At 38.0% G+C, this 144179-nt stretch overlaps 1 protein-coding gene, 3 long non-coding RNA genes and 1 pseudogene across 5 annotated transcripts; 2 read left to right on the forward strand and 3 right to left on the reverse strand.

Moving 5' to 3' along the window:
- Positions 1-16019: 16019 nt before the first annotated feature.
- On the reverse strand, positions 16020-17805 carry LOC105477304 (uncharacterized). 2 transcript variants are annotated; one of them, XR_984604.2, is made up of 3 exons: positions 17725-17805; positions 17102-17374; positions 16020-16389 (listed from the first exon to the last, which is right to left on the reverse strand). It is a non-coding gene; the product is annotated as an uncharacterized lncRNA (long non-coding RNA). The 2 variants fall into 2 exon arrangements; XR_011620595.1 differs by having other exon boundaries at positions 17574-17782.
- Positions 17806-17898: 93 nt separating this feature from the next.
- Positions 17899-67996, forward strand: LOC139362396 (uncharacterized). The gene is made up of 5 exons (XR_011621228.1): positions 17899-18582; positions 43500-43594; positions 44951-45174; positions 52145-52219; positions 67609-67996. It is a non-coding gene; the product is annotated as an uncharacterized lncRNA (long non-coding RNA).
- LOC105477302 (elongation factor 1-beta pseudogene) lies at positions 65841-66581 on the reverse strand (annotated as a pseudogene).
- On the reverse strand, positions 66682-88070 carry LOC139362397 (uncharacterized). Its single transcript, XR_011621229.1, has 3 exons — positions 87984-88070; positions 73261-73511; positions 66682-66875 (listed from the first exon to the last, which is right to left on the reverse strand). It is a non-coding gene; the product is annotated as an uncharacterized lncRNA (long non-coding RNA).
- Positions 88071-106885: 18815 nt separating this feature from the next.
- Positions 106886-108809, forward strand: CXCL8 (C-X-C motif chemokine ligand 8). The gene is given in 4 exon segments (NM_001305922.1): positions 106886-106999; positions 107835-107970; positions 108242-108325; positions 108737-108809. Coding segments are annotated over 4 exon segments (306 nt in total). The 5' UTR covers positions 106886-106935; the 3' UTR covers positions 108759-108809.
- The last annotated feature ends 35370 nt before the right edge of the window (positions 108810-144179 follow it).

A 144179-nucleotide genomic window follows, 5' to 3' on the forward strand; every position in this document is an offset into this window, starting at 1 on the left:
ATAAAACAATTACTACTAGACCTAAGAAATGAGATAGATAGCAGTACAATACTAGTGGAGGATTTCAATACTCCACTCACAATACAAGACTAATCATCAAGATAGAAAGTTAGCAAAGAAACAATGGACTTAAACTAAATCTAGAACAAATGAACATAACAGATATTTACAGATCATTCTACCCAAGAACTGCAGAATATACATTCTTCTCATCAGCACATGGAGTATTCTCCAAGATAGAACATATGATAGGCCACAAAACAAATCTCAATAAATTAAAATAAATTGAAATCATCAAGTGTCTTCTCAGACCCCAGTGGAATAAAACTAGAAATCCACTACAAAAGGAACTCCTAAAACTATACAAATAGATGGAAATTAAATAACCTGCTCCTGCATTTTTGGGTTAACAATAAAATCAAGATAGAAATTTAAAAATTCTTTGAAATAAATGACACAAGTTATAAAAACTTCTGGGATACAGCAAATGGAATGTTAAGGGTAAAGTTTACAGTGCTACATGCCTACATTAAAAAGTCTGAAAGAGCACAAATTGACAATCTAGAAACTAGAGAAATAGGAACAAACCAAACCTAAAGCTAGCAAAGGAAAAGAAATAATGAAGATCAAAGCAGAACTAAATAAAATTGAAATAAAAAACACAAAAGATCAATGAAATAAAACACTGATTATTTGTAGTAGTAAATAAAATTGACAGATGCTTAGCCAGAATAACCAAGGAAAAGAGAGAGAAGATTCAAAGAAACTCAATTACAAATAAAAATGGAGACATTACAGATGTCAATAGAAATACAAAAGATCATTTGAGAGTACTATGAACACCTCTATGCATACAAATTAGAAAATCTAGAGGAAATGGACAAATTCCTGGAATCATACAACTCTCTCAAATTAAATCAGGAAAAAATAGAAACCCTGAACGTACCAATAACAAGCAGTGAGATTGAATCAGTAATTTCAAGCTTGCCGACAATAAATAAAGCCCAAGGCCAGATTAATTCATAGCTGAATTCTACCAGACATTCAAAGAAGAGTTGGTACCAATCATACTGAAATTATTCTAAAAGATAGAGAAGGAGGAAATGCTCTCTAAATAATTCTAGAAGCTAATATCACCCTGATACCAAAACCATGAAAGGACTTTACAAGAAATGAAAACCATGGACCAATATCCCTGATGAACATAGATGCAAAAATCCTCAAAAAAAATACTAACTAGCCAAATCCAACAATATTTAAAAAGGTAATACAAAATGATCAAGTGGGTTTTATCCCAGAGATGCAGGGGTGGTTTAACATACACAAGTCAATAAATGTGGTACACCTCCTAAACAGAATTTAAAACAAAACCATATAATCATCTCAACAGATGCAGAAAAAACATTTGATAAAATACAGCATCTCTTTATGCTATAAACCCTCAAGAAACCCTCAAGAAGTATAGAAGGGACATACCTCAAAATAATTACCGCCATATTTGACAAGCCCGCAGCCAACATTATACTGAATGGGAAAAAAGTTGAAAGCATTTTCCCATAGAACAGGAATAAGACAAGGATGTCCACTTTCTCTATTTCTATTCAAAATAGTACTAGAAGTCCTAGTCAGAACAATTAGGCAAGAGAAAGAAAGAAAGAAAGGAAGAAAGAGAGAGAGAGAGAGAGAAAGAGAGAGAGAGAGAGAGAGAGAGAGATTGAGGAAGGAATTCAAACTGGAAAATAGGAAGTCAAACTATGACTGCTCATCTATGATATGATCATATACCTAGAAAACCTCAAGATTCTTCCAAAAGACCCCTAGATTTGATGAATAAATTCAGTAAAGTCTCAGGTTACAAAATCAATGTACAAAAATCAGTAGCATTGCTATATACCAACAATGACCAGGCTGAGAATAAAATCAAGAACTCAATTCATTTTACAATAGGTGCAAAAAAGAATTCTTGGGATATACTTAACCAAGGAGATGAAAGTTCTTTAAAAGGGGAACCACAAAACATTGCAGAAAGAAATCACAAATGGCACAAATAAATGAAAAAGCATCCCATGTTTATGGATTGGAGGAGTCAATATCATAACAATGACCATACTGTCCAAAGCAATCTACAGATGCAATGGAATTCCTATCAAGATACCAACACATTTTTTTTTTTTTTACAGAGGTAGAAAACAATCCTACATATTTTTTTTACAGAGGTAGAAAAAACAATCCTAAAATTTATATATAACCAATAAAGAGCCTGAATAGCCAAAGCAATCCTAAGCAAAATGAAATAATCTGGAGGCATCATATTACCTGACTTCAAATTATACTACACGGCTATAGTTATCAAAACAGCATGGTATTGTTATAAATGTAGACACATAGATCAATGGAACAGAATAGAGAACCCAGAAATAAAGCCAAATACTAAAGAGCAACTGATCTTCAAAAAAACATACAAAAACATAAATTCTGGAAAGGACACCTTATTTAATAAATGGTGCAGGGAAAACTGTATAGCCACATGTAGAAGAATGATCTGGGTCCTTATCTCTCACTTTAAACAAAAATCAACTTAAATCTAAGACCTGAAACCATAAAAATTCTAGAAGATAACCTAGGAAAATCTCTCCTGGACATTGGCCTAGATAAATAATTTATGACTAAGACCCCAAAAGCAAATGCAACAAAACAAAAATAAATAAATGGGACATAATTAGACTAAAAAAATTCCATTAGGGAAAAGAAATATTAATCAGAGTAAACAGACAACCCCCAGAATAGGAGAAAATATTTGCAAACTATGCACTGAACAAATGACTAATATCCAGAATGTACAAGGCACTCAAACAAATCAGCAAGAAAAAATTCAATTAAAAAAGGGACAAATGACATGAATAGACATTTCATGAAAGAAGATATACAAATGACCAACAAACACATGAAAAAATGCTCAACATCACTAATCATCAGAGATATGTAAATTAAAACCACAATGAGATATCACCTTACTCCTGCAAGAATGGCCATTATTAAAAGTGAAAAAACAGTATATACTGGTATGGATATGGATTTGGTGAAAAGGGGACACTTACACACTGCTATGGGGAATGTAAATTAGAATAACCTCTATAGAAATCACTGTAGAGGTTCCTTAAAGAACTAAAAGTATATATACCATTTGATTCAGTAAATGATAGATATATCAGATACTGCTAGTATTTACCCAAGGGAAAAGAAGTCATTACATCAAAAAGACATTTGCATGTGTATGTTTCTTGCAGCACAATTCACAATTGCAAAGATATGGAACCAATCTATGTGCTCATTGCCCAATGAGTGGATAAATAAAACGGTATATACACACTATGCAATACTAGTCAGCTATAAAAAAGAATAAAAAATATATTTTGCAGTAACTTGGAGAAGCTGGAGGCCGTTATTCTAAGTGAACTAAATCAGGAATGGAAAACTAAATACCATATATTCTCACTTACAAGTGAGAGCTAAGCTATGGGTACATGAAGGCATACAGAGTGATATAATGGGCCTTGGAGATTTAGAAGGAGGGGGTAAGATGGGGGTGAGGATAAAAAACTGCATATTGGGTAAACTGAATACTACTTGGGTTACAGGTGCACTAAAATCTTATACTTCACCACTATACAATTCATCCATGTAATAAAAAACTACTTGTACTCCCAAAGCTATTGAAATTCAAAAATATTTTTAAAAATGTTATAAACCATTGATTGTAGTTTTTAGGTGGATTCACAACTGCTTTCTGTCCCATCCTTAATAACTCTAGCTACAAGTGGGTCATAGGTGTTTGCATAGTTTCAGAAAATAGGAGACAGTTCAGTTTATGTTGGTTACAACCGCAACAAACCGCTCCCGGAGCATATCCGGTTTGCACTAAGGGCTCCTTCCTGGGCTAAATTCTTGTGATGTCAAGCAGATCATGGTATACTGACAGAAGTATGGTAAACACTTGAGTGATGTAATTATATACCTTATGGGCAGAGTCTGCATGTATGTTATGACAATACACAAATGTGAAATGAATACTAGTCTATCTGAGTCACTCTTATTTAGGCTATGTAGTTTTCCCCTCTAATTTTCATAGTTCACCTTCGCTTTTGGCATCTAATGTTCTGTGTTTTTTCTGCTTTTATTTCATGTTGGTCCAACAATCCCAGGAATATTGAGTAGTTCCCAAATTTTGGGGGCACTGTGACCTATTTCTTCTGTTTAAATAAACTTTATGGAGGCTTAATTTAGATTGCATGAATATAATTTACTATCTTTCTCAACTGAATTTTACTAATTTTGTAGAAAATAATCTGTTCATTTGTATGTAGGTCTTTTCCAGAAAATTACCCTGTTTCATGGATACATTTGCCTAACATTATCTCAATACCACATACCATTGATTACTCTTCCTTTATTATACCTCTTGCAGTCAGGTTGTATTAATTATCTAATATTATTACTATTTGGCCAAGTTGTTTTGGCTATTCTAGGTTCTTTGAATTTCCATATACATTTTAAGATTAGCTTGCCATTTTTTACTTAAAATTTAGCTGATATATGTGTCATATATGTACATATATATGTAATTTTTAATTTTTTTGTGAGTACATAGTAGGGTGTGTATATTTGGGGGTTATATGAGATATTTTGATAAAGGCATGTGATACACAATAATCACATCAGGGCAAATGGGGTATCCATTCCCTCAAGCTTTTATCCTCTATGTTAAAAAATACAATTATACTCTCTTAGTTATTTTAAAGTCACTTTTGTCTACAGTCACCCTGTTGTGTTAGCAAACACTAGGTCTTATTCATTCCCTCTGACTTATTTTGTACCCACTAACCATCACCCTGTTCCCACCAACCCTACCGACTACCCTTTCTATTCTCTGATATTCATCCTTCTACTCCATCTCCATGAGTTCAATTGTTTTAAGTTTTAGTTTTCACAAATAAGTGAGAACATGTGAAGTTTGACTTTCTCTGTCTGACTTATTTTACATAACATAATGACCTCCAGTTCCATCCATATTATTGTAATGACAGGATGGCAGGATCTCATTCTTTTTTATGGCTGAATAGTATTCCACTGTGTATATGCATCACATTTCCCCTATCCATTCATCTGTTGATGGACACTTAGGTTACATTCAAATCTTGGCTATTGTGGATAGTGCTGCAATAAACATGGGCGTGCAGATAACACTAACACTGATTTTCTTTCTCTTGGTTATATACCTAGCTGTGGGATTGCTGGGTCATAGGGTAGTGCTAGTTTCAGTTTTTTGAGGAACCTCCAAATTTTTCTTCATAGTAGTTGTACTAATTGACATTCCCACCAACAGTGTTCTCCATTGTGGTTGTACTAATTTACATTCCCACCAAGAGGAGTTCCTTTTCTTCACATCCTTGCCAGAATTTGTTATTGCCCATCCCTTGGATTAAAAACCATTTTAACTGAGGTTAGATGATATCTCATTGTGGTTTTGATTTGCGTTTATATGATGATCAACGATGTTGAGTACATTTTCTTAAGTCTGCTTGACATTTGTATGTCTTCTTTTGACAAATATCTATTCACATCCTTTTCCCACTTTTTCATCAGATTATCTGATTTTTTTCCTAGGAAGTTGTTTGGGCTCCGTGTATACTTTGGTTACTAATCCCTTGTCAGATAGGTAGTTCACAAATGTTTTCTCCCATTCTGTGCATTCTCTTCACTTTGTTGATTGTTTTTTCTTTTTCTGTGCAGAGGAATTTTAACTAGATGTGATTCCATTTGTCCATATTTGCTTTGGTTGTCCAGGCTTGTAGGGTATTACTCAAGAAATCTTCACCCAAACCCACGTCCTGAAGAGTTTCTCCAATATTTTCTTGTAGAAGTTTAATAATTTGAGGTCTTAGTTTACATTTGTAATTTATTTTGATTTGATTTGTTTATATGGTGAGAGATAGAAGTATAGTTTCTTTCTTCTGCATATGGATATCCAATTTTCCCAGCACCATTTAATGAAGAGACTGTCCTTTCCTCAATGTATATTCTTGGAACCCTTGTCAAAAATGAATTCACTGTAGATGTCTGGGTTTATTTTGGGATTCTCTATTCTATGGTCTATGTGTCTGTTTTTATGCCAGTACCATTCCATTTCGGTTACTATACCACTGTAGTATAATTTAAGTCAGATAATGTGATTCCTCCACATAAATCTTAGAACTGTGTTTTCTATTTCTGTAAAGAATGTTATTGGTATTTTGAAAGTGATTGTATTGAATCTGTAGATTGCTTTAGGTAGCATGGACATTTTAACAATATTGATTCTTCTAATCCATGAACATGGAACACTTCCTTTTTTGTGTGTCGTTTTCAATCTTTTGCATCAATGTTTTATAGCTTTCATTGTAAATAACTTTCACTTAGTTGGTTATTCCTAGGTATTTTATTTTATTTGTAGCTATTGTAAATTGAATTACTTCGTAGGTTTGTTTTTTTTGATTGTGCTGTAAGCATATAGAGATGCTACTAATTTTTGTATGTTAATATTGTATCCTGGAACTTTACTGAATTTGTTTTTTAGTTCTAATCATTTTTGGTTGAGTCTTTGGTTTTCTTCAAATATAAGATTATATAATCTAAAAAAGGGATAATTTGACCTCTTTCTTTCTAATTTGGATGCCCTTCATTTCTTTCTCTTCACTGATACTCCATCTGGTACTTGCAGTACTATGTTGAATAACAGTGGTAAAAGCAGGCATCCTTGATATATTCCAGTTCTTAGATGAAAGGCTTTCAGCTTTTCCCCATTTAGTATGATACTGTGATTCTTTAATATGAATTGAGATATGTTCCTTCTTTGTTCAGTTTTTTGAGGGTTTTATCATGAGGGATGTTGAATTTTATCAAATGCTTTTCCAGTATCATTTGAAATGGTCGTATAGTTTTTGTCTTTCATTCTGTTGACATGATGTATCATTTCAGTTGATTTGTGTGTGTTCAACTATCATTGTATCTCTGGAAAAAACTCACGTGGCCATCAAGAATGATCTTTTAAATGCATTGTTGAATTCGGTTTGCTAGTATTTTGTTGAGGATATCCTGCATCAATATTCAACAAGGATATTGGCCTGTAGTTCTCTCTCTCTCTCTCTCTCTCTCTCTCTCTCTCTCTGTGTGTGTGTGTGTGTGTGTGTGTATGTGTGTGTGTTTGGTTTTGGTAGCAGAGTAATACTGGCTTCATAGAATGAGTTTGGAAGTATTCCCTCCTGGATTTTTCAGAATAATTAAAGTAGGATTGGTATTATTTCTTTAAATGTTTGTTGGAATTCAACAGGGAGGCCTTTGAGTTTTGGGCTTTTCTCTACTGGGAAACTTTATTATGGCTTTGATCTTATTGCTTGTTACTGGTCTGTTCAGGTTTTGGATTTCTTCATTGTTCAAACTTGTTAGATTTTATGTACTTATTAATGTATTTATTTATTGGATTTTCTAATTTATTGGCATGTAGTTGCTCTTAGTAGCCACTAATGATTCTTTAAATTTCTGCAGTGTCAGTTGTAATGTCTCCTTTTTTATCTCTTATAATATTCATTTGAGTCTTCTATCTTTTTTCTTAGTCTAGCTAAATATTCATTGACTTTATTTAAAAAAACAACTTTTTGTTTCTTTTTTTTGTATTTTTTTCATTTAAAATTTATTTATGTCCACCTGATGTTTATTATTTCTGTTCTACTAGTTTGGGGTTTGATTTGCTCTTGCTTTTGTAGTTCTTTAAGATGTATTGTTAGGTTATTTATTTGAAGTTTTTCTTGTTTTTTGATGTAGGCACTCATAGCTATAAACTTCCCTCTTAGTATTACTTCTTCTGTATCCCATTAGTTTTGTTACATTGTGTTTCCATTGTCATTTGTTTCAAGACATTTTTAAATTTCTTTCTTAATCTCTTCATTGACCCACTGGTTATTCAGGAGCATATTGTTTAATTTCTATGTGTTTGTACAGTTCCCACAATTGCTCATTTTTTTTTTATTTCTAGGGTTTGTTTCCATTGTTGTCAAAGAAGATGATGAATATCACTTCAAGATTTTTTAATGTTTTAAGACTTGTTTTATGACTTAACATATGGTCTATTGTTGAGATTAATCCATGTGTTGAGGAAAAGAACATATATTCTGTAATCGTTGGATGAAATGTTCTGTAAATATCTATTAGATCTATTTGGTTTATACTGCAGATTAAATCAGATGTTTCTTTATTGATTTACTGTCTGGAAGATTATTCCAGTGCCCAAAGTAGGGTGTTGAAGTCTCCACCTATTATTGTATTGTGATCTGTCTCTCTCATTAGCTCTAATAATATTTGCTTCTTATATCTGGGTGCTACAGTGTTGGGTGCACATGTATCTACAATTGTTATATCCCCTTGCTGAATTGACTCTTTTATCATTATATAATGACTTTTTTGTCTCTTAGAGTTTTTGTCTTGAAACATATATATATATATATATATATACACACACACACACATACATACACATACACACACACACACACTAATAGAACAGAAATAATAAAGATCAGAGTGGAAATAAATAAATTTTAATGTTTTTAAAAAATACAAAACATTAATGAAACAAAATGTTGGTTTTTTGAATAAATAAACAAAATTAACGAATCTTTAGCCAGACTAAGAAAAAAGATAGAATACTGAAATCAATAAAATAAGAGATAAAAAGGATTTCTCTCTATATATATGTTTCATATATATATATCATATATATTTATACATATATATGTATGTATAGCTCCTCTTTTTTTGGTTTTCATTGATGTGGAATATCTTTTTCCATCCTTTTGTTTTCAGTCTATTTGTATCTTTATACTTTGTGTTTGTTGCAGACAACAAATCATTGGATCTTACTTTTCTATCCATTCATCTACTCTATGTCTTTTGATTGGAGAATTTAGTCTATTTACATTCAATGTTATTATTTATAAGTAAGGTATTACTCTTGTCGTTTTCTTATGCATTTTCTGATAGTGTTGTGGTCTTTTCTTCATTCTTTCTTTCCTTCCTGTCTTCCTTTTACTGAAGGTAATTTTCCCAGTGATATGATTTAATTTCTTGCTTTTTATTTTTTGTGTATCTGCTATATGTTATTTTGATTCAAGGTTACCATGAGGCTTGCAAATACTATCTTATTTCCCATTATTTTAAGCTGATAACAGCTTTACAGTACTTGTATAAATGATTGATCAAAGATGCAAGAAGAAAACTAAGAAAAACTCTACACTTTAACTTCATCACCTGCTTTTAAAAATTTTATTGTTTCAATGATCTTTGTACTGCTTGTCTTAAAAGTTTTTTTAGTTATTATTTTTGTTAGTTTATCTTTTAGTCTTTCTACTTAAGAGTAGTTTACACACCATAGTTACAGTGTTATAATAGTCTGTGTTTTTCCCTATATGTGCTATTATCAGTGAGTTTTATACCTTAGGATGATTTTTTTTTTTTTTTTTGCTAATTAACATCTTTTTCTTTCTGATTGAAGTCGTCTCTTTAACATTTCTTGTGGGACAGGTCTGGTGTTGATGAAATACCTCAGCTTGTGTTTGTCTGGGAATGTCTTTATTTCTCCTTCATGTTTTAAGGATATTTTCACTGGATATACTATTCTAGAGTGAAATTTCTTTTCTTTAGCACTTTAAATATGTCATGCCACTCTCTCCTGGCCTGTAAGGTTTCCACTGAAAAGTCTGCTGCTTGCTGCATTGTATTGTGTATGTGTATATATCATATATATATGTGTGTGTGTGTGTATGCGTGTGTGTGTGTGTGTGTGTGTGTGTGTGTATGATATACATATCCTCTTTTAGGATCTTTTCTTTATCCTTGGCCTTTGGGAGTTTGATTAAATGCCTTGAAGTAGTCTTATTTGGGTTAAATCCACTTGGTAGTGTGTAACCTTCTTGTACTTGAATATTGGTGTCTTTCTCAATATTTTGGAAATTATCTGTTATTTTTCCCTTTGGGCAAAATTTCTACTTCTATCTCTTTTTCTATCTTCTGCTTAATGCTCATAACTCTCATATATGCCCTTTTGAAGCTATTTCCTATATCTTGTAGTCATGTTTCATTCTTTTCTATTTTTTTTTCTTTTGTCTCCTCTTTGTATTTTCAAATGGCCTGTCACTAATTCTTTCTTCTCCTTGATAAATTGTGCCATTTAAAGGTTCTGGTGCATTCTTCAGTATATCAGTTGCATTTTTAAACTGCAGAATTTGTTGGATTATTTTCAATTATTTCAATCTCTTTGTTAAATTTATCTGATAGAATTCTATATGACTTCTCTGTATTGTCTTGAATTTCTTTGAATTTCCTCAAAATGGCTATTTTGAATTCTCTGAAAGGTCACATATCTCTCTTTCTCCTGGTTACTGCCTATGTTTGTGCAAGGCCCCAGGACTCTATAGTCAGCAGGTGGTGAAGCCAGCCATCCTTGTTTCCTTCCTTTCAGGGTGATGAGTTCCCCAAGACCCCAGAGAGCTACAGAGATGCTTTTTGGGAGCTAGGGACTGGAGTCGAATACTTAGAAACCTACCTGATGTTTTATTCTACTGCAGCTGAGCTGGCACTCAAACCACTTGCCACAGTCCTTCCCACTCTTCCCTCCACTTGCCACAGGCCAAGGAGCTTCACCCCATTGCCACCACCACCACAGACCCACATGGAGTACTGCTAGGCTACTACTGACATTCAGTTAAGGCCCAAGGAAAGCGCTCTTCAGTTAACTTGTATTAAATGTTGCCAGGCCTGGGACTCACCCTTCAGGGCAGTGGGCTCCCCTATGGCTTAGGACAGGTCCAGAAATTCAGTCTAAGAGACAAGGCCTATAATCAGGAACCCCGAAGAACCCACTTGGTGCTCTACCCTATTATGGCTGAGCTGGTATCTAAGGTCCAAGACAAAGTTCACTCCTTTACTTTTTCCTCTGCTTTACTCAAGCTTTAGCAGTCACTTCTCATAGCCAGCATATCTGGGAATGTGCTGGTTCTTATCTCAGACCAGCACATCTGAGTCTCAAAAGCCCACAGCATACTATATGGGTATAGCTGCTTGTTCTTCCCTGAGGAACAAGAGCACTTAGAACTTGCCTAGGAATTGCAGTCCTTGGGTCCTGAACTGCCCACTAAGTATGCTTAGGGCCCCAGAGCACTCCAGCTTGTGTTTATGTCACTTACTGGAATTCAAGCTCTGACTGCTGGGATGGCAATTCCCCTCTGGCTAGGGCCGGTCCGAATATTTCCTCCATGTGTGGGCATCAGCTAAGTACAGCCCCGTTCTGCTTTCCACTGTGACAGGGCAGCACTGAATTCAACGGAAAGCCTCACAACGGCTACCCCAACTCTCTCCCAAATGCATGGAAGTGGTCGTTGCTGGGGAATAGAGGAGGCGTGGCATCAGGAGTTCAAGACTGTCTTTCCCACCCTCTTTGGTGCCTCTTTCAGCCACATGAATTCAAAACCAGGCACTGTGAGTGCTCACTCGATTTTTGGTTCCTATGAAGATGCTCCCTTTGTGTAGACAGTTGTTAAACTTGGTATTCCCACATGGGGAAACAATTGGTGGAACCATCTATTTGGCCATCTTGCTCCGCCTCTTTCCTCTAGCTGATATTTTGATCAAGTTTGAGTTAATATTATGTGTCAGTTTGGGGAGAATTAAAATCCAAATAATACCTAGTCTTCTGACCTAACACCATTGATTCTCTCTTTATTTATTAAAATAATCTTTAATTTCTCTCAATAATAGTTCATAGTTTTCAATGTCAAGTGATGCACATCTTTTGTCAGGTTTCTTTTTTCATATTTCATATGTTTATGCTTTGAAAATTGTATTTCTAGAAATTTCATAAGTCATTTATGCTGCATATCCATCTATAATGCTTATTGCAAGGAGTTGTGAAAATTGTTTGAATTGCCATTTAAGCTGGCAACCTTTTATGGAATGCCATTTTTATTTGGAAGAACAGACAGGTAAACTATGGTTTGTATATTTGGTTGACGTTTTCTCAAAAATGAACAAAATGAGCCTATTGCTTCAAAGGAAACATGCAATGTTTCTTTTGCATGTTTTGCTTATGTGAAAATTCAGTTTTCAATTAAAAAATAGAATTTGGAAAAGGTTTACCAATACTTTAACACTTGTCTGGTGAGATCAGTGGTGAGATTAACAAATGTTTTTTCATATGATGTAAAAAATCTGTCAACATTCGGAACATCTGCATAACTCAGTAAACCAGTGTCTCCCAAATGACCAATGTTTGTCACAAAATCTTGCATAGGTAAAAGATCGATTCAAATTTCAAAATGGACCATCATATTTTATTACAATAAAGTATGAAAAGTTCACTGATTTGGTTTCAGGTCTCATATTGCAACTAACCCTTAAGGAACTACTACTTTTGAGTTTTGGTGTAATATCAAAAAAGAATATCCACAATTATCTGAAAATCTTAAAAAGGAGGAACAATTAAAATATTCCTCTTTCCAAGTACATATGTATATGAGGCCAGTTTTTCTCACTATTACAGATTGCATGCAGTAACAGGTATGAAAATCTAGATACTTTCTATTAAGCCAGATATTAAGGAGATTTTCAAACGATAACACAATGGTCTTTTTTTAGTACACTTTTTTTGTTTGTTTTGGAAAATAGTTTTTTTTCACAAAATATGTTGTAAGATTAACATGTAACAAGTTTATTATTATTTTAAATAACTTAATATGTAAATATTGAACATTTTCTCAGTTCTAATTTCTAACAAGGTAAACATTAATAAATATAATCCACATAAGCAAAAGCTTTTTAGGGTCCTCAAAAGTTCTGAAGAGCAGACAGGGTTCCATAAACTGAAACAATTAAGAATCTATGATCGGAAACAAAGAGAAAGGTAAGACCCTGAGTTTTATATTTAGGAGTAACCAGCAGTTATCTGGTGATTTAAATATGCATGTGGATGAAATTGTCCAGAGAGAATTTATAAAGGGAAACAAAAGGACTCATAACTAAAACTTGAGATTTAATTTTTTAACCTGTCCAAGTCTCTCTCACTTACAAAATGTGAATACTATTATATGCATTATTATAAATGAGTTAACATTTATAAAGTACTTGGCAAAAGTAGAAACTCAGTAAATGGTATTTATTTATCTTTCTTCTGGGGGATAATAAAGAATCAGTTCTTTAGACATTTTTCAGGTGATTGTTTAGTCAAGTACTCGTAGTTTTCTTTCTGTAGGAGCAAGTGGTGAGGAGAACTGAGAGGTGGAAAAAGTTGGATTGAGAGAGACAAAGGAGAGGTAAGTGTAGCTTGATGTCTGCCCTTACTGATTCATAGGTTCAAGTAGTCACTGGTATTAGAGAATTAGAGATTATTTGTTTTCTTACTTCTTTTAAATTTGGTTTAACTGTTCTAGCTGTTTTGTGGTGTGGCAAAAGGAACAAGGACACTAGGATCAGGAGTGATTTAAATTCCGGCCCTGTTCCATACTGAATGCATTGCCTTAGGCAGACTCAACCTCTTGAAGCCCTCATTTCCTCACCTGTAAAATGAAGACTTTGATAGAGACCTCAGGTGGGAGTCGTATTGTACAGAGAGATGGAATTGAAACACCACCTGCCTTCCATAATAGGTGCTTAATAAATGGCAATTGCTACTGCCGTTTACTGAGGTATGAGATGGAGAGGGCAAAGATCTCAAAAGCAAGAAACTTATGCTTTCAAAATTTATGACTCCAGCAAAGAAATTATGAATTGTAACTGAGGGATGGAACTAAAAGAAAAATGAAAGTAGCTGTGAACAATAAAAAGAAAAATATTTTAGAAAAAAATTAGAGTTTGAAGATTTTGTTTTTCCATTGTGATTCAAATATCCATTTTAATGATTTTTGAAAGGCATATACACACATATCTATCTATCTGTCTGTCTATCTGACAAACATAAACTGCAGGCAATTGAAATTAAGTGTGGGATGAGGAAAGAATAGGAAGAGTGGTGAAAGCCAAAACTACAGATTTCTAAATAGATATTGAGAGATAACTATGACAGAAGACAGGTACATAAGATGGAGCATCTTTACAAGCTCAAAAGTTGAAAGACCTTGCAATATCATTCAGCCCAAGGCCTGTGTTTTGCAACTGTGGTGGTCATGTCATCTGCTAGTCTCCATTTTCTTGGCATTTCTTTATAGGTTATTAATTTAAGGTTGATTTCTTTTCCTAAAGTGCCATGAATATGTTGGAGGCAGTACAGATCAATAGAGAGTTCAGCTTTGGATCTTGGCTGAATAAAATTTGACCCTCAGCTCAGCCAATTTGGGAAAGTTAATTAATGTGTCCTATATTATTGAGTTCCTACCTGTGCTTGCACTACTGTCTAATGACATGATAGTGAGCAAAAGACACCTATAATACCTGCTCTTATGGACCTTATGTATCAAGTGGGACATAGGCATTATTTAAGAATGACAAAAAGGAATGTATAATTCCACATTGAAATAAGTTCTAGGCTTTATTAATGGAAGTGTGGGGAGTATTATAGTCAGAAGAAACAGCAAATGCAAAAGATTTGTGGCAGGAAGGAGCAAGGAACATTAAAAGCCTGAAAAAGAGCAGGTGAAGAGAGTGAGAATGCAGAAGACTTTCCTGTCTGTAGACTAGGGATAGTAGCACACAAGGTTATTTAATGGATTAGTGAGAGCATTTGATAATCTCCAACCAGTAATGGCTACTCACTAAATGTTGGCTACAAGGATCATTTTATAATTGCTGAAGAGGTGAAAACTGTTCTTTGAACTACATAATGTCAGATCTACCTTCTCTTTAACACTTGGGATGTACTCATCCTTTAAGTCAGACCACTCACAGATAACTGTATCTCAGTCCCACAACCTGCAATGCCCAGCAGACCTGTAGTTTTTGGGGAAAATTGAGTGTTTTCTTTGGGTCTTGAACTATGTATTGGCCTGTTGGTGGGAAAAGGTATGTTGGGAAGGCATGGTTAAAAGGAAGGAGGAAAGAAATCAAATCAGACCACTGGCAGACAAATATATCTCAGTCCCTACAGCCCTGCAATGCCAAGGAGATCTGTAGTTTGTGGAGAAAATGGAATGTTTTCTTTCGGTCTTGGACTATGTAGAGGCCTGTCAGTGGAAAAAGGTATGTTGGGAAGGTGTGGTTAAAAGGAAGGAGGAAAGGAATCAAAGAAACTTAGTTTTCAAAGTCTTTTTTCTCCCCAGACATGTTTTGAAATGTGACATTCCTTTCTTCCAACTGCCATTTTTTATCCTTCAGGCAAAGGTTTCAACTTCCCAACATGTTTCTGCAAGCAATGTTCTGAACAACGAAGCTACTATGGGAAATTTTTTTCTAGCATCATCAGTGGAATTGAATTCAATTGCATAGTCAGGTAGTCTTGCCTGTCTGGTGACATTCAAATGGACTCCAAGGAGAGGGGCCTTTAGCCCAGGAACTGTGGCACTCGCAGCCTCAGACCAAATCCCGTCTTCATTCCTGACTTCTCTGTATTTTAGTTGTCCAATCTGATGAATGGGGATAATGATGAATATAGTAATACCTACTTCATACAATTATTGTGAGGATTAAATGAGTAAACACTGTAGATGTGTAAAGCCTTTAGAACAGCTCCTGGCACAGAGTAAGCATGTGCAGGTGTTAGCTGGTGTTATGATGCCTGAAGTGGTTGCCAGTTTTGCCCTCCCTCCTTCCAACATATATACTTGCACACCCGCATGTCCATATACACATATAAATAGAAATAAATGTGTATATATGTAAATGCACACAAGATTTGTATGATCTTGTCAGGAAGGATATGTTTTCAGGGTGTTGTATAATTAAAAAGACATTGACTATAGTAAGTTTTCAAATACCATAGTTATTAAAGACAACAGACAAAAGGAAGAACAATGTTTTAATTTCTACAGCATCTTTCTAGGATCTAGTGTTGTTTAATAACAGTTAGTGCTTGAGGTAGAAAGGAGTGGGAGAAGATTATTTTGGGGATAATTCTTCTTCCCTTTCCTAATATGTGTAAACATCAATCCACATCAACTTTACCAGTTGTCCCGTGGCCCTGGCACCCGCTTCAGCAAAACGAAGGCCTGAGGAGAAGGTACAGAAGATAGTAGGGAGGGGAGTTGAGAACCCAGTGTATTCCTTGTGCTTCCTGTGTCCAGACTAAGGTCCCGTGACCACCTTTGCTTGCAGAAGGCTGAGCTCTCCTGAGTAAGAACTCAAGTTTTTTCCAATCTTCAGGTTTCTGAGTAATTTTGCCTTTGGGTACACAAGAAGGGATTAACAGACACATTAGCACCTCTTCTTCAAATGCCACATGAGCTGTTATCTGAAACAGCTGGTTGACTTTCTTAACTTCAGGCTCCTAATAATACAGGACTCTGAAAGGCAAAATTGCTAGGCTCACATTTCCATTGCAACCTTACAGCCAGTGGGTCACCTTGTTTCCTGTCAACCTGTCACTGTGAGGATCAGTTTTATTTATTTATTTTTTATTCATTTTTTGCCATTTTTTAAATGAAGTTGGAGAACTTAAGGCTGCAGGAACTTGTGCTCAGTTTTGTTGAAGCTGCAGTTCTAGCGCACATATCACCCATTTCTCATTTCCTTACTTCCGTGTTACTACTCGAGTTCTATTCATGGCTCTCTACGTTGCCAAATTCAACACATTTTCTTGGCCACAACTGACATTTGTCAAGTTCCCGACTTTCCTTGCTCTAATAATTTGTCTTCACCTAGAAACCCGTATAAAAGGAAATGTGGGCATTCATGTAGGAGTGGAGTGTGGACTAGACCTGGGATTAATGGTAACCCCCATATTTCATTGGCATTTGTTTCTTAACTACATAGCATGAGAAGTTAGTCCCCAGAAAAATCCCTTCTAAGGTTTTCTAGATTTTTCTGGGAGATTTCAACCCAACCCTCCCATATTCTTCTCCCTGCCCCACATCTGCAATATTTTAGGCCATACCACTTCCTCTGCTGCTGGGTTTCTTCATGGAAGAGCTCATGTCCAAGTCTGAGACAAAGGTGTTTTATCCTGAGGCTTTCAAAATTGTGAACCCTGGAAGGGCCCAAGTGGTCCATACATCAGTGAGGAGAGGGTTCCTGCTTCCCTCGTGCACATTGCTACTAGGCCCAAATCATACTGCTCGAGTCCAGGGCCTCAGAGAGTTCTTCCTGGAGAATACAGGTCCCTCCTCTGCCTCTAGCACTCCTCGTCGGTCAAAAATATGTTATGCATCTAAGAAATAAAATTGAGACGTCTGGCTTCTGGTCTGGCATGTAAAGAGCTTGGAATTTGTTACTTTGTCCTAACAACAGGTAAAAATCTGAACAAACTGAACAATCAACAACTCTTCTTAGAGAAGTAAGTCACAGAGTAAACAGCTGCTCCCAAAATTTGAGAGACAGAGAGGCAGACACAGGGAATCACAACTTACCTAAGCAGAAATCCACTGGCAGAAACCACCGTGGGCACCAGTGCTGGGTATAGGAACCTGACCTGCATTGATGAGTTGCTGGAGGCTCAGCATGGACAAGCCTGGGAGTTAAAATATCTGGGGTAGGGGACAGTCAATGGGAGGTTCTCACCTTTTGCGGGTTTTAACTCTAAGAGCTCCACCAGGTTCTCAGAGTTAATGTTGGAGAAAACCCCACTCATGCTTCCAGGAGAGGATGGGGAAATATACCAGAGCATTCTGATGTCGCTGGTTCTGGAACCAGGCTTTGGAATAGAGTGTTGACCACTGTTTGTGGCTTCTCTTTTCTATGGCTTGACACAAACCACTTCTGTACCTTCACGGCTGAACTCTGTGCCTGAGCGCTGGCCCTCTTGCCTTCACATTCAGGACCCCTGCTGTGGCTAAGAGTGAGGACTACACAAGAATGCATGGCAATAAGCTCAAGTCTCATCCTTCCCAGCTGAGCTTTGCTTCTGCAACTAGGAGAACTGACATTTCCTCTCCCTTGCAAGTGGTGATGACTCCATAGAAGCACCTGTACCAAATAATTGATTGAGCTAACTCATTGCTTTCTTAGAAAGGGAGGGAACTAAGACAGGGAGTGGGTTAAGCCAATAGTTCAATATGCACATGGAATGCTTTCTAAAAATGCAAATTCTCCACCACTTCCACCATCGCCTCACAGGAGTCCTGATTTGTTAGGTCTATGGTAGGTTAAGAAACAGCGTTTAAAAAAAATCCAGATGATTTAAGTATGGTAATCAGAGGATCCACTTTGAGATATATTTGATTACACACTTGACCCAAGTTTGCCCAGAGAATGGCATATAAGAAATATAAATCATGTCTGTCTTTCAAATATGTTCTTGAGTGCCGACTGTGCACAAGCAATATTTAGGCTCCGAAGAGGCAAGATCGACCGAATGACCAATTGCCTTTCAACTACAACTTGCTGTCTCTTTGCCAATGACTCTGGTAAATTCTTGAGGTGAGTTATGCTTTGCTGTGCATCTATTTCAGCCACTGTTATGTAAGAAAAGGATAACTATAGGCAACAAAAAATATAATAGCAAATTGTGCTTTTTGTAAGGCAGCACACTTAAATACCATATTAATCCACATCAAATGACGTAATTTAATCTGATGCAATTCAATACATTACGGCACAATACCGCAAAACACAATGTAATGTAGTACAAATCACACTGCAACTTCAGTGCAGTGGGGTTTGAGCCATCCTCATTTCAGGTCTTGGGCTCTAGCGCCCTCTAGTGACGCAAACTTTTTTTTTTTTTTTTTTTTTTTTTTTTGGCGTGTGTGTGATGGCTATAGCTGCATCTGGCACGAAATAACTATCAACAAACAGTCTGTTCGAATGGAAACGAGCTGAGGCCCAGCTGACTCCTATGTTATATGTCAAAAGAAATTCTAGATTAACAGATTTTACTGAGCTGCCACCTGACCTAGTGATAAAGTAACTAATTGTGCTTTTCATAGTATTAACTGTCTTCACTACATTCTTTTGATTTGTGGCAAACAAAAGAAGAACTGTAATCAGCTTGATTTTTTAGCCTGCAGAATAGGAGGCTGGAGTGACAATACAGGAGTATTAGAAACCCTATGAAAGATTAATATAAAACAAATACAAATACAATAGATAATAGAATATAATAGAAATAAAACACTGTATGCTCGAATGTAGAGTCATCTCCCCTCCATGGTTGAAGAGCAACTGCTCCTTTGCTATCTGGAGATAACAAGGAGAATGCTAACAATAAAAGATCCTTATTTTAAAAAGTATGCATGCGTATTAATAATTTATTGAACACCTAGTAATCTTCAGCCTCTAATGAAATACAAGCACAGGCATGCTAATATACATTAAGCCATTTTATCTACATATAGGCTCCTTTTCCTTTCTCACACACTTGCTGAGGGTAATAAGGGCTTTATTGAGGTCAGGTACTGTATTAAACACTTCGTTACTGTTTTCATTTAAGCCTTATAATCAACAAATGAGGTAGGTATCGGCATCACGATTTTAGGATACTCAGACTGAGTAAGTCTCAGTAACAGGCTCAAGGTAACACTGCAGGTAGGCAGCAGGGCATGATTTGAACCCGTTAGTCGGCAGAGTGGTGGGATAAATTGAGGATTTAAAAGAGCATAAAAGTTCGGAGGAGGCTGTTTTCTTGTGGCATCAGCTGGGGGACTCATTAAATAATGTGTTATTTCTCTTAATGTGAGCTCCCTCCTGTCATCCTCTTCTCTCTCTTCCTTCTAGTATTCACAAAGCGTCTCCATTCCGTGTCATTCACTGGTAGCAGACTCTGAAGACACAAACGCAGAAGGATACTTTAGTGAGATACTGATTTATGTTTCCCCATATATACATATATTTTTTTCCTTTTTGGATTCCCAGCTGTTATGTTCCCTTGTCTGAGGAGAGGTGGAAAATAAGTTGCTAGAGGCAACTTTCATTTAGGTTTTTGCTTTCTTAAAGCCTGAGTTATCTAATAAATTGTACTGAGAGTGGGAAGAAGGGGGGAAATACAGAGCAGAGCTTTGAAGCATAAGAAGAGGTAAGAGGAGACATTTCCTCAGAATGTGAATGCAACAGTGGCAGTGCATCCTGAGGGTGGCAGTGCCTCATCCCCTGGCAGCCTCTTGGAGGGATAGCAAGGAGGGATTAGTACATCTTGCAGTTATAGAGATGGGAGCTTACAGGCTTGGAAAAGGCATCCAAGACTCAAGGGTCCATATAATTTATCATCCAAACAGGGACATTATTGAAAGTGAAACGAGATGCTATTAATAATTATGCCCAAATAATAGGTGTCAATAGGAACTGTCCAGAACAAGCTGGCACATGTCGTCACCCTGCCTATGATCTTTCTGACTCAGAAATAATGGAGTCCCTGCCTTGAGTGTCCCTGCTTTGAGTCCCTTGAGTGTCCAGGCGTCTTTGAACAAGGAGAATTTCAGATTCCACTGTGTTTGCTTTTCTTTTTAGAAAAGATTTTAGAAAATGATTCTGAAATGTGTATGAAAATGCTAAGTATAGGCCGGGCGCGGTGGCTCAAGCCTGTAATCCCAGCACTTTGGGAGGCCGAGACGGGCGGATCACGAGGTCAGGAGATCGAGACCATCCTGGCGAACACGGTGAAACCCCGTCTCTACTAAAAAAATACAAAAAACTAGCCGGGCGAGGTGGCGGGCGCCTGTAGTCCCAGCTACACAGGAGGCTGAGGCAGGAGAATGGCGTAAACCCGGGAGGCGGAGCTTGCAGTGAGCTGAGATCCGGCCACTGCAATCCAGCCCCGGCGACAGAGCGAGACTCCGTCTCAAAAAAAAAAAAAAAAAAAAAAAAAGAAAATGCTAAGTATAGCAAACAAATTTTTGAAAAACAAGAACAAAGATGAAAGACACATTATTTGATTTTAAGACTTATGTATGAAGCTACAATATAATCACAACTATGGTATTGGCAAAAAGAGAGATAACAAAAAACAATAGAGTCCAAAAATAGACTCATATATTTATGATCAATTGATCTTGACCATGGAGAAAATAAGTATTTTAAGCACTGGTGTTGAAACAATTGGGTATTTTGTATACAAAAATAAACTTGGATCACTATCCTGCATTGTATACAAAATTAACTAGAAGAAGGTCACAGAGAAACTAAAACTGCAAACATTTCTAGAAGAAAACGTAAAACCTTGAGTTAGGCAAGGATTTAATAAATAGGATACAAGAACCACAAATCATAAAATTAAAAACTGAATAACTGGAATTCTTAAGCATGAAAAACACTGTAAACATCTTGAAAGAAGCTTTAAAGAGAATAATAAGCGAAGACTGGGAAAAATAATTGCCAAACATATGTGTGATAAAGAAATAGAATATATACAAAATTCTTACAACTCAATATTAGAAAACAAACAACCCATTTAAAAATTGGGCAAAAGAGTTGAGCAAATATTTTAGAAAAGAAGGCATGCAAATGTCAAATAAAGACATAAAAAGATGCTCAACATCACTTGTTATCAAATAAAAGCAAATAAAATCATAATGCAATATTAGTGTACTCCCACGAAGTTCACACAAAGACTAGGATGAAAATGCTCATAGCAGCTTTACTCATAATAGCCCTCAACTGGAAACAACTCTAATGCCTAAAAAATATTGAATAGCCAAATAAATTGTTGTGTATCGATACAGTGGAATACTTTTCAGCAATAAGAAAGTACACTACTAATTCTCACACATAGATTAATCTCAAAACATTATTCTGAGTGAAAGAGGTCAGATACAAAAAAACACAATGTATTATATAATTCCAATTATAAGAAATTCTAGAAAAGGCAAAACTGTAGGAATAGAAAGCAGGAAGAATGGCTGTCAGAGGCTGAGGTGGTGAAAGACGTCTAACTAATAGGGATACGGGAGAATGTTTTCTTTTCTTTTCTTTTCTTTTCTTTTTTCTGAGACGGGGTCTCGCTTTATCACCCAGGCTGGAGTGCAGTGGCCGGATCTCAGCTCACTGCAAACTCCGCCTCCCGGGTTCACGCCATTCTCCTGCCTCAGCCTCCCAAGTGGCTGGGACTACAGGCGCCCGCCACCACGCCCGGCTAATTTTGTGTTTTTAGTAGAGACGGGGTTTCACCGTGTTAGCCAGGATGGTCTTGATCTCCTGACCTCGTGATCCGCCCGCCTCAGCCTCCCAAAGTGCTGGGATTACAGGCATGTTTTGAGGTGAATAATATATTCTATATTTTTATTGTGGTGTTGGTTATACAACTGTAAACATTTTCCAAAACTCACCAAATTGTTCTTGTAAATTTGGTGATTTGATTATATGTGAATTATACCTCAGTGAAGTTGATTTCTACAAAAAGGAGTCAGGGAAGTGGGTATGCTTCTCCCTGTATGGAGACTACTCCATACTGTGTAAGACTGAAAACTACACAAGATGATTCTGTCGCATAGAAAGTCCTGGTGGGCAGATCACTTGTGAAGGCCACTGGGAACATGTTGGTGAGACTGGCATCAACATCACTAAATTCAGTGGTATATCTCCCAGGCTGGCTGGAGCTGATGCATCAGACCATCTGGCTGTACTTAGCTATCAAGAACAAGTGGATGTGATGGATATAATGAGTGGCAAGGTCAGAGTGGTCAGTGTAGGCCTCTGACCTGCAGAGAATGATGGTGATGGTTAATAGCACACAGTACATCCTAGAGGTGAATAGCAGGGCCAACAACAAGGACAGTACTCAACTTGTACCGTCAGAAGAAATCAAGGTTGGATGGTCAAGAGACCAAGTGCGGTTGCGCCAATAAAATGTCTTGGTCCTTTTCCCAGTTTCCAGACCTAAGACTGTTTTTGGTACTGGAACCCATTGATTGACTCACCTGGGAGTCATTCCTATTTCCAAATATGTAACTGGGCTTGATATACATGATAGTTGGCACAAATCCTATGTTATGTCCTTGGTGGGTAGGGTAAGAACTGTCACAGAGGGGAATGTCAAATAGAAACACTTAAATGATTCACCTTCACCCACCTATTCCTGGTCAAAAGAGTAAGTAAAAAGCAGGGCAGTATCTTAGAGGAGGGATGGTCGCTGAAAATTGTTGGCACTCTTAAGTATATGAAAGATGTGGTTGGGGTTGTTCCTGTCATATTTTATTTAGCAGTATGGCCCCTGAAGGAAACAGATGATACTGGTGGACTATTGTCTCCACAAACTCAACCAGGTGGTAGCAACACCCCTAGTTGCAGCCACTGTGCCAGGCAGAGCAGATGAACCTGGTCTCAGATATGTGGTGGGGAGATACTGATTTGGCAAGTGTTCTTTTCTATTCCTATCAAAAAAGATTTCCCATTCACATAGAATGGATAATCATATATATTCAGAGTTTTTCCCTGAGGCTGCCCCAATCTTTTCTGACAATATAGTCTAAAGCAATTGGACTGTCTAGATATCTTCCAGAGTATCACATTGATCCACTGTCAATGACATGCTAGTCAGGTCAGATGAGCAAGAACTGGCTGGCACATTGGAGGCTTTAAGAAAAATGTGCTCCAGAGGGTAGAAGAGAAACCCTTTGAAGATTTAAGTTCCTGATATACCAGTGTCAGCATATTCCTTCTTTCCCCTATCATATATATATCAATAGGCCTATCTCCTTCCACCTCCTCCTTATGGTCGGAGTCAAATCCACGATCGGCATCACCAGGCCACGATAGTGATTCCTTTTCTTGCCTGCTGGTCCCTGGACATAAAAAGACTGAAGTGCTTTCACAGGACATATCTTATAATTCAATAGGATGCTTAGTTGTGGCCTATTGAATGTGTTCTTGATAGGGAACAAAACTTCTATACTTGAAGAACCCAGAATTGCCAGGAAAGAAAGCATGCATTCCCCAGGTGCATCACTGGGATTGATGTGAAGCAGGGCCACTTCTGCTTTCACCTCTTTATTCTCAAACTAATGTAATCATCTGGTTAAGGACACTGCGCCATATGAGGTATTTGGTTCAAAGTACATACACTACCTGGATGATGGTTCCCATTCTTGTGGTAAGATATCACCTCTAGGTGTTTCAGCTGTGCCTTTGGCAGGTCACTCTAATGCTCTATTGGGCTGCTGACCTCTGCATGATTCAGTTTTTGATACAATCAGTGAATCTTATGATCATGAGCCAATTCCCTTGTCTCTTATGTGTGTGTCTGATTGAGTGTGATGTTAGGTGGCATCCCATACCCATGCACTGAACTCAGAAGATCTACTTTAGTGCCTCTTGGTGGTCTCTTGTCCAATTTTGCTGGTAAATAGACAAGTGTAGCAATCCTGGCTTGAGAAAGTCACTGCAATCAGTGATTTAGGCTCTTTGAGAACAAGTTTCTGGGTCACACTACCAGGAAAGCCTCTAAGACAAAAAGGGGTGGCAGCTGAAAAGAAAGGAGATCTACAGTGATCAATGAAGGAGGGAGACAATCAATTGAAATTCCACAGCCAGTTGCAGAGGCAAGGACTATAGTTCTTCACACTTAATTGTCTTTCCTAAGTTTTCCCCGGGAAGAGAGGCCTATAGAATTCTGGAAGAGCTATCCCCCATATACTGAAAAAAAGTGGATCCCAGCAGTGCTAGGGGTGGACGGAAGTGAACATGCAGCTGTACCACCCAGATTCTCTTTCATTGCCTCTGGAGCACTTCAGCAATAGCACCAGCTAGAGGGTCACCTCACCCAAGGTCATACCCTTCTGGGGCCTGCCCACATCCAGTAACTGATGAAGGTGAAGGGACAAAGACCCATTTGATTCAAAGCAGAGCAATTCTAATGTGCCATTAAAGCAGCAGCAATGATCATTTAAGCTACGGCTTAATAGACAGTCTAGGAGAAGTAGACGCACACATTTATTTAAAGTCTCTGCTATTGTTTGAAATTAGAATGCTATTAAATTTTCGTTACTAAAAACAGTATGATGGAGATATCTTAAGCATGCAATTTTTCTTTCTTGAAAGAATATTTATAGGATAAAGTCCTAAGAGCAGTGTTGCTAACTCAAGGCACATGTATGTTTCCATACCTCCTGACCTCCATGGCCTAATTGCTTTTCATTTCATTTCATTAATTAATTAATTAATTAATTATTTTTTGAAACGGAGTCTTGCTCTGTCACCCAGGCTGTAGTGCAGTGGCTTAATCTCAGCTCACTGCAACCTCCACTTCCCGGGTTCAAACAATCCTCCCTGCCTCAGCCTCCTGAGTAGCTGGGACTACAGGTGCCTGCCACCATGCCTGGCTAATTTCTTTCTTTCTTTCTTTCTTTCTTTCTTTCTTTCTTTCTTTCTTTCTTTCTTTCTTTCTTTCTTTCTTTCTTTCTTTCTTTCTTTCTTTCTTTCTTTCTTTCTTTCTTTCTTTCTTTCTTTCTTCTTTCTTTCTTTCTTTCTTTCTTTCCTTTCTTTCCTCCCTCCCTCCCTCCCTCCCTCCCTCCCTCCCTCCCTCCCTCCCTCCCTTCCTTCCTTCCTTCCTTCCTTCCTTCCTTCCTTCCTTCCTTCCTTCCTTCCTTCCTTCCTTCCTTCCTTCCTTCCTTCTTTCTTTTTTTTCTTGGTATTTTTTAGTACAGATGGGGTTTCACCATGCTGGCCAGGCTGCTCTCAGACTCCTGACCTCAGGTGATCCTCCTGCTTCAGCCTCCCAAAGTGCTGGGATTACAGGTGTGAGTCACCATGCCTGGCCTAATTGCTTTTCAAAAGAGTCTCACAGGTTTGCTGTGGCATATATAAACATATATGCTTCTGTATAGCCCACGCCTTGTTGGCATTTCTAGCTCAAGTATTTGTAGACTTTCAAAAATTCAGTTCATTTTTTTTGGCATGAAGAATTGTTTAGCTAATTTTGAAAACTTGTGTTGACAAAGTCTAAAATTTAATCCAAATTTGAATGAGGAAGATGAGACAGTTTACCAACTTTCTCTAATGAAAGTTACTGGTAACCGGAAAAAACAATTTCCTACTCATACAATAAATCGACACGTATCTTTTTCAGCTTTTTCGGACCTATTTTTGGTTGTTATTTAGTGGAAGGATTTGCTTTATATGATTAGACATGGAAAAATGTGTATGGCCTTGGGAAAGAGAAAGATGTCTCTGACAGCCAGAGGCTGGCCCGGCACCGCAGCGATGTCTTAGTGATCTCCTCTTCAAACAAATGATTTCACAGAATACTGACATCAGACAATGCCACTCTATGACCGTGGTGAATCAAGACAAAAATAAGACCTCTCCATAACCATGCCTGAACACAGGCAAAGAATAAAATCTGTTTAAGTCACAAACATGGCCCAACATCCCCCAATTCTGGATAATTAGAGTGACTATTGTTTGTTTATTGCTGACAGTTTTAGCTTGACTCTAGTCTTCCCTCTTCCTAGATAAGAATTATTGAGAGATCCAGTCATGACATTATATCACTTCCCAACAACATCCAATCTAGAGCAAAGCCATGCTTCTCAAACCCTCCTCCAAATCACGTGACACAAGGCCACATTCTGTAAGTTCTTTCTAATGCCCTTTTAGTAAGACACCCCTCTTCCCCGCTCCTGGAGGAGGACATTGAGAGCTTTAAAATTTTACCTTTTAGTAATTTCAGGTTAACTTGGCTAGATTCATTGGAGAGCAAAACAATTCTCCCTCAGGTGACTTCCCAGGGATAATTATAGGATAATGTAGTAGGTTGATGCAAAAGCAGTTGCGTTTTTTAACACTAGTTTCGATGGCAAAACCCACAATTATCGTAAGCTAGCCTTCCAGGTTAACTTTCCTAACTTGTACAATATTTCCTTTCCTGATTCCCTCAATTTCCATTATACATTTCTTCAGACAAGTTAGTAGTCCAACAACATTTTTTCAAATGCTCAGCAATCTTCCTTATCCCCAAATAAATTGTAATATATATGTATAAGCACATATATATGCATATTCATTATATGTTTGTATATTTGTCACTTCAAGCAATTTGAGTATAGAACTACTTTCAGGGAGATGACAATCCAGTTTGCCTTTGACTGGTACACTTCTTGCCATTTGCTTCTATAGGCATTTTTACATTTTGAAGTTTCCTCCCATCTTGAGCACAGCTGATCCAACTATCTGGGAGTAAACAGAAAAACCAATGGATACCCACAGGAAACGTGCTGAAGTGCACATGGAACGTGGATTGGAGAGAGGTCTGTTATGATTAGAAGGACTGTGGTGAGCATCATAGCCAATGTGGGGAGCCATATTCTGCAGCTCTTGATAAGTGAGGTCAGTGGAAAGACTGAGTCATGAAGTGTATATATCATTCTTTCAATTCCTGAGGAAAGCTTCATGGGGGAAATGATTTTGAATAAAATGAGAAACAATTAGTTTGGTCATGTTTTATTTCACAACAAAATTTCCTGCTCTTAGTTTAAAAGGTATCTATGACTAATAACATTTTCCCCAAATTTTCAGGCAATGAAGCTTGTGTTCCTTGAGTTTGACATGAATTGTGCTTCAGGCACTTACACAAGTTGATGAATAGCAATATAATTGCCTCATTGTGAATGCCTTTATTCATATTAAGCTATTATGATGAATTTCAAATTATAGAATCTAGATTAGCAGTAGAGCAATTATCTGAGCACTGAGCTTGTCTAGAGACATTTCTATGTTTTCATCTTCAGGAAGATGTACACAATGAAGCTCCTATTAAAACCATAGCACATTGAAAGTAAATTCCTCATTTAGAATTATTTCAAGACAACAAAGCATACCGTATTGGTATCCATGTATCAGATAAGACTTTTCAGTTGCAGAAAACCCGACTCCTTGGGAACTAAACAATAATGTAGATTTGTTGGTTCATGAAACTGTAAACCAAAGGAAGAGGCAGCATCAGACTTCTTTTGGTCAAGATTGTGGCCTCTGTCTTCATGCTGGCTTCATCCTCAGCCTGGCTGTAACCTCATGGTCACAAAGATGACTGCCGTAAAAGCTAGGGCTGCATGCTTCCTTATTCATTTCCCAAGTAGAAAGCATCACTTCTCACAATCAACAAATGATAATTCCACATCTTTACTCAGATCGAACCAAGGTAAATTGACCATCATTGCAAGGGGTGTGAGAATATGCTGATTGACCTTCCGCTGAGCTGGAAGTGGCTCAGTCCACTAAGAAATCATGGTTACTGCGTAATTACTAGGTGGTTACTATGGTTATTTCCTTAAAGGAAAATAGGATTCCATTCGGAGAGGAACAGGGGGAATAGGTGCTGGTTAGACCTGTCTAGCATCTGCCATTTTAATTATAGCCTATGGAAAATGATATAACATCCTACCTATAAGTGGCAGTATTGGGCTAAAAACATGGGCTATGGACTTAGATTGTGGCCATTGAATTCCTCATTCATCACTTACTAGCAACATGGTTTTGTGAAAGTCACTTAACTTCTCCATGTCTCAGCATTTTTATTTGTAAAATAAAATTAACAGACTCTTATAGAGTTGCTATGAAGATTCAGTGGAAAAATGCATATAAAGCACTTAATATAGAGCTCCTCACTTTGTACGTACTCAGAACAACGTATTTGCATGTGAACTAGCCACTTGATGGTCTCTCTAAGGCATCACTTTTATCTGCTTGGGCATCTGTGTGGTGTCCAGTGTGATTTGGGGTCTTCTCTTTCCATCATCAGGTCATTTTTATCAGCTACTGAGTTCATTTTAAGCAGACTTTTGACCCAAAGACTGGAGGGTGGTCTGATACTGTAAAAGCAGTGTGTTCTGGTACATCATGGTATAAATGTTCAAAAGGAAGCCCCACCAGGGGTTCCCAATAGGGAGTTTCCTTTGCAATGTGAATATCATTCCTAAGTGGTTTGAGAACGGGGTACAGCAGCATCTTACTGGGCATTAGTTTGTGTGCTCCTGTCAGGAAAATTACCATCCAAGCCCACTAAACCCAACAGAACCATAATGTTTTAATTATTCCTTTATTACTTCCTTTAGGTAATTGGAAGGCTAAATATACTTACTTGGTGATACTCTAGTGATTATTTTTTGGCCAGTAACTCTTTTATTTTATTTTAATTGAACTTCACTCTATAAAAGACTTGGAGTTAAGGTGGGGAAAACAGGAAGAAAGGAGGAGAAGTAACTAGTTAGTTACTTGTTTTTAAAATTCACCATGTGAGGGCTAAAATCAAAGCTTGGATTACATTTGGGAAAATCTACATAAACTTTGTAATGTGTAAGGTAGGCAAATTAGGAGAGATTGCATCAAGTAACTCTGCCTTGAAAAAATTTATCTTATGTATTTATTAAAATGACAAACTTGGTGGTTTTGAAATATGATTTGCATTTTTAAGGGAAGCAGTTAGGGCAGAGTAAAGAACTTCAACTTTGGAGACAAGAAGACCTGTACTGAAGTCCTGACAGCACTGTTTATCAGATGCGTCACCTTGGCAATCCCTTGACATCTCTGAGCCTCGGTTTCCGAATCTGTGAGAGAAGATAATACTTTCTTTGTAGAGCTTATGGGATGATTAGAAATAATAGGCATGGTTGTCTAGTACAGCGTATGAGAAATATTAAGAGTGCAAAATAATTCTTATTTATAAAAATTTATTGTACATGTACATTGTGTAAGGAAAGCTCTATTATATAATGCAAACCACTCAGATTTCCATGACCTGTTGTCGAGTGTCCTACACCTGATCATGAAACATTCTCCTCTTACAGGGTCTCATGGTTTCAAGTCTAAAACATAAATTTACATACATCCTAGTGCCATTGAGGAGAGCAAATAAACAGAAACTGTCATTATCAGTCCACTAAATCTGTAGTTCTCAATCTTGGCTGCACATTGTAATCGCTTGAGAAAGCTTAAAAATCATCAGAGCCCCAAGTATACTCCTGAAAAATTAAATCAGTTCTGGAACTGGATCCAAGTATCAGTGCTTATTTAAAGTTCTGCAGAAGTCAAAGTGATGCCGAGGTGGAGAACCATTGTCTTAAACCATTGCTTCTCACACTGTAATGTGTGTTTGAATCACCTTGGGGTCTTGTGAACTTGCACATCCTGGTCCTGTAGGTCTGAAGTGGGGCTTGAGATCCTGCATTCCCAACATTAGGCAATGCTGATGCTGCCAGTTCCTGGATAGCAGCCTTGAGTGGGTCTCTGTATGGGGTTCTCACTCATCCTATTATGCTTATTTCCTGCTTTCTGTTCCTACTCCGCACCCTCCAACTCCTCTCCCACACAACCATCCAGTTTTGCGGAAAAACCCTTCAAAAGAGATACTTCTCTTCCCAGGAATTACTTTTTCTGCTGAGACAGGCCCCAGTCAGTTTTATTCATGAGAGTAGAATGTTATTCCTTTCTCCTCGAGTGTTTCAAATTGCTCTACTTTTCTTAAAGTAATTTTGATCTATGAGAAATGTATGCTTCTGTTTTCAGTACAAAATGATCATAATTTCATCACAGAAAGGGAGTTGTTAAAGTATTTAACATAACTCAAATACCTTTGGAAGTTTATTTGACTGCTCTGGAAAGTTTTTAAAGTCAATCATTTTGCACAACCAAAAATCAAGCAGGTAGTGGTTGTTTAGCTTGAAAATGATCAAGAATTGTCGATCCTTCTGATATTTGGATTTGAATCCCTAAAGCAGCTTTAAACAAAACAGTCTGTTTGGATCATTTGACTTTACTGGTCAGAATGTTACTTGCTGCTCTACAGCTGACCTTGACTTAGGGCATAGGAAGCAGAAACTCCTGGACAAACCTGGGACTTGCCCAGTGGTCTACAGCGACACCCTTCAAAGAACATAGCCAGGATATTAAATATCCATTGCTTACTTTCTTAGTTTTTTATTTCTTTAGAGCTGGACCAGAAGACCAAAAGAATTGTAGGGACCAGCCCCACTGGGTTGGTGGGTTTTTCTCCCCGCGTGCGAAGACGAGAGATTGTAGAAATAAAGACACAAGACAGAGAGACAAAAGAAAAGACAGCTGGGCCCGGGGGAACACTACCAGACGTGGAGACCGGTAGTGGCCCCGAATGCCAGACTGAGCTGTTATTTATTGGATACAAAACCAAGGGGCAGAGTAAGGAGTGTGAGCCATCTCCAATGATAGGTAAGGTCATGTGGGTCACGTGTTGACTGGACAGGGGGTCCTTCCCTGTTTGGCAACCGAGGTGGGGAGAGAGAGAGAGAGGAGACAGCTTACACCATTATTTCTGGATACCAGAGACTTTTGGTACTTTCACTAATTTTGCTACTGCTATCTAAAAGGCAGAGCCAGGTGAACAGGATGGAACATGAAAGCGGACTAGGAGCGTGACTGCTGAAGCACAGCATCACAAGGAGACGGTTAGGCTTCCGGATAACTGTGGGTGGGCCTGACTGATGTCAGGCCCTCCACAAGAGGTGGAGGAGTAGAGTCTTCTCTAAACTCCCCCTGCTAAGTAGTGGGTGTTTTCCCTTGGCACTGACGCTACCGCTAGACCACGGTCGGCTTGGCAATGGATGTCTTACCAGATGCTGGCATTACCGCTAGACCAAGGAGCCCTCTAGTGGCCCTGTCCGGGAGTGACAGAGGGCTCACACTCTTGTCTTCTGGTCACTTCTCACCATGCCTCCTCAGCTCCTATTTCTGTATGGCCTGGCTATTCCTAGGTTATGATTGTAGAGCGAGGATTATTATAATATTGGAAAAAAGAGTAATTGCTACAAACTAGTGATTAATGATATTCATGTATAATCATGTCTATGATCTAGATCTAGTATAACTCTTGTTGTTTTATATATTTTATTATACTGGAACAGTTTGTGCCGTTGGTCTCTTGCCTCCACACCTGGGTGGCTTACCGCCCACAGAGAACAGCTTTTGAGTCAGATGTGTCTGGGTTTGAAATCTCAGCTCTTCCTCTTTGCTCTCTTTGAGCCAGAGACATGGTGGGTTTTTTTTTTTTTTTTTTTTTTTGCTTATTTGCGTAAATAGTTTTGTATTATGATTTCACATAACAGGAAGTCATGAGATGGCTGGTTCTAAGAGCGGCTCAGCAACTTGACCACGTTATAGAGGCTTTTCTGATCCTATCACATTGACAAAGTCATTCCTCATGAGTATAAGATGGCTGTGGTAACTCCAGCCACGACACCTTCAAAGGGCAAAGTCCTTAGTAGAAAGGGAATATATGTATCAGTGAAAAGAGTCCTTCCCAGGAGCCTCTAATAGATTTCCCTCTCATCTACCTAGCCAGAAATAGGCCACAGGCCAACCCCTAAACCAATCACTGACAAAAGAGAGTAGGATTATCACTATGGATTTAAATTAGTCATAATTCATTCCTGAGGGGGCAGAATTCACATTGTCACTAAAGAGCACATGGTCAAATTGTAATCCTCTTAGAAGGGAAAAAAAACGGTAGGATAATATTGGTTTGACAACATCAGCCTCTATCACACCACTGATAAATGTCTTGCCTCCCTGTTCAGACTGTCTCAGAATTAGGCAATTTGACAATGACCCTTGGGGAGGAGCAGCAGGCTTGTTACCCCTCAGCTGTTTTTTTGTTTGTTTGTTTTTGTTTTTACATGAGAATGTCTTTACGTTGCATCATAAACATTATTTTTCTTCCAATGAGTAATTCTATTATAACTTTGTCACCATCAAAAGCTTTAAAAAAGTTTTTGCCTAGGAGTTGAGAACAGTATGATCTCCATCTCTCTGTTCAAATTCTAAGGCTGAGAGAGTAAACTGTTTATTTATAAATCAGCATTCTATGTTAACATCAAATTAAGTCTCTGTCAGAGAGGAAAGAAGACAGTTTTACTCCCCTTTAATTAAATGTCATGGACATTTGTTACTTCCACCAACACTGTGTCACCAGTGTTTTACTGGAGGTGACTTACTTTATATTCCAAGAAGCTAACACATTTTCTCACTCACAGATGTTCAAGAAAGTTTGCATTGAAAATAATCTCTGTACACATGGTTTCACTCAAAGTTACTCGGCAAAGTCATAAGACAAGATTCTTGTTTTGGCATTAATTAATACTTTCTAATTTTTTCTTTTTCTTTCTTTTTGTTTTTGGAGCTGGAGTTTCTCTCTCGTCACCCAGGCATGATCTCGGCTCACTGCAACCTCTACCCTCTGGGTTCAAGTGATTCTCCTGCCTCAGCCTCCCAAGCAGCTGGGATCATAGGCTCCCACCACCACGCCCAGCTAATTTTTTTGTATTTTTTGTAGAGATGGGGTTTTCACCATGTTGGCCAAGTTAGACCTGAACTCCTGACCTCAGGGATCCACTCGCCTCAGCCTCAGAAAGTGCTGGGATTACAGGCATGAGCCACCACTCCCGGCCACTTTCTAATTTTTTTTTATTACTATACTTCAGGCAATTTAGCAATGATTTTCCAGTTTGCTGTGAATGCAACAAATGGTGTTGGCAGTGTCAGCTCATGAACTGACATTATTTGGCATAGAGTAGGCATAGAGATTAGTCTGTTTTCATAGCACAAAAGCCCCTATTCATCCCAAGCTTATTGGTACACATCAGTCCCAGCGACCATGGTTGAAGAATATCAGGGATTTAGGAGCCAGCTCATCACATCTTAAACCTTAGCGATGCCCTGTGTCTGAATCAAAGCAAGGCATACATGCACATTATCCACTGTAACTTGTTTGGCTGGTTTTCATGGTTAACCAGTTGACTTTAATGGCCAACATATTTATCAGTTTGAAAAGTCAAAATCAATGTGTAATACCAGAATTTTTATGAAAATGAAGTATGTAAAGATATTTTGGCCTGGCGTGGTGGTTCATGCCTGTAATCCCAGCACTTTGGGAGGCTGAGGTGGGCAGATCACGAGATCAGGAGATCGAGACCATCCTGGCTAACACAGTGAAACCCCATCTCTACTAAAAATACAAAAAATTAACTGGGTGAGGTGGTGGGAGCCTGTAGTCCCAGCTACTTGGGAGGCTGAGGCAGGAGAATGGCGTGAACCCAGGAGGCGGAGCTTGCAGTGAGCTGAGATGGCACCACTGCACTTCAGCCTGGGCAACAGAGCCAGAGCCAGACTCTGTCTCAAAAAAAAAAAAAAAAAAAAAAAAGATATTTTAGGCAAGCCTGAAGGAAGTGAAAATCAAGAATAGCTACCAATGAGGAACTTTAGTGTGTGTGTACATATATATATATATATATATATGGGGGTCTCGATGCACCACTCTTCTCTCCTGAAACATGAACACTGCAGACCAGTAAGGCGGGGTGTGCACCCATCAGCACTTCTGGGCTGTCCTCCTGACCTAGTGCTCTCCTGAGGGAAGGCAGTTCTGTGAGGCCGGCTTGTTCTGGCAGGCCCTGGCCAGTCCAGTCAGTTTGTATCTTTCCAGTCATGCTTAGTCTTGGTAGCTCTTGAAATCTTTCCTGACTGGAAGTCCAGAGCATGAACTTTCTTACTTAGGGCCCCGTATTTCCAAGGAGTTGCCTTGGGCTTGAAGCTGACATTTTGAGAGACACACTGAGTCAGAGAGTTGTGATGAGGAGCTCAGAGTTCGCAGCCACATGTTCCAGGCTTAATTCCCAGTTTTGCCTCTAGCAAGCTGTGTGACCTCAGGAGAGTTGCTGCACCTCCCTTTGCCTCATAGCCTCACTTTCTTTGCCTTTGCCACAGGGCTGTAATAAAGATTAAATAAAAATGGTATCCGCCACATAGAAAACACTATGTAAGTAAGACTATCATCACTTGCCTCCATCCCAATTCAGACATGCTCTATATCAACTTTAGCAAATCTAGATGACAAGTAGCATCAAGTAAGAGGATTGCTGGGCTGCACAAGATAGGGGCTGAAGGAGGCAATATAGCTACTTGGCTGTGGTCACCATTTGCATCAACATTTTTGTTCTAAATATTCTTAAATATCTTACTTATACTTTATTTTCAAATTAAAATGTAAGATTTTGTTCTTTTAAATTCTTTATATATGTGAAGCAAAAGTGTTACATATGTAAAATTTAAAAAATGGGCTGTTTTTAGAATTTTAAAAAAGAAATCTATCAAGAGGCAAGACTTCCAATACCAAAAGAAATAGCCAATCAATTTAGTCACAAGACCCCTAGTTTCAGGAGACAGAGATTCTAGGGTTGATTTTGATTGCTTTCAGTATAATGATCTGATTACCTTATTACATAATACATCCACCTAATACCCATATGACTTTGGGATGGGCAACTGCATCACCGCCTCTCCTTTTAAGGAGCACAGCGTGGTCGGATTATTAACTGTGTAGCTGAAAACAGCGATTGTGGTACTGAGGAATTAACCCTAGTTAGAGATTGGGAAGACTCACAAATAGGGAATATGCAGTTAGGATTATTCTTTGACAAGTGAATTATCCAGTTGGCACTACTCAAGTAACACAAGAGTTTCTGATGGTTGGAAATGAGTACAATGTGGATAAAGTGTCAGGGAAACACAGGTGCACACCTTGAGCTAAAAGATAACATTTTGACTGTTTCTCTGGTCATTAAAAAGCTGCTTATACATCATATGTACACAGCTTCTTAGAAGCCACTTAAACTGAATTATCTCAGCAGGGTAGTGGGTTTGGCTTGAGTAGGTAGCAGAGCAAAGTTATTAAAAGTACTGGCTCTAGGATGGAAACTCCTGGAATCAGATGAAGGCACCAACATATTTACCTGGTATGTGACCTCAGGCTGCTTCCTTGACCTAAGAATCTATTATCTTGTCTGGAAAAATTGATATAAAAATAGTACCTACATCATTAGGTTGCTGAGAACATCAAATATGAAAGTGTAAATTATTAAGTGCTTAGCTCAGAGACTGAACAGTAAGAGCTCACTACATTTTAGCTATTACTACTTTTTACTATCGTTTGAAGGCAATTTCCACCTTGACCTTGCATTGGTAAATAACATAATGATGAAAAGAAGTCTGTTCCTGATTAGCACCAAGATCTCTTTATTCAAGGAACTCTAATTTGTATTTCCGTTAAATGCTTTGAATACTGGTGAGACTAGAAAGTCCTGGAATTGGATACCCACCCTCTTTCTGTCAGAACCTGTGAGTCAGGTTCAGAGTAGCTGTCACCTTCCTATATTGTTTCCATTTAAAGATACCACTCTTTCCCAACCTTTTTCTTTGAAAGGCCAAGTTGCTACTGGGAAAACTCTCAAGTCTTGAGAGCAGGCTCCTGAAAGGAGTCAGTAACTTGCCTGAGTCCTTGTAGAACTGAATTTTTGCACAACTACTTGGACTGCCTTAATAATAGCCGAATTTAATGAGCATTTTACTGTATGCTGGCACCTTACATGCATTATCTTGCTCAACCCTCATAACAGCCTTTCGGAATGGGACTTTCATTAATTATTTTCATTGGAAGAAACTAAAGAAAGGTGTATAATTTGTCCAAATAAAGTAAAGAGGGGTGAATAATTTGTCCAAATCAGCTCAACTCATAAGCACCACTGTGTGCTCTGAACACTCTATGATGTGAGATGCAAGAACTTTGTGCCTGATAATTGTTGTCCCTCTGAGTCCTGTAGGATGCCTGTATTTTTGAAAGCAAAAGGACTAACGCCTGCTAAACTTTGCCTTTTTCTTCTTTACAGACTCGCTAGCTGAGTTTTTCATGTCACCTGCTAATAGACACTTTGGCTGACCTCAAAAGGCAGCCAGCTGGGCACAGATTTTCAGGAAGGCGCAGAGCAGTTCTGACCCTTCCCTAGCACTTTCCTTGAGCTCTTGTGAATGGAATTTGGTATGCCTATCTTGGAGGACTTTGCAATGAGATAAAACTAAAGACCACACATACAAATCTGCCATACATGTTTAGAGACTCCCGACAGAGTTTCTATTTCATGACTCACTTGGGAAATATGGAGCACCTTTTTAATATGCTGGGTCTGGAGCCAGAAAGGATGTGAAGGGAGTCTGAGACACTGTCCTCTGACAGGTGTTTCTGCTACTATGTGTTTGCTAAGGTATTAGTGATAGTCAGGTGGACAAGTGTGCCATGCTCAAGTAAGTTTCTGAAAGTCTGTGTAATATTAAGTTAAACAAATTTCGTCAGAGCCTATATTTGCCATTGTTCCTAATGAATTGCTAGGTATTAAGGGAGCTCAAAAGACTCTAAAATCATTTTTTATTGGAGCATCTTGTGGGACTACTTTCCTATGGAACACATTTTCAGAAACCCTAGTCAAAATGCTTTAGCACCTAGGCTCAGGGATAAAGCCAGGCTCTGCCATTTAGGTGCTGTGTGATTTTGGGAAAGTGATTTCAACACTCTGTACCACCTCTCTTTTTTCATCAGTAAAATTAATGTCATAATGACATCTATCTCCTAAGGCCTTGTAAATATGGTCATGGTCAGCATCCCATAGATGTTAACTGTTATCTTTAAAATATGGTACTTCAGTTTTAAATTTTGAGGTTTCTTCACCCCCCATAGAATTTAATCTCCTCTTGTATTGCCATCTGCTGATAAAGGAGGAAAAAAAGCCCTTAAAACAAAAACAAAAATCAACTCATTGTTTCTATGGTAGGACATGTCCATCCTGCTATTGACCTAAAAGTGTAAGCATTAAGATCAGTAAGAATTTTTTTATATGACAAGAGAGGTCCATGTGGTTCTTCTACCAGCTTACAGATAGTTTGTGTTATAAGTCTGTAATTCTGAGTTCTCAGGACCTGGGAACTTCTCACCAGGGACTCAAATTTTCTTTCATGAGAAGGCTCTCTAGCAGGGCTGTCTAGGTAGGCAGGTGACTGAAGCCCTCCTCAATTGCACCTTCCTCTGAGAACTCTGCAAGCCAAGGTCTAGACACTGCAGTTCCAGACATCAAATCGGCACTTTGTTTTAGAAAAAAAGAGGACAAATTGTTTTAGAAAAAAGAGGACATATCAAGGGATGGCAAGCTTTGGTAAAAATATTAAAAACTGTGGCAAATGAAATGAGGAGGTAGCCATGGGACTATAAGTCGATAAATACCACTTATTCCTTCAAAATCATCTTTAGTGCTTAAAACCCATCTTCCTTCCACCATGGCCTAAGCAAAATCCCCCATGTTACAACCAATATTACAGCAGCAATAACGGTAACCACGGAAGTGAAGGCAAGGTGGTGGTATTGTGTAAGAAAGGGAATATATCATTCAGGCAGGAGAGCCCAGCAATTCCTGTTTCCCAATCCATGGGGAAAGGAGAAGGGGGAGGAAGTCTCCAAAACTCTCATCCCTGGAGATATGGATTTAGATAGCATCTATGGAATTGTTAAATCAAGATGAGCCTAAAGTTGCCCTCTTACATAGTTAAGTTCAGCCTAAAGGTTTTTCTGTACATTGTGAACTGTAACAAGTGGAGTTGTAAACCGACCGTAGTCCACAGCTATGCCAATCACTGGGTTTTGGCTAATCGAATGCACCCAACTACTCAAATCCTGTTCAAATAAGGCAACTGGAGAACTTTATCCAATCCAGTTGTTTCTGTGCTTCACTTTCGTTTTCTGTACCTCACTGTCCTTTTGCTGTCCATAAATCTCCCACCACATACCTGTGCTGGAGTCTCTCTGAATCTGCTGTGATTCTGGGGGCTGCCCAATTCATGAATCATTCATTGCTCAATTAAACTCCTTTAAATTTAATTAGGCAGCTGGGGGCAGTGGCTCAAGCCTATAATCCCAGCACTTTGGGAGGCCAAGATGGGCGGACCACCTGAGGTCAGGAGTTGGAGAGCAGCCTGATCAACCTGGTGAAACCCTGTCTCTACTAAAAATACAAAAATTAGACAGGTGTGGTGGTGGGTGCTTGTAGTCCCAGCTCCTCGGGAGGCTGAGGCAGAAGAATGGCTTGAACCTAGGAGAGGGAGGTTGCAGTGAGCCAAGATGGTGCTACTGCACTTTATCCTGGGAAACAGAGTGAGACTGTCTTAAAAAAAAAAAAAAATTCGGCTGAAGTTTTTCTTTTAACAGGATTTAGGCAGCATACATGATGCCAGTCTGCAACTATACCAGCCAGGTAAGTGGAGTTGATTACATAGAGTATTCAAGGGTGGGGATGAAAAAGAAGTGGGAAGACAGCAGGAATGTATTAAAAGTGGAAAGTTGACAAAATCAGTAGAACTTTAGGAATGGTTAGTTATTGAAGGTCAGAGGGAGTAGTGAAGAATAATTCTGTTTTATGGACTCTGTTGGGTGGATTCTAATGTCATCAAAGGAGAAAGTAAGTTAGGAGAGGAAATAATGAGGTCAGATTAAAACTGCACTTTGGCTGTTGGCTATTCATTCCCAAAAATACTACCAGAAAAACCTATTGATCATACAATGTCAAGTTTATTAGAGCACTATCCAGTTTTAGTGATATCTCAAACTGCTAAATTGAGGCAAGGAATTTATAGCATTTCAGGACTTGGGCTAAGTGATTTTAAGGCAGGTTTTGCAAGAAGGAGGTTAGTAGAGATGAGTGGGGACTGTGAAGCAAAGGTCTTGGAGCAAGTCTGGATGAGAAACTATTCAGTCTTCATAAACAAGCTATCTGGCTCACAGACTTACCTTTCAGGAAAGGGTATTTCCTGGATGAAGCAAATACATTATTTTGCTTGGCCCAGTATTATTTAATATATACACACAAAGCATATATGCAGCCCCATGACCCCCTGTAGTTTAATGCAGGGACTAAGGAATTCTCAAGATGTGAATGGAACTTTCAGGCAGATGAGTTCACCAAGCTATCTAGAAACTAGAAGTGGAAATGGAAGTAATGATTTCAAGTCACCTGAACAGAACATACTTTTTGACTCAAGCAGGAACTCAATAAAATACCTTGCAAATCTCTGCTGAGGGGGTCTTCTATCAAGGATCATTCAGGAAACTAAAACTTGGGAATGCTCCCAGAATATTATTAGTCACTTGCATCCAAACCCAAGATGGAAGGATCAAGTCAACATGATCTTCTTCCTCTTCTCATTTTATTCTCTTTGGGATCTCTCAAGCTAAAAATTACACTGCACATTTCTTGTGACCTCCAGCAGAGCTTGAAGAAGAGTATCTAAATAACTGTTAGATTTATTAGTATTTTGAAAGTTTTAACAAGCTTCCTGAACCTGATCAGTTAAGTCAGACTGACAAAACCAAGGTTGGATTTTTTTATAAAGGAGGGATGGAGAGATGGAGGTCATTGTATATGTCAGCTACCTCCTCATCGAGGCCCTATCCCTAAACTTTAGCCAATGCTTCATTATCAGAACAATTAAAGATTTAAAACCCACCTTAAAAATGTTCCTTCTAGGAAAATTACAGGTTTATTGTCATCTCCAGAAAATAAGGAACAAATACGCTTTTACATTGTCCATGATCTGTAACTGTTTTTTGAGATGAAGCCATTTTCAAACCTTTGGAAGGGCTAGCAGAGGAAAAACCAGGTGGCAGAAATGGCTCTGACTGTTTTTCCACCTGCCCAGTGTTTTAGCTTGTTTTAAAGGATGATCAACTGTATTGAATGTATTTAATTAATGCATTCAACAAATTAGACAGGTGTGTGTTTGTTAGGCACCTACAATATGCCAGCAGTATTATGGGATCTGGGATACGACAATAGACAAATAAATGTCTCTGCTTTTCTAGAGCTTACATTCTAGTCACAGACACAAGCAAAAAATAAAAACAAATGAATATATTTAGATAAGTATATATGTTGGGAGTTACCAGGGCTATGAAAGAAATATCGCTGATGAAGAAATAGACATTCATAGGAGAATGCTTATTTTAAAAGGAGGAAGGAAGGCCTCTCATTCAATATTTGAGCTCAGACTTGAAGGAAGTGAGAGAGTGAGCATACATATATATATATATCTGGGTGAAGAACATTTCAAGCAAAGGGAACAGCACGTATGCAAAGGCCCTGCAGCCGCTCTCTGTGTATTAATGGCACGTTAATAGAAGGAATTGGGCTCTCACTTCCACTTAAGTAGTAATATCTGGTGGCAGTGCTGTGGGACTAGTCAGGGTTGGTACAGAATACACCAAAGAGGGTATTGGTAGAAACCTGGGTGGAAGCTAAGTGTCCATCAATGGATGAATAAATAAAGAAAATGTGGTATATATACACAATGGAATACTATTCAGCCATAAAGAATAGTGAAATCCAGTCATTTGTGACTACGTGGCTGAACTTGGAGGACCTTGTGTTAAGTGAAATAAGTCAGGCACGGAAAGACAAATACTGCATCATCTCGCTTATATGTGGAATCTTGAAAATTTGATCACATAGATGCAGAGTGGAATGGTGGTTACGAGAGGCTGGGGATGGTGGGGGTAGGGGGAGATGCTGGCCAAAGGATACATACTTACAACAGGATAGAAGAAATAAATTTCAAGAGATCTACTATGAAGCAAGGTGACTATAGTCAATGATGAAATATTATGTTCTTGAAAAATCTAGAGTAGATGTTATGTGCCCTTACCATAAAAATAACTACGTGAGGTAATGCACATGTTAATTAGCTAGATTTGACAATTCCACAATGTATATGAACTACAAAACATCATGTTGTGCACGATAAATGCATATAGTATTATCTGTCAATTAAAAAATAAAAGAAAAGAAAAGGTTTTTGAATTTATGTAAGTATGCAAATCCAGGCATACTCATTTGAGACCATGATGTACGCTGCAAAACTCTTGTTTCTTCCACTGACCTACTTACTAAAAGATCTCTGTGCTGTCCCAGATTTCAGACTTTCAGGCTTAACCATGTTGTCTGGGCTCTGACAGTTTCAAAACTACTTTATCACTGGCTTCAGTGTCCTTATAGATACATATTCTCCACTTATTTTTTCTTTCAGTTAATCTAACCTTGATGTAAAGATTTTCTCTCTGTATATGAACTAGCTCTGCTGCCCCAAGGTTTCCTCCATATATGAGAATATAAGTATAAAGTGCATTTGATGAAAGTAAAGGTTTTGAATCAAAGGGTATAATTTAGAAAGTTTAGGGTATTCAAAACTGTCGCCCTCTCCTGCCTTCTGAAAGAGCTCAATTTGTATTACTAAAGAATGAGGGAAACTGTTTCTAACAATACAAATAAATCCACTATGTATAATAAATCCACAATATTGAGAAATAACTCTGTATGACGTTGTCTAAGGTCAAGCTAAAGCTTCCCAGGAATTGGAATCTCAATAAATATTGGTTACATTGAACTGAACTTTGGCAGATTTTCCACTCTTTGTGTTGCAATCATTTTTGGCAAATAATATTTTTAATAAGTACCTCCAGTAAATAACAACAACATTTGGAACAATTTTGTAAATGAGATACTTATTAAAAATATATAATGCCTTTGTTATTCTCTTAATAACTCAGTGTAGATATAATCTTAATAATTTACTGCCTAGGAAAGCTCTACTGCAATGACTCATTCCTTTTTAGAGCTTAATGGAACCTAAAAGATTCCTATGCTTATTTTACATACAGGAATGTGAGGTCCAGATAAGTTATATAGGGTTAGAAAACAAGTTCCTGATTATCAAGTTGGGATTTTTTTTTTTCATTACAACATTCTGTCCTTCAAGGATTCCCGTTATTGCTTCATAGTCCAGAGGCGTCTTCCTTTTGTCTGATCAGAAAATAAAGAGATAAAACATACGCCAGTAAATCTGAAATTCTGAAGAGAACAAATTTCTTTTTACTAAACCTCTGGGTCATAATTTGGCCCAAGGTTGAGGCTAGATATAAGATATTATCCTGGTGTTACAAACGAATAGTTATTTCAGACAAACAAAAGATGCCTGCTTTTCTTTCTTACTATATTGACTGCCTGGGTTGTTCTTTGACCAGACTTATTTTGTCATCAGATACAACTTAATGAGCTTTTCTAACTTATGATCAGACTAAGTAGAGCTCTTCAACAACTGGCTCAGAGTTCTGTGGAATGACAGAATAATAGCTCAGTCAATATTTTAAGCATAGTAACTAATTTCTTTCTTACTAGTCACATGAAATGACTGTTAATTATTCTCTTATTTGCATTGGGTAATAAGGTAACAAAGCTGCTATTCATGTCAGCAATTGTTTTTCTACAGACAAAAGAACACATCTTAGGTACATAGAAACCTCTCTGCTCCGAAAACAAATGTAAAGATTTTGATTCATTGCTTTGACTGAAGTCTTATAAAGGGTAACTTTTAATATATATGACTCATAAATAACAAATATACATTAAAAAATGAGACAGAGAAGTTCCCCAGTCCTAAGGTGGGCCTTGGTAATGTATAGTACTATTTTATACGCAAAGTTCAATGAATGATTACTTAAATCTCCCCCTCTCCTTCTCCAGTGGTCTCTTTTTCAAAAAAAGAAGCTTCGATACCTCAGATGGAAACAGACTCATAGCAATCAGGGGAAGTTGAGCAGTGTGGCGGTAGTTACAGAGTAAGCAATATTTTGATTTCAATTTTTTCTTGCTCAAGTGTAAAATGTTAATTCTCCTTGCAAAAAAACCCACAGTTATTACTTCACCCAAATCTACTGTGGAAAATAATACTCATAATAACAAGAAAACAAAAGCGTTCGCATAATAGTCATAATAAGCAAAAATGAATAGATGTCTCCATTGAACTCTGCCTGCACATGATTTGCATAGATCTCATTCAGTAATAACACTCAGCTCTTTACTTTTTATTTCATATTAAACATTTGAATCTAGAACTGTTCTATTTCTCTTGAGATTATTATTTCTTGATCTCTTTTATTTTCTTCTCATTTTCTCCAAGTTTAGTCATCTTGATGAAAGTCAAGAGAGGAAAAAATTGACAAAATAAATTATCACCACATTCTTTTAAAGAGTCTACTATGTGCCAGACTATTCTAGGGACCAGGAAAACCAGTCATCCTCACTTACTTTGAGTTTACATGGCATGGGCAGGCAATAGACAATAAATAAGTGAACACAGTAATTATTTCATATAGTAGGGGTTAATTTGGCTTAGGAATTCAGAAAACACCTCAGCTGGTGATGGTAGTTAACTGTAACTTGAAACCATGCATAACTCTGGGGCCAGAGCATTCCAGTCTGAGCACAAGACTCTCCATCAGAAGGGAGATTAGCATGCTTGAGGATGCTAAGAAATCCTCAGAAAGAAGGCCTGAGCAGCTGGAGCAGAGTCAGTGACACATGATAGGCAGGGATGGGTCAGAGTTTGAGAACCCTGAAGGGCCATGGTAAAGGGTCTGTACTTTATTCTAGCTATGGTGAGAAGTTGTTGGATTATTTAAGCAGGACAACAATGTGATTTTATTTATTTATTTATTTATTTGTTTGTTTGTTTGTTTGTTTATTTTTTACTTAAAGAGCACCCTTGCTGTTGTGTAGAATAGAAGCAAGGAAACTTGTAATAATCCAAGTAAGAAATGATGATGTTTAGAATAAGGTAGTCACAGTGAAGACAGAGAAAAGCAGACAGATTTTAGATGCATTTTGAATGTAAATATATAAGGACTTGATGTATTAAAAGGCATTGTGGCAAGGATAGGGAGAAACTGAGGATAAGTTATTGGTTTATGACTTGAGCAACTAGGTGAATAATGGTCTCATGTACCCAACTGAGGAAGCCTTGGGTGTGAGCTGGTTTGCAGAGGGAAAGAGCTCTGTTTTGGCCATAAGATCCTGGGGAGACCCCACGACTTCCAAGTGGAGTATTATTGCTAACGATACCTTCTGTTTATAGATTATATCATACACTGTTACAATTTTTATTTGTGTGACTGATGGATTGATTGCATGGGCAGATGGGGAGAGCTGGACATGAAGGAGACATAAGTGAAGAGAGGAGAGGACACAGAAGCAGGAAGAAGAATGTCCTCAAAGATGAGATCAATGTTGGTGACTGCCATGCAGAATCAAGCCTTGGCTCTGCCGTGTACCCCTGAGAGGAAAATCAGTTCTCTTTTCACTCCCATGTCCTGCTCTGACTATCTTTATGGGGACTGAAATGAGGCACTTTTCAAAAAAGGTAAGGAATAATTGGCCCATGTCTCCTTTCTTGTGCAATCTTCATTTATCTTTGAGATGTTATCACACTTGATATATTTGCATTCCAATTGTCATATTAAAGCTTCTTAGTCTCTGAACATCTAGATTCATTGAGATTTAGGAACCAGGAAAAGAAAATATTTATTCTAATATGTTGACATTTACCACTCTAATATTTATATTTCAATAAGAATAACTTGAATGATTTATTTAAAGTATTTTCTAAAACCATAAAGTAACACTGAAGACAGACCTTATGAATGATTTATTTTCTACTATATACTCAGTTGCCAACTGAATTTTAATCAACAGAGGAATGCTGTCTTAAATTACTAGATAATATTTATGTCACTAACTATAATATTTTTCATTTTTTAATTTTGGAACACATTCATAGGAATAGCAAAGATAGTATAGAAGAGTCCAGTGTACCTTTAATCTGGTAACAGGCATTATTTTAAAAATCTGAATATAATACACCCAACACAGGGTAACCTAGATTCATAAAGCAAGTTCTTAGAGACCTACAAAAAGATTTAGAATCTCATACAATAATGGTGGGAGACTTCAATACTCCACTTATAGTATTAGACAGATCATTGAGGTGAAAAATTAACAGATATTTGGACCTGAATTCAATCTTAAAATGAATCTGATCTGTAGAGAAATATATTATCAGACCTCTACAGAACTCTCCACCCCAAAACAAGAGAATATACATTCTTCTCATTGCTACAAGGCACATACTCTATTAATTGACTAGCAGTCAGACCTAAAACAATCCTCAGCAATGCAAAAGAACCAAAATCACACCAAACACATTCTTGGATGACAGTGCAATAAATATAGAAGTCAAAGCTTTAAAAATTGCTCAAAACCATACAATTACATGGAAATAAAACAACCTGCTTCTGAGTGACTTTTGAGTAAATAATGAAATTAAGGCAAAAATCAAGAAGTTTTTTGAAACTAATGAGAACAAAGTTACACCATACTGAAATCTCTGGGCTACAGCTGAAAGAGTGTTAAAAGGGAAATTTATAGCACTAAACACCAACAACAAAAAGTTAGGAATATCTCAAATTAACAACCTAATATTACAACTGAAAGCATCAGAGAAGCCAGAGCAAACCAACCCCAAAGCTAGCAGAAGACAAGAGATAACCAAAATCCAAGCTGAACTGAAGGAAATCAAGACATGGAAAACCATTCAAAAGATCAGTGAGCCCAGAGTAAGTTTTTTTGAAAAAATTGATGAGATAGATAGCCTGCTAGCTAAACTAATAAAGAAGAAAAGAGAAGATCGAAATAAACACAATTAGAAACAACAAAGAAAATGTTACCACTTACCAAACAGAAAAAAAAAATATCCATCAGAAACTATGATGAACACCTCTGTGCACACAAACTAGAAAACCCAAAAAAGATGGATAAATTGCCGGACAATACAACCTCCAAAAACTAAACCAGGAAGAATTTGATTCCCTGAACACACCAAAAATGAGCTCTGAAATTGAATAAATAATAAATACCCTACCAACCCCCCCAAAAGCCCAGGATCAGATGGATTTACAGCTAAATTTTACCATATGTATAAAGAAGATCTGGTATCATTTCTACTGAAACTAATTTTAAAATTTGAGAAAGAGGGACTCCTTCCAACTCATTCAATGAGGCCAGGATCATCCTGATACCAAAACCTGGCAGAGACACAACAAAAAAAGAAAACTTCAGGCCAATATTCTTGATGAATATTAATGCAAAAATCCTCAACAAACTACTTGCAAACCAAATCCAGCAGTACATCAAAAAGTTAATCCACCATGATCAAGTAGGCATTTTCCCTGGAATGCAAGGTTGGATCAACATACACAAATAAATAAATGTAATCCGTCGCATAAATATAACTAAAGACAAAAACCACATGATTATCTCAATAGATGCAGAAAAGGCATTTGATAAATTTCAATGTCTTTTTATGTTAAGAACTCTCAGTAAACTAGGTATTGAAGGGACAAACATCAAAATAATAAGTCATCTATGGCAAACCCACAGCTAACATAACACTGAATGAGGAAAAGTTGGAAGCATTCCCCTTGAAAACTGATACAAGACAAGGATGTCTGCTCTCACCACTCCTATTCATCATAGTATTGGAAGTCCAGGCCAGAACAATCAGGCAAGAGAAAGAAATAAAAAAAATCATCCAAATAGGAATAAAGGAAGTCAAATTGTCCCTATTTGCAGATGACCCAGTCAGTTCTATATATAGAAAGCCCTGTAGTCTTGGCCCAAATCTTCTTCAGCTGATAAACAACTTCAACAAAGTTTTAGGATACAAAATCAGCATACAAAAATCTCTGGCATTCTTATACACTAATGACAGCCAAACTGAGAGTCAAATCAGGAATGCAATTCCATTCACTATTGTCACACACGCACACACCCCTAGAAATGTAGCTGACCAGGGAGGTAAAAGAACTCTACGATGAGAATTACAAAACACTGCTCAAAGGAATGAGATGACACAAACAAATGGAAAAACATTCCATGATAACGGATAGCAAGAATGTATATCATTAAAACGGCCATATTACCCAAAGCAATTTACAGAGTAAGTGTTATTTCTATCAAACTACCATTGATATTCTTGACAGAACTAGAAAAAAAAAACATTTAAAAATGTATATGGAACCAAAAAGGAGCCCGAATAGCCATGGCAATCCTAAGTAAAGGAACAAAGCTGGAGGCATAATGTTACCTGACTTTAAACTATACTACAAGGTTACAATGACCAAAAGCAGCATGGTACTGGCACAAAAACAGACACATAGGCCAATGAAACAGAAAATAGCATCCAGAAATAAGACCATTCACCTATAACCATCTGATCTTTGAAAATGCTTCCAAAAATGAGCAATGGAGAAATGACTCCCTATTCAATAAGTGGTGCTGGGAAACAGGCTAGATATATGCAGAAGATTGAAACTGGACTATTTTCATACACCATATACGAAAATCAACTCAAGAAGAATTAAAGACAAATGTAAAACCCAAAACTATAAAAACCCTGGAAAACAACCTAGGCAATACCATTCTGGACATAAGAACAGGCAAAGATTTCATGATAAAGACCTTAAAAGAAATTATAAGAAAGGAAAAGTTGACAAATAGAGCTAAACTAATTAATTAAACTGAAGAGCTTCTGCACAGCAAAAGAAACTATCAACAGCATAAACAGACAACCTACAGAATGGGAGAAAATATTTACAATCTCTGCATCTAACAAAGGTGTAATATCCAGTATCTATAAGGAACTTAAACAAATTTACAAGAGAAAAACAACTCCATTAAAAAAGGGGGGCATGGGACATGAAGAAATACTTCTTAAAAGAAGACATACACACTGCCAACAATCATATAAAAAAACCTCAACATCACTGATCACGAAAGAAATATAAATCAAAATCAGAATGAGATACCATCTCACACCAGTCAGAATAACTATTATCAAAAAGTAAAAAAATAACAGATGCTGGTAAGACTGAGGAGAACAGGGAACCCTTATACATTATTGGTGGGAATATAAATTAGTTCAAACATTGTGTAAAGCAGGGTGGTGATTCCTCAAAGAGCTAAAATCAGAACTACCATTCAACCCAGAAATACTGTAGAACTTGGGTTATATAATAATTATATACTCAAAGGAATAGAAATTGTTCTATCATAAAGACACAGGCACACAAATGTTCATTACAGCTCTATTCAGAATAGCAAAGATGTGGAATCAACACAAATGCCCATCAATGACAGACTGAATAAATAAAATATGGCACATACACATTATAGAATACTATGTAGCCATAAAAAGAATGAGATCATGTCTTTTGCAGGAACATAGATGGAACTGGAGGCTATTATCCTTAGGAAATGAATACAGGAAAAGAAAACCAAATCCTGCATGTTCTCACTTATAAGTGGGAGCTAAATGATGAGAACTCATGAACACAAAGAGGCAAACAACAAGATATTGGGGCCTACTTGAGGGTGGATGTTGGGAGGAGGAGAGGATCCTAAAAAAATAACTATCGGGTACTAGGCTTAGTACCTGGGTGATGAAATAATCTGTACAACAAACCCCCATGACACTAGTTTATCTATATTGTAAACCTGCATATAGTACTCCTGAACATAAAATAAAAGCATTTTAAAAATATGAATATATTTACCTTTAATTTGAAAGGGAAAACCTCTCTCACAATTAATTGAGTCTTTTGGTGAAAAAATATTCCTTTCTATTGTGTATCTATCCAGAGTGGAATCACAGGGTATGCATATGCTGTTGATGACTAGCTGTTTAGTAATAAAAGTAATACATGTTCATTGCATTTAAACATTTAAAATACAATAGCAAAAAGAAGAAGACAAAATTAAACTACTTTAATCCAAGAACTTATATAAATATTGTAAAAATGTGTGTGGAAAGCCTTCCTGTGTGGGTGAAGGAAGAGTGTTCCCAGAAAAGGGACAAGCTTACTGAAGCACAGAATTCTAGAAAACGTATCACTTTTAAGAACAGAACTTGTAAGAACTGAAGGAATGACAGAATGTTAGAGTGTAATGTATCACTTTTAAGAACTGCAGGAATGACAGAATATTAGGGTGTAAGTGTAGCAGAAGTCTAGGCAGAACTTGGTAGGGGCCTATTAATGGAGGGCCTTATAACACCCAACTTTAGCCTTTATCCTAAGAGCAACGGGAAAGCCATCACAAAATTTGGAGATGAGAAATAACATTATCTGATATGTGTTTTAGGAAGATCATTTCTGCCTACAGTGTAGAGAATGGCCTGGAGTGTACCAAGACTTGAGGCAGGAAATGAGATTTTTCTAGTAATCCAGGCAAGGGATAATGGGTATGTAGACAGGTAAAATGTCAGTGGACACAAATAGGGTTTGGAGGGTTATTGACTGGATTTGGGTGGCGAGACAGGGAAAAGTCCAGAAGACAGCCCAGTGTTCTTGGTTGAATTATGAAGTAGCTGGTGGTTTCATTCACAGCAAGAGAAGGGGAGATCGGGAGCCAAGAGGGAGATGATGCATTGACTTTGGATTTACTTGAGTGAGGTGAATCATAAACCATGTAAATGAATATGTCCAGGAGACAGTAGAAACACAGTTTCTTAATTCAGGAGTGGTCTAAGAGTTATTAGTAGATAAATGGTTACTTGTGTAAAGGAATTTGAATGAATGAATAAAGAAAAAGACAGAGACAGAAGTCTGAGGAACAGCAATTAAAATAAAATGAAAGAGAGAGAAGACTCTGCAAAATAAACTGAGGTAATTTTAGCCACAGAGGAAATAGTGTCATCAGAATTGTGTAATGTCAGGGAAGCCAAAGGAAGAAATATGTCCAGGAATAGGAGTGTGGGCATCAGGGTCAACAGTTCTGAGTGGTCATATGGAAAGAAGAAGTACTTGATCTGTATACATGCTCATCCTATGTAGTTTAATCAATATGAATATTCACAGGCCTCTAGAGGCATAAGTTTTTCAAATACTGAGAACAATTATAATTACCACTGCCTAGGTGGTAAGAATCTCACATAATATTTTATTTGAAGAAAGTTATTGATAAGATTTGGAGACTGACTTATGTGAGTATGGAATGGAAGGGCCATGGAAAGATGTCAGAGGTGGGATGCCAGGGCCCAAAGAAGTCTCCATAGTGAGGGGCAAGGGGGGCGTAGTGGTATTCCTAACTCTGAACTCCTCTTACAGCTAATTAACAGGGCTGGTAGAGAGAAAGGGATAGACAAGCGTATGAGTTCATCAACTGGGAGTGATCTCCAGCAGGAGCCGAAGAGGAAAGCTGATGCCAACACTTAAGTGAAATTGAAGGAGGTGAAAGGATAACATTCTGGAGGAGAAAGAGATAACTTGCAATATTTCTCTTTCTGGCATTCTACACTGGCTGACTTGTATGCTCTTATCATCAATAATCTTTAGGAAGCAAGGAAACACACCATGAATCTGGTGCTTTTCAGCGATAAATAGCCATAGTAGAGTCAAGGGTATTTTAGTATATGACAGTTTCGCTTAGATAATGTTTTTGATTTGATTCAAGCCAGAGTGTTTAGTGGCTTAAAATTGGAACGTTTCCCTGCCTTTTTGATGTCTTCCAGAGAGGGAGGTAGAATCTCTTACTACCATTCTGGATATTATTATTATTTTTTAATTAGAAGAAATTGAAAAAGAGAAAACAGAAAAGATCCCAGGTGTCACACTCTGGGACTATGCTAGGCCTAGTGGATTCAGTTGCCAACAGCATGTGTGTTGTTTTCTTCTTAACTGTATTTGTTATTTTCTTTTGTTCCATTATACAAGCACAAGTTGTGCAAAACCATGTTAAGCCATCATATGGAGGAACACAGATGAAAGGCATGGCTTTTTCTTCTTCAAAAGCAGACAGTTCCATGAAGGTAGTGTCAAAATCCACCATATTTATATCTATACTCCCAGCACATAGTACATAAAAGGTGCTTAAATAATATTTGCTTAATGAACATACGAGTGTTGCATTGAGGCCAGGCATATATACAAGAAAGTTTAATAGAGATACTGTGATTCGTGCTGTAAAAGCAGCACAGATATTGCTGATAATATCTGCAGGGAAACACTCAGATATCTGAACACAGACACAATACACAGTCTACTTCATATTAATAATAAGCAAATAAAATTGTAGATTCATATGATGTGAAACTCAAAAATACCTTTAAGCTCATCTTACATACATTCTTGTTTCAAACTATGTCAAAGCTGCACATGATGCAGGAACTCAACAATAAAATAAGTCTTAATCCACATTCTGAGGCTGAATTTATAACTTCTGTTTGGTGGACACTGTCATATTTGCCTGTTAAAATTTGAAAAACTTGTATTTTGCAGATGTCTCCTGGCAATATTTGGTTTCATGTCTACAGTATTGAGTTATTCTATGGGAACTGGAAACATTCCTACTAGGTAAAAATTTTGAGTGTATTTGGCAAAGAAATGCAAGAGTGTCTGTGGGGTGACTTCACTAAACAATCTGTAGAAATCAAGCACTAAAACCAACAGTGCAACAATATGACCATGTGCAATGGCTCTTTGAAAAGTTCTATTTGTGAGCTGATATGCTTTATTTTGTATAAAAAGTCAAGTCTCTTAAATTATAGACTTCTGTAAAGACATGAAGAATTAAACTGATTTCAGGGAAGCCATTTGGAATTAAACTTTTCCTTTCAAAGAAAATTTCTTGGGCAAGAAGGATAATTTAGCAAGTATTTCTATTAATGCTATTAGCATCTGAACTATATTGAGGCAATCTGTTGTAGAAAAAGAGAAGTGAATGAAAGGCACTCCAGGCCTCCCCTGTATCAGCCCTGCCTCTGTTGCCAGTGCTATCATCTTTGGAGTTTCTATTTCTTCATCAGATAGATGAAGGATTTGGGTTAGATTAGTTGTCTATAACTATACAATTCAAACACCTCCTTAGTGTAATAAAAATTCTGTATTATTCTTTACTATCCAGAATTATATTAATTATAATAATTATATTATTATTTACTATCTAGATTATATTGCAGAAGCAATATTATCTCTGTGCACACAAAATTTAGTGAAACTGAATATAATACTCTATCTATAAGGTAGAAATAAAGGAAAAAATTTATATTTAAATAATATGTATTTTATTATATAAGCACTCTAGAACACATAACAAAGCAGACAGATGCTTGAACTTTTTTTAAATAAGTCTACATTTGAGAGAAGTATGTAGAGCCACTCAACGTAAGAAGTATACAGAAATGAAAGCCCAGAAATCTGAGTGTGGACAATAGAATTTAAAAAAATTGGGATAATTAATATTAGACTTGGCTGATTTATAGGTGACAAAAGAAAGGAAATGAAGCAAATTAGTATGGCGTTTTTGTCAAAGTCACCAAAGATGTTCAACACATCTGTGCTGGCTTTGACAGCTTTATTTGCTGTTTCTTTGAAAAATGTTATTTAATCTGGATGCTTTTACTGCTTCATTTCGAAAAAAATGTTGGCAGAATGAGCACATTGGTAATTCAAATTCCATGGGGATGTAAATGAAATAGCGAGAGCTAGGGGACTTGTTGCCTTTTATGGTATGATCAGAAGGCCTCTCTCAAGAGGGAATATTTGCACAAGAAGGCTGCAGCAGATAGCACAACACAAAGTGTGGTTGTGGCAGAGGATGAGGCAGAGAGAGGGGTGGGGCATACTGGAAGTGGAGTCTTGAAATGGCCTCTTGAAAGCCACTGTATAAACTTCTGACTTTCACCTTAGTTAGACGGGAAGCCACTTAAAATGTTGAGCTAAGTAGTAGCATGATAAGCATTGTATTTTTACGGGAGCCTCTATTTCTTTCATTCATTCAAAAATGAATCCATTTATATTTGAAATATATAGGGTTGTAAAGGAAAATATAAGTAGAACAATTTGACCAATTAGTAGGCTATAGCAATACTGCAAGTGGGAGATGTTGGTGGCCTGGACCTTAGTGGTAGCAGGATAGGAACTAATGAGTGATTGAAATTTAGATGTGTTAAATAGGAGCAGATAGAAGTTGCTAGTGTATTGTGTGTGGGCATGGGACAAAGGGAAGAGTTGTGACCAAAACCAAGGTTGAGGCTTGAGCAACTTGAGGAGGGGACTAGGATTTACTGAAATGGAAGATCTAAGCCAAAGAAGGGCTGTGTGCAGGAGAGAAAACAGGAGTTGAATTTGCAATATTTGAGATGCCAATTAGGCACTCAAGTAGTGATTGTGAAGAGGTAATTGGATAAAGAAGTATGGAGTTTGGAAAGCGGTCTGAGCTGTAGATATGAATTTTGGATTTATCAGTGTAAGATGGTATTTAAAACTATGAGATGACAAGAGTTTTTTTTTTTTTATTACACTTTAAGTTCTAGGGTACATGTGCATAACGTGCAGGTTTGTTACATATGTATACTTGTGCCATGTTGGTGTGCTGCACCCATCAACTCATCAGCACCCATCAACTCGTCATTTACATCAGGTATAACTCCCAGTGCAATCCCTCCCCCCTTCCCCATCCCCGTGATAGGCCCCGGTGTGTGATGTTCCCCTTCCCAAGTCCAAGTGATCTCATTGTTCAGTTCCCACCTATGAGTGAGAACACGCGGTGTTTGGTTTTCTGTTCTTGTGATAGTTTGCTGAGAATGATGGTTTCCAGCTGCATCCATGTCCCTACAAAGGACACAAACTCATCCTTTTTTATGGCTGCATAGTATTCCATGGTGTATATGTGCCACATTTTCTTAATCCAGTCTGTCACTGATGGACATTTGGGTTGATTCCAAGTCTTTGCTATTGTGAATAGTGCCGCAGTAAACATACGTGTGCATGTGTCTTTATAGTAGCATGACTTATAATCCTTTGGGTATATACCCAGTAATGGGATGGCTGGGTCATATGGTACTTCTAGTTCTAGATGCTTGAGGAATTGCCACACTGTTTTCCATAATGGTTGAACTAGTTTACAATCCCACCAACAGTGTAAAAGTGTTCCTATTTCTCCACATCCTCTCCAGCACCTGTTGTTTCCTGATTTTTTTAATGATTGCCATTCTAACTGGTGTGAGTTAGTATCTCATTGTGGTTTTGATTTGCATTTCTCTGATGGCCAGTGATGATGAGCATTTTTTCATGTGTCTGTTGCCTGTATGAATGTCCTCTTTTGAGAAATGTCTATTCATATCCTTTGCCCACTTTTCAATGGGGTTGTTTGTTTTTTTCTTGTAAATTTGTTTGAGTTCTTTGTAGGTTCTGGATATTAGCCCTTTGTCAGATGAGTAGATTGTAAAAATTTTCTCCCATTCTGTAGGTTGCCTGTTCACTCTGATGGTAGTTTCTTTTGCTGTGTAGAAGCTCTTTAGTTTAATTAGATGCCATTTGTCAATTTTGGCTTTTGTTGCCATTGCTTTTGGTGTTTTAGACATGAAGTCCTTGCCCATGCCTATGTCCTGAATGGTATTAACTAGGTTTTCTTCTAGGGTTTTTATGGTATTAGGTCTAACATTTAAGTCTCTAATCCATCTTGAATTAATTTTCGTATAAGGAGTAAGGAAAGGATCCAGTTTCAGCTTTCTACTTATGGCTAGCCAATTATCCCAGCACCATTTATTAAATAGGGAATCCTTTCCCCATTTCTTGTTTTTCTCAGGTTTATCAAAGATCAGATGGCTGTAGATGTGTGGTATTATTTCTGAGGACTCTGTTCTGTTCTATTGGTCTATATCTCTGTTTTGGTACCAGTACCATGCTGTTTTGGTAGTATAGTAGCCTTGTAGTATAGTTTGAAGTCAGGTAGCGTGATGCCTCCAGCTTTGTTCTTTTGACTTAGGATTGTCTTGGAGATGCGGGCTCTTTTTTGGTTCCATATGAACTTTAAAGCAGTTTTTTCCAATTCTGTGAAGAAACTCATTGGTAGCTTGATGGGGATGGCATTGAATCTATAAATTACCTTGGGCAGTATGGCCATTTTCACGATATTGATTCTTCCTATCCATGAGCATGGTATGTTCTTCCATTTGTTTGTGTCCTCTTTTATTTCACTGAGCAGTGGTTTGTAGTTCTCCTTGAAGAGGTCCTTTACATCCCTTGTAAGTTGGATTCCTAGGTATTTCATTCTCTTTGAAGCAATTGTGAATGGAAGTTCATTCATGATTTGGCTCTCTGTTTGTCTGTTACTGGTGTATAAGAATGCTTGTGATTTTTGCACATTAATTTTGTATCCTGAGACTTTGCTCAAGTTTCTTATCAGCTTAAGGAGATTTTGGGCTGAGACAATGGGGTTTTCTAAATATACAATCATGTCATCTGCAAACAGGGACAATTTGACTTCTTCTTTTCCTAACTGAATACCCTTGATTTCTTTCTCTTGCCTGATTGCCCTAGCCAGAACTTCCAACACTATGTTGAATAGGAGTGGTGAGAGAGGGCATCCCTGTCTTGTGCCAGTTTTCAAAGGGAATTTTTTCAGTTTTTGCCCATTCAGTATGATATTGGCTGTGGGTTTGTCATAAATAGCTCTTATGATTTTGAGATACATTCCATCAATACCGAATTTATTGAGAGTTTTTAGCATGAAGGGCTGCTGAATTTTGTCAAAGGCCTTTTCTGCATCAATTGAGATAATCATGTGGTTCTTGTCTTTGGTTCTGTTTATATGCTGGATTATGTTTATTGATTTGCATATGTTGAACCAGCCTTGCATCTCAGGGATGAAGCCAACTTGATCATGGTGGATAAGCATTTTGATGTGCTGCTGGATTTGGTTTGCCAGTATTTAATTGAGGATTTTTGCATCGATGTTCATCAGGGATATTGGTCTACAATTCTCTTTTTTTGTTGTGTCTCTGCCAGGCTTTGGTATCAGGATGATGTTGGCCTCAGAAAATGAGTTAGGGAGGATTCCCTCTTTTTCTATTGATTGGAATAGTTTCAGAAGGAATGGTATCAGCTCCTCCTTGTACCTCTGGTAGAATTCAGCTGTGAATCCATCTGGTCCTGGACTGTTTTTCGTTGGTAGGCTATTAATTATTGCCTCAATTTCAGAGCCTGCTATTGGTCTATTCAGGGATTCAACTTCTTCCTGGTTTAGTCTTGGGAGAGTGTAAGTGTCTAGGAAATTATCCATTTCTTCTAGGTTTTCTAGTTTATTTGCGTAGAGGTGTTTATAGTATTCTCTGATGGTAGTTTGTATTTCTGTGGGGTCAGTAGTGATATCCCCTTTATCATTTTTTATTGCGTCTATTTGATTCTTCTCTCTTTTCTTCTTTATTAGTCTTGCTAGCGGTCTATCAATTTTGTTGATCTTTTCAAAAAACCAACTCCTGGATTCATTGATTTTTTGGAGGGTTTTTTGTGTCTTTATCTCCTTGAGTTCTGCTCTGATCTTAGTTATTTCTTGCCTTCTGCTAGCTTTTGAATGTGTTTGCTCTTGCTTCTCTAGTTCTTTTAATTGTGATGTTAGAGTGTCAATTTTAGATCTTTCCAGCTTTCTCTTGTGGGCATTTAGTGCTATAAATTTCCCTCTACACACTGCTTTTAATGTGTCCCAGAGATTCTGGTATGTTGTATCTTTGTTCTCATTGGTTTCAAAGAACATCTTTATTTCTGCCTTCATTTCGTTGTGTACCCAGTAGTCATTCAGGAGCAGGTTATTCAGTTTCCATGTAGTTGAGCAGTTTTGATTGATTTTCTTAGTCCTGAGTTCTAGTTTGATTGCACTGTGGTCTGAGAGACAGTTTGTTATAATTTCTGTTCTTGTACATTTGCTGAGGAGTGCTTTACTTCCAATTATGTGGTCAATTTTTGAATAACTGTGATGTGGTGCTGAGAAGAATGTATATTCTGATTCTGTTGATTTGGGGTGGAGAGTTCTGTAGATGTCTATTAGGTCTGCTTGCTGCAGAGATGAGTTCAATTCCTGGATATCCTTGTTAACTTTCTGTCTCGTTGATCTGTCTAATGTTGACAGTGGAGTGTTGAAGTCTCCCATTATTATTGTATGGGAGTCTAAGTCTCTTTGTAAGTCTCTAAGGACTTGCTTTATGAATCTGGGTGCTCCTGTATTGGGTGCATATATATTTAGGATAGTTAGCTCTTCCTGTTGAATTGATCCCTTTACCATTATGTAATGGCCTTCTTTGTCTCTTTTGATCTTTGATGGTTTAAAGTCTGTTTTATCAGAGACTAGGATTGCAACCCCTGCTTTTTTTTGTTCTCCATTTGCTTGGTAGATCTTCCTCCATCCCTTTATTTTGAGCCTATGTATGTCTCTGCATGTGAGATGGGTCTCCTGAATACAGCAGACTGATGGGTCTTGAATCTATATCCAATTTGCCAGTCTGTGTCTTTTAATTGTACCATTTAGTCCATTTATATTTAAGGTTAATATTATTATGTGTGAACTTGATCCTGCCATTATGATATTAACTGGTTATTTTGCTCATTAGTTGATGCAGTTTCTTCCTAGCCTCGATGGTCTTTACATTTTGGCATGTTTTTGCAATGGCTGGTACCGGTTGTTCCTTTCCATGTTTAGTGCTTCCTTCAGGGTCTCTTGTAAGGCAGGCCTGGTGGTGACAAAATCTCTAAGCATTTGCTTATCTGTAAAGGATTTTATTTCTCCTTCACTTATGAAACTTAGTTTGGCTGGATATGAAATTCTGGGTTTAAAATTCTTTTCTTTAAGAATGTTGAATATTGGCCCCCACTCTCTTCTGGCTTGGAGAGTTTCTGCTGAGAGATCTGCTGTTAGTCTGATGGGCTTCCCTTTGTGGGTAACCCGACCTTTCTCTCTGGCTGCCCTTAAGATTTTTTCCTTCATTTCAACTTTGGTGAATCTGGCAATTATGTGTCTTGGAGTTGCTCTTCTCGAGGAGTATCTTTGTGACATTCTCTGTATTTCCTGGATTTGAATGTTGGCCTGCCCTACTAGGTTGGGGAAGTTCTCCTGGATGATATCCTGAAGAGTGTTTTCCAACTTGGTTCCATTTTCCCCCTCACTTTCAGGCACCCCAATCAGACGTAGATTTGGTCTTTTTACATAATCCCATACTTCTTGCAGGCTTTGTTCATTTCTTTTTCTTCTTTTTTCTTTAGATTTCTCTTCTTGCTTCATTTCATTCATTTGATCCTCAATCACTGATACTCTTTCTTCCAGTTGATCGAGTTGGTTACTGAAGCTTGTGCATTTGTCATGTATTTCTCGTGTCATGGTTTTCATCTCTGTCCATTCGTTTATGGCCTTCTCTGCATTAATTATTCTGGTTATCAATTCTTCCACTCTTTTTTCAAGATTTTTAGTTTCTTTGCGCTGGCTACGTAATTCCTCCTTTAGCTCTGAGAAGTTTGATGGACTGAAGCCTTCTTCTCTCATCTCCTCAAAGTCATTCTCTGTCCAGCTTTGATCCGTTGCTGGCGATGAGCTGTGTTCCTTTGGAGGGGGAGATGCGCTCTTATTTTTTGAATTTCCAGCTTTTCTGCCCTGCTTTTTCCCCATCTTTGTGGTTTTATCTGCCTCTGGTCTTTGATGATGGTGATGTACTGATGGAGTTTTGGTGTCGGTGTCCTTCCTGTTTGTTAGTTTTCCTTCTAACAGTCAGGACCATCAGATGTAGGTCTGTTGGAGATTGCTTGAGGTCCACTCCAGACCCTGTTTGCCTTGGTGTCAGCAGCAGAGGCTGCAGAAGATAGAATACTGCTGAACAGCGAGTGTACCTGTCTGATTCTTGCTTTGGAAGCTTCCTCTCAGGGGTGTACTCCACCGTGTGAGGTGTGGGGTGTCGGTCTGCCCCTAGTGGAGGATGTCTCCCAGTTAGGCTACTCAGGGGTCAGGGACCCACGTGAGCAGGCAGTCTGTCCCTTCTCAGATCTCAACCTCCGTGTTGGGAGATCCACCGCTCTCTTCAAAGCTGTCAGACAGAGTTGCTTGCGTCTGCAGAGGTTTCTGCTGCTTTTTGTTGTTGTTGTTGTTGTTGTTTAGCTGTGCCCTGTCCCCAGAGGTGGAGTCTACAGAGACTGGCATGCCTCCTTGAGCTGCTGTGAGCTCCACCCAGTTCGATCTTCTCAGGGATTTGTTTACCTACTTAAGCCTCAGCAATGGTGGGCACCTCTCCCCCAGCCTCACTGCTGCCTTGAGGTTAGATCACAGACTGCTGTGCTAGCAATGAGGAAGGCTCCATGGGCGTGGGACCCTCCCAGCCAGGTGTGGGATATAATCTCCTGGTGTGCCCATTTGCTTAAAGTGCAGTATTGGGGTGGGAGTTACCCGATTTTCCAGGTGTTGTGTGTCTCTGTTCCCCTGGCTAGGAAAAGGGATTCCCTTCCCCCTTGTGCTTCCCAGGTGAGGCGATGTCTCGCCCTGCTTCAGCTCTCGCTGGTCGGGCTGCAACAGCTGACCAGCACTGATTGTCTGGCACTCCCTAGTGAGATGAACCCAGTACCTCAGTTGAAAATGCAGAAATCACCTGTCTTCTGTGTCTCTCGCGCTGGGAGCTGGAGACTGGAGCTGTTCCTATTCGGCCATCTTGCTCCGCCTGCCCCTAGATGATCTTTCCGAGATGATATGAGATTGTTAAGGCAGTGAATGCAGGAGAAAAGAGAAGAGAAGGCCTGAAGTTAATGAAGTGGATTTAATTTGTGGAAACTGAGCAGGAGTAGCAGAAACATAGAAAGGGAATCAAGAGAGAATGGTGTTCTGGAAATGCAGTGAAGAAATATGCTTCTATATCAATTGCATCCAGCACTTCTGATTGGTTAAGATGAGAAATGATATTGACAATTGTCATTAGTAACACATCTTTGGTGACTTTGACATAACTGTTTTTATGGGTAATAAGGATGAAAGCCTTAATGAAGTAAGTTCAAAAGAGAAACAAAAGCTAAGACAGCAAGTGTAGACCCTCTTTTGAAGAACTGTGCTGCAAGTGGTAGTTGAGGAGGAAGAGGCCCAGAGAGTTTTTAGTTTTTATTTATGATTTTTTTAAGTTGTGAGATTACAGAACATTGTGGATAGATGGGAATAATCTTCCAGAAGAGCGCTATCCAACAGAACTCTCTGTGAGATAGAAATATTCTATCATTCATGTCCATGCTATCCTATAGAGTAGCCACCGGTCACATGTGGTTACTGAGCACTTGAAATGTGGCTAGTATAACTGAGAAACTGAATTTTAAATTGTACTTAATTGTAGGCCGTTTGAATTTAAATAATCACATGAGTTAGTGGCTAGTGAATTGGACAGCATAGCTCTAACGAGAGGAAAGTTAATGAAACAGAAGAGAGAAGGTCAGCTCTGCAGTGATAACCTTGAATAGCTAAAAGTGAAAGAAATCCCATAGATTTGAAGGGGTTGACCTTAGAAAGGGGCATAGTAGTTGCTTCACTGTAGCAGAAGGTATAGAAGTTGGTTCAGATACTGGCATATTGGTAGAGTGGTGGTGGTGGTGGGTGGATGAAATTTTTTTTCTGATTGCTTATTTTGTTAAGTAAAATAGGAAGCGAGGACTCTAGGCTGTGTGAAAAAGTACAAAAGCAGTGTTGGAGTAATAGAGAGTAGAAGAGTTTTCCAAGGAGCTCCTTGAGATTAGTGGTCACAAATTTAAAGAGACACCAGTTAGCATGGTTTTATGTTTTTCTCCATTCATATTCAGGAGACCAAGGTGCAGTTGAATTTACTTGGAATTAGGACTTTGGCGGAAAACTTAATCAAAGGAAACGGGGCAAGGGAAAGAGTAAATTGAAGGACTATGGAGGCTAAGCTGGTTAGGAGCAAAGTGAGAACATGAGGACATAAAGGACAGTGAAAGTAGAGGAACAATGGATTGTAAACACTTTTACCTTGTTAAATAAATGACTCAACATGGAGATTTTGAAGATGAAATTCTAGGTGTTTCTTGCTATCATCAATGGTCCAATAGTTTTTTTTTTTTTCTTTCTTTCTTTTTTTTTTTTTTTTTAATGTAACAGTTGCAGGGGATTTTTTTTTTTTTTTTTTTTTTTTTTTTTTTTTTTTTTTTTTTTTTACTTTTTTGCATTCATTGTTTCAGGATTCCATATGGTTGTTTTCAGGAACAAAATTCACTCCAAGTGAATTTTAAAATACTAGAAAAATGGCAAATTTCCAGTTTCTACTAACTTTGTGATATGTATGCACCCTGTTTAATGCTTTGTGTTTTGAAGGACGGTTTTGCACTCTCAGAATCCTGCAGGTCAAATATTATTTATACATATTACTAAGAACTATTCACATTTTTTGTTTGGTGATAAAATTTTAATTAAATCAACATTATTTTACACAAATGCGTCATTTCTTAAGGCTTATAAATCTTTGGATTGTACATAGAGCTTTGTTTACACATATGTATCTGGAGTTCAACCCTTTCATGACACATTTTTATGCAGACAATTTGCCTTATCTTCTGTTACTGAGTCATAAAAGCACACGGAATAACAGATGAGGCTCTTATGAGATAAGAAGTGGTCATTTTCTCTGTTGTATACCTGTTATATTTAAGATCAAGACCCATAGCAAAATCAACACCATAAGTTTACAATTCTGGGTTCCTAACCTGCCTTTAATAAGAAGTCCATCTTTTATCTACTGCCTCTCAAACACTTGTTGCTTTTGAGTCAAAGCCTTTTTTGTATCTTCAAGGTTTGTGTGATGAATATGAGTTTTACATTAAAATCTAAAGTATATGGGAAAATTCACATTCCTTTCACACATTCAAATGATATTAAATTTGACCCTTACTCCCGATTCCACCAGAACTATGGGATATTTCATGTCAGTCTTTAATGGGCTCCTTGGTTTCTATCACCTAGACACTTCTAAGGTTCCAGGAAATGTGAAAAAAGTCAAACAAACAAAATCACAAAAAACATTTGGAGAATGTCCCCCTGGTCTTGCTATTCCTAAAAGACCCATTTTCCAAACCCACACTGTCCATTGAATTGCAGAGCTGCATGTTGGGAGCACAGAAAGCCCAAGCATGGAACACAGATCAGGAGACCATAGCCGGGGTTCAGAAATTTTTGCCAAGTTGAAAACTCCAATCTTGGGTCTAAATTTCCTATGTATAAAATACAACCATTTCCCCAGAATCCTGTCACCTCTCTGGGGACCTGACAGGAGAAGTCCAGGGTCCTCATTCTGAGTAGAAAGTCATACGTTTATGTATTTCTTTTCTTTTTTCTTTTATTTATTTATTTTTTTGAGATGGAGTCCCATTCTTTCGCCCAGGCTGGAGTGCAATGGTGCAATCTCAGCTCACTGCAACCTCTGCCTCCTGGGTTCAAGCAATTCCCCTGCTTCAGCCTCCTGAGTAGCTGGGATTACAGGTGTGCACCACCACTAATTTTTTTGTATTTTTAGTAGAGATGGTGTTTCACCATGTTAGTCAGGCTGGTCTCAAACTCCTGACCTCGTGATCCACCTGTCTTGGTCTCCCAAAGTGTTGGGATTACAGGTGTGAGCCACCGTGCCTGGCCTTATGTATTTCTTAGTCCTGGATAATGTACCTTCTCTTTCCTTCTCAGATCTCTTTCCTCTCAAAGATACTCTTCTCTTTATCCTTTCCACTCCAGAATTGCTGTGATAACCTTCTCAATTACTTTAGGCTTTTACAAAAAAATAAAATGCTAGTCTTTAGACATATTCTGTTTTAGACCCAATAAATTTAGAGCTCCCTAGGGAAAGACAGTACAAAGCGGACAGGGAGCACGAAATGTAAGAAAATGACTCCATAAAATATCCTCTCCAAGCTTGGAAAGGCCATCTCCATGCTGATCTGAGCTTTGGCCCTAACCTGCCTGCTATTCAGTTAGTCATGTGCTGAAGGAGAGTAACAAATGCAGCACATCCTGAAATTCTCATGCTTAATGCTGTAATTTCCCTCGGTAGGGCAATATCTTATCTAAATAGAGCTTTGCCACTAAAACTTACTGTGGCATCCAGTTACACATGGCAGGGCTAACAATATACCCTATTGCTTGTTCCTGGAAGAAAACAATAGCAAATTCCAAAGGCCTGTTCTGGCAGGACTGCGGCAAGAATGACCTACTTCTCTAATGCCCTAGTGACCTACTAAAATTACTGAGATTCTGAGCCGTGTCATACGATCACCTACAATAACAGCTACTCAGGTGATTAAGCTCCAAAGGAGGAAGCACATTTCTGCTTCACTGAGTTGGGCCGGAATCTCCATTTAATGGTGCTTTCAGTGAAGACAAACGTGGTTCAGGGAAAAATAAACCTCCTAATTCATGGGGCTCACAACATAAGACTTATAACAAATGGAAAAACTCTTTTTGACCTTGTGACCAGACTCAGAAATGGGCTCTTGAGTTTCTCCAACTCTGTACTATATTTTTTAGATATTGGCTATATATTTTATTTTTTAAAATTTCAATAGCTTTTAGGGTACAAGTAGCTTTTGATTACATGGATGAATCGCATAGTGGTAAAGTTTGAGATTTTAGTGCATTCATCACCCAAGTAGTATACATTGTACTTAAGATGTAGTTATTTTATCCCTCACCTTCCTCTAACCCTCTCTGCTCTGAGTCTCCAAAGTCCATTATATCACTCACTATGCCTTTGCAAACCCATAGCTTAGCTTCCACTTATAAGTGAGAACATATGGTATTTGGTTTTCCATTCCTGAGTATAGGCCAGTATAGTTCACACATTCATTATAATAGCAGTCTAGTGTTTTAGCTTCCTGTTTGTTAAAATAAAATTCGAAAGTAGAATAAATTGAGGTTTTTTTTTTTTTTTTTTTTTTTTTTTTTTTTTAGTAGACCTCAGTATTTCTGAATGATCAATGCTTGGAAGCAAGATCAAGTAATTATTTTAAAACCATTCAAGGCTGGGCACAGTGGCTCACACCTGTAATCCCAGCACTTTGGGAGGCCGAGGCAGGTGGATCACTTGAGGTCAGGAGTTCAAGACCAGCCTGGTCAACATGGGGAAACCATCTCTACTAAAAATACAAAAATTAGCCAGGCATGGTGGCGGGCACCTGTAATCCTAGCTACTTGGGAGGCTGAGGCAGGAGAATCGCTTGAGCCTGGGAGGCAGAGGTTGTACTGAGCTAACATCACTGAGCTCTGTCACTGAGTGACAGAGCAAAACTTCATCTCAAAAACAAAACAAAACAAAAAACTGTCCAAAACTTACCTCCTGAGCTTCCATAGTAAACACAGATTTATTTATTTATTTTTTGGGGAGGGCATACTTGCGCAATGTTCTAGTGGCACACTGTCTAGACAGGTAACGTCAATTCTGAGACTGATTCTGATTCTTTCTCCTCAGGAAATATTAGATGTTTTGAAAAATAATCCAAAGGTTTCAGACTGGAATATTATGTAATATCCTGTTTAGAACCTTAAAAAGGGAAAGGTATGCATAAATATTATATGGTGATAGTTTTCTCCTTCTCCTCTTTTCTCCACTCTCCCTCCTCCTTCTCCTTCTTTTCCTTCCCTTCTTTTCTCCATCCTTTCCTCCTTTCCTTTTTTTCCCTCCTCTTCCCCTTCTTTGTCTTCTTGTTCTTTCCTCTCCTCCTCCTGCTTCTCCTTCTCCTTCAGTTTATCTGTTTTCCCCAGCCTACAGGGAAATCTGTGGTTTTGTGTAGGGCATTGAAGGTGGTGAGTGGGGGCATCCTTTACTTAGAGAAAAGAGTAGGTGGAAAATGGGAACTTTGAATTAAGAAAAGAATTGCTAGCATCCTGGCTTGAAGCTACATTATTCAATATTGTGGCTTTATTTTCAGAAATAAGTGACTTGTATATGAACGTCTGACCATTCTTTCCAGTGAGCCAATATACTACTTGTATTCTCGATTATGAGCCTTACCATCTTCAATCTCAGTCATATCCATATGATAAAACTGTGCCAGGTGATAAGGATCCAGAGCTGAATGGTCCATGATCCCTGCACTGAAGAAACTCATTGTCTGTAATGGCAAATAAAAATAATTTGAGCTATAATATAGAGCTAAGTGGTAATAGTTAACAATTTAATTTGAATTTTTTTTTAATCTTTCAAGCTTTTATTTAAATGCCATGATCCAGGATGGATTTTAGATCTTGTTGAAAGCAGTCACATCCATGGACTGCACATAGTCCTCAAAAGCAGTGATCTGCTCCTCCAGCATATCTGTTCCAATTTTATCATCTTCAACTACACACTGTATTTGAAGTTTCTTAATTCCATATCCCACTGGAACTAGTTTAGATGAGCCCCAGACTAAGCCATCTGCTTGAATGCTTCTGACGCACTCCTCTAATTTTGCCATATCTGTCTCATCATCCCAAGGTTTCACATCTAGTAAGATGGAAGACTTGGCAACAAGTGCAGGTTTTTTGGCTTTCTTTGATTCATATTGTGCAAGACGTTCTTCTCTCAGCTCTTTGCTTCTTCACTTTCCTCCTCATAATCAGATCCAAAGAGATCAATACCATCATCATCTTTACTATCTGTAGCTCCACTTCCTGTAGTGTCTTCCACATCGGCAGGACCATACTTGCCCAAAGCTTTCTTCACTCCTGGCAGGCTGGCCTTTTCCTTTTCGTAAGACTTGATGCGATTATACCAACGTAGGGCATGACACAAGTTGGCAGGCGGTGGGTCGGACACGGCTTCAAATACTGCCACATCTGCTTGTGATGGCACATACCTCTCGATGTAGCTCTTGTCTGCCAGGTAATCGTTGAGCACCTGGAGGCCGGTGGGGCTTTTCAGGTCTCCGAAACCCATGGTGTCAGCTGTATCCGAGAGCTGGGGAGCAGCAGAAAGAGAGCGCACAAATTGTGGGTGCCCCGCACTGAAGAGAGGAAAAAGGGTTAATTTGAATTTTTACAGAAAATTATGAAGTATGTTGTTTAAATAAGATAGTCCAAGATCATACAGCTATAGGACGTTACTCAAGGCTTGAACCGGCAGTTTATGACAAAGCACTCAGTTCTGAAGAATGACAGAGGAAGAAGGACCTGGGGCCAATGACAGCTTCTGAGGGGAAATCATGTTTCTGTTTAGTCTTGAAGAATTCACAGAAGAATTCTGCATCCCTGGTAGACAAGACAGGTGAGGACATTTCATGTACAAGAAAAGGAAGGAAAGAGACTGTGAAAAAAGAGATAATTACAGCGACTCTTGATATCTAATATATCAAGTCCTCTTTCTTTGTTCTTTGTTCCATTGGGTAATTTTCTATATACATATTGATATCAACTTGTTTTAATCAGATAATTGACGAACGAAACATATTTTTTTTTTTTTTGAAGCAGAGTCTCGCTCTGTTGCCCAGGCTGGAGTGCAGTGGCACGATCTTGACTCACTGCAAGCTCCGCCTCCTAGGTTCACACCATTCTCCTGCCTCAGCCGCCCAAGTAGCTGGTGTTCCGGCCCCTGCCACCACGTCCGGCTAATTTTTTTTTTTGTAGTTTTAGTAGAGACGGGATTTCACCGTGTTAGCCAGGATGGTCTCCATCTCCTGACCTGGTGATCCACCTGTGTGGGCCTCCCAAAGTGCTGGGATTACAGGCGTGAGCCTACAGGCGTGAGCCACCAAGCCTGGCCGGAAACATAACTTTTAATAGCCTCAGAAATAGACTACTGTATGGGCATTTGATACGAAAGAGGTAGCATTATATAACGTGGAAAAAGGTGCTGGGACAATCGAGTATCTGTACGGGAAAAAATCAAATTGGACCCTGTCTCGGATGCTGTGGTGCCCTTCCCAGTTTTCCCCTTCAGAATGGTGACACTAATTGTTCCAGCTGCAATATTGCTAATTGACAGGTCGCAGCTGAATCACTCCTCAGGAATTGCCCTTGGCCTACAGGAGCTGCCTTGCTGAAGGCTGTGGTCCCTCCCTGAAGGCATCTCACATCCAGAGACTGGCTGATGTGGGGATACAAATTCTATCAATTTGAGACAAGCTGAAAGCTCCTACAGGACCTGCTGGGGCCTCTGCTGCATATGCTTCACCATTCAAGTTTCTCCTCTGCCCAAATCTGCCCTCCTCACCTTTTTTCAGGTATCGTTCCCATGCTCATGCTCCAATAAACCACATGTTTACAAATCACCATCTCAGAGATCCTCCCAGGGAGGTTTACCTAAGACCCCTAACTTACACCATACCCCACAATCAGCGCCAGGTAAAGTAAAACTAAAGTACAGAAAGATGGAAATAATTTGCACAAGGTTACACATCTGAACAAGAATAGAGCTGAGATTTAAACCTGAGAAGTCTGGCTCTAGAGTCTCTGCTCTTAATCCCTAATGGCAAAGAAAATAAACCACTTATGACTGCGTGGAGTATCATGGATGAATTACACAAACATACTGTGGAGCAAATGAAGCAAGGCACAAAAAATACAAAAAGTATGATTTCACTTATGTGAAGCACAAAACCAGGCAACATAAGTTGGATTGTTTAGAAATGCACACACAGAAAGTAAAGGTATAAAGAAAGGCAAAGGAATGACTATGGAAAAAATCAGGAGGTGATTACTCAAAGGAAACAGGAAGAGGTGAAATAGGGAAGAGGGTTTTGAGAATGTTGGTAATGTGTTATTTCTTTATCTGAGTGGTTGTTACACATATGAACATTTACCATTTATATGTGTTTCACGTTTATAATAATGGTTTTAAACTATAGGTATGTGTTCTTTTCTTTTCTTTCTTTCTTTCTTTTTTTTTTTTTTTTTTTTTTGAGGCAGAGACTCATTCTTGTTGCCCAGGCTGGAGTTTAATGGAGTGATCTCTGCTCATTGCAACCTCCACCTCCTGAGTTCAAGCGATTCTCCTGCCTCAGCCTCCCAAGTAGCTGGGATTTACCGGCATGTGCCACCATGTCCGGTTAATTTTTGTGTTTTTAGTAGACGAGCTTTCACCATGTTGAACAGGCTGGTCTTGAACTCTTGACCTCAGATGATCCACCCTCCTCAGCCTCCCAAAATGCTGAGATTACAGGTGTGAGCCACAGCACCCACAGAATTGTCTGGAAATTGAAATATTTCCAAAGTCACTTCGTGGAGCATTATTTAGGGCTAAACAGAACATGAGAATCTCAGTTTTCCTCAAAGTTCTTTGTAGAATAATCTTAGTTATATTTCCAAAATTATATTTGATACTGGTTAATAAAGGTAAATGCTGCTATCTGATCTCACTTATAAATATCTAAACTTGCATTTGGTACTAAAATGTTGACAGGCACAAGTTTCTAGTGGAAAGCACATCGGACTATGAGTTAGGAGATGTGAGTTCCAGTCCTAGTTTTGAGTGCATAGCTGTGGAATGGAGGTCAAGTCATTTGATTTCCCCAGACTTTTGTTACAACTGTAAATTAAGGTGGTTGGAAGGTAACTTCAAAGATCCCTTCTATAATTCTATTCCTTTGAAAGTATTCTAGAGTCTAAATTTGTGTTTCTTGTGACATAGAAGAATGTTTAGATTATGCACAGATGGTTCACTTAGAAGTTTATTTGGGACAAGCAGCCAGCACTTTTCTGGAAAAAATTGTCCCTATTTCCAGAGAAATTTCAGGGATATTGCTCAATTGTCAACAGAAGCAAGGGAAACCCAAGCATCTTATAATTTTTGTCTTTAAGGCTTCTGCAAAATTTTATGGTGAAGGCTGAAGAGAAAAGACACTTAGCATATCTTTCACAGGGTTCTCTACTGCAGTCTCACCTTTCACCATGGATTTCTTTATTCCGTTTTTTAAAAAAATTGTAAGATATGTCACATTCACCAAAAAAGTGAAAAGAACACATATCTGGCTGGGTGCAGAAGCCTTCACGAGTTGTCTGGTTATGAGCAAGCAACTCTGAAGTCCTGGTGGTCCAGAGAGGTGTTGCTTCTGATCTCTTTCACTATGGAGCCATAGAGAGCTGAACTTCCCATCTCCCAGTAGAGCTTTGAGGCACACGTTTTAATGTGCCTGCTTTCTCTGCTGCATGGCGTTAGGCATCTCGGAGGCAACATTCTGAAACAAAACTCATCAGTGCAGGATGAGCCTTTAAAATTCTTTCTTTTTCTTCCTGAGATTGAGTTTATACAGCATGGAATGATAAGGGAAACAGACACTCTTGTAACATAATCACACATGATATGGCCACAGATCTGAGTAGTATGAAAGATCTGATTACCTTGCAGGTACTACTTACCTCCAAGAAAGCTCCCTCTCATTCTTTGCTCCTATGTCATTTGGCAGGCAAAGAGTTAGGGATAAAGGGCTGATACTGGGGTTAAAAGGAGGGAACCACTAGAAGTCCTGAGCAAAGGGGACTTCTGGTAGAAGAAAACAGTAGGATGAGGGATATGAGGTTCCTTAACCAACTTTAAGGAGATGACCAACTGAGTGAACCAAAAGTCAACAACTGTGACATTGCAGTAGTATGAGAAATGTGTGCCCAAGGCAGTGACTAGGGTTCAGACACCATTCTGGACTCCCAAGTCATTCCCATCTTATATTTTTGTAATTATTTCCAGATATTTGTCAGACTAAGATTTAGGCCATGTGGGACAAGGATTGATCTGTTTCCTGTCATCCTCAATGGGAACACAGTTCTGGAGGCTCCACATATATTCAGTTTACCAACTCTACAAGCACATGTTATGCATCATATATCTGAATAGGGCTCTGAGAGCCACAGATAACACAATTCTTTCTATCAAGGAGCTCACAGTGTAGCCGAGGAGGCAACAGGCTATCTGACAAGGAGAGTGCCAAGCCCTTCTCAGGCTCTGGGATGGGTCTCAGGGATAGCCCCTGTGTTAAAGAGTGTACCTATGAGTTAAAATACATAATCATGAAAGAGAAAAATGAAATGGAGTGTTAGACTTGGAGTAAGAGATTTGGAAAAAAATTCTAGGAGAAATAGTTGAAGAGTTGAAGTTGAAAACAAGTAGTTATTTTTACTTTGAATTTAATTATCTTTCTGAAAAAAAAAAGTTTTCTTTCAATTTCTATTTTTTTCTTCTCACAGCTTTTACATTGTTGTGCTTTGAATCCAGTAAGTGCATAAGGAGTTGGGGAAGGACGTTTGGGGAAGGGGCTGGAGTACAGTTTTAAAGGTTAAGACTTCCAGATGGGACATGTAAGCATACATATATAAGCATTTATTTCTTTCAAATATGATTTCTTGGGCAATTAATGGAATAACACTTGAATTAAAGTCATTTTATGATAACATAGAGCAATGGAGCATGACTAGGAAAAACGAAGAATCATACTCTTTCCTATCTTGATGCTTGAATGGATTCTTGAAAAACTGTAAGAAGAGGTAAACTCATCATTTAATGGTTTAGAAACCTAGCCATCTCTGCAGGCGTTTATCAAGACATTTCAGTTGTTTGGTTTTATGAAAGTCTTTGTTTCCATTATTATTGCAAAGAATAAACTTTTATTTGTTCACTGAAGAGTTTCTAAAGTGTTGGAATTTTAGCAGCAGGAAATTCATTTCCCAACTTGCACTTACCACGTAAGAGGCATCAAATTGCTCATGAATTAGTAGGCTAAAAGCCCTTATTGTTTCCTGGTGGGACACTTTCACAGCGCTGGAGAAAACTGAATACCAAATGTTGTTCATCATGCGTCTTGGGACATGTTACTGAGGGTCTGAGATTTACATAGAATTTATAGGAGGCAATGCCACTGAGTTAAGTAGGGAGCAATCTAGATCCTAGAACAATGCTGTGGAGTCAGAAGGCTGTGTCAACAGTGTCTACTGTGCTGAACCTTTAGCTACTACTTCTTTCTCACATGCACTGAGTCGGAAAATGCTGTTTCATGGGCTGTAGCTACTTGTCAGGTCACTGACTCAACAAACTGAAATATTAGCCAAGGAAAATGTTGTGCAATTCCAGTTGCTCACTCATAGCACAATCTGTAGCCTCAGATTTGCCAGTCTTAGTCCACTAAGAGGAGCCAACATGAGGTAAAAGGAGAAACAGTCTGACCTTAGCTATAAAGGACAACAGGATGCCAGCACGCTAGGGTCATGCATGCTCTTTTCCTCTTTCATTGAATTGGTGGGCCCATGACTAATTTATGCAAATATGACATGGAAAATAATTTCTTGAAGAGAGCTCCTTTGTGCCAAATGTTCCCTGGTTTTCTTTTGGCCTGGCCTATGGATGATATTCACTTATTTTAGGGTCAGGCTTCCAATTTTCCTGCAAGACAGGGCCAAGAAATGTTTATTTCACAAAGAGGCCAAGGTCTGAGATGCAAGACTACGACTGAGTGAGGCCCCAGAGCAGGATGACAATAGAAGATGGTTTCACTGGCATTCCATTCCTTTCTCCTCCCCACCCCCAATCTCAGAGTGGCCATGGTTCACTAAAGGAATAGTAATTGTCATCTAAACCTGGGAACAGTGGTGCTTGGTACTTGAGGGATGAGTCATTTAAACTTATTCACGTTCCCACTGGAAAAACTCTCTTCTCTCAACTCACAGGATATGAATACCAACTCCCTAAGGTCATTAAGATATAAGAAGGAACTTTCATTATAATAAAATCAAGTATCTAGAAAAATTATTCTGCAATAGGAGAATGATAGTCCCTTGGTTCTACAGGAGCTCACTGTTGTTCAACAAGTGTTTCCAGGCATCACTTACAGTCCCTCTGAGTTCTACCTGAAATGAGGTCTGAACATACTGCTCCTCCACCTGCTCTGTCCTGTACTGGGTGGCTCTATTTTTTTTCCCTAGATTTCATTCATTTTCTTTTTCTCCATCTAGTTAGCTCTGTTGGAAGAATATGTTTGTCCTAGAGTTTGTTCTCATTGGACTGCTTGGTGAAGGTGGTTCTTTTAACACAAACTATGGTTCTAGAAATGAAGCATTAAAAGATCGAGTATTTATTCCACATGGGCTAGACATCCCTTTCCATATCTTGAACTTCTATAGCATTCTGTATACAAGTAGAAATTCACAGTAACTAGCTCTGGGTCCACTTTTATTGCTCCCAATCCATGTCTACTGGAAACACTGAGTTCTGAGCAATAACTAATGTCTGCATGCCCTGGTGAATGAATTATCCTAAGTGAAGGTGGAGAGAAATAGCACTTCACAAAGCGGAAGGGACCTAAAAAATAAATCTGCCCCATCTCTCTCAATTTCCTGATGAACAAAGAGATATTCAGAGAAGTTACTCATTCACAGTTGCTTGTTGGTGGTAGCCAAGTGCCTGATATCCATTTCTAAGGAACTGTTAGTTACACTATGATGTCTATTGTGTTAATATTATGAAAAGGGCTGCAATAAAATGTATTCACTTCAACAAATAGTTATTGATTCTCCCCTATGTACAACTACAGTTTATGATATGCTGGTCACAGACCTCAGTGCTCGGGATACCCACAGTCATTGCTCTCCTGGAGTTCACATTTAACTGAAGGATAGATTACAAGAAAAACACGATTTGTATTATAGTTATGACCTTTAGTTGTCACACTATGCAATGAGATAATTTGCACTGGAAATGGCTGGCTGCGTGTTGCTCTACAAGTGTAGTGAGCATGTTATCTTCTGTCTTCTGTGGCATTCCGAATTTAAAACACTCTGCTTTATGAGTGCATGCTTTGGGCCAGGTATCCTGTTTTCTGGTTCCGAAGATGTGGTCACAGTAATCATGGCACGTGGCAGGGTAGGCTGTTTAGAAGGCATGCTAAAAAGGCATGCAACAAGCAACTGGAGGAAACGGGAGAGAATGTAAAAGAAGAAAGTTATCCAAAACCAATTGGGAAAATTTGTTTTACAGTATTTTAGATTATATATATATATATTTTTTGCTAAGGAGTTATAGTAAATCAGAGTGTTCTGTAAATATTTTTTGTATAAAAATTAATTACCTCATGAAATAGAAAATAAAGGAGTTGAGGGGAGCACTGAAGAAACTTCAGCAATGTGACCACTGGAAGGCGGCTTCTCTGTGGAAAGGCCTCGCCGTAACCCTGGTGAAATAACCCCTCAGACCATCTGCCTTTTTTACTTTTGATTTCAAGCTTTTTTTAAAAAAAAAAACCCAACATTCTACTAACTGGATTACAGCCTAGAACACTGGCGTTCTGAAGGTTTTAAATAAAATATTACTAATGCCACTACATATAAACCAAATTGTCTGAATTTTTCTAGGCAGCAACTGTGTCTATAATAGTGACTTGATGATTTAGACAAAAGTAATCCGTCAAAGAAAAGTTATCCATGTATTCCACATATGCCGTGCTAAATATTCTTTCCTCCACAGACAAGACCTAGTCCTTGCCCTAGAGTAGCTTATATCCAGACAGAGAAACAACATGAGATATTTACTCCCGGTCAGATATTCTTAGTAGCAAATCAGACTAAAGGCCACATAAGTCCAGAACCTTAGTTTCCAACGACATAAATCCAGAAAATTTGTACACTCTAACTCATTACACTGATGCAAATGATTATAATATGTATTAGATGTATAGATTACAGACTTTTGAGAAGTCACAATCAGGATCCTATTTGAGTTAAGTAGAATATCTGTTTAAAACATCTATATTGAGTACCTACTATGTGGCATATAGTAGATGCTCAGGAGAGATGTTTGCTTGCTATTTACTTTGATAGATCCCATGAGGGCTCACATTTCATGATGCTTTACAGCAGGGGTTCCATCCCCGGGCCTGGACCAGTCTGTGACCTATTAGGAAACAGGACGCACAGCAGGAGGTGAGTGGCGGGTGAGCAAGAAAAGATTCATCTGTGTTACAGCTGCTCCCCATTGCTTGCACTACCATCTGAGCTCCACCTTTTGTCAGATCAGCTGTGGCATTAGATTCTCATAGGAGCACAAATCCTCTTGTGAACTGTGCATGGGAGGGATCTCGGTTGCACGCTCCTTATTAGAATCTGACACTTGATGATCCGTTACTGTCTCCCATCACCTGCAGATGGGACTACCTAGTTGCAGGAAAACAAGCTCAGGGCATCTACTGACTCTGCATCATGGTGAGTTGTATAATTATTATCTCATTATATATTACAATGTAGTAATAATAGAAATAAAATGCACAATAAGTGTAATGTGCTTGAATCACCCCTAAACTGTCTCCCCACTCCTTGTCTGTGGAAAAATTGTCTTCCATGAAACTGGTCCCTGGTGCCAGAATGGTTGGGAACCTCTGCTTTATCGCACTCAAGATAAACAAAGTGCCTGCAGCCAAGGATGTGAGTCATCAGAACTAGCTGGAAGAACCACTTTGAGAAAGAAACTACTAGCACAGGAAAGCAAAAACAACTTCCTCTTGCAATCTTACCTGAAGAATTTCTGTTGGAATTTTCTTTTCCATTTCTTTCTCTTTTTTATTTTCTTTATAAAATTTTAAAGTCCGTTTCACAACTTGCATATAAAGAATGTCTATTAGAGGTGCTCCACTTGGCATTTATAGGGAAGCCAGGCAGTCCTTGTTCTTAGGATAAACACACTTTATAGTGAATTTTCTTTATCCAGCCCAGCAGGCTGGCTCTTTCCTTGGGAATAATGTCGGGTATGTGATTGTTCCATCTTCAGATCCTGTATCAACCTGAACATGCTCTTCCACCTTGCAGCTTTCAAAACCAAAGACATGGCTCCCAAACTAGCTACTTTCCAAATCTATTTTAATAAAGGTGCTTCAGGAAGCCGATGATACCAATCCACAAAACAATTTCACAGGGAGAACTGGGTCCGTTGTCTCAGCTTTGTATCTTAGCAGCTTTGCAAAAGATCATTTCCCAGAGCCTAAGTTTCCAATGACGTAAATGCAAACAATTTGTAAAATCTAACTCATTACACTGATGTGGATGATTATAATATGCATATTGATCTCTATATTCCTGACTTTTGAGATTATAATAAAGCAAATGTTACAAAGAAGGTGAAAATGCAAATATATATTAAGAATCTGCTCTAAGCTAGGCATGTGCTGGCTTTATATGTGGTTCTATTTATTTGATTTTAATACAGTTTTATAAGAAGAGAGTATTAGTTATATTTGATAGGTAAATAATGAGGACTCAGTTATTTAGAGTCACGCAGGCAGAAAGCAGAGGGATTGGGATTCTACTTATAAACCATTTGACTTTATACCTATGCTGTTTCAACTGGACTAGGTGGCTGCTGCCAACAATAAATCACACCATCAGAGAATCTCCTAGGTAACTGTCTCACGAAAATGCAATTTCTCTGAACAAAGAAATGACAATTTTTGGTCAGGAGAGACATTCTGAAACTATATAAAATTATACAAGGATCACTTACCTTCTTAACAAATATTGTTCTGCCTGTGATCCTTTTAGAAAATAGAAAGCAACAATAGAAAACTCCAGTGGAGATTTAAGAATTTAGTTCAGAAGATTACATTCCTTTAGATTATAGTTGAGCAAAAATTGGTGGATTATTTATTTAAGAAAAAGATTAAATCTCTGACAACTTACATAATAAAAACTACCATACATATTGATATTTCATTTAATAAATATCAATACATATTGATATTTAATTGATTCATTGAAAAAATAGAGAGATTGGGCAAGGTTGCTAAAGATCAGGTTCACTCTGACGAAGGTCTGGTCTCTCTGATTTACACCATTGCTTAAGTTATTCCAAAATATGCAGCCTCTTTTTAAGGTAAATAACTATGAGACCAGTGTGAGAACATTGTGTTTTCTTTCCAGGATGCTGAATTGAATTGACGTCTTTGTAAAAAGGGAAATGAGTTCTCTGGCTGGGTTTGGGGAACAAACCTCAGACTATCAAGAGTTCTTGAATTTTAATTTTAATTGTGACCAGTGCCCTGAGCAATTGGTTTCTTCTAGGCCTGGGATCACAAAACAGTGTTGTATAAAATGGAAAGTGCAATGCTTTTTAGGTAAAATAACTTTTCCCTTCCTCTCTTCCTCCCTTCCTCCCTTTCTCCCTCCCTCCCTTCCTCCCTTCCTACCTTCCTCCCTCCCTTCCTCCCTTCTTTCCTCCCTTCCTCCCTTCCTCCCTCCCTCCCTTCCTCCCTTCCTTCTTTCCTCCCTTCCTCCCTTCCTCCCTTCCTCCCTCCCTCCCTTCCTTCCTTCCTTCCTTCCTTCCTTCCTTCCTTCCTTCCTTCCTTCCTTCCTTCCTTCCTTCCCCCCCATTTTTTTGGCAGGGGGCTAGTATGTAAGACTATATATATCAGATAACTCTTTGGACTACATTTTAAAATTTTCATCTGATAATTTACTTCTGTTTCTGTGTGGTAAGAATGAGAGCTCTCAATTATTTAGCACTAATTGTGTGCCAGGTTCCATCTGAAGGCTTGACAAGAGTTAACTTAATTATTTGCCATATTTTGAGGTAGATACTACTGGCACTATTTTTTAGACTGAGAAAGGAGATGTAGAAAGGATAAGATGTTGTCCAAACCCACATTGACAGTAAGTTTTGGAAATGAGTCTTTAATCCAGCAATATCCAACTTTAGAGTGTGTTCTTAAGCACTACTCTGTAAGTTTTAAGCAGCTCCTTTATGATGTCATTGAACCGGGTTTTCCAATCACATTACACATGTGGAGATTAAGACCCATAGAAACAATGACAACACTTTCATAACAGTTCATCTGTGTTAACACACAAATCCTCAAAGCAACGCTCCAAGTAAGTGCTCTTTTTATCTCAGTTTTATGGATTAGTAACTGAATGCAGAGAGGTTAAGCAACTTGTCCAAGATCACATAGGAGTAGGTAGTAGAATTGGGATTTAAATCCCAGGAATTGGGTGTGCTGTGGGAGCATGTAATCTTAACTACTTGGGAGGCTGAGGTGGGAAAATCGCTTGAGCCCAGGAGGCAGTGCTGGGATGACAGGTGTGAGCCACTGCATTGACCTCATATAAGGAGGAAGATTTTCCAAACACTGATGAAACCTCTAACAACATACTCTGCAGTTTATAGATCGTTCCTACCTAGAATTTAATTTTCATATACATACTGTTTCTTCAAAGCATTAAGAATGTGCAAACAAGACTTCCTGGAAAAGTAAGGCATGTGGCATGCACAGTCGTGAGCTTCATGCCAGGAGGGCAAGGAACACAATCACCTGGGCCCATGAGAAAGGAACTCTGATCCTTCCCTGTCCTTTCCCAGAGCAGGGATCCTATCATTTCTAAGAGAAGGGCCATTGGCAGCCTCTAGTTCTCAGAACCGTTTGTCTGCTAATGAAAATGAACACACTTGATTTTGTACAGGTTAGTGTGAGATATCTATTATTTCCCCAGTGAGATATCATGTTGGCAGTTGGATATATTCAAGTCTTGAGTCAGTTGATACCGAGTAGATAGATAGATAGATAGATACATAAATACATACATACATAGAAAATATTAACAGCAAAACGATGCTGATGGCTCAGGATGTGTGTTGAGACAGACAGAACTGGGTTCTGTCATTCAAGCTGTTATTCACACCCAGTGTCACCTAAGCCAAGGTTTGAGCTGCAGTTACTTCAACTGTGAAATGAGGTTTCCTTCAACAGATATATATTGAATGCCTACAATGTTCCAAGGACTGTTCTAGGTACTGCATAGAGCAGTGAAAAAAAAAAACCTGACAAAAATCTTCACCTTTCTTAAGTTTATATTCTAGTGTATGTGTAGGAAGAAGGAGGGGAACATGGAAAGTCAGTTACTAAATTGGTGAAAGGGGAAAATATATAGTATGTCAAATGCTTACAAGTATTAAAGAATAAAATAATGCAGAGAAGGTGAAAGGAAGTATCTGCTGCAGGAAGAGATGAAGAGCTGAAGATGGTGACAGTTAGAATTATAAATAGGGCAGTCAAAAATTGTTCACTGAGGAGCAAAAATTCTAAGGCAGGACAGGGAGGGCAGCTGTCTGAGAGAAGACCATTTCAGTAGAGGGAAACAGTCTTCAGCAGAGGGAAGAGCTAGTGCAAAGACTCAATGCCTTGTGGTATAAAGGGAAAAAAAATCAGTGTGGCTGAAACAGACTGAATGGAAATCAAGAGGGCACGGAAACTGCAGAGGGGTTGAGGATGTCACTGCAGTTTTAGGCTGAGCGACTGGAAAGATGGAGCTACTGTTTACTGAAATGGAAAACTCTTTGGGAGGAGTATATAATTTTGGACAAGTTAAGTTTGAGATTTCTATTGCTGCCCAAGCTAATTGTCAAGGAGCCATTTGGATAGTCATATCTGCAGTCAGCAAAGGAGACCATACATGTGCAAATTGTCAGGTTTTGAGGATATTTATAGCCACAAAAGTGGGGATAGGTAGAGAAGGAAAGAGGTCTCAGTTTCAAGGGATTGGAGTTGGCTACTGTTAAGAAACCTAGGAGGAACCGGCAACAGAATGACAGAGAAACCAGCAACAGGATGGTAAAGAAAATTCAAGAATGTGTGGCATCGGGGAAGCCAAAGGAAGAGGAAGAGAAAGTAAGCTTCTGCGTGAAATGTTGTAGATAAGCTACTTTCTTCACAGCATTACAGCATGAGTTAAATAAAATGTTATTTGTACAAAACAGCATAATATCTGGCACAGCACTACAGGTAAAGCTTGTTTTCCTTTTCTACAATGAAGTTTTAAATGAATATTTAAAAATGTATTTTGAACTTCTCAAAGCAAAATGTAATACCATTTATAATTTCATAAAGACATTTTATCTGCTAATATCAGGACATCATTTTCTCGAACACAATGAAACTTTTTAAATGTGAGAAAATAAAGTATTTCTTAGAGATATTTCATAAAAACTTAAGATAGACTCTTTTTGCCTCATAAAATTTATGCATAATTTCATATAAGGTAATAATGAGAAAATCAGATCCAATATAAAGAATTTTGTTTCATAATCAAATTTTTAGAAATAAGTCATCTTACATATTAAAGAATAGCTAGAAGGAGAGAGCAATGAATTTTATGTATAAAATTTATGTATAATAATTTTTCCTTATAAAATTTATGCATAATTTTATAAAAGGTAATAATGAGAAAATCAGATCTAATATATAGAATTTTGTTGCATAATCACATTTTTAGAAATAAATCATCTTATATATTAAAAGATAGCTAGAGGGAGAGAGGGATGATGAAAGAAGAAGAAGAAGACATTTTTTATACTTTGTGTGACACGCTCTGCAGGGAGCTTTATGTGTGGATCTCTTTTAGTCTGCACATTAACCCTACAAGTTGGAAATGGCTCTTCTCAAACACTGGAGGTAGAGCAGCCCCAATGTACCTGCTACTGTGATGCCTTCCATGTGAGTATTTTCTCCAAATGCTAATTTGGAGAAAACAATTAATATGAGGTGAGACGCTGTATTACTTATTTGCCCTGAATAATGAAAATAACCCCAGGCTGGAGATAGGAATTTGTCCCAAACAATGTCTTCAGCCACCCCTCCAAACAAAGTTTGAAAAGGATGTGAATAAGTAAATGCAGAATCAGAATTTTCTCTCTCTTCTGGCCTAAGTTCTTCATTTCTTAATTGAAGATAACCAAGGTCAAATCACATAATCAAATGACAGAAAATGATTCCAGAGACACAACCAGGCATATCAGATCTATCTCTTCTTGACTTGTGATGTCCACACACAACACCTATGAACAGGTGCGCTCAGCCTACTAAGAAATGCACTCATCATGTGTCATCTACAGATTTTCTCAAGACTAGAACATTTGTGAGCAATGGTCCCAAGGCTTTCCCTGTGGAGTTGAATACACAGATTGAACATAGACATTTTGTATAATCCTAGTGACTTGTGGATACAGTTTCCATAGAGCACTAGGTTCTCCAAGGCCACAGTCACTAAGTGGGGTTCCATGGCAGGTGTAAAATCTCATTGGGTGATTGTGTCATGCTGTGCTTACAGCACTATGTTGGTGGAAAAGAGAGGAAAACCTATTACTGAAATCTGTGCTATTTTACATGATATTTTAATTAGTTATTTTTAGAACATCTTTCCTTCTAGAATGCAAAACCCTCTGAGGGGCTGAGAATATGTCTACTGCTACCAAAATTGTAACCCCCATCATCTAGTACAGAGTTGGTATACAATAAACATTTGCTGCGTGAATGTATTCTGCTTCATTCCAGAGGCCTACCAATTCTCAATTTCACTGTAGGCTGAAGAGCTGCTCACATAGAATACTTTTAGTGCCTTTCATTTTCACCAGTTTAGATCAATGGACAGAGAGATGCTGAATTACTGCTCTAGAAATATAGGTCCACATGCCTTGAACTTCAGAATATTAAATTAGAGGTGAATGTTGAGTCTACTAAACTGTATAGTCTGTAAAGGCAGGAACTGTATTTATCTCACTCATATTTAATCCCAAGAGTCTTCATAGTACCTGGCCCATATCCATTGTTCAATAATTGGTTTTTTAAATACCTAATTTATTAAACAAGGTGTTTGATTGAACAGCAATGACAAAAGTGAGCTTACTCAGTCTTAAGTGCTAGCAGTAAAAACAGTCACGAGGGGGCTGGGCGCGGTGGCTCACGCCTGTAATCCCAGCACTTTGGGAGGCCGAGACGGGCGGATCACGAGGTCAGGAGATCGAGACCATCCTGGCTAACACGGTGAAACCCCGTCTCTACTAAAAAATACAAAAAACTAGCCAGGCGAGGTGGCGGGCGCCTATAGTCCCAGCTACTCGGGAGGCTGAGGCAGGAGAATGGCGTGAACCCGGGAGGCGGAGCTTGCAGTGAGCTGAGATCCGGCCACCGCACTCCAGCCTGGGTGACAGAGCGAGACTCCGTCTCAAAAAAAAAAAAAAAAAAAAAAAAACAGTCACGAGGGGCTTGCAATGAGCTCCACTGGGGGGAATTTTTCTTCTTCACATTTTTGTACAATGAATGGACTCATAGGACACAGCAGACACCCAAGAAATATTATTTTAAAGTATATTATACTCAAAGAAAACCAGGAGTGTCAAAAGACTCTTAATTAATAGAAAACTGCTGAGTCAATAGGATAGCTAATGTAAATAAATTGTGTTCAGAATTTGATTTTCTAAAATTAAAAAAAAAAATTAGTGCTATCTTGAGTATACCAGATGTTTTAAGAATGGATTTGTGAAACTACAGCCATTTAAATAATATCTTGAAATTTTCAAATATCAAATCTTTCTTGAATTATGTTCTACACAGTGATTAATCAAAAACTAAATTAGATATTAATTCTCATTGTAGAAAGTAAGTAGTCTTATAATATATTTGTAAAATTAACATTTTAACCTTCAATTATGTCTATTTGGATAGAAACAAAGTTAGAGCTGATAGTGACCCTACTGAGGTCTGATAGGGTCTCTTAATGTTGAAGAAGCAGTAAAATCAGTAATAGCTTTCATCCCCCCCCAGGAACTGTATATGGTTATACTTTGTTATACCAGTGGCTTCTTAGACTTGTGAACCCCTTATGGATAAAATCCCAGTAAGAACAGAATAATAGCCCATGAATCTAGCTGTGTCTCCTATTTAACTACATAAAGATACAACTATTTTATATATACACACACACACATATATATACACACACACATGCACACACACATACATACATACATACATATATATGTATTTTTTTTTTCAGAGACATCTGGCTCCATTGCTCAGACTGGAACTTTCATGTTTTTTTAAGCTCATAAGGGAATAATTCTTAGTTGCTGGATGGAGCTCAAGAAGGGTCAGTGAAGAACTGCAAAGTGGCCAAAATGCCAGGCTGAGCTGCTCTTCAGTTTGGATGCTTGCAACAAAAATGAAACAAAACAAAAAAAAAAACGAGCAAAAAAAATCACTTTTTGTTCTGCGAAACTTTACTTTTGGAAACTTACCAACTTGTAACATAAGGGAATTAAATGAAGATAACAATCAAGTGAAATAACTGGCATAGCACTTGGTTCTAATAGGCTTCTATAAATGCTGCTTCCCACCACTCCTCTCTCTTCCACCTGTTTCACCTTTTGAGAACCCTGAATCATGACTTCCAGCTACATTATGCCTGGACATCATGACTGTTCAGCTTACTGAAGGGAATGCCTTCTGATGATTGACACTTACTATCTCTTTCTTACTCCTCTCCCTATCCCCTTGTCTTATTCCCTTACTACTCTCAACCAGGAAGCTGGAGTAGCTGAAAGTAGATTTCTTCCACATGAAAATGCCTAGGTCACTAGGCACATAAGAGGTGCTAAGTAATTGATAAATAAATAAGGAGAGAGAGAGAGAGAGAGAGAGAGAGAGAGAGAAAGAGAGAGAGAGAGAAAGGAAGGAAGGACAAAACCTAAGATAGTATAAGCCATTACTAACCTGTGATGTTAGATCTAAGACGTCAGAGAGGAGCTGGAGTGTGGTGATTCCACCACTGTGATGCCTTGTAGTGGTCACAGTGCAAGTGCTGGGTATAGATGTCATCTAAACTGGAGGTATAAGACCTATGTCATGTGAGAACAAGTCTGTTTGATATCAGGCTTCACCTGGTCAAGCCCCAGCATTGACCATTATTCCAAAGAAATAAAAAATACTACTCTGCGAGATCAGGCTCAAAGGACAGGACTTGAGTTTAAAATACACTTCTGAAAAGACTCAAAATCAAAGATCATGAAGTTGTGGCTAACCTGGAAAGAATGCTTATGGATTTGCTTTTTAGTTCTCAGAAAATGAGATGAGCAGGGCATCAGCTGAAGTTGAGAATGATTAAATGTAGACACACCTAAGGAGATTACTACTTTTTACAGTGATTAATGCTCTTAGTGAAGTAACTCTTCCAACTTACCACTTTGTAAGAGGTTTATACACATTCACAGCTGCCCCTCTTCCTTCAGCAAACCAATGGTATGGGAGATACAGCACTTGACTTGGAATCAGGCAGTCTGATTTAGAATCTGGCTTTTCACTATCAGCTATATTAGGATGGTAAGTCACTTAAATGCTCTAATCCTTGTTGTCCACTCCACTCCCCCATTGCAAAATGAGGATATAGTAGTTTCTGCTGGTGCCCATCCATCCTTATCCCCTTTCCCAGATCAGTGCACCCACTCTCCAGCTACCAGAAGTGCTGGCTGATAATGGCTGACAGTTGCCTCTTTGCCAGGAGAAATGTCCTTGTCTGGAGAAATGTCCTTGCACCTCACCTCCTTCCCCTGATAGCTCACTGGCAATGAGTAGCCAACAAGAATGATGGGGAGTAGTAATGTCTATTTCACAGAGTTGTTAGGATGAAATAATTTAGCATACATGAAAATGCTTATGATGCTAAAGTAAATGCTGAAATAATAAAAAATAAAAAACAGACCAGGCACAGTGGCTCATGCCTATAATCTAGGCACTTTTGAAGGCCAAGGCGGGAGGATCACTTGAGCCCAGGAGTTCAACACCAGCTTGGATAACACAGGGCAAGTCCTGTCTCTACCAAAAAAAAAAAAAAAAAAAAATTACCCAGGTGTGGTGGCACATGTCCATAGTCCTATCTACTTGGGAGGCTGAGGCAAGAGGTTCACTTGAGCCCAAGAAGTTAAGGCTACAGTGAGCTGTGATTGGGCCACTGCACTCCTGAGCAACAGGTGAGAACCCATCTAAAAAAATAATAATAATAATAAAAAAGGAACTAAGAAAATTATAGCCCATTGTTAACCTATAAAGTTAGACTCATGATGTCAAAGAAGATAGCCATAAATTTTTACACTTTCTGAGAGAATTCTGGTGGAATGGAGGGCATATCCAATTCAGAATGACAGTGTTTGTGTTCTCACATGTGGAACAGACATTTTACATTATCAGAAGAAATGCTGTCAAATGGTTATGCCAATAGTGTGTGAGGTAAGAGAATATTGTCCTCCATGTCAGGATGTCTTCCTTAGCAACTTCCTGGAAAACTACAAACATTTGTACTTTCAAATAAGTAGAATGTTTGGCATGGCTCATTGCTGCTCTTTACCCATTAGTAGCTGATTTGAGATTTGTTTAGGTCTTCCAAATAAGCAACTAAGAGTAATTCTCTTTGTAAATGATAGTGACCACAGTTGCACTCTTTGTTGAATGCCTACTGTATACTGATTACTCTACATACACTAATTATATCAGTTAATCCTTCAAGGGAATTACAATTATCCCAACTTTGTACACAAGGAACCATGGACTCCATCATTAAATAATTGGCTGAGGTCACACTACTGGTAAGTGTGTCAGACTCATGGTTGGAAGCTGGGATTGTATGACCATACAGTCTGTGCTCTTGCCACCATTTTCTTTAGAGCCGAATTAGGGCTGCATGTGGAAGGACGCATGTCCATATTTTTACTTTATGCGTTCACTCTTTTTTTTCCCCTCACACAACTTGCACAATGAACCTATGTTTTTCTCTCTCCCTTCAACTATGTGGTTTGTTTCATTTGTTTTTTAAACTCTTAGTGAGATTGCTAAAGCTGGGAGAAACAGTCACTGATGGGCCTCTCCTTAGGCTGCTCAGATGACTCTCTTAATTTCCATAGAGTTTGATATTTCTATGTTGACTGAGGAAACGGAGATATTTCTGACCACATATAGTAGACCAAACACTTAACTGAATATGTTTGCCTACGCTGTCTTGTTCAGTTATCAAAATAGTCTGTGAGGTAGTAATTACTAGCCCCAATTTGTAGATGAGAGACTTGGGGAGAAGAAAGATTAAATAACTTGGTCAAAGTCACATGGCGGGCAGCAGGTCTAGGATTTTTTTCTAATGCACTTAACTCCAAACTCTGTGCTATTTTTATTGCACATTGCTGCATGTTGCCTAAATACCTGAAAGCATTGTTTCCATTTTTTCCCAGTATTGGTATCTTTTAAGAATAATAATTTCAGTTCTGTCATTTTATTATGATCTAGTGGTAGCACAAGGAGGAAGGAAAACTGTCGTCTCAGAGAAAATGTGATGTTGAAAGTCTAAAGAGTAGATTACCTTTTAAGTGTTTTGGTTTCTAAAGAGAAAAATGTGAAGTCATTGAGCCATGAAAAGAAGCTGACTCAAATCTAAAAGATTGTTTTGAGTATTAATGTTCTAGCAAAATGATAGTGGTTTGTGGCAATTTCCTCCTTTAACAAAGTCACAGTGGAAGGACTAGAATAATTAGAATTACACCCTGGTCTAATCACCAGAAGATGGAAGAGAAGCAAATAATATGTATGAACTATTCTGAGCACAGATATTTACAAAGAACTACTAAAGGGATTATGAAAGGAAGGTGAATCAGAACTGAGGAATTGAATGGTGCAATTATTTTATATAATGTAAGAATGGGCTAACGTGAGAAACCATCCTTAATACTCATATCTTACACAGATTGGGGAAGAAGATCTTCCCGACCCTGCATGCAGGATTTCACAATATTTCAATGTTATTATGAGTACATAGGTAAAACGTAGAAAGAAGATGTGGGTAATGATATGTCTGGCAAACTTGCAACTGCTCTGCCAAAGATTATCACAAGATTCCAATAGTGGGATCAAGTGAACCTGAGTTAAGGAAGTTAAGTAAGAATGTTATTGCTAAACAGAAGTACCTCAAGTCTCCCATGAAATATTCTGGCATTACCTCCCTTTTCAAAAAATGTTCTCCAAAATTGGTTATTATTTGGGGCGTGTTGGTCATTTTCCCCTTTAAAGATGATGCTCAAACATTATGGTGCCTGCTTATGTTAATCTATTCTGAAAACGTATTTTGGGAGCAACAATGAATGGCTTATAAAAATTTTCCCTAGAGCCATGTTAGTTATATTCTTAAGAGTTGTTCAAAGTTCAAGATGCTGGCAATGATTGTTTGCTTATCAAAGTATATCTAATCTGGGGATTCGTTCAGTTAACCTTTACTAAATAGATTGCAATCTTTCTCTTTTTTAAATTCATTTTTTTGTTTGTTTTTTCCTAAGCCTGGTCAAGGTACCCTGAGTTAAGAAGCGAAATGTCAAAATGACACACCATTAAGCTGACCTAATAGGGTAGCTTAAATAAATATCATATTTAGACAGAACAAAGAGATTATTGAAAACTTTCTTGATAATACATGGTTATCCTTTAGAATTGCATATTCAAGCTTAGTTTTGTAATAGCTCATATATCTCAAAGATTTTATGATTTTAAATACAATCACATATTCCTATCAGAAATTTGAATTTAAATTCTGAAATGTAAAAAATTTCACATTTTTTGAGAGAGATGACGCAAAGGCAAATCATATCATGGCCTTATCATAGCTATACTTTGAGAAATCTCAACTTTTTGTGGGTTTTTGACTGAAGAACTTTAAAGGACTTATTTACTTTTTCTGACCTATCCCTCAAATGAGAGCAACACTGTTGAAGTTCCATTTGTAAATTCATCACTAAGACAGCTGCAGAAAGGGATAAAGAGGATGAGTGTAACCCCACCCCCTAGTTTAGTAGATGAAGAATCTGATGTCCAAAGAGATTAAGTGGCTTTCTCAAGGTCACAGAGCAAGCAAGCAATGGAGCCAGTGCTCAGAACCCAATTTTCTGAAGTCCTGCTCAGTTTAGACCACTTGCAAAGTGCTTTAAGGAAAGAAGAAATTATACAAAATAAATTAATATGCTTAATTATCAGCCTTTAATATTGCAGGACAGAGTCTATTAACTGAGATTCATCTGGTCTGCTAAGCACACAACAAGATGATTTTAATAATCAAGTTTTATAAATGGTTTATCATGAAAAATGTGGCCCACATCTTTCAGTGAAAGGGAAATAGAAGATCAAATTATTAGTTTAGGTTAGTCTACAGATAAAATTCCAAATTTTGTATGAGACTTCTAAAGAGGTCTTAACACATAGGTTAGTTCTTGTGCCACTAAAAATGTTGTCCTTTTCGACATTTAGAATCTTTGTCCACTTTGTAGGTAGAAATCTCTTGCCCATAAAAACATGGCCAAATATTTACATCTCTTCATATTGTAGTTCTATTTTAGATTTGAAATACACAACATTTGTACAAGTTAAAACTGGAGATTAGAATCTTATAATGTAGGATTTGGACAAGATGACTTCTAAAGACACATATAGTTCTCAAATCCTAAGTATGACAATGAGTAATTGTATTAATTCACTTTCATGCTGCTGATAAAGACATACTCGAGACTGGGCAATTTAGAAAAGAAAGAGTTTTAATTGGACTTACAGTTCCATGTGGGGAAGCCTCACAATCATGGTGGAAGGCAAGGAGGAGCAAGTCATTTCTTACATGGATGGCGGCAGGCAAAGACAGAGCTTGTGCAGGCAAACTCTCATCTTTTAAAATAATCAGATCTTGTGAGACTCATTCACTATCGTGAGAACAGCACAAGAAAGACCCACTCCCATAATTCAGTCACCTCCCAGCAGGTTTCTCCCATGACACGTGGGAATTATGGGAGTTACAATTCAAAATGAGGTTTGGGTGGGAACACAGCCAAACCATATCAATAATTCAGTAATTGCTGTCTCTTATGTACAATGGGATTAGTGTGATATATTTACTCATTCTGCAAAAGGAGAAAGGATCAGCAAAAGGGAGAAAAAACTTTCAATATTAATAATTATTTATTAGTGGTCTTAGTATTACAGAATCCAAATACCATAGAACTTTAAAATAGTCTGAAAAAAAAAGAGATTTAAATGTTTCTCAAGTAATTATTATTGAGAAGATTGCTGAATCTTGGATAATCATTATCTTTATAATTTCTTCATTATGCTAGTGTTGTATATTGTGCAGTTTCCTTATTATAATGCTTTATGGGCTAATGATGCAATATCGGATGTGTATCATGGATAAATGAGAAAAGCTTGTAGATTCTTAGTCCTGGAAAAGTCTTGGGAGCTCATGGAGTGTGGTTAAGAAGGCAGGCTCTGGAATTTGATATTAAAGTTTGAATCTTGCTCTGTCATATACTCCTATGGGACCTTGAGCAAACTTCATATCCTCTCTGCCTCAATGTACTCATTAGCTAATTGGGATAATAATAGTACTGATCTCATAGGGATTTGGAGAGGATTAAATGACTTAATACATGGCAAGCACTAAGGATAGTTCCTGGCACATAGAAAATACAGTGTTAAATATTCTCTGCTATAGTTGGCCAGGTTTCTCATTTAATGGATGAAAAAGTGAAACCCATCAGTAGCAAATCACTTTTTATATTTCAGAGAATAGAGCTTTGTCATAGATATAAATCTATATGATACATCTCACTGCATTCTACAGTGCATAATGGCAGCTCATCCTGAACTTTGAAAATAACTTTTTTTCAATAAAAGAATGAGTTCAGCTTGACTCATGTGGTCCAGTACAGGGTCACTCCAGGGCTGGCCTTATAAGTCGTTGGAATATGTAACTGTCTATGTTGTCTTTAGGAGATCTGGGAATGCCCCATGTCAAAAATAATTTCCACCCACTAACTGATGTCTGCAGTTTTCTTTAGTTTAAGGTGTTGTCCCCTGTTGAAACACACATTTTTCTATTAGAAGTAACACTTTAAGTTTTTAAAAATCATTTCTATAATATTGTAAAAGACAATTCAAGAGACAGATTTTGATAAAGGGGAAAGGAGAAGAGAAAATGAGGATTCCAGGCCCTATAAGTGAAGCATGCAATTGAAGTGGTTTGGGAATTTTGATAGCAGATTTCTCCACATTTTTTAATTTGTATAAATTTACAGGGTATAAGTGTGGTTTTGTTACATGCATAATTATGTAGTGGTGAAGTCAGGGCTTTTAGGATATCCATCACCCAAATAACATACATTGTACCCATTCTCCACAATTTTCCTTGTAATCAACTTTCCACCTCAATATTCCTAGAGCAACATCTATCCTGCAATTAATGAGTCTGACTCCTTGCAGTGCACTAAGCCATATGCTGGCTATAGAGGAGGCAGAAGACTGAAATGACACAGTTTCTGCCCTCACAGAGTATACAATCTAGTAGGAGACAAAATAAATGCACATGTAACTACAATAAATTGCTAAGCACAACAGAGGCATGGAAGTGAGCAGAAGTCAGTGGGAGGTGATAGACCATCACTTCTCTCCCTTGCAAGCAATGTGCCTCCAGTGGTATAGGAGAGAGCATGTAAAAGAGGCCTGATGGCCCATATAAGAGTGAAATTCCTTTCAAAGCATCTATTTTTTTTTCTTGTTTATTTTAATGGAGCACAAAATCAGTATTTTAATTTACTTTACAACCATGGAAGTTTATGCTCCAGGGAGATGCCATGCTGATCCTGTGGCTTCTTATATAAGCAGATATAATGCCTTATAACCCTGAGAATCAGGGTGCCTTAGTCTGGTGTTTAGGTGTATGGAAGTGTGCAACCTAACACCTAGAACGTTTCCTGTGTTAATGTCTTCATTCATCACCCACCGCTGCCTGTATAATTCCATTAGAAGCTATGATTCATGGTCTGGAAGGAAGCAAGAGATAGAGTGGCCTATGCTTTCTTTTCCATACACCAATTACAATCTGTTGACATTCCAACACCATTTGAATCAATAACTGGCAGAAAGAGAAAAGAATTGGGGAAAAATTAAGTCCCTGTAGGAGGTTCACGGTGATCATAACCCTACAGGAACCTCAGCATTGTCAAGTGTGCCTGTAAGGGCCTGGCTTTCCCGTTTGTAGTCCAATATTTTGTTATATACAAGATTATCCAAGATTTCAGGAATCTTCTCAATAAAATTTATTTAAGAAAGATTTATCTAAACCTCTTTATTTTCAGGCTATTTTAAAGTTTCATAGAATTTGGGTTCTGTAACACTAACAACACTAATAAGGCTTATTATTTTTTTTTTCTGTTTTAAGCAACATAAACAAGGAGATACTAGTCTTTAACCATTCTGGAAATAAATAAAGCTAAACTGAAGAATTCTCTACTCCCCTTCGTTTTCCTTCCCACTTTTGAACTAGAGTTTTGTCTAACAGTATTCTAATTGCTTTTGTTTGTGCAACAAAGGAAACATAATTTGTATAATTTCTGGGCAGAACTAATATGTTGCGCTTCAAGGCTTTTTTATGTTTAACTTTATGAATGTAACTTTTTTGTTTAAAGTAATATTGATGTCATGAATATTTTCAAATTCAATAGATATTAAAAGTTATCTTTTTTTTTTTTTTTGAAATGGAGTTTTGCTATAGTTCTCAGACTGGAGTGCAGTGGCTACTAAAATGCATGATCCCTCTATTGGTCAGCAAAAGAGTTTTGACCTGCTTAGACTCATGAGAAGGTCTTGTGAGTCTGACTTCTTGGAGGTTGTGCAAAAGCTGCGCCGGTGACTGGCTTCCCTGACTCTGCCCTGCTCCAGTCTGGGCCTCACTGACTCCGAGTGTTCAGTGTTCTAGCTGTGGAAATGAGCTGATAAATTGCATAGGCTGGTTCATCCTTTCTTGGGCAAACTGGTAGTTTCCCTGCTCCCAGGAGGTCACCATATTGATGCCAAACTTAGCGTGGACACCCAATTGGCATAGTGCACTACAGCCCAGAACTCCTGGACTCAAGTGATCTTCCTGGCTCAACCTCCCAAGTAACTGGGATTACAGATGTGTGCCATCACACTCAGCTAGATTTCTTTAAAATTAAAAAATGTTACTGGACAGTGTTAGCATATTTTAATAAGAATTTATTTGTACCCAACACCATGCTTAGCACTTAACGGGCATTCAATAAACATTAATTCAATGGATGAATGAAAGAAATACAACAAAAAGCAAATTAATCACAGAATCCCTTGTGAAAACATGAATGAAAGCACTACTGTGATTATGTTGTAGGTAAATTCATGATATTTTCTATCATTGGTGTATTTTGGTGAATTAATATTATAAGATCAATTCACAAAATCTTCAAAGAAATGGTTCTCTACAAATAATTCAGTTTTTTGTCATTCTGTAATTTTGGCCAACTGTTACTAGAAAACATTTTCATTTGTGTCTATCTGTATGGTACAACTTTTTAGGTTTTCTGAAGTCCAGCACAGAGTTGAATAATGCTGAGAATGTTTCTTTTGGCTGAAACATAGAATCGTCCACTTTTTACTAGAATGGCAGGTTAGAACTCCTGAGTTTTAAGTGATTGGTTATTAAATTATTGCATATTCTTAGTAGAATATGCAACATTAGTAAGAAGTTAGAACTCAAGAAAATGTCACTGGACTTGTTCAAGGTAAATCTTATCCTCCTTATATTTCAGGAGGGATGGGGTAAAAGGTCTTGTTTTATCCCACACCTAATATTGTTTATAGGTAAGAATTAGCTGAAATGTGTCTTGCTTATGGCTGTTTATTTTGTTGTTGTTGTTTATTAAATATTTATAAGCCATCCATTAATTGTTGATCATCCATGGGGTACATCACTGAATGTTCACTTTTGAGTTCAGCTCCCTGCACATGTGTCCATGTACCATCATTGTGCCCCGTTGATCATGGTGTTAATAAAGGAAGAAAACAATCAGAATTGGATGGCCTCATAAAGGCTAGGTAATAATTCCAATGAAATTAGAGAAAAACATGTACTTAGGGAGCTATGCTCCTATGGCCTGTCTTCATTTTTTTCACTACCAGGAAGGAAAGGTAACTTCTAAGCCTAGCCAGTCCAAGCTTGCCTTAAAATATAAAATTTACTTCACAGGGTTCCTAAAAAATATGGAGCCACCATGAGTTCTTTTATTTTCTGTTACTATAGATTGTTAGCACTTGCAAATGAAATTACTAACATACAAATTATTGGCATATTTTAAAAGACTATCTTAATACCTAGAAGTTTAACATGTAAAACGAAACAAGAGCACTTTAGGGAAACTGCACGTTGCTCCCTGACTTCATGTGATTCTGGGAAGTTGAATGAACAATCGTTTTCCTGAATTTAGTAGATTTAGGTTTAGATTGGACATGTCATATGTGTGAAAGCAGATGTGGTTAATAGGGTAGTGGATAGAACAGAATTCTTCCCAGAAAGAGTTTCCATTAGGTCATATTCAAAGGAACTTTTCTTCCCATGGTACCATATTTGCGTTGACACAAAATTCCACCTTTTTTCCTTCCTACTCTCTTCCAGAAAAACAAATAATTTTTATGTGAAGAAAATGTTTACCAAAATTCTAAGGTAACCTTACATAGATTCCTCTGTGTCATTTCGTGGTTCCTAATGACAAAGTTAAGGAGAGAAGTTTCTGCAATGGTGACTTATCTATAGACAAACAATGCCTTATTATTCTTATTCTTGAGGCATCTGTGAGGGAAAATTCAGTGAGGAAAGGGGATTCGAAGGGAGATTTTAAAAAATCTTTGGGAAATTCCACACGTGGTCAAGGGGCTCATACCCATGACTCCTGAGGCATGTCAGCCAAAGGCATTGCACAGGATTTTATACTGAGTCACCTCTCAGGAATCTGAGATCTGAATGGAGCCTGGAGAAGGAAGTTGGGTGTCCTTGGTCACAGTTACCACTTGCTTGTTGAGCCAGAGGACTTCCGGAAGAGTTCCTCTATTCAGGAGATTTTTTTACTGTACTCACGAGGATTTTAGGATCCAATTCAGACCTTGTTACACAGAGGTCACTGTCCAGAAGACAGACACAAGAAATCACTTATGATACACCACTTTGGACTAAAGCAGTGATTCTTAAGTTCTGGTGCCTGGACAAGCATCATCATCATCACTTGTAGACTAGTTAGAAAAGACAATTTTGGGGGCCTCCTTTTCCCTTCTGAAACAGACATGGTGGGAGTGGAGTCCAGTGAGCTGTGTTTCAGCAATGCTTCCAGGGGATTCTGACATACTGTAAAGTCTGAGAACCCACTGGGCTAGAAGGAAGCCTCCCGGCACGAGGACAGAGTTGTTCTGAAGGTCTTAAATAACACGGGAGTAGGTTGAGGACAAGGTTGAGAAGGTGATGGTGCCTAGACCTTTTAAAGGATTAGTAAGTTTCTTGAGAGAAAAAAAAAAAAGCCAGAAGAGGGAAGAAGAATGGAAAAGCTAAAGCTGAGGGTGAGAGGGAGGAAGATAGACCCAGAGAGGAGTCTGGAGAGGCCAGAAGGGGCCAAGTGGAGAGAGACTTTTATCAGGACCGGGAGTATAAACTGTATTCTGAAGACTATGGCACTGGGGTAAACGCTGAAGGCTAAAGCGTGGGAAAGACACACTCAGATTTGTAGAAAAGCTATAAAAATTTCAGATTTTAGAAAGCTCACTTGGCAGAAGTGAGGAAAAGTGCAGGGGAGGAAGCAGTTAGGAGATTTCTATGATGATCTCGGGCCAGGGAAAGCAGGACTCACCTAGCGCAGGGGTCTAGGAAGGGGAAGGGCCCCAAACAGAACAGTTGAGAAAAGGGAGTTGGTAGGACCTCATGTTATAATACATCACAGAAGCCAAAACTCATGAGATAGAATACTGACTGGCAGCAAATGCTGATGAGATTGGAAAGCGAGATAGGCAGAGAACCCAAAATTGTATGCACCATATAATACCAATGTAAAAATGTATGTACATGAATACACATGTAATACTGAAAGATGTACATTAAAATCTTTATCTCTGGGTAGTGAGATTACAGCCAATTTTTATTTCCTTCTTTATATTTTATTTTCCAAATTTACTACACTAAAAGAGAACTATATTATAATAAAGAACTGCAAGTGTGAAGGAGGGAGGGAGGGAGGGAAGGAAGGAAGGAAGGAAGGAAGGAAGGAAGGAAGGAAGGAAGGAAGGAAGGAAGGAAGGAAGGGAGGGAGGGAGGGAGGGAGGGAGGGAGGGAGGGAGGGAGGGTGGGTCATATTTGAGAGCTGAATGGGATAATGTATGGGAAGTCAGAATGGTTCCATGAACAGAAATTACAATTCCTGCAGGAGCCTTTTAAAGTTAACCTGTCTTAAAAATTTCCTGCAAATCCAGCCGCTCCTTTCAGAAGAAAGGGATGTGTACGCAAGCAAGAAGGTCTTGTGAGTCTGACTTCTTGGAGGCTGTCGTGCGAAAGCCGTGCCGGTGACTGGCTTCCCTGACCGTGCCCTGCTCCAGTCTGGGCCTCACTGACTCTGAGTGTTCAGTGTTCTAGCTGTGGAAATGAGTTGATAATTTGCATAGGTTGGAACACAATTGTAATAAAGATGTACTCTTTGGTTACCTTGGTAGCTACTTATTTTTTCTTTCTTGTCCCATTTCCCTGCCATAGGAAATGATACACAGTTCTAAAAAACAATACACAAAAATAATGTAAGAAACCTATGGGGTAATAGGGTATGTTTGATCTAGTGGGGAGGGAAGTAGCTTCACTAGGTGATTATGGGAAGGTTTAGGATCATGTTATTCATGAAGAGGAAACAAGCAGCTAGAATTCCAGGAAATCATCATAATAAAGAGTCCCAGGAAATCATCATAATAAAATAAAGGCTACTATCATTTATCACTATACTAAGCATTTCACAAATTTTGTTATTAATGCTCACGACAACTATTTCTATTTATGTTTTTGTTAAAGCCAGCATTTACACATGAGAGAAACTGGGACCTCAGACATTAAGTGACTGTAAGTGTCAGAGCCTCAGTTTGAACACAGACTTTTATTCGGTACTAAGAGTTCTGGAGGCAGATGATGATGACAGTTTCACAACAATGTGAATACTTAATATTACTGAACTACACATTCAAAAATGAATCAGATTATAAATTTTATGTTGCACATATTTCACTACAATTAAAAAAGAAAGTCTATACTTTGTATACCACATTGCTACATATTCCAGAGATATTTTGATGTTACTATTTTGTTAGGCCCCACATTAAAGAAATGCCTGCTTTCACTTAAAGGGAAAGAAAGCAGGGTCCTAATACCCTCCCTAAAGTGGCTCAAGGAGCCTTGACATAGGTTTCCTTTCTCTCTCCTTTTTTCCTCTCTCCACCTTTTAAAAAATTATTCTCCTTCTGTCCCTTCTAACATCCTTCTTTGACCTTTCCTCACCCTAAACAGATGGATAGACTGCTTTCCTCTCCAACACACACACACACACACACACACACACACATACACACACACACACAGTCCACAGCCACAAGTGCCTCTGACCAGCCAGTGTTGCCAAGGCTGCACCTCAGTTCTCATGGTGTTCACAAACTGGGATTCAGATCAAGTCCTCTTAATCCTAACACTGAAAATGGAAGAAGAAACAGGTTTGTTTTAACCTGGGAGGCCTAATTTCTTTCTTTCTTTTTTTGTCTTCTTTTTTTTTGAGATGGAGTCTTACTCTGACATCCAGGCTAGAGTGCAGTGGTGCAATCTTGGCTCACTGCAGCCTCTGGCTTCTGGGTTCAAGTGATTCTCCTGCCTCAGCCTCCTGAGTAGCTGTGATTACAGGTGCCTGCCACCATGCTCAGATAATTTTTGTATTTTTAGTAGAGATGGGATTTTGCCAAGTTGCCCAGGCTGGTCTCAATCTTCTGACCTCAGGTGATCCACCCATCTCGGACTCCCAAAGTGCTGGGATTATAGGTGTGAGCTACTGGGCCTTGCTGGGATTCCTAAGTTCCAATGAAGATGAAACTGGGAGGAGGAGGATGCCGAAAATGACAAGCTCCAACGTTTAAATCCAACAACACACACATACACATACACATATACAGAGGAAATGAGCAAGTGAACTGGTACCATTCCAGAGAAATGAGAAAAGCTGAGGAATAGAGGACAACGTGCTTGCCTAAGATCCTGGCTGCATTTCCTGAAACTCTCCTAGCCTTACCTCTCAGCAGTTCTGTGGATGGGAGTGTGACAGTGCTGCCTTCTGACCACAAGGTGGGGCTTATATTAGGATATACTGACTATCAGAAGGATGTCTGGTTTGAGCATTTTCCATTTAGAAATCTTTCTATATTGTCAACTAGATATGATTAAAGGCTTACTACACATTACCTTACCAAGCTCCAAGATTCCAAAAACATCCAAGGTGGAATTTGTGCAGAGCTTCAGACCTGTACTTGGAACACTTACTTACCACAGAAAAGAGAAAAATGTGTCATTTTTCCTGAATTTCTTTTTCCCTCACCGTGGTATATTTATTAAGGTAGATGGTGGCTTGCTGTGTTGTAAGCTTCTACTACAGAGCCCTTGTGAAGGTCAAGGGGGACCTGAGTCATCTCCTTTCTTTTCTTATTCTTCTTTTTAAATAATATCAGTATTAGAAAGCAGAGAAGAAATGTCACAACAAAGTTAAACTTTTACAAATACATTAATTGTCTATATTTAATAGATTAACATGTTTAGATTGCACAAATATATTGCAATGTATTTATGGCATTAAAAGTATAAGCACTTCATAGTATATTAAGATTCTATGATCAGGACAGGATAAGATATAAAAGTTAAGTATTATGTGTCTTCTGTTTTCAGTCTTATCAATATATCTCTGTGACTGACAGCTTGACCTTATTTGTTAATAACACCGAAGATCAGCTTTAAGGGTTTTTGTGAATGTAAAGCCCTGGACAAATATTCTCCTCCCACCACACCCATTTGATAAACTGTTTACAAACCACAGATTTCATTGAGTAGATTTAATAGAGATGAGGTCACTGGGCATGTTTCACTCTTTTAAGCACAAAATTCAGACCCATGAGAAACTTTTCCTGATGCTCTTGCAACCTTGTTTACTAAGCTTAAAAGAGTTTTGTTAAATTAGTTTTCAAGACTTGGGCCACTGGGACGTGAATACTAAGTGGGCTGCCAGAGCTCTACCCAGACTGGCCTTCATTCTGCAGAGGGAAGAGGGCTCCGGCTTTGGGGCCAGAGACCTGGGTGCTGATTTAAATTCAGGTTTGGGCCCAGTTGCTTGCTTGCTATGTGTGTACAATTTTACCTCTCCAAGCCTGTTTTCTTAACCATAAAAATGGAGGTAATAGCACCAAACACATAAATTTGTGATAAGAATTAAATGAATTAACTTTTACAAAGAACCCAGTACAGGAACTGGAAGACCGGAAATATTACCTGCTTCCGTGCCTCCTTATTTTTTCCACCGCCAGCCATAGCCACTAGGTCACACAACTATGGGCCTAATTGAGGATCTCCACTCAGGATGTGGTCAGAAGAGCTCTATCAAGCAAGAGTTGCCCCACATTCAAATAATTCTGCAACTTTAGTTTAGTTGCTCCATCCTTCCGATTGCTCACACCTGAAGTCTTCATCATCTGTGACTTTTGTCTTTTTCTCATGTCTTATACCCAGTCCTTCAGAGTTTTGTGCAGTCTCTACCTTAAATTATCCAGAATCTGACCACTAGTCACCACGCTTGTCTAATGTAAACAATTATCATCTCTCTTCTGGATTTCCATCGTGCCCTCTAACAGGTCATCCTGCTTTGCTTCTCCTCCTCCTGCCATACTCCTTTTTACCCTAGCTGTCAGAGATGTCACTGATTTTCCAAAGACACTGCAATGGTTCTCCCCACAGAGTGAAAGCTGGAATCCTTGCTATGACCCACAAGTCCTATCTGGTGTGGCCACTTGCTATCTGTCCTCCTTTCCCATTCACCAGCTCTCCCTGCTCCAGCTACACTGGCCTCCTTACTGTTCTTCACACACACCAGGCATGCTCCCAACTGACTGTTAACTCTCACTGTCCCTTTGCCTGGAATGCTCGCCCACATAGTCAGAGCCGACTCCTATTTTTTCTATTTGTAGCTTGGCATCAATCTCTCAAGGAGGCTTCCTCTGACTCTCCAATGCTGCAGTCTGCTAACTCCTCACACACCTGACTCCCCTTATCCCTCCATCTGCTTTGTGTTTATTTTTCCATAGTATTTATTCACCTAAGGCACTTCCTAAGGGTAGGCATTTCTATTTGTGATATTCATTAACCTTTTCCAAGCACCTAGAAAAGTGTTTGGGATATAAAAAGTGTTCTGTAATTATCTTTTAAATGGATGAGTGACGGGAAAGTTAAGCCTCTCTACATATACTTTCAAGCAATATTCATTAAGTTTGATGTTTTTGCTTCAGAGCAAATCAGTTGGGTTTATTTCCTTCTTTCTTACTTTTTTTCTTCGTTATTTTTCCAACTCCAGCCACATTACTTGTTTCACAACAATGGGTCAAACAGTTGCAACTTGTCGAGGGTCATGAGGAAATCAAGCAAGAGGAAACAGTGTCGGCAAGAGAAGAGCGCAGGAAGCGTTTCCTTCTGTTCTTGGGGGCAGGGAATAGGAGTCTGATGGTAATACACACCATCCCCATGGCCTCCAATTCCAGCTCCTTACTTCATTGAACCCATGCCCTTCTCCTCTTGGTGGATGAGAACTTTGCAAATGGCAATGTTTAGTTAGCCACGTTGAAGGACAAGTACATATTCTCTTACAGTTTTGCTAAATCTGACGGTTGGGTAAGTGTCCTCTTCTGCTCAAGTAGGCAAGTTTCCCAGAGGAAGTTCTCCATTTCACATACCTTAGCTTACAGGATAATAAAACAGTCAGAGGAGCTGTATAGGCAAACCCCATCATTTTACAAATGAAAAACCTGAGGACTTGATAGGAAGGACTGGTCCTTCTACTGGGTTATGATGTCCCTCTCCCCTCACTGAATCAAGATTCTCTTCTCCAGCCTTCTAAATCTACTCTGGCAGGAGATGAGGGGAGAAAGAAGATAAATGTGCTCAAAGGAAAATCTGTAAGACTTACAGACACATGAGAGAAACCCTCTGAGACAGCACAGAATTCTGGACTCTTTGCTTAGGTTCTAATCCTAACTCTGTTTCCTACTTGCTGGATGACCTTCTGCAAGTTATTAAATACTTACCCCAAGTTTGTTTTCTCATCTTTTAAATGGGAATATTTAATACCAAAATATAGGGTTGTTGTGAATATTACAAAAATAAAACATGAAGTGCTCAGTAATAAGATTCTGTAAGTACAATTATTCTTGAGTGAGAACTTTGTATACCCATTGCTAAAGTCCAAGCAAGTCAAACCTAGAAAAGAAATGTGCAATTTTTAATTTTTCTCATTAACCTTGGCTTTCTAGCACCTGCTTCATTTATCTTTGAGTCTCTTAATGATGTGCTTTCATGGTCCTTTCTGGCTGGATGTGTTATTTCTTGCCTACCTCCCCCACCCACCCTTCCCATTTTGCTTTTATATCCAGCTTTGTAGGAGATGGTGCCAGTCGTGTTTTCCAGGTCCACCTCCCACTCTTGGGGGAAAGGAAGTTCATAAAAAGTTCATCCAGTAAGTTTGGAGCAGACAGTTTTTCCTTTGTTTCAAAACTCCAATAACATCTGTGAGTGGTGATTTCTTCCTTCCTGGTTTGGGGACCTCATGGAGGGATTTAATCTAGACAAGTAAGGTGATGCAGTCAAAATACATTCTAAATGAGCTAGATGAGAGAATAAGCCACCTAAAAATGAAAAGGGCTCAAATCTGGAAATCAGATAATTTGGGGGCACCAGATTATACTGAAAGAAGTAAAGAAATTTTATGTCCTTATTTTGCTGTAAATTTAAGGAATGCTGAGAGATTGGCCCATATCTCAAAACTCATACACAATCTGAATTATTTTTTAAGTTTGTTTTCTTTTTATGTGAAATAATTATGTAGCTTTTCTTGAATTATATGTCTATTTGGGGGAAATGAAGAAACTTATTGAAGAATTAAAATGTAACCCTTTTCTTCAGCTTCCTTTTGCCATTGACACTGCTTTCCAGTAGATTTGTGAAGGAGACTGCCTCAGTTGAAAGTACTACTCAGTTTTGATCTTTTTCTAGATGGATTTGGGTATTACTTCTATAGATGACAAGAATATGAAAGGTCACTCATATCTTGACTTTGTATACCATGAGTGTTCTCCTCCTCCTCATTCTTCTCCTTATCCATCTCCACTTTTCTCCTTTGACAACTTCAAAAAACGTCTTCTGAATTCTGTCCTGGACATATCCAGAAAGAGCAAGGACCAGTCAGGAAATGCCATTTCTCTTTCAATTGACGTGACTTAAAGATAGTATATATAGGATTAGCTCATTATTGTCAAATGTAATAACTCCAACTTACCCTTTACCGATTTTAGCCCTTAGGGGTTTGTAAGGGAGTTCAGTAAACTCCCTGAAACTTTATGCACAGCATTCATCCTTAGGGCTGAGCAGAAGGTATAAAACTTTCCTTATATTTTCAAAGACTTAAATGGTTAAAATAAGAAAGGTTAAGAACCACTGAGATAATACTTAAAATGGAAGTTAAATTGTTTAGTCTTAGCACAGTCAAGGTTAATTAGACAAAACTTATAGAACACCATTTATATTCACTCCCTGGCCTCCAGAAACAGTGTGTGGTCCCCTGGACTCTCCATAGTTCTGTAAAATGCAGGTGATGGGAAAGAGGAAGCAGCAGAGGCCCTCCCCAGTGGTGGACTTCAGTTGCCAGGACTTCCTGCATGCTGCTCACCATCCTTTATGCTACTATATCCTAACCTGTTATTTCTTACCCTTGCCTTCAAGAAGCCTGGAAGAGATCAGATGGTTAATTCACCAGTAGAATGAAACTGCTATTTGGCTGCACTGTTTACCGCTTTATCTATTCACCACTGCTAAATTAGAGCACTAACTAAAACTGTATTTTCCATGCTAAGTTCTTCCCTGTTCACGGAAAGAAAATAATTGTCCCCAAGGGAGAACAAAAACAAAGATAAGCGTTTTTGTTTTCTTTCGTTGACATTGTTCTTGTTTGGATAGGTTGCAAGAACTGGGAAATTTCTGCTTTTTTTCAAGAAATGTTTGTAGAACACTTGTTACATTCAGGCACTAATCTGGAAGCTGGAACACAGTTTACATAAAGCAGCTATAGTCTCTGATTTTGTGGAATTTCCAGTCAAGTGGATGAGACAAATACCAATAAACAGTTACACAAATGGGTGGAGAGCTCGTCATTTCAATGGAATCCATCAATGTGGAATGTGTATGTGGGTTAAACTTTGTCTTAAATACTTCAGTCACCCCTAAGGCCAAAGTGAGGAGAAAGATGAAGTTAAGGTGAAGCTCATGTTATGAAACAAAAACTTTAAAAATCAAAGTTTTAAGAGAGTTGTGAGAAACAAAATATAGAAATTGCAGCATAATAACTGTTTTTTTTTTTTTTTTTTTTTTTTACCTAAGCCACTTCCTTCAAGTTGGTAAGAGATTTACCTCAACTGAGCTTTTAAAATTTTTACATCTATTTATAAAAATAATAAATCAAAATAATAAATAAACTTTTGAGAAAATAAGAAAAATATCACTACATATCACTGCAGAATCATAACCACCATGAAAACTTTCTTTTTTTCGCGTAGTCATTTGACTTATTGCCTGGTGTGAGTCTTGTTTACCACAAGACACAATTAAATGCATGCATCAGTTCAGTCATTTCTAACATAGCAACTTCCCTTTTTGCCAAGTGATCTCATTTCCTATCTTTTTGGAAAGAAATCCTAGTAACACGTAACGTGATCACTGTCATGTCAAAGATACCTTTTTTGTTTTTTTGTAAATATTGGAGAAAATAATGCCTAAATGTTTTAGAATAAATCTAATTAAGAAATTAGGTCTATATATAATTTTGTTTTACTTTTTTTTTTTTTGCAACAGGCTCTCTGTCGCCCAGGCTGGAGTACTGTAGCATGATAACAGCTCCCTGCAGCCTCAGCCTCCCTGGCTCAAGTGATCTTCCCACCTCAGCCTCCTGAGTAGCTGGGACTACAGGCATGCACCACCATGCCCGGCTAATATTTGCATATTTTTGTAGAGACAGAGTTTCATCATGTTGCCCAGACTGCTAGAACTCCTGGGCTCAAGTGCTCCACCTGAATTGGCCTTCCAAACTGCTGGGATAATAGGCATGAGCCACCACAGCAAGTCCTTTTTTTTTTTTTTTTTTTTTTTTTTTTAGTAAATTTAACGAAGAAAATAAATGGCTACACATAAATATTTGCATTTGATTTTTTTTTTTCATATTGAAGATCAGCTGATCTTAGATTTTCTAAGTCCCTAATAAATGCCTATTTATACAACTGGTGTCTTCCCCTAAACCTAAACTTCAAATTTCAAACTCCAAACTCCACAGATTTGGATAGTATTAGAAATGGCATTCATATTAATGGTTATAGTACTTTTTTTTTACATGCTAATGTGAATGGAATTATTAGGCATTAAAAAAGAAAGCTTATATAGTGGAAGAAAATAAAGCATCTAGACATAAGCTTTAAGAGATCTATTGTGTTAATACAGCTTTACTTTTTGAGTGGTAAGCTTTTAAAAAGAAATGTGGTGCTCTAACTCGAGGAAAAGATAAGGGTGACTGAAGTGATAGTCTAGAGGAAAAAGATGCAGACATGTATTGAGTACCTCCAATGTGCCAGGTGCTAGTCAGAGCATTTTCATTATGTTTCCTCATTTAATTCTCATGGTGATCTTTTGGAACTGTGTTATTATCATTTTATAGATGAAGTAACTGAAACACAGTCAGATTAAAGAACTGCCTATGATTGTTTGGCTAATAATAAGCGGAGGGGTGAGGCTTGAAGGCAGGTTTGTCTTATTCCAACACCCATGCATACCCTTAAATTTAAGTTATTCTGACTTGATGTTGCTCAAATCCAATGTGTTCAGCTGTTTGCCTCTCCAATTAGCAAGATTTTTTTTTTTTTAAGGTAGGACACTTTTAGCAACATGAACCAACTTTGCCCAGTATTGTTACAAACTGTTAACTGGAGACATTTGAATTTGGAGATGAAACTGATATGGTCTTGGGGTACTGGAGAAGATCAAGTTATCACATAAAGTACAGAGCTAAGAACATGTTTTAAATCTTTCCACTAACTCTGAGTTTTACTGACTAAAATTTTAGTGGACAGTATGTTTATGACTCTTAGCATTAACAACATCATAAGTCAAACTCACTAATATATGCTAAGCATTCTGTTTATGATTCTTTTAACCTAGAGGATTGCTGAGCTGGGACTAATTTCCTCAAAGGGAAAAAAAAAAAACCCAGGTGAGAGCTGAGACTGCTCCTGAGACTGAGAAGGCAGCTCTGAAGGGATCTCAGATTTTAGCAGCAGGAGTTGAACCATGGGCATAGAATCAGCTTGCCCAAGATCTCCTGATTAATAAACCATGGAACAAGATTTAAAACCAAGTTCATTTCACTTCAAAGCTCACACCACATTTTCCCCACCACATTTTGCTTTGTTATACGAATACAACTTTGTTCAGGCTTACAAAAAAGTCCTGGGAGGGGATTTAGAAGATTTTGCATAGCCAAACACTGAGTTTCATGGAGTTTGATGGAAGAAGAGTTATGTATTAGTACGGGAAAAGTAGAGGCCATCTTTGTTGTTCTTTCTTGAGCTCTTCCCTTTCTTGGGTGATAGACTTCATCAACGTCTGATGAGGATCTCTAGGGGCTATTCTCTGCTTATCAAATGATTCTTATGACTCAGGAGCCAAATGGGATGTAAATAAACAGTATTTATGTCTAGCGTGGCACTTTAGTTAAACTTTGTACCCCACTTTGCTCTATTTTAAAGCAGAATATCCTTAAAAAGGATACTTAGGCCTGCTTTTTTTTTTTTTTTTCCCCACCAAAGCCCATTTAGTCCTTCTACTCATTATACAAGGACTCAAATGGTTATCTTTACAGAAGTGAGACAAGATAGAATCAATGCTCCTGTAATCACTTCATCTTTGTCCATTCCCACTTCTGGTGGAGAGGGTCCTAGGACATAATGCACCGAAGGTTACACTGTGAGAGATAAACAACATTTGCAAAAGAGGTCTTTTTGCCTTGGAAAGGCTTCATTCTTTTAAAAAAATGTAAGCATCAAGGTTAAGTAGAACTCATTAGCTCAACCTTTAAGGATGATACCAGGATAAAGTTGGGCCCATGCGAAGAGAATGAGAGGGAGATATAGTGACATGAAAATAAGGAGGAAAAGGAGGTGCCTATGTAAGTAAGGCTCACCACAAATACAAAGGCAACCTTTAGGGAAAAGGAAAGAAGTCTTTGCACATCCTTAGAACTCTGAATGTCTTAGTGATGCTGTATGAGTGAGTCTTAATGATAGTGAACTGAATCAGTCACGCCAGGTTATGTCCATATGAGAATGTGTCTTTGCTCAACATGCCAACATCACTGAAGCAAAGAAACTTGGAGTTTTCTTTAAGATATAGGTCTTTTTCACATATCCGGCCCAAGCTTTCTCTTCTTGTCACTCCAAACACTCTGTTCCGTATGCTAAATAGTTTGAGGAACCCAAATGGGCCATGTTCGCCTACATTTCATTGTCCTGTACTTCTTGTCCTGTACTAGCAAAGAAGTCCCATTGGTCTTTCTTCTCCTCATTAACAATATAGGTAACACTTTTGAAGTTGTTTCTTCAGAAAACCTTCATTCATCAAAACTACCTCAAAGGTCATGTTTGTTTGATTCTAGAACTTCCTGTAATTACCTGTATTGTAACACTCATCACTATATATTACTTACTTGTGTAACTAATTGCCCATATTCTGCACTAGACAACAGACTCCCTTGAGTCAGGTACTATATCTATTTACATAGCATTCACAATAAGTGAATCTCCTACAATAAGTGACATTAGCAGATACACAACACATATTAAATGAATAATGAAGTTTCTGAAATACTAGAGTTAAAAACTATAGGAGCTACATTATATAGAATAAACATTTACTTTGCTATAGAATGTAATGCAACCCAGGCACTACTTTATCATCAAACCTTAGGTTGGTTGGAGAAAGATAACAAAAAGAAACATGATTGTGCAGAAACAGACAAACCTCTGTGGAAGGCATTTGAAAATGGCATTTCCCCTCCACAGTGTGTTCACAGTGTGGGCAAATTCACTGCTCTGTCGTACTTTCTGAAAATAAAGAACCGTTACATCAAGGTGAATTATTTATAAATCGCGTACTTGCCCAGAAGGGAACAGACTTTTATTATCATAAGGACCCTTCCTTGGTGCTCTTTATCGACGGAATCCAAGACCTTTCTTGAAAGGACACTAGGACATAAAGCCACCTTTTAATGACTCATTGAAATTTCTCACTCCATCCGTTTCGCTAGTGATCATGGGTCCTCAGAGGTCAGTCTTGGTGTCCTTGGATAAAGAGCATGAAGCAAGGGTGGCTGAACCAGAGTTTGAACCCAGATGCTCTTTCCACTAAGCATACACCTTTCCATTAGATACACCTCTTTCCCACCCCAACCAAACAGCTCCAGTGCACTGCTTCCCAGACCATAAACATACTTGTCTATTCTGCTATATAGTCAGTCCTTATATTGCTTTTTTCTTCTGATAGACCAAACTCTTTAAGAACAAGTACTTAGTCTTATCTATTTCTAGATCCCCCACATTACTCAGAAAGTTACTCCATAAATGTTTGTAGAACTGATTTCTATGTGAAGCAGGTGTGCCCCATCACTCTGTTAACATACAGTAGAAAACTAAATCTTTTGAAAAGTTGTAATATGCCACCTAAGAACAGTAACGGTTCCTAGAAACTCTCTAACATGCTTAGAAAATGATTTATTATAAATTATCTCCCCCATAAAATGATTGGCTGGCTTATCTTCACCGTCATGATAGCATCTGTAATTAACTGAATAAAAAAAATTATGCCATTAAAAGAAAACCATCCATGATCTTGTTCTAACACCTGCCACTCTAGTATTATATCTGTCACATGGTACTATGATAAAGTTATCTAGAAATGAAAAAGGATACAATTGATAATTCATCAAATTGTGGAGCTTCAGTATTTAAAAAGATGTATGTTAAAATTAAATTATTTTAAAGATCAAAGAAAACTTTCATCATACTGAGTACTTGATAAGGAACAAATAGGAAGTGTGATGACTCAGGTTTGCCCTGAGGGGATGGGCCATCAGTTGCAAATTGTGGAATTTCCTCTGACATAATGAAAAGATGAGGATGCATAAGTTCTCTAGTGGGGAGATGATATAAAAAGCCACCAGAGCACTCCATAAGGCACAAACTTTCAGAGACAGCAGAGCACACAAGCTTCTAGGACAAGAGCCAGGAACAAACCACCGGAAGGAACCATCTCGCTCTGTGTAAACATGACTTCCAAGCTGGCGGTGGCTCTCTTGGCAGCCTTCCTGCTTTCTGCAGCTCTGTGTGAAGGTAAGCACATCTTTCTGACCTACAGAGTTTTCCTATGTCTAAATGTGATCCTCAGATAGCAAAGCTAGTCTTGATGCTTTGATAACAAGTATCCTTTTTATTCAGAAACAGAATATAATCTTAGCAGTCAATTAATGTTAAATTGAAGATTTAAAAAAACTATATCTATATAACTCTTAGGAAAGTATAAAGTTTGATCAATATAAACATTCTGCTTTTATAATTTATACCATGTAGCATGCATATATTTAACATAAATAAATAATTTACAGTATATCCTATTGAGAACCATGGATACTTATATTATGTATTAATATTGAGTTCAGCAAGGTAACTCAGACAATTCTACTCCATGTAGTATTTCATTGACAAGCCTCAAACTTGTCATTAATTCCTGTCTGGTTTAAAGATACCCTGATTATAGACCAGGTCCATACAACTTATTTATGTATTTCTGTTAATTCTTTCTGAAGGCAATTTCTATGTTGGAGAGTCTTAGCTTGCCTACTAGAAATAACACTGTGGTATCACAGAAGATTATGCAATATTGACCAGACAAAAATACCATGAAGATGTTGATATTGTACAAAAAGAACTCTAACTCTTTATACAGAAAGTCGTTCAATGTTGTCAGTTATGACTGTTTTTAAAAACAAAGAACTAATTGAGGTCAAGGGGTAGGAGAATATCTGGCTTTCAATGTCAGGAATGAGTTTACTAGAAATATGATGCTTTCTACAGTCTCCAAATAATCATATTGGAATTAGAAAGGAAGTAGCTGGCAGAGCTGTGCCTGTTGATAAAATCAATCCTTAATCACTTTTTCCCCCAACAGGTGCAGTTTTGCCAAGGAGTGCTAAAGAACTTAGATGTGAGTGCATAAAGACGTACTCCAAACCTTTCCACCCCAAATTTATCAAAGAACTGAGAGTGATTGAGAGTGGACCACACTGTGCCAATACAGAAATTATGTAAGTACTTTAAAAAAGATTAGATATTTTGTTTTAGCAAACTTATAATTAAGGAATGTGGAAATATTTAGGAAAGTTCTAGGTGTTAGGATTACAGTAGTAAGTGAAACAAAACAAAATAAAAATATTTGTCTACATGGCATTTAAATATGGTAGCTTCTACAACTACTATAAATGTTATTTTGGACTTAGACTTTATGCCTGACTTAAGGAATCATGATTTGAATGGAAAAATTAAATATTAATCTGAACCATTTCTCTCTTATTTCAGTGTAAAACTTTCCGATGGAAGAGAGCTCTGTCTGGACCCCAAGGAACCATGGGTGCAGAGGGTTGTGGAGAAGTTTGTGAAGAGGTAAGTTATATATTTTTTAATTTAAATTCTTCATTTATCCTGAGACATATAGTCCAAAGTCAGCCTATAAATTTCTTTCTGCTGCTAAAAATCTTCATTAGGTATCTGCCTTTTTGGTCAAAATAAAATAACATCAATCGTGAGTTTCTTGTGCTCATGACCGGAAAGACCATATATAGTTTGCCCAGGAAATTCTGGGTTTAAACTTGTGTCCTATACTCTTAGTAAAGTTCCTTGTCACTCCCAGTAGTGTCCTATTTTAGAGGATAAATTCTCTGGTCTCCCTATTTATAGTTGAGAATATAGAGCATTTCTAACACATGAATGTCAAAGACTATATTGAGTTTTCAAGAACCCTACTTTCCTTCTTATTAAACATAGTCCATCTTTAAATTTTTAATTTTATTTTAGGGCTGAGAATCAAAATCCATAAAAAAACAATATATTCTCCATGGTATCCAAGAATTCCTCAGTGAAGATGCCAAAGAAACTTCAAGCAAATCTACTTCAACACTTCATGTATTGTGTGGGTCTGTTGTAGGGTTGCCAGATAAAATACAAGATGCCTGGTTAAATTTGAATTTCAGTAAACAATGAATAGGTTTACATTGTACCATGCAATATTTGGAACATACTTATATGTAAAATAATATTTATTTGAATCTACAGCAAACAACAAATAATTTTTAAATATAAGAATTTTCCTAGATATTGCACAGGAGAATATACAAATAGCAAAATTGAGGTCAAGGGCCAACAGAATATCTGACCTTTAATTTCAGGAATTGAATGGGTTTGCTAGAATGTGATATTTGAAGCATCACATGCAGATGATGGGACAATAAATTTTGCCATAAAGTCAAATTTAGCTGGAAATCCTGGATTTTTTTCTGTTAAATCTGGCAACCCTAGTCTGCTAGCCAGGATCCATAAATCCTTGTTCCACCGTGCCTTAGTTTCTCCTTTATTTCTAAGTGGAAAAAGTGTTAGCCACCATCTTACCTCACAGGGATGTTGTGAGGACATGTGGAAGCACTTTAAGTTTTTTCATTGTAATATAAATTATTTTCAAGTGTAACTTATTTACCTATTTATTATTTATGTATTTATTTAAGCATCAAATATTTGTGCAAGAATTTGGAAAAATAGAAGATGAAGAATCATTGATTGAATAGTTATAAAGATGTTATAGTAAATTTATTTTATTTTAGATATTAAATGACATTTTATTAGATAAATTTTGATCAGAGTTTTCAGATTAAACAAACAATTGGACATCCAGTTAAATTTTCATTTCAGATAAACAACAAATAATTTTTTAGTATAAGTACATTATTATTTATCTGAAATTTTAATTGAACTATCAATACTAGTTTGATACTCCCGGTCTTGTCATTGCCAACTATGTTATGCAGTGCTGTGCTGAATTACGGAATAATGAGTTAGAACTATTAAAACAGCCAAAACTCCACAGTCAATATTAGTAATTTCTTCCTGGTTGAACTTATTTATTATGTACAAATAGATTCTTATAATATTATTTAAATGATTGCACTTTTTAATACAAGGCTTTATATTTTTAACTTTAAGATGTTTTTTGTGTTCCCCAAATTTTTTCTACTGTTTCTGATTGTACGGAAATATAAATGTAAACATGAAACATTTAAAATATAATTTGTTGTCAAAGTAATCAAGTGTTTGTCTTTTTTTAGTTTTAGCTTATTGGGCTTATTGAGATTCTCTTTGTTTGTATTTAAAATTATACTTTGATTTAGAAAATATAAATGCTTCCCCTTAGCATTTTGTTTACTCTATGGAAAATTACAAACTTTTATTTTTAGAAAACAGAACTCCTTTCCAGAAATGGGTTACAAACAGTAGTGTCCTCACAGAATGTTGGAAATGTTTTCAACTTCCCACTGTATACTATTTTGCTAATAAGTCTGTCTTCAGATTTCGATTAACCAGTTTGTATGTCTGTACGCTTTAGCATAGCTGGACATTTAAAGAGGAAAGAGAGTACATATTATAAGTTGCTTATCAGTAACTGAGAAGTAAAACTGACATGCATGAGGCAAAGAAATTTAAAATATGGTTAAAGGCTAAGCATATTTACAAACAAATCAAACAATACTCTGAGAAGTAAAAACATAATTATTTAACTACAAAATTTCAGTGGATAAATTTTATAACAAATTAGACACAGTTGAAAATACAATTAGAAAACTAGAAAATAGAACCGAAGAACTTTATCTGGAATTCTTATAGGAGAGATAAAGAGGTAGAAATTCGGAAAAAGAAGTCAAAAGGCGTGGAGGATACAGGTGTAAGCTCTCATAGATGTCTAATTGGATTGTCACAAGCAGAAGAGAGAGCAAAGGGTCAGAGACAACATTTGAAATGACATTGGCAAAAATCTTTCTGGAAATGATGAAAAATAACAATCAATGTTTCAAAAAATCAATGTATCAACATTTACCTTTACATTCCTACTCAAAAAACAAGGATTTTAGAACTTTTACATTTATGCACCTTCTAGCTCATATGCTATTGTTGCTGGGTATTTTTTTTTTTTTTTTTTTTTTTTTTTTTTTTTTTTTTTTTTTTTTTTTGTTGAGACGGAGTCTCGCTCTGTCACCCAGGCTGGAGTGCAGCGGCTGGATCTCAGCTCACTGCAAGCTCCGCCTCCCGGGTTTACGCCATTCTCCTGCCTCAGCCTCCCAAGTAGCTGGGACTACCACCTCGCCCGGCTAGTTTTTTGTATTTCTTTTTAGTAGAGACGGGGTTTCACTGTGTTAGTCAGGATGGTCTCGGTCTCCTGACCTCGTGATCCGCCCGTCTCGGCCTCCCAAAGTGCTGGGATTACAGGCTTGAGCCACTGCGCCCGGCCGTTGCTGGGTATTTTAAGTTCGCTTCTTTTTGAGAGCTCCACAAGTCTGCTTGTATGTAGGTATGTAGATTTACCTGAATATTTACCAATTCATTTGTTTTCCATTCTTTCTTGTATTTTATCCCAGGCCTTTTATACTAGTTTCTTTCGACCACAAAGACATCCTTAGAATTTAGTTTAGTGATGGTCTGCTGAAGACAAATTTTCTCATTGGTTGTCCAAAGAAAGCTTAATTCCAAGTTTGTTTTTGAGAGGTGTTTTTGCTGGCATATGTTCAATTTATTGGAATATTTGTCAATTGTAAACTTCTGTGTACTTAATAAAAGAATGTCAGAAACATATAATGTATACATTCTTATAACTAGAAGGAAGGGGCAACACATAAATAAACCATCTCAATAGAAGACTTAAAATAAACTCTTAGTAATTGATTGTCCAAGCAGACAGAAAGCAACATGAGCTTAGCAAATTTTAACAGCATGTTATTAAGCTTGACCTAACAGATATGTATAAGACACAGTGGATGACAACTTTAGGACACACATTGTTGTGTAAGTACCCATTGATAGGAATGGTTTCATAATTTGAAAAGTATAATGCAAAATAAAAACCTAGGATCCTGTGCTCAAAAATTATTAAAAATGTAATAGTAACAGTTGTGATAGCAAATCAATAACACATGCATGGAACCCTTCTGAACATGAGCCCTGTACAAGTATACAGGTCACACACCCATGAAGCAGACCCTGCCCATAGAATATTTATGAAATTTAATCACATTCTGAGGCATAAAACAAGTCTCAACGAAATTCAAAGAATTGATATTATATAGACCACATCATCAAAATATTTTTCAATTAATTTAGAATTCAACCACAAAAATGTAAGTACTAAAAAGCCCATATGATTGGAAAACAGTAAACACTTCTAAATAAATTGTCTGTGTAAAGAAAATCAGAATGAAAATTCAAAAATTTTTAGAATATAATTATGTAATTACTGCGTGTCAAAACGTGTGTGCCGTAGATAGAGTAATGGCATTCCAAAAGGTGTTCATGTTCTAACCCATGACATCTTTGAATATATTACCTTACACAGCCAGAGACTTTGCAGGTATGATTATGTAAAAGATTCCAAGATTGGAGATTATCCAGGAGTATCTGTGTGGGCCTGATGTAATTGATATAATCATAAGATTCTTTCTAAGAGGAAGGCAGGATGGTCAGATACAGAGAAAGAGGTGCTATCATGGAGAGAAAAGAAGTGCTACAGGGAAAAGCCCAGGAGTCAAGGAATACAGGTGCCTTTAGAAGCTGGAAAGGCAAGGAAATGGATTCTCTCCTAGAGGCTCCAGAAGGAAAATAGCATATCTACACTTTGGATTGAGAACTTCTGACCTTCAGAATCCTAAGATTTGTAATAATGAATTGGTGCTGTTTTATGCCACAAAGTTTATGGGATTAGTAGCAATAGAAAACATAAACTGTTTTATGAAATTAATTTAATATTTCTAGTAAGTATCTTATACTTACAACTGTAATGCTTATATTAGAAAAAAGAATAAGTATAGTAAAATAATAAAAACAGAAAAGTAATAAAGAAATGAGCAAACCATTAATAAATCAACAGAGGATTTACACAAGTTGGTTGTTTTGAAAGATTAATAAAATTGATAAAATTGAATTGAAAATAAAAGAAACTACAATTAATGGCACTAAATTTGAAAACAGATTAATGGACATATTTCTACAATACTGTATTTCCAAATCTAACTCAAAAGTTAAAAAAAATCTATAGAATTCAATAACAATCAAGGACATATCAATTAATATTAAAAATATTTCTACTAACAAAAAAAGTCACACAATTTTATCAAAACTCATTCATAAAAACACATTATAAAAATTGTTAAAGAACAGTATTAACAAGATAAAAACAACATTTAAAAATTGTAATACATCATAACGAAGAAATGCAACTTGATTAACTGAATACAACTTAAATAACTGAAGATCAATTAATGAAATTCACTATACTAAGGTAGTAAAGGAGAAAAAACTTGATCATCTCAATGGATTCAGAAACAACCCAGGATATGACTTAACATCCAATCATTTTAAAGAAAAAAAACCTCTTGGAATGACAGGAAACTATTTTAACCTATAAAAGCTACAGTAAAGCAAACAAAAGTCACAGCATACTCAAGACTTAAGGGATAATTTAAAAATAGTGATATATACAATTGAAACAAAACAGGTTTCCATTATCATCACTTCCATTCAATTTTTTATTGAAAGTTCTGGGCAATGCAGGGAGATAGGAACAAAGATATTAAAAAGTAATAATTGGGAAAGAAAAAAATAAAAGGTAGAACTCAAAAGACTATATAAAGATAATTGATTAACTTTTAAAAATTTTGCTGAGTATGAAAACAATTTATAAAAACCAATTGCTTCTCTGTACACCAGGAACAATTAGAAAAGGCAGCTAAAAGCATACTATATAAATTAGCACCATCATTTAAATCAACAGTAAATAAATCTAACAAAGCTGTGTAAGAAATGCATGAAGAACATTATTATACTTTATTAAACCCCCAAGATTGGAGATCATCCTATAAAAACCCTAGAAGACAACTTAGGCAATACCATCATGGACGTAGAAGTGGGCAAAGATTTCATGACAAAACTACCAAAAGCAATCTCAACAAAAGTAAACATTGACAAATGATATCTAATTAAACTTAAGAGCTTCTGTGCAGCAAGACAAATTATCAACAGAGTAGACAGACAACCTAGGGGATGAGAGAAAATATTTGCAAAATATGCATCTGACAAAGGTCTAATATCCAGTATCCATAAGGAACTTAAACAAATTTACGAGAAAAAAAAAAAAACCAACTCCATTAAAAAATGGGTAAAGAACATGAACAGATTGTTTTCAAAGAAGATATACTTGTGGCCAACAAGCATACAGAAGGAACATCAACATCACTGATCATTAGAGAAATGCAAATCACAAACAAAATGAGATACCATCTCACACCAGTCAGAATGGCTATCATTAAAAAAATCAAAAAACAGATGCTGATGACATTGTGGATTAAAAATGATGCTTATATACTGTTGGTGGGACTGTAAATTAGTTTAATCATTGTGAAAAAAAGTATGGCAATTCCTTGAAGAGCTAAAAGCGGAACTACCATATGACCCAGAAATCTCATTACTGTATATATACCCAGAGTAATATAAATCGTTCTACCATGAAAACACATGCATGTATATATTCATTGCAGCACTATTCACAATAGCAAAGACATGGACTCAGCCTAAATGCCCATCAAAGATAGATTGGATAAAGAAAATATGCTACATGTACATGACATAATACTATGCACCCATAAAATAGAACAAGATTATATCTTTTGCAGGAACGTGGATGGAACTGGAGGCTACTATCCTCAGCAAACTAACGAAGAAATGGGAAACCAAACTCTGCAGGTTCTTGCTTATATGTGGAAGCTAAATTATGAGAACCCATGAACACAAAGAAGGGAACAACAGATATGGGGTCTACTTGAGGGTGGAGGGTGGGAGGAGAGAGAGGAGCAGAAAAGGTAATTATTAGATACTGGGCTTAATACTTGGGTGATGAAATAATCTGTATAATAAACCCCTGTGACAGGAGTTCACCTGTGTAACAAACCTGCCCATGTACCCTGGAACCTAAAATAAAAGTAAAAAAAAAAAAAAAAAGTCATCAAAGGAGACCTAAAAATAAGATAAATATAACATGTTGCATGAATTGGAAATAAATCTTGTAAAACAGGTGTCACTTATTTCCCAATTAATTTATAGATCCAATGCAGTTCTAATATAATTTCCAAAATCTGTGTAACTTGTCAAGATGATTTTAAAATCTGTCTTGAAGTGAAAGGTTCAGGAATATCTGAGACATCTTTGAAGAAGAACAAGTTGAGACATACTCTTATTAAAGCATTGGGGTCTCATTCCCAGTAGCCTTTAGAGAAAATTATAGCTGTTGGCCTTGATGGAAAGAGTTAGACTAGGTGGCTTATTTAATTGATTCAAAGCCAATCAATCTATGTGAAAACTCTGGTATTAGTAAGATATCTATAGACTGCAAGGAAGACATAGGCTGGGATACTTTCATTAGTCAGGTTTGCAAATTCCAGATGATCTGAAGTCACAAAGGGTTCCCTTTTTCTTTTGTATTTAGAAAATATGCTCTAGGACATTTAGAGTGAGGAAGAGTCTTCTCTTATTTTCTCACTAGTTAGTTCACATTGCAACCTTCTTTTCCTACGTCATTTAGCTTCTTACAATTGCTCTGGGTACCTATAGTTGCTATTATCTCTCTGGTCTCTTTTGTAATTCCTAGTGCATATTAACATATAGGTATTCAGCATAATAGAATCAATGCAAGATTTATAAGTGACGCACCAGCAGGAACCAACTGAAAATTCTACCTAGTGTTCACTGTTTAGAAACAACTTCATCATTTCCCTTTAGAGGAGGATTTTTTCCTGCTTATATTTCTTCTCACGCTATGTTGTGGGGCTGCTTTTTCCTCAGACTGCTGCCTAAACTTCATTTCTGTATTCTCCCCTTCAAATTCAAGATCCCTTGTCCCACTCCCATTTTTCAGTTTCTCATCCTATGTATCTCATTGATAAGTAAATAAAACAGATAGAAATAAGTAAGTTTAATAAAATGTTGCTAGGAGATGTACCAAAGTTCTTTGCGTGAAAGTTGATTATATGAATTGGAGCATTTTTGTCACTCAACTAAAACAGAGTCCAGAGGGCAGGGAGGGGGCAGGGGAGGGGGAAAGCACTCAGCACAAAACATTGCTCAAAAGATGTAATTCTCTGCAAACTGGGCAGCTAAAGCTTCCTGCTGTAACCGGAAACCAGTTTGATCTAACAACTGCAGAAGCCTGCTGAAACTCTCCGACTAGTTTTGCCCACTGCTGTCATTTACCTATCAGAGTTTGCCAGAACCTTAAAATCTTACCAGTCCTTATGAAATTTCTCAAAGAGCAATACGTAACATTTTCCCATTTCACAAAATCTTGAATCTTCTCCTTGTTATCCAGAAAGCACACTTTCACTTGTACTAAAGAGTATGCCTCCCCAATCTATAGATTTAAATAATAATAATAATAAATAAAGCTCTACTCCTTTCCCTCTACAGATCTCATGATCTTTTTTTAACATTTGGAAGCAGGCAAGCAGAGCTTATCTAATCTAACTAGCCTAGACTTCCAGGAGAACATCTAGAATCTGAACCATGAGTAGGAGTTAGCAACACAAAGGGAAGAAGGATGTGTAGGAAAGAAATCTAGACAGTGAGAAAAAGCAATCTGTACGCAAGAGCTTGACATGATTTAAGAAGTGAAAGAATTTCAGTATGACTACGGTTTGGCATGAAACAGAACAAGTGCTAACAGCTAAAGCTAAGACAATAGACAATACATTGCTCTGAAGGGCTTAGAGTTAGAATGGAAAACTTTTAGTGCATTCCAATTTGCCTTGTTTTAGGTTGTGAGCACTACATGCCATTCTTCCCCGAGGTGTTTCCAAATGGAAGTGGGAGCCCACAAAAGTAACCAAAAGTGTTTAGTCTTAGAAACTTCTTGGTTCCATTTGGAGATTGAATCAAAGAACTAACTTCTGACTCTAAACAAAACCTCTTAATGTGAGGTTTTAACATCATATTAATATCATCAGTATCCAACCCTAAAAGCAAAGTGAAAATATCTGTACCAATTCGGTGTATCTTAATAATGAATACTTTTAAGCACTACCTCTCAATTCCATCTTTAACACCTTTGAAATATGCCAGATGATTTCTTTACTCTCTCATCTATATCGTCAGTGTCTACAAGACAGTGAAGTATTCCATCTAAAAGTCAATCAAGTAGGTCAAATTGAAAATGTAGCATTATGTAAACAAGCCAAAAAAAGGAAAAAAGAAAAAGAAAAAGAGAGGGAGAATGTGAGCATATGAGTTAAAGAGAAGGAAAAGTCAAGCAATTTGCTGAATTAAATTTTTTTCCTTTATTTTTCTTCAATGATAGTACTAATGTACATAGATAGTTGTATATGTATACAAATGTGCATTTATTTGTATAGATTCAGCCTTAGAAACAAACTACATGAAAGATATTATCACATACCCTTAATCCATTTGTGTGATCTTCAAATTACATGCCTAATTTTACTGAATAGAAGCATGACTTTAAATATACAGAAACACACAAAATAAAAATATATATAAAGATAATAAAGTGTTCACCCTAAAATTTCATTACATGTAAAATGCCATAATACATATGCTGTACATACAACATACAAAATCAAGAATTTTCATAAATGCCATATTTTGCTAGAAATGCATCCAGAAATAGATTCATCAGTTGAAGCACCTAAGCAAAAATATTTTATTTTCAAGATTTTGTTAAATAAGTAATTATTTTTTACTACTATACATGTATTTTTACATTCAGTTATATTTCAAAACTTGAGAAGGATAAAAAATTATTTTGCTTTTGGCTTGTGATAATAATACAGCAAGTGAAAATTGCTCAAGAATGTACTAAATCTGCAATAGCAACAAAAAGTCTGAGAAACCAGCCACTTCTCCATTACTCACTTTAAAAGACATTCAGATAGCAATTGCTTCAAGTTTGGTAACCATCAGTTGAGTTTGCTGAAAACACAGAAAACAAATAGAAACTTTTCCAATGCATCAGAGTAAGTCGACAATTCCATCTCACAAGATTTTCAAAAGAGAAAATCAAGAATCCTCCAAATGATTACTTAAGTCAAAGAATCCAGCTCTTACAATGAATGGAGAAAGAGGGATTTCTATGTACTTTGCATTCCATAAAAATTAAATTAAATAGATACACAAAGGTATCTCTTGATGAAAAACAAAGATATGAAAACATTCACGCAAGTTTCCACTCAAACTTTGTTTCAGATGTATCTAGATGAATGTTCTAATAACTTTGTAAAAGATTACAGTGCAAGAGATGAGAATAAACTTAATGTATCAAGCAATTCTATTTCATAGGGGATAGTTTACCTTACATTTTAATCATGTTATGATTAAATAACTATCTAAATAGTGGACTCACTAATTAGATCCTAATTTAATCTGCCATTCACTGCACACTACTTTGCCTTTACACTTACGTTTTTAGTGTTCCTCTAAATGAAGCATCTATGGGGAAAATATTCTATAAGTAGATACTTCTTCCTAGATTTATTTTTTCTATATGTTTCCAAAGGTACCTACCATGCCTCTTATGGGAATTCCATTTTGAAGCCTGTTATAAAAGAGACGACTCATTTCTAGTCACCTCTCTGGAGGTCTCTAGCAGCTCTGCTGTGACATAGGTGAATCATCCTCTTCCCCAACTTGTTTTATTTTCCTTAGTATGTGCTAGTCATGTTCTGTGAAAAACTCATTCCTAAACTTTCCTGTTTAGCAAACAAGAAATATTTTGTTATTATTGATCTCACTGAAAAATTTCTGAATATTTAAAAAATATTATATTACAAGATCCTTTTGTAAAGCTTGAATGAGCCTTAGAGTTTGTCAAGGACATTTGTAAAATATAAGGCTTTATTGTGAAGAGAGAGGAAAATATCAGTATTTTCTTTCTTTTTCTATCTTCCTGACCCATCTTATCCATCTTACCTTGTGGGTTAGTTTTAGAGGCTTCTGTGTAGCTATGAAAAGGACTATGACTTCTACTTCTAAGTGCCTTTTCTAGCACTAAATTTCTTCCAAAAATAACCTTTCTAATCTCCTAGTTAACTAAAATTGTCTCATTTTTCCTGATCTCAAAATGGAGAGAAGAGTTAGTAGTAATATGTACTGAGTAAAATTTGTTATATCTTTCATACGTAATGTCACATAGATTATATACAAGCTGTTTGTATGTGTTTCAATCTATATCCTTCCCATTATCTAAAATCTTTTAAAACTATGTTTATTCATATATTTTTAATTGACATATAGAACTGTATGTATTTACCGTGCACATTGTGATGGGTTTTTTGACCCCTCACTTTACAATGAGAAAAAATACATGACTCCGATTTTAAATGTGGTATACTCCATGTGGTATGTATTGGGAATAGAATAAATGCCATTTTTATACTTGACTTACATATAACATAGTACATTAGCTTTTAAAGATTTAACTGTTGAATATTTGACTCCTGAAAAATCTATGGCATGTAAAGATATTATGGGTTCACAATTCTGATGCTGCTATACATGTATTCTAAACATTTTAATTCAACAATTGATGGCTAATGGTAGGAGCCAGGTTTCTCACTGTTACTCTAAGAGTTTTCAGATAAGCAAGGAGGGGAAGATAAAATGATTTGAGTAATGAATTAGAGTTGGAGACATCAGTATGAATTCATGGTTAGCTTTATATAGATACAAATGGATATATACAGAAATATTTATAGACATGTGTATATAATTGGGTTAGTATGCACACATATATTTCTTTCCCTAGTTATCTGAGAGGGCTTAGAAGTAATAGCAATCCAGGAGCAACAAGCACAACTAGAACCCAAATCTTGGTTTCTAAAATCATTTTCCAATGAAATAAATGAATGAATGAATAAATGAGGGGCCTTTGAAGAAATGAGTGTAGCTGAGTGTAGGACCGAGGCAAGAAATCTACAAGATGATCCATGAGCATCTTCTAGTGCCAGAAAATAAGGGAGTGTTCCATCCCCACTAAAAAATTGATAATGGTATGTCAAAGAGGACCAGGAGCTAACTGAAAGCCAGAATGATGGCCAAAGCTGGAACAACTTGAGAACAAAATGAAGTAGTATATTATAACCCAAAATATAAATATTATAACCCAAAATATAAATATCCATGAGTCCAAATGGATCTAAATAAATGATTGAATAAATAGCTATGAAGAGACTAAAATTTACAGTCTCATTTACCATGCAAAATAATTCCAAATAATTTCTGTAATATGCTCCCTTTAGGAAGTGGAGCATAACTATGCACTGCAGAAGTATGGGCTGAGCCTAGTGACTTAATTCCAATGACTATGGTATGGAAAGGGAATGAGGAAGAGTAGTTTTATAGTAGAGAAACCTGAAAAATACCGCCTGGCCATGTGATCAAAGTCAACATCATAAATGATAAACCATGTTGATATTACGTATAATGTGATGAAAATGGTACTTGACCCCTGGGTTTTACTCCCAAAAACACATGGCTCCAGTTTAATCATGAAGAAAACATCAGATAAATTTCAATGGAGAGGTATTCTACAAAATACCGAGCCCTGCTCCTCAAAACTGTCAAGGTCATCTAATACAAGGAAATTCTGAGAAACTGTTACAACTAAGAGGAGCCTAAGGAGACATGACAACTTAAGGTAATGTGGCATCCTGGATTGATCCTAGACCATAAAAAAGATATTCGGTAAAACTATGAAAATCTATGTATGGACTTCAACTAATAATAATGTATCAATATTGATTCATTAGTTGTAACAAATTTACCCTACTAATGTAAATGTGAGTAATAGTAGAAACTGGGTGGAGGTATATAGAAACTGTAATAATTTCTCAGTTTTTTCTGTAAATCTAAAACTGTTCTTTTAAAAAGTCTACTTTTATAAAAAAAGTGGGCATATGAGACAAAAAAAATGACAGTGTGTAGTAATTTGCAAGTTTCTGCTATAACAATAGCACTGGTACACAGGCTATGAAGATGATGCGGGGGGAGCATGGTAGTGACAGTGCCAAACTTATCATCAAGTACATTGGTACAGCTTTGTCTCCCCTTCCTTGAGATCCGCTACTAGAGTATGCTGGTCTTTGAGAACTTGTCCAATCTCTGGATCTATTTTTTAAAAAATGTCAAAGGTCCATCCACCATAATAGTATAATCTTATTCAGGAACCAAGCATATTAGAAAAAAATATGTAGCAGCTCATGACCATCAGCAGAAGGTGGTAGAGACTGTGGTGAACTGGACAATATATGGTCTGCTTTGTCTCCTAACAATACAGAATATCTTACAACATAGAACTTGGCAAGCCAAATTCTGTTGAATGCCAGTTTGGACCACCATCCTCCTAAGAGGAATTTTATTTTATCTGCTATAGTAAACTCTGACACCACAGGTATTCCACTTTTAATTAAGTTCATGGTTCCATTTATGGCTACTTTCCTTCAATTAGGGTTGGATAATCAATGTTGGACCATATGTATCATATGCCACGTTTTAGTTTTCTTGTATCTGGGATGGTGGAGAGTTGGAAAATACAAAAATGCTATTTGATAAATACGATTCGAAAGCTAAACTGTTCTTCAGTTTTACATTATGAAATGCAACAAAACAGACACTAAAAGAAATCAAGGGAATAAATTGTTCGTCACGGCCTCATTTCTACTTCGTTCCTCCAGCTACCTGTAATTGGCTTAACAAGTGGGCTAAGCTTGAGTTTGAGTCTGACTAAGTTCTTGAGGTAACAGTGGCAGAATAAATAAAACGATAAACACTGAATCAGACGCCCTCAGAACCAGGTTGCACCAACCCAGTCAGTGGCCTGCTGAGCTTCCGGAACCTTACAACATTTTCTTGCCTTGCACTCTGTTTTGGCAACCCAAACTTCTCACTATTTCTTGTTTCCTCTTAACTACATGCCTCAATGTATTCTTTAGATGTGATAACCGGGCTTGAGTTTCTGGTGTTGACCCTTGGCTCCCCTCCTTGACTGTTAGCTATACTTGCCCGTTGCACTGTGTTTGCCTCTGACTGTTCAGAATGATCTCCAGTCTATTTCTAAAATAACCTCAAGATCTTCTATTCAGCCCTGAAAACAAGAAACTTGGCATCCTGAGTCGCAGATATTCCAGAAGGGTTATATGTTGAATACACATAGGAGAGGTATATTGAAGGGAATTTGGGTAAGCGAAAGTGGATTCTCAATTTGAGGAGCATAAGCCTGAATTCAAGCCTACCCTATCCATGTTTCTTTACCCTTCTTTATCCAGGTTAGAAAATATTTATATAATTTTAAAGTTCTCTGTCTATCTTTCTATCTATCTGTCATCGCCTGCATTCCCTATTGTTTTAAAACTTTCTAAAAATACTATAGTAAAATATACATAACAGCATTTATGATTTTAATGATTTTTAGGTTTATAGTTTAGTGGGCATTAAGTATATTCACATTGTTGTGCAACTATCACCACTAACCATCTCTAGAACTTTTATATCTTCCCAAATTGAAACTCTGTATCCATTAGACAGTAACTGTTTACCCCCTTCTTTCTGAGCCCCTGACAACTACCATTCTATTTCTCTGTAGGTATGAATTTGAGTGCTTTAGATACTTAATAAAGTGGAATGGTATAATATTTGTCCTTTTGTGACTAGCATATTCCACCTTGCATAATGTCTTCAAGGTTTATTCATATTGTAGTTTGTGTCTGAATTTCCTGCCTTATTAAGGCTGAATAATACTGCACTGTATATATATATATATAAAACAACCCAAATGTTCATTGATGGATAAATAGTTAGACAATATATGGTGTGTGTGTGTATGTGTGTATACATATATATAGTATATGTGTATATATATGGTATATGTGTATATGGTGTGTGTGTATGTATATGTGTGTGTATATAGATATACATACACACACACCATATATATGGCGTATAAATATATATACCATACATGGTGTATAAATATATATAACATATATACACCAAATATATACACACACATATATATCCACACACACATATATATACACACACATATGTACACACACACACCCCATGTGTTGTCTATTTATCTATCGATGAACATTTGGGTTGTTTGTTTTCACCTTTTGGCTATTGTGAATAATGCTGCTGTAATCATTGGTGTCCAAATGTCTGTTTCAGTCTCCAATTTCAATTATGTTGGGTGTACACCTAGAAGTGAAATTACTAGTTTATATGGTAATTCTTTTTTTTTTCGAGGAACTATCATACTTTTCCACAGATGCTGCATCATTTTACATTCCCACCAGCAATGCACAAGAGTTCCAATTTCTCCCTCCACATTGTCACCAACACTTGTTATTTTCTGAATTTGTATTTGTTTGTTTTGTTTATTACTTTGTTTTCTAATAGGCATCCTAAGGATATTAAAGTGTTATCTCAAGGCAGTTTTAATTTGAATTTCCATAACGCTTAATGATGTTGGGGCATCTTTACTGTTTATATTGATCATCTGTATACCTTCTTTGGAGAAATATCTATCTATGTCTTTTGCCCATTTAAAAAACATCAGATTGTTTCTATTGTTGTTAAGTTGTAGGAGTTTTTAATATATTTTGGATAATAACCACTTATCAGATGCATGATTTGAAAATATTTTCTTCTATTCCATAGGTTGCTGTGATAGTGTCCTTTGATGCACAAAAGTATTATATAAATTTACTCTGTTGATAGTGTTCTTTGATGCACAAAAGTATTTAATTTTGATAAAGTCCAATTCATCCTTTTTTTTTTCTTTTTTGTTGTCTGTGATTTTGGTGCCATATGTGTTAAAACTTTTGTAATATTAGATCTTTCTCCAACATGATGTGCAGAATTTATACTATCTTATGTTCTAGACTTTAAGCAAAATGTATTTTTATGAGGATTAAAATATTGAGAAGCAAAATGCAAGGAGTTCCAGGATCCATCTGGGGATTGTTCCCTTGCTCGTGGGTGCTTGCTGTACGATCCAAGTACCAGTAGCTCATAAGAAAAAGACACAATTACTAAAAAGCCCTCTGAGGAAATGCAAAGTTCTCTCTCTCTCCTGAAATTCCCCTGCCAGGAATTACTGGATATGGATTGTTATGGAAAGAAGGATAGTATGGTTAAAAATATTGCTATAAAAAGAATTTTATTTTATATAAAAATTCAAAAATATTACCATTCTGAATGGGCTTGGAATGTATCATTTCCTAACTCCATGGTGCCAGCCATCATGAGACCTTTAAATTCTCCCAAAATTCTGTATTGTTGACCAGTTTTTGTCCTTCTAAAAGGATGGAAATTTCTCTGAAAATCTAAGGAGGCCACAGCCACTGGGGGTTTATGCTGCTTATAGCAACAAGAGTTATTTTTTGTTTTTAATTTTCCTGTAAAAATAGTAAGTAAATAATGCCAGATATCATATGCAAACACTGAATTAATGCAAAGAGCTAGTGACAAAGATGCTTTACATATAAATTTTTCTTACTTTCAGTGCCTGTAAATATTTACTCTTCTAAAAGGTAGTAATGCCTTTGTCACTAAGTCTGGTTCCAAAATCAGCCCCCTCTCTATTACACCACAGAATCTTGCTAGAATCATTCAAATCAATTTCATAGGAATTCATCAACAAACATTTATTAATCTCTGTGCTGGAAACTTCAGGCAAATGCATCTTTTTGGGATTTTGCCAATAACTGAATCACGAAAATACAAACTTGGAACTCAGAAAGTTACAAATCATTTGTGTCTCACTTGGGAAGAGTGACATGTGTTAGACTGATAACATAGTTCTTCCTACATGGTTGTGAAAATTCTCTCCAGGCACGCAGCCTGCGTCTACTCCAGTAATAAAGGTAATTGTTTGGAAAAATCTGTTGAGACCAATGCAGAGTTTAGTCTGTAATAATTTGACTAATTGCATATATTATAGCCCTGGGTCTTGAAACTAAGTTGTACTGCCATGAGAAACACCTACACTTCCCCAATTTTTAACTTTTCTTTACTTTTCTTTTCCCCTTCCTTCCTTCCTTCCTTCCTTCCTTCCTTCCTTCCTTCCTTCCTTCCTTCCTTCCTTCCTCCCTCCCTCCCTCCCTCCCTCTCTCTCTCTCTCTCTCTTTCTCTCTTTCTCTCTTTCTCTCTTTCTCTCTTTCTCTCTTTCTTCCTTCCTTTCTTTCTTTCTTTCTTTCTCTTTCTTTCTTTCTTTCTTTCTTTCTTTCTTTCTTTCTTTCTTTCTTTCTTTCTTTCTTTCTTTCTTTCTCTCTCTCTCTCTCTCTCTCTCTCTCTCTCTCTCTCTCTCTTTCTTTCTTTCTTTCTTTCTTTCTTTCTTTCTTTCTTTCTTTCTTTCTTTCTTTCTTTCTTTTCTTTTCTTTCTTGTTTTTTTCTGGCTGTTTCTGGCCAAAATGCAGAATTTGCATTTGCCACTCTGAAATCAAATCATACAGAATTAGAAATCAGTTGGATGCTAAGAAAAAGCAGAACTGGGACACTTTATGAGATTTCTAAAACTCATTTCTGAAACTCTTTAAATTCTGTAGATAAAATTCCAGTGCAAAGGATGATAGTGTTATCCATGCTTCCAGGTTCTATTGCTATCCAATTTAAGAAATTAAAGTGAATTTCAGTCTTTTTGAAAACAAAGCTGGATGCATTTACTGTACACATGGCTAATTTTACACTCTGATAGCAAAAAACTCAAGCAGCTTGATTGGAAAGAGAAACCACTTGTAAAACCAACAGTGTTGAGAACCACCTGGATGATCCTCTTGTCTTAGTAAGCCTGAGGGCAAAAGAGTAGGATCAATACAGCATTTCTGCTACCCTGTTTGGTAACTAAACTATTATCCTCTTTATTTATTTATGCTATTATAATACTTGTGACTCAAAGAAAGTGTAGAACTTAATTAAAGAGAAAAATTAGAATCAACAACAATCACTTTCCATGGTAAAATGCTTCAGAAACAAAGGCATTAGAAATCCATCTGCTATGGTTTCAATAATTGTCCCCTCTAAAACTTATGTTGGGCCAGGCCTGGTGGCTCATGCCTGTAATCCCAGCACTTTGGGAGGTGGAGGAGGGAGGAACACCTGAGGTCAGGAGTTCGAGACCAGCCTGACCAACATGGTGAAACCCTACCTCTACTAAAAATACAAAAATTAGCCGGGCGTGGTGGCAGGCACCTGTAATCCCAGCTACTTGGGAGGCTGAGACAGGAGAATCGCTTGAACCTGGGAGGTGGAGGTTGTAGTCAGCCGAACTCACGCCACTCCAGCCTGGGTGACAAAGCGAGACTCCATCTTAAAAAAAAAAAAAAAAAGGAAGCGATTGGGTAATGAGAGTTCTGGCCTTATGAATGGATTAATCCACTCATGAATTAATGGATTAATCCACTCATGAATTAATGGATTGACTAATGGGTTAATGGATTAATTGGTTATTATAGGACTGGGACTGGCGGCTTTAGAAGATGAGCAAGAGACCAGAGCTAGCAGACACGGCCCTCTTGCCACGTAATGTCTGGTGCCACTTTGGAACTCTGCAGGGAGTCCACACCAGCAAGAAAGCCCTTATTTAATGCAGCCTCTCAACCTTGGACTTCTCAGCCTTCATAATTATAAGTATTCATTTATTTTCTTTATAAATTACCCAGTTTATATAAATCAACAGAAAATAAATTAAGACACCTTCTAAATACCAACTCAAATTTGCAGATGAACAATGAGCACACTCATCAGAATAGCTGAAATAAAAAAGCAGACAATTCCAAGTATTGGTGAAGATGTGAAGCAACTGGAACTCTCAGACTTTGCTGATGGGAGTATATATAACACAGTTTGGAAAACTGGCTGCATCTACCAAAGCAGACATACACATTACCTTTGACCCAGTAAGTCCCTTATGTAAACTCGACAGAAAATGTCCGCATATATTCCTAAAAAGACATACAGTAGAATGTTAATAGCAGCACTCTCTGTGGTGGTCCTAGATTAGAAATTATCCAAAAGTCTGCCAACAATTAAAAATATAAATCATTTATGATATGTCATATAATGGAATACTATAAAGCATTGCAGAAACATTGAGAATAAGCTATTTATAATTATACACAAAAATATTAATGAATCTTACAAGCATATTGTTGAGTTTAAAGGGCCAGACACAAAAACCCACATACTGTATGATTCAATTTCTTAACAAACAAAAACAGGCAAAAACAATACATGCTTTAAAAAGTCGGAATCATAGTAACCCTAGAGACACAGGATGTGATTAGAAAGGAACATGGAGTAGGATTTAGGGGTACTGGTAATGTTCTGTTTCTGGATCTGGGAGCTAGTTCAGTTTGTAAAAACTCTTGTGAGATTGAAATTTGTGCACTTTTAAGTTATATGTTACATTCAATAAATACATTTTAAAAATAATGAGTAAACATTCTCAGAGGTATAGCATAGAATGTGCAGAAATAGGAAAGACAGTTCATCATGGAGCATGGACCTGGGGGTAGGATGGAGGGTGAATGTGTATGGTGAAACATTGGGATTATAAAATACAGGGCAGTGTCACAATTTAGAGACACTAAGCTAAGGTGCAGCTGAAAATGTATGTGTGTGACTTGGTCCAGATTCTCCGAGACCAGACATCAAGATAGGATTAGGCATACAAGAAGTTTATTAAAGTAAGTGTGTGTGAGAGGAAATGGGGAGGCAGCTGGGAGAGGCTGGCAAAGACATCAGACCATGATGAAGGATTGACCTTGAGTGAAGGGGGAAGTGAATGTAGGTTGAGTGGAACATCTTGGACTGCACTGCAGTTCAAGCGAAAGTTCAGTAAGGTCTCTGGGGAATCCTAGAGTCCAAGTCACCTGTTAGAGGAAACCTGCATCTCCCAGGAAGGTGTCTATGTTAGCATTCTGCTGTGCTTCTTTATCAGTTAGGAGCAATGCTTGGGAAGCTTAGTCCTGGGACAAAAGTAATGATGAATTTTAAAGCATAATGTACAGAGCCATCAGTCAATTATGCTCCTTGCAGTCAGGGATCCAAAGGTACCTTTTCATGACTGCCACAACAAGAAGAAAAAGCCTGTGACAATGGCCTGCTGGTAAAAACCTCTCTAAAATAAAAGCTTTGATTTTTAGCATTTGACAATTTCCTTGATGTTTTTCAAGCTAAAAATTGCAAATGGTTTGTAAAATTTCTGAGTGTCTGATAATGTACTCTCATGATAGTATCAGCCATCTCCAGCATACCACTCCTGTAAAGTTTGACTCTACAGGCAAAACAAAAGCCAATGTTTATCAAAGCAAAAACTTTAGAAAATTTTCACAATAGAAAGTCTTATGTTTTACTTTTTCCTAAAGTAAGATGATTGTCTAAGAGCTACTGGTGGGGACAGGAGGCAGAGAAATTCTGGGCAGAAAAGGGTGGGTCCCTGGTGAAGCCTCAACCTCTAGTCTAAAACCCTGAGACCACAGCCCAAACTGAGAACTTATAACCCTGTTTCCCACTCGAATGTTGCCTTTTCCTAAGCCACCATGGCCCTGCCCCACCCCATCATGTGCCTATAAAGACCCTGGACTCAGCAAGCAAAGCAGAGAAGCAGCTGGATATGGAGGACTATGGCTAAATGTCAGAGAGAAGTGGCTGGACTTCAAAGGGACAGCTTGATGGCATAACTTTGGAGAAGAATGCTGCCCGAGACACCTGGACTTCAGAGGAAGATTATCTTTCTGCCCTGTTCCCTTTTCAGCTCCCCGTCCCATTGAAGATCATTTTCATCAGCAATAAAATCACCCACATTTAACATCCTTCAATTCATTTGTGCAACCTCATTTTTCCTGGATGCTGAACAAGAGCTTGGGAGTCATAAGTGTGGATATAAGAGGCTACAAAGGCAGAGGACCCACCAAGCTGTTAACACTTAAGTTGTCTGTGGACAGCAGAGCTAAAAGAGCACTGTAACATGCTTTCTGAAGCTTCAAGGGTCACAGGCACCCCCCTGTAGATGCTGCTGCTGTGGGGCCTGCACAGAGTTTGCCCTTGCAAGTACCCAAAAGTGCTTACCCCAAATCCTGCCCGCTCAGCTGTGTGCTCCCTCCTGCAGTGAGTCTGAGTAAGTGGAGTTCACTCATGCCAGCACTGAAGTGACCAGCTGTTTCCAGCACTCATGCAATCCAGTTCTCGCCTCATTCACTCATACACACCCTTCTGTGAGGAGTTGAGAGCTGCTGACTGAGTAAATGAGGTACCTCTGTTGCAAGTTCTGTGAAGGGGTCAGGGAAATATCCTGCTGCATCTGGGGGCCTGTACAGGACATGTAAGAAGGGTGAGTAAATGCGGATCAGCTGGATCTGTCTCTTCACTTCTTTTCCAAGATTTGTTGTCCTCAGACTTTCCTCCGAGCTATGCCATTTGCAGGGGACAGGATAGAACCCTGTTACCTCTCTCTAGTGCAAAGAATGTTGGCTCTGTTTACCTTTATGGGGGTCTGGTTATCGTGTCAGACCAGAATAAAGTCCCAGGGCAACTGTAGGCATCTGGCCAAGGTCACTACTCAGTGTTGCCGGAAGGCTCCTAGAGCGGCCCCAGTCCCCAACTGCCCATTAGGATATTAACCAAGACCCTAGACTTTTCTATGGTATCTTTCCCTTTCTTCTTTAACAGTTTGAAATTGCTCCTATCTCTTTTTTCATAATAATAAGAGTTTTACTGAAAACTGCAGACGTTTTACTAGGTAGAATGAGCTTTTTGCCCAGCCATCAGATATGTAATTCAGAACAATGTGATTTCCATCTGCATTAGTCAGGGTTCTCTGAGGGACAGGACTAATAGGATACATTGTGTATATGAAAGAAAGTTTATTAAGTAGTGTTGACTCACACAATCACAAGGTGAAGTCCCACAATAGGCCATCTGCAAGCCAGTCAAAGTCCCAAAACCTCAAAAGTAAGGAAACCGACAGTGCAGCCTTCAGCCTGTGGCCAAAGGCCTGAGAGTCCCTGACAAATCACTGGTGTAAGCCCAAGAGTCCAAAAGCTGAAGAGCTGAGAGTCCAATGTCCAAGGGCAGGAAGCAAACAGCATGAGAGAAAGATGGAGGCAAGAAGACTTAGAAAATCTCGTTCTTCCATATTCTTCTGCCAGTTTTTATCCTAGCCACGGTGGCAGCTGATTAAATGTTGCCCACCTAGATGGAAGGCGGGTCTGCCTCTCCCAGTCCACTGACTCAAATGTTAATCTTCTTTGGCAACACCCTCACAGACACACACTGGAACAATACTTTACATCCTTCAATCCAATCAAAAGTTGATACTCGATATTAACCATCACAAGTCCACGTTTTGTCAACTTGAACCCATACACATCTCCTGAAATTATACAAAATCTTCAAATAAAGACAATAATAAGGTCATCATTATGTCTTACACAATACAGCTATCCTTTGTACAACCGGAAACACCAATCCCCAACCCAAATGCTATTACATAAAGCTAATAACACTTAGATGCTGATATGAAGTCAATAAACCTTATGTCACATGATAAAGAAAAAAAATGAAAAGAAAATGAAGATATTTTCTTAGTACAAGTGTATACATGCACAAACATGTTCCTAACAAAATAAGGAGAAAATACTCATGACAATTATAGTCCTCATTTCTGCACCTAGTCATGCAGTCGTAGCTGGTATTGATGACTACTTTCTTCTACTACTCATTCCGTATTCCCTTTGCCTTCAGCAAGCACTTCAGTGGGTTGTGGTTTTTTACCTAGTAGAGTGACCCAAACCTTTATTCCTGAAGGGTCTGGGCCATTTGCAGTACTGTCTGGATTGGCTGTTGTAGTTTCCCATTGACCTTAATCACAGGGCATGGTAATACTAAGAGACACCCTAAGGGATCTCCTGTATTCCATGCATACTCTTCCTTACCTCCATTGTGGAGTAGTACACTGATTTCATCTTCATAGTCTGAGTCAATAACCCCAGCTAACAGTCTAACTCCCTTCTTAGCCTGTTGACTTAGAGGTAGGAGGAGCCCAAGGTGGCCAGGTAGCAATCTTAACTTCCAGTTTGATTAAATCATAGTTGTGTCTCCTGGTGGCAGCATTCCTCCCTCTGGAACTAAGACCTCTAGGCTGGCAGAACATAATGTCATGGGAACAGGAAGCAAAAATTTGCTAGTGGGTCACTAGGGGTGATGATGAGTGGTGCCACTTCCACTTGCATCCCTTGATTCCTGGACCTGTGAATTCTGGCTATGGGAGAAACTGTACCATATATTGGAGACTAATTCAGAGTATACACAGCCTTCTGAAGAACTTTGCCCCAGCAATGCAAAATATTGTCACCTAGTTGGCATTGTAATTGTGACTTCAAAAGGCCATTCCACTGTCCTATCAATCCAGTTGCTTCAGGATGATGGGTAGTGAATTCCATGAGCATGAACCCACTGTCACACTTCTTTAGCTGTAACGTGAGTGCCTTGGTCAGAGGCAATGCTGTGTATAACACCATGATGGTGGATAAAATATTCTGTGATTCCACAGATGGTGGTCTTGGCAGAAGCACTGGTTCAGGATAGGCAAACCCGTATCTAAAGTGAGTGTCTATTTCAGTGAGGACAAACTGCTGCTCTTTCCATGATGGAAGAGGTCCAGTATAATCAACTTGCCACCAAGTAGCTTGCTGATCACCCCAAGAAATGGTGCCATGTTGAGGGCTCAGAGTTGATCTCTGCTGTTGGCAAATTGGGCAGTCAACAATGGTCATAGCCAGGTCAACTTAGTGAGTGGAAGTGCATGTTACTGAGCCCACGCATAATCTCCATCCCTGCCACCATGGCCACTTTGCTCATGGGCCCAATGGGAAATGACAGGGTGGCTGGGGAAAGAGGCTGAGTGGTGTCCACAGAATGAGTCATCCTATCCACCTGATTATTAAAATGCTCCTCTGCTGAGGTCACCCTTCAGTGAACACTCACATGAGATACAAATATCTTTACAGTTTTTGACAACTCATAGAGGTCCACATACACACTTCTTCCCCAAATTTCTTTGTCACCAATTTTCTAATCATGCTTCTTCCAAGTCCCTGACCATCTGGCCCAACCATTGGCTATAACCCATAAACCAATACATAATTGCACATCTGGCCATTTCTTCTTCCAAGCACAGTGCACACCCAGGTACACTGCTTGAAGTTCTGCTCACTGGGAAGATTTCCCTTTGCCACTGTCCTTTAGGAATGTCCTAGAAAGGGGCTGTAGTACTGTAGTTTTCCACTTTCAGGTGGTGCCTGCGTACCGTGGAGAGTCATCTGCAAATCAGGACCTTGTCTTCTCTTCCTCTGTCAATTGATCATAGGGAACTCCCCATGAGGCCATCGCTGAAGGCTGGGGGAGAGAAGACAGAGTGGCAGGAATGGGTACCATGGTCATTTGAGCCACTCCTTCAAGTAACTTTCTTGTGACCTCAGGACTTGCTCGAGCCCGATCACTTATACACTACTTCCATTTGATGATGGAATGCTGCTGTGCACACCCCGGTTTGTGGCTAAATGGGTCAGAAAGCACCCAGTTTATGATAGGCAGTTCAGGTCACATGTCAACTTGATAACCCATAGTCAAACATTCAGTTTCTACCAAAGCCCAGTGACAGGCCAAGAGCTGTCTCTCAAAAGAAGAGTAGTTATCTGCAGAAGATGGTAGGGCCTTGCTTCAAAATCTTAGAGGCCTCTGCTGTGATTCACCTATAGGGGCCTGCCAAAGCTCCAAACAGCATCCCTATCTGCCAGACACCTCAAGCACCATTGGATCTGCTGGGTCATATGGCCCAAGTGGCAGAATAGCTTGCACAGCAACCTGGACCTGTTGCAGAGCCTTCTCCTGTTATAGACCCCATTCAATACTAGGAGACTTCCGGGTCACTCAATAAATGGGCCAGAGTAAGATACCCAAATGAAGAATGTGTTGCCTCCAAAATCCAAATAGGCCCACTAGGCATTATGCCTCTTTATTGGTGGAAGGGGTGGCCAAATGCAGCAACTTACCCTTCACTTTAGGAAGAATATCTCAAGAGGCCTCACACCACTGGACTCCGGAAATTTTGCTGAGGTAGAAGTTCCCTGAATTTCAGTCAGATTTATTTCCCATCCCCTGACATGCAAATATCTCACCAATAAATCCAGCGTGTTTGCTACTTATCACCCACTGGATCCAATCATGCTAATGTCATCACTGTAATGGACCAGTGTGATATCTTGTGGAAGGGAAAAGGGATTAAGATATCCACAAACAAGATTATGACACAAAGCTGGAGAGTTAATATACCCCTGAGGTAAGACATCTGAAGGCAATTTGCAAGCTGAAGGTAATTTGCTTCTGCTGGGCCTTGTGGACAGGAATGGAGGAAAAGACATTTGCCAAATCAATGGTTGCATACCAGGTACCAGGAAATGTGTTAATTTGTTCAAGCAATGAAACCACATCTGGTACAGCAGCTGAAATTGAAGTCGCAATTTGGTTAAGCTTACAATAATCCACTGTCATTCTGCAAGATCCATCTATCTTCTGCACAGGCCTAATAGGAAAGTAGAACAGGGATGTGGTGGGAATCACCATCCCTGTGTCTTTCAAGTCCTTGATGGTGGCACTGATCTCTGCAATCTCTTCAGGGATGCAATATTGTTTTTGACTTACTGTTTTTCTAGGTAGAGGCAGCTCAATGGCTTCCATCTGAGCTGCCTCTCATTTTCTACCATAATAGCCCTCACCTTACCAGTCAGGGAGCCAGTGTGGGGATTCTACCAGCTGCTAAGTATGCTAAGTATGTCTATGCAAATTACGCATTCTGGCACTAGGGAAATGACCACAGGATGAGTCTGGGTACCCACTGGACCGACTGGAAGTGGGACATGAGCTAAAACTCCATTCATTACCTGACCTACATAAGCCCCTACTTTAACTGGAGGACCACAGTGACATTTTTGGTTCCCTGGAATAAACGTCAGCTAAGAGCCAGTGTCTAGTAGTCCCCAAATAATCTGATCATTTTCCTTTCTGCAATGCACAGAGAGTTTGCCGGGGGTGAACCCCAGAGGCCCCTCTAGCAAGGGAGCTAGCTCCCTCTTGCCTGCTCCTCTTGGTCCACCCCATCCTCCCTATCCAGCTTCTCTCTCTTGTTTGCCCCCTCCTAGAATTCCTCACCCTAGATAAGCCCCAGTCTCGCTCGTGCCCCTCCAACAGATGCCTGGTGAATTTGGCCTCAGTAAGATCCAGGTCCCCTTCCCTCTATGGGACTTAAGGCAAATTAAGGGGGAATCCTGGCAAGTTTTCAGATGATGCTGACAGATGTATAGTGGCTTTCCAGAATTTAAGTCAAGTATTTGAACTCTCCTGGAAAGATGTTATGTTACTTTTGAATCAAACCCTGACTAACACTGAGAAGCAGGCTGCTCTGCAAGTAGCAGAGAGATTTGGGGATGAGCTTTGTGTCACATATAGTGTCAAACTTTATCCAACTAGAAGAGAAGTAGTACCATTGGATAACCCTAAATGGGATCCCACTGACAAGATGGGAGAATGGAAGAGGAGACACTTTCAGGTGTGCATAATGGAGGGATTATGTAGGACTAGAACTAAGCTTCTCAATTATTCTAAGCTATCCATGATAGACCAGGGATTTGATGAGAATCCCACTTCCCTCCTGGAAAGATTAAGAGAGGCCTTGGTAAAGCACAACTCTCTATCTCCTGATTCAGTCAAGGGACAACTAATCCTAAAGGATAAATTCATTCCTCAGGCAGCCCCTGAGATCAGGAGGAAGCTGCAGAAACAGGCCCCGGGACCAGATAGTACTTTAGAGAACCTCCTGAAAGCAGCCCCTGTCTTTTACGATAAGTCACTGGAATAGATTCCCGAGTTTGTTACACCCAAGTAAAGGCCTGAGAAGCTGCTGGAGTTACCTCCATGAACCCAAAGAGTACTCAAAGTACCAGTAGGAAGAGGTTGGGGACCTCAAGTTAAAATTACAAAAGATAAGTGTTCATACTTAACCTTCCATGGATATCCTCTTTATAGTCTTGCTCTTGCCTGTGTTTGCTGTTTTTACCTTTAGTCTGTTCTATACCACAGGATATAATACTGTTTCCAGAAGGAGTAGTATATTTTACTTCTTATTTCTGTAAACTTTGTCACTAGATTATTTCCTTTTAAGCCCTTTTTGTATAATCCATACATTTGATCCATGCACACTTACCCCCATAAAACTTGTTTCTTCTCACCTAAAGGCCATCAAGCTCCAAAGGGTCATGTAACTGGAGCCTCGGACAATGGCTCCCTTTTACTAGAGACCCTGAGGTAAACCTCCGGAGGGAAATCTGACTGCTGTTTTCTTCAAAACAATGTCCCCAGTAAGGAGGAAGTAGCTAAGATTGGTCATTGTCTGCATTCTAATGGCAGTTAGATGTTCCACTTTGAGAGAGGAAATGATAGGGACAGGAGGCAGAGAAATTCTAGGTAAAAAAGGGCAGGTCCCTGGTGAAGCCCTACCCTCAAGCTGAAAAGCCTGAGACCACGGCCCAAAGTGAGAACTTATATCCCCGTTTTCCCATGCGAACTTTGCCTTTTCCTAAATCACTCATGACCCTGCCCCACCCCATCCTGTGCCTATAATGACTCCAGACTCAGCCAGCAGAGGGAAGAAGCAGCTGGACATTGGGGACTACAGCCAGACGTCAGACAGGAGTGGCTTGACTTCAGAGGGATGGCTTGACCACATAACTTTGGAGAAGAATCCTGCCGAAGATGGCTGGACTTCAGGGGAAGATTACTTCCCCTTTTCAGCTCTCTTTCTCACTGAGAGTGACTTTCATTGGCAATAAAATCTCCCACATTTACCATCCTTTAATTCATTCATGCAACCTCATTTTTCGTGGACACCTGACAACAGCTTGGGAGCCACAAGTGTGAATACAAAAGGCTTCACACTGGCCCCTTTCCCTCGCTGGCAGAAGGCAGACACCTCATATGAAAAGAGAGAAGGCCCACTGAACTGTTAACACTTAAGCTGTCTGTCGATCCGGGAGCTAACAGAGTACTGTAACATGCCCTCTGGGGCTTCAGGGGTCACAGGCACCATTCCCCTGATGCTGCTGCAAAGCCCACAAGGAGTTTGCTCCTGCCAGTGCCTAAAAGGGCTTGCCCTGGCTCCTGCACTTGCTCACTCCCTCCTGAAAGGGGTGGAACACAGCAGGTAAAAGTGAGTGGAGTTTGCTCCTGCTGGCACCAAAGCGGCCAGCTGGTTCCAGGGCTCCTGCAATCCAGTTCCTGCCTTATTCGCTAGTGCTCCCTCCCACAAGAGTTGAGAGCTGCTGACTGAGTAAATGAGGCACCTCTGTTGTGAGTCCTGTGAAAGGATCAGGGAAATATTCTGCTTCACTACCAAAAGAAATCTTGTTTGAGTAGGCTGACAGACCTATTGGGGGGATAGTTTTATTTCTTTGTGCGTTTTCTGGGAATCCTTGCTACTTGTGGCATATACATGAGAGTTTCTCTGAGTCCTTGCATTGGCATCTCCACCTTGGTGAAGCCAGATCTGAACTGTTCCTTATTACGATTTCTTTTTCTTCCCTTTTTGATACAGTAAGATCATCTGGATGTTGCTCAAAATGATGGCATGTAATAATTTTTAAACATCTGGAGATCAGATGAGATTGGGTGTGTTCAGGATGTATGGCCATAGAGAGGACAAGATATATAATACATATTATATCTTAGATATATGTATCTACCATGTTGATCTATTCTCTGTCTATCATCTATCTTTCAAGAAAAAAAAATTCATCTTAGACCCACTCCTCTCAAAAAAGTAGTGTGTCAATAAACGTTCAGAAACAATGGTGAGCACGTACCATTTTACTGATAAAATATATTTTATCTAATTCAGTAGTGCAAGCTATTACTGTCTCTACCACCTCACATGCCCGTGTGATAAGAAGTAGTCTGAATAGCTGATGTTAATGTGCCTCAAATTAATTCATGCATTCTTCTTAGGGACTCCTGGTGAGAGTAAAGAAGTGCTATTTGTTGAACACCAACACTGAACATTGTGCAAAGTGCTGTATTACAAAGGTGTAGGATCATTGTTGTCCATGCTCTTTCAAGATAAATAAAAATAAAGCAGTATGACAGGAACACAGAGAGGAGAGCTCTGACCTTTGACTCAGAAGCCTTCACTGGTTCCACACACACCACTTAGTGAATAATAATTAAGGTATCATGAGTGACTCTTCATGAAACAGTTGTAAAACGCTGTGTTTCTTAAAACTTTCCCCCAGTGACTTATGTATTTATTGCTAATTTGTCAAAATCATCTTTCACTTTGGAAATATATATAGTTAGTACAACTTTACAAATTTACATTGTTTTAAGAAAGCTTCAAAATAGCACCAATTTACTACAAGGACTATGCTGGGGGCTAAACTTTTCCCCTATTCTTAAATTCATATGTTAAAAGTCTTCAACTCCAGTGCCTCAGAATGAATCTCAGACAATATCGCAAATTTTATGGTCTTGTAAAATTATTCCACTTGAATTTTCTATGCAGGCTTTAAAAAATTATCTGGCATATTGTAGTATCAATGTTAATTGTCTGTACTTTGTTAATTTAGATAGATTTTCTGAGTTCCTTAATTTATTTTTGTGACTTTGTACTAATACAGTCACAAAGTAATATATCACATGCATTCATGTGGAGATTTTTTGAGAATTTGAAAGAAGTTTCAGTGCCCTAACATCCAGGAATAAATGATAATTAAGTAATTTTAATGTGTCTGGGTCATTGGGGTTGTAGCAAGAATATAGAAAAAATTAAGAACCCATTTAAGATTGTCTATATTTTCTATCTTATCTCTTAGAATAAATTGAACTAAATGCTAAATATCTTTTAAGTAGATACATCTCTCTGGATAATTCATGTTGTGTTAAGGATTATTATGTATACCCAGTAAATTTAATTCCTAATATCCTCGGCCCCTAAGGAAATAAAGGTATATAACCTCCCTAAGTGTGTGCTATCTACATATTTTTATCTATTTATACAAAATTCTTGCTTCATGATGACAACAGTAAAATAATGTATTATAGGTATTTGTTTTTTAAATTTTGATTTTAAAATAATTTTAGATGGAAAGAAGAGTTGTAAAAATTGTACAGACGTCACTTATACACATTTAACTTAACTTCTAATGTTAACATCTTTTATAATCATGGTATATTTTTCAAAACTAATATCATCTCTCTTTCTGTCTTTCTCTCTTTTTTTTTGTTTTTTTTTTAAGAAACAGGGTCTTTCTCGTTGCTTAGGCTGGAGTGCAGTGGCATGATGCTGTTCACTGCAGCCTCAAATTCCTGGGCTTAAACAATCCTCCTGCCTGGGGGCTGCTAGGACTACAGGTGCACACTACCATGCCTGGCTAATTTTTTATTTTTTGTGAAATAGAGTCTCAGTATGTTGTCCAGGCTTGTCTCAAACCCCTGGCCCTTAAGCAATCCTCCTACCTGGGCCTCCCAAAGCACTGGGATTACAGGTGTGGGCCACCATGACTGGCTTATTTCTCATTTCTTAGTCTATTGTGACCTTGACCCTTTCGATGAGCATTGGTCAGGTATTTTGTAGAACGTCTCTCAGTTTGGGTTTGTCTGACCCCCCATTATGATTTTAGGAAAAATGATCACAGAGGTAAAATGCCCTTCTCATTGCACATGATAACAACATTATGTTTTAACTGGTGATGTTAACATCGACCACGTGGTTAAAATGCTGTTAGGCAAGTTTCCTCACTGTAATGTTACTATATTTGCTTTCCATACCCTATGTGTTAGAAAGGAGTCACTAAGTCTATTCCACACTCAAGGGGTAGAAAATTAAGTTCCACCTTAAAGAATTTGTGGTCACATGTTCAAATCAAAATAATAATTAACAAATATTTTAGAGAAAATATGTTGAGGCTATTGGCATTTACTTTTAATACCTTTATTAAATATAATTTGTATTAAAACTACAGTTTTAAAAGTTTTAAATTATATTCAGTTTTATAGACTAATCATCATAGCTAACACAGGGTGCTTATTCTGTGCCAGGCATTGTTCTAAGTATTCTACCTTTATTGTAACTCTATGAGGTAATTACTATTATTTTTTATATTTAATAGATACACATGCTGAAGTGCAGAGAACTTATGTAATCATTATTATATGGCTAGGAAGCTACAGAGCTGGGATTCAAACCTAGAAAGTGTCAGTCTGGTACAAAGTCTGATTTTCCCTGTCAAACACTATGCTACCTTGCCTTTCTATGAGATAAATAAGTAAAAAGATACATGAAAGTATATTGAAATAAGAGAACATGTATGTAATATTGAGCAGTAAGTCTTGACACTCAGGATAGATGTAAAATAAATTGTAAAACATTTCTATTGAGATTCAGTGGAATTCAAAGTGTCACATCTAAACAGTCTAACATTCATCTTAACACAGTGAAAATTTCATTCCTCTGCAGTAGGTATTTAGAATACATACATATCTAGAATATGACTGCTACTCATCAATTAAAAAACCCCAAAGACTCCAATAGAAAAATGGATAAGAATATAAATAGGCAATTCACAGAAACTTAATAGATACTTAGTATCATTAGTTATCAAAGAAAATCAAACTTAAACCACTATGAGATAGCATTTCATATCCCTCAGATGGTCAACAACTGGTAAATCTGGTAACACTGAATTTTGGTGAGGATATGGGAAAATAGAAATTCAGACATGGCTGGGGTAAATATAAATGCACATAACTTTGGAAATTGGTGATACCTAGTGAAGGCTGAAGATATGCAGAACTTACCCCAGCATTATCCCTTCTGTGCCTGCACTAGAGGAATCTTCCACCATGTACTTAAGAAGTCGCTATAGCGGGGGCGGAGCAAGATGGCCGAATAGGAGCAGCTCCAGTCTCCAACTCCCAGCGCGAGCGACACAGAAGACCGGTGATTTCTGCATTTTCAACTGAGGTACTGGGTTCATCTCACTGGGGAGTGCCGGACGATCGGTGCTGGTCAGCTGCTGCAGCCCGACCAGCGAGAGCTGAAGCAAGGCGAGGCATTGCCTCACCTGGGAAGTGCAAGGGGGAAGGGAGTCCCTTTTCCTAGCCAGGGGAACTGAGACACACAACACCTGGAAAATCGGGTAACTCCCACCCCAATACTGCGCTTTAAGCAAACAGGCGCACCAGGAGATCATATCCCACACCTGGCCGGGAGGGTCCCACACCCATGGAGCCTCCCTCATTGCTAGCGCAGCAGTCTGTGATCTACCGGCAAGGCAGCAGTGAGGCTGGGGGAGGGGCGCCCGCCATTGCTGAGGCTTAAGTAGGTAAACAAAGCTGCTGGGAAGCTCGAACTGGGTGGAGCTCACAGCAGCTCAAGGAAACCTGCCTGTCTCTGTAGACTCCACCTCTGGGGACAGGGCACAGTAAACTAAACAAACGCAGCAGACACCTCTGCAGACGCAAACGACTCTGTCTGACAGCTTTGAAGAGAGCAGTGGATCTCCCAACACGGAGGTTGAGATCTGAGAAGGGACAGACTCCCTGCTCAAGTGGGTCCCTGACCCCTCAGTAGCCTAACTGGGAGACATCCCCCACTAGGGGCAGTCTGACACCCCACACCTCACAGGGAGGAGTACACCCCTGAGAGGAAGCTTCCAAAGCAAGAATCAGACAGGTACACTCGCTGTTCAGAAATATTCTATCTTCTGCAGCCTCTGCTGCTGATACCCAGGCAAACAGGGTCTGGAGTGGACCTCAAGCAATCTCCAACAGACCTACAGCTGAGGGTCCTGACTGTTAGAAGGAAAACTATCAAGCAGAAAGGACACCTACACCAAAACCCCATCAGTACATCACCATCATCAAAGACCAGAGGCAGATAAAACCACAAAGATGGGGAAAAAGCAGGGCAGAAAAGCTGGAAATTCAAAAAATAAGAGCGCATCTCCCCTGGCAAAGGAGCGCAGCTCATCGCCAGCAACGGATCAAAGCTGGACGGAGAATGACTTTGAGGAGATGAGAGAAGAAGGCTTCAGTCCATCAAATTTCTCAGAGCTAAAGGAGGAATTACATACCCAGCGCAAAGAAACTAAAAATCTTGAAAAAAAAGTGGAAGAATTGATGGCTAGAGTAATTAATGCAGAGAAGGTCCTAAACGAAATGAAAGAGATGAAAACCATGACACGAGAAATACGTGACAAATGCACAAGCTTCAGTAACCGACTCGATCAACTGGAAGAAAGAGTATCAGCGATTGAGGATCAAATGAATGAAATGAAGCGAGAAGAGAAACCAAAAGAAAAAAGAAGAAAAAGAAATGAACAAAGCCTGCAAGAAGTATGGGATTATGTAAAAAGACCAAATCTACGTCTGATTGGGGTGCCTGAAAGTGAGGGGGAAAATGGAACCAAGTTGGAAAACACTCTTCAGGATATCATCCAGGAGAACTTCCCCAACCTAGTAGGGCAGGCCAACATTCAAATCCAGGAAATACAGAGAACGCCACAAAGATACTCCTCGAGAAGAGCAACTCCAAGACACATAATTGCCAGATTCACCAAAGTTGAAATGAAGGAAAAAATCTTAAGGGCAGCCAGAGAGCAAGGTCGGGTTACCCACAAAGGGAAGCCCATCAGACTAACAGCAGATCTCTCGGCAGAAACTCTACAAGCCAGAAGAGAGTGGGGGCCGATATTCAACATTCTTAAAGAAAAGAATTTTAAACCCAGAATTTCATATCCAGCCAAACTAAGTTTCATAAGTGAAGGAGAAATAAAATCCTTTACAGATAAGCAAATGCTTAGAGATTTTGTCACCACTAGGCCTGCCTTACAAGAGACCCTGAAGGAAGCACTAAACATGGAAAGGAACAACCAGTACCAGCCATTGCAAAAACATGCCAAAATGTAAAGACCATTGAGGCTAGGAAGAAACTGCATCAACTAACGAGCAAAATAACCAGTTAATATCATAATGGCAGGATCAAGTTCACACATAACAATATTAACCTTAAATGTAAATGGACTAAATGCTCCAATTAAAAGACACAGACTGGCAAACTGGATAAAGAGTCAAGACCCATCAGTCTGCTGTATTCAGGAGACCCATCTCACACGCAGAGACATACATAGGCTCAAAATAAAGGGATGGAGGAAGATTTACCAAGCAAATGGAGAACAAAAAAAAGCAGGGGTTGCAATCCTAGTCTCTGATAAAACAGACTTTAAACCATCAAAGATCAAAAGAGACAAAGAAGGCCATTACATAATGGTAAAGGGATCAATTCAACAGGAAGAGCTAACTATCCTAAATATATATGCACCCAATACAGGAGCACCCAGATTCATAAAGCAAGTCCTTAGAGACTTACAAAGAGACTTAGACTCCCATACAATAATAATGGGAGACTTCAACACTCCACTGTCAACATTAGACAGATCAACGAGACAGAAAGTTAACAAGGATATCCAGAAATTGAACTCATCTCTGCAGCAAGCAGACCTAATAGACATCTATAGAACTCTCCACCCCAAATCAACAGAATATACATTCTTCTCAGCACCACATCGTACTTACTCCAAAATTGACCACGTAATTGGAAGTAAAGCACTCCTCAGCAAATGTACAAGAACAGAAATTATAACAAACTGTCTCTCAGACCACAGTGCAATCAAACTAGAACTCAGGACTAAGAAACTCAATCAAAACCGCTCAACTACATGGAAACTGAACAACCTGCTCCTGAATGACTACTGGGTACATAACGAAATGAAGGCAGAAATAAAGATGTTCTATGAAACCAATGAGAACAAAGATACAACATACCAGAATCTCTGGGACACATTTAAAGCAGTGTGTAGAGGGAAATTTATAGCACTAAATGCCCACAAGAGAAAGCAGGAAAGATCTAAAATTGACACTCTAACATCGCAATTAAAAGAACTAGAGAAGCAAGAGCAAACACATTCGAAAGCTAGCAGAAGGCAAGAAATAACTAAGATCAGAGCAGAACTGAAGGAGATAGAGACACAAAAAACCCTCCAAAAAATCAATGAATCCAGGAGTTGGTTTTTTGAAAAGATCAACAAAATTGACAGACCACTAGCCAGACTAATAAAGAAGAAAAGAGAGAAGAATCAAATCGACGCAATTAAAAATGATAAAGGGGATATCACCACCGACCCCACAGAAATACAAACTACCATCAGAGAATACTATAAACACCTCTACGCAAATAAACTGGAAAATCTAGAAGAAATGGATAATTTCCTGGACATTTACACTCTTCCAAGACTAAACCAGGAAGAAGTTGAATCCCTGAATAGACCAATAGCAGGCTCTGAAATTGAGGCAACAATTAATAGCCTACCAACCAAAAAAAGTCCAGGACCAGATGGATTCACAGCTGAATTCTACCAGAGGTACAAGGATGAGTTGGTACCATTCCTTCTGAAACTATTCCAATCAATAGAAAAAGAGGGAATCCTCCCTAACTCATTTTATGAGGCCAACATCATCCTGATACCAAAGCCTGGCAGAGACACAACAAAAAGAGAATTTTAGACCAATATCCCTGATGAACATTGATGCAAAAATCCTCAATAAAATACTGGCAAACCGGATTCAGCAACACATCAAAAAGCTTATCCACCATGATCAAGTGGGCTTCATCCCTGGGATGCAAGGCTGGTTCAACATTCGCAAATCAATAAACATAATCCAGCATATAAACAGAACCAAAGACAAGAACCACATGATTATCTCAATAGATGCAGAAAAGGCTTTTGACAAAATTCAACAGCCCTTCATGCTAAAAACGCTCAATAAATTCGGTATTGATGGAACGTACCTCAAAATAATAAGAGCTATTTATGACAAACCCACAGCCAATATCATACTGAATGGGCAAAAACTGGAAAAATTCCCTTTGAAAACTGGCACAAGACAGGGATGCCTTCTCTCACCACTCCTATTCAACATAGTGTTGGAAGTTCTGGCTAGGGCAATCAGTCAAGAGAAAGAAATCAAGGGTATTCAG

The sequence above is a fragment of the Macaca nemestrina genome, chromosome 3 (assembly GCF_043159975.1).
Source record: "Macaca nemestrina isolate mMacNem1 chromosome 3, mMacNem.hap1, whole genome shotgun sequence".
NCBI lineage: Eukaryota > Metazoa > Chordata > Mammalia > Primates > Cercopithecidae > Macaca > Macaca nemestrina.